The sequence below is a fragment of the Phymastichus coffea genome, unplaced genomic scaffold, assembly GCF_024137745.1.
Source record: "Phymastichus coffea isolate CEN01 unplaced genomic scaffold, Cenicafe_Pcof_1.1 PCOF00096, whole genome shotgun sequence".
In the NCBI taxonomy this organism is placed as follows: Eukaryota; Metazoa; Arthropoda; class Insecta; order Hymenoptera; family Eulophidae; genus Phymastichus; species Phymastichus coffea.
In genome coordinates this window covers 860373-989083 of record NW_026706907.1, presented here as the reverse complement: position 1 = coordinate 989083, position 128711 = coordinate 860373, and the positions used below count along the sequence as shown (strand labels likewise).

General features: G+C 41.2%; 18 protein-coding genes and 8 non-coding genes across 31 annotated transcripts; 18 read left to right on the top strand and 8 right to left on the bottom strand.

The window, feature by feature from the left end:
• The first annotated feature begins 7610 nt into the window (after positions 1–7610).
• On the top strand, positions 7611–11416 carry LOC131669673 (protein I'm not dead yet-like). The gene is made up of 9 exons (XM_058944722.1): positions 7611–7666; positions 7759–7885; positions 8318–8698; positions 8776–8828; positions 9029–9341; positions 9509–9651; positions 9721–9815; positions 10468–10751; positions 11120–11416. The coding sequence occupies exons 1-9, from the start codon at positions 7611–7613 to the stop codon at positions 11399–11401; spliced, it is 1734 nt and encodes a 577-aa protein (XP_058800705.1). The 3' UTR covers positions 11402–11416.
• On the bottom strand, positions 11416–12379 carry LOC131669713 (PAXIP1-associated glutamate-rich protein 1). Its single transcript, XM_058944801.1, has 3 exons — positions 12235–12379; positions 11994–12151; positions 11416–11910 (listed from the first exon to the last, which is right to left on the bottom strand). Exons 1-3 carry the CDS (start codon positions 12301–12303, stop codon positions 11682–11684), a joined length of 456 nt encoding a protein of 151 aa, XP_058800784.1. The 5' UTR covers positions 12304–12379; the 3' UTR covers positions 11416–11681.
• A 550-nt stretch (positions 12380–12929) lies between these two features.
• On the top strand, positions 12930–15817 carry LOC131669741 (uncharacterized). Of its 2 annotated transcripts, none has more exons than XM_058944848.1 (6): positions 12930–13249; positions 13656–14368; positions 14445–14567; positions 14648–14812; positions 14890–15054; positions 15387–15817. In XM_058944848.1, exons 1-6 carry the CDS (start codon positions 13210–13212, stop codon positions 15663–15665), a joined length of 1485 nt encoding a protein of 494 aa, XP_058800831.1. In that variant the 5' UTR covers positions 12930–13209; the 3' UTR covers positions 15666–15817. The 2 variants fall into 2 exon arrangements, with proteins under 2 accessions (XP_058800831.1, XP_058800830.1); XM_058944847.1 differs by having other exon boundaries at positions 13638–14368.
• A 774-nt stretch (positions 15818–16591) lies between these two features.
• Positions 16592–20595, bottom strand: LOC131669742 (interferon-related developmental regulator 2). The gene is made up of 6 exons (XM_058944849.1): positions 20193–20595; positions 18022–18500; positions 17499–17752; positions 17183–17426; positions 16883–17098; positions 16592–16800 (listed from the first exon to the last, which is right to left on the bottom strand). The coding sequence occupies exons 1-6, from the start codon at positions 20224–20226 to the stop codon at positions 16714–16716; spliced, it is 1314 nt and encodes a 437-aa protein (XP_058800832.1). The 5' UTR covers positions 20227–20595; the 3' UTR covers positions 16592–16713.
• Positions 20596–21797: 1202 nt separating this feature from the next.
• Positions 21798–22654, bottom strand: LOC131669743 (uncharacterized). 2 transcript variants are annotated; one of them, XM_058944852.1, is made up of 5 exons: positions 22574–22654; positions 22440–22518; positions 22270–22361; positions 22101–22194; positions 21798–22032 (listed from the first exon to the last, which is right to left on the bottom strand). In XM_058944852.1, the coding sequence occupies exons 1-5, from the start codon at positions 22622–22624 to the stop codon at positions 21929–21931; spliced, it is 420 nt and encodes a 139-aa protein (XP_058800835.1). In that variant the 5' UTR covers positions 22625–22654; the 3' UTR covers positions 21798–21928. The 2 variants fall into 2 exon arrangements, with proteins under 2 accessions (XP_058800835.1, XP_058800834.1); XM_058944851.1 differs by having other exon boundaries at positions 22101–22361.
• Positions 22655–24881: 2227 nt separating this feature from the next.
• LOC131669712 (27 kDa glycoprotein-like) lies at positions 24882–30323 on the bottom strand. Its single transcript, XM_058944800.1, has 4 exons — positions 29953–30323; positions 27178–27666; positions 26167–26359; positions 24882–25625 (listed from the first exon to the last, which is right to left on the bottom strand). The coding sequence occupies exons 1-4, from the start codon at positions 29978–29980 to the stop codon at positions 25484–25486; spliced, it is 852 nt and encodes a 283-aa protein (XP_058800783.1). The 5' UTR covers positions 29981–30323; the 3' UTR covers positions 24882–25483.
• A 265-nt stretch (positions 30324–30588) lies between these two features.
• Positions 30589–30660, top strand: Trnad-guc (transfer RNA aspartic acid (anticodon GUC)). Its single transcript has one exon. It is a non-coding gene; the product is annotated as a tRNA-Asp (tRNA).
• Positions 30661–31091: 431 nt separating this feature from the next.
• Positions 31092–31162, top strand: Trnag-gcc (transfer RNA glycine (anticodon GCC)). Its single transcript has one exon. It is a non-coding gene; the product is annotated as a tRNA-Gly (tRNA).
• Positions 31163–32301: 1139 nt separating this feature from the next.
• Trnag-gcc (transfer RNA glycine (anticodon GCC)) lies at positions 32302–32372 on the top strand. Its single transcript has one exon. It is a non-coding gene; the product is annotated as a tRNA-Gly (tRNA).
• A 97-nt stretch (positions 32373–32469) lies between these two features.
• Trnag-gcc (transfer RNA glycine (anticodon GCC)) lies at positions 32470–32540 on the top strand. The gene has a single exon. It is a non-coding gene; the product is annotated as a tRNA-Gly (tRNA).
• A 97-nt stretch (positions 32541–32637) lies between these two features.
• On the top strand, positions 32638–32708 carry Trnag-gcc (transfer RNA glycine (anticodon GCC)). Its single transcript has one exon. It is a non-coding gene; the product is annotated as a tRNA-Gly (tRNA).
• Positions 32709–32805: 97 nt separating this feature from the next.
• On the top strand, positions 32806–32876 carry Trnag-gcc (transfer RNA glycine (anticodon GCC)). Its single transcript has one exon. It is a non-coding gene; the product is annotated as a tRNA-Gly (tRNA).
• A 97-nt stretch (positions 32877–32973) lies between these two features.
• On the top strand, positions 32974–33044 carry Trnag-gcc (transfer RNA glycine (anticodon GCC)). The gene has a single exon. It is a non-coding gene; the product is annotated as a tRNA-Gly (tRNA).
• Positions 33045–34647: 1603 nt separating this feature from the next.
• On the top strand, positions 34648–34718 carry Trnag-gcc (transfer RNA glycine (anticodon GCC)). The gene has a single exon. It is a non-coding gene; the product is annotated as a tRNA-Gly (tRNA).
• Positions 34719–37961: 3243 nt separating this feature from the next.
• Positions 37962–41536, bottom strand: LOC131669702 (calcyphosin-like protein). Of its 2 annotated transcripts, none has more exons than XM_058944781.1 (5): positions 41418–41536; positions 39579–39719; positions 38746–38923; positions 38459–38668; positions 37962–38384 (listed from the first exon to the last, which is right to left on the bottom strand). In XM_058944781.1, exons 1-5 carry the CDS (start codon positions 41450–41452, stop codon positions 38283–38285), a joined length of 666 nt encoding a protein of 221 aa, XP_058800764.1. In that variant the 5' UTR covers positions 41453–41536; the 3' UTR covers positions 37962–38282. The 2 variants fall into 2 exon arrangements, with proteins under 2 accessions (XP_058800764.1, XP_058800765.1); XM_058944782.1 differs by having other exon boundaries at positions 37965–38384; positions 39579–39732; positions 41418–41504.
• Positions 41537–42921: 1385 nt separating this feature from the next.
• On the top strand, positions 42922–44474 carry LOC131669727 (protein arginine methyltransferase NDUFAF7 homolog, mitochondrial). The gene has a single exon (XM_058944830.1). The coding sequence runs from the start codon at positions 43067–43069 to the stop codon at positions 44390–44392; it is 1326 nt and encodes a 441-aa protein (XP_058800813.1). The 5' UTR covers positions 42922–43066; the 3' UTR covers positions 44393–44474.
• Positions 44475–44690: 216 nt separating this feature from the next.
• Positions 44691–46228, top strand: LOC131669733 (protein OPI10 homolog). Its single transcript, XM_058944835.1, has 3 exons — positions 44691–44996; positions 45290–45419; positions 45494–46228. Exons 1-3 carry the CDS (start codon positions 44961–44963, stop codon positions 45919–45921), a joined length of 594 nt encoding a protein of 197 aa, XP_058800818.1. The 5' UTR covers positions 44691–44960; the 3' UTR covers positions 45922–46228.
• A 147-nt stretch (positions 46229–46375) lies between these two features.
• Positions 46376–53578, top strand: LOC131669731 (myotubularin-related protein 4). The gene is made up of 16 exons (XM_058944834.1): positions 46376–46769; positions 47499–47595; positions 48428–48741; positions 48911–49097; positions 49174–49352; positions 49414–49618; positions 49690–49880; positions 49971–50166; positions 50645–50830; positions 50890–51054; positions 51119–51360; positions 51439–51669; positions 51818–52082; positions 52153–52254; positions 52340–52527; positions 52605–53578. Exons 3-16 carry the CDS (start codon positions 48434–48436, stop codon positions 52852–52854), a joined length of 2895 nt encoding a protein of 964 aa, XP_058800817.1. The 5' UTR covers positions 46376–46769; positions 47499–47595; positions 48428–48433; the 3' UTR covers positions 52855–53578.
• A 1279-nt stretch (positions 53579–54857) lies between these two features.
• On the top strand, positions 54858–58062 carry LOC131669672 (gustatory receptor for sugar taste 43a-like). Its single transcript, XM_058944721.1, has 7 exons — positions 54858–55078; positions 55441–55657; positions 55730–56069; positions 56154–56273; positions 56335–56621; positions 56689–56847; positions 56912–58062. Exons 1-7 carry the CDS (start codon positions 54858–54860, stop codon positions 57056–57058), a joined length of 1491 nt encoding a protein of 496 aa, XP_058800704.1. The 3' UTR covers positions 57059–58062.
• Positions 58063–58474: 412 nt separating this feature from the next.
• On the top strand, positions 58475–62435 carry LOC131669680 (probable serine/threonine-protein kinase DDB_G0282963). Its single transcript, XM_058944736.1, has 7 exons — positions 58475–58571; positions 58664–59989; positions 60061–60151; positions 60232–61148; positions 61218–61801; positions 61884–62148; positions 62233–62435. The coding sequence occupies exons 1-7, from the start codon at positions 58554–58556 to the stop codon at positions 62293–62295; spliced, it is 3264 nt and encodes a 1087-aa protein (XP_058800719.1). The 5' UTR covers positions 58475–58553; the 3' UTR covers positions 62296–62435.
• Positions 62436–63050: 615 nt separating this feature from the next.
• Positions 63051–69988, top strand: LOC131669681 (uncharacterized). Its single transcript, XM_058944737.1, has 8 exons — positions 63051–63357; positions 65308–66219; positions 67840–68225; positions 68297–68652; positions 68739–68949; positions 69026–69135; positions 69222–69608; positions 69705–69988. Exons 2-8 carry the CDS (start codon positions 65327–65329, stop codon positions 69849–69851), a joined length of 2490 nt encoding a protein of 829 aa, XP_058800720.1. The 5' UTR covers positions 63051–63357; positions 65308–65326; the 3' UTR covers positions 69852–69988.
• A 200-nt stretch (positions 69989–70188) lies between these two features.
• On the bottom strand, positions 70189–72556 carry LOC131669682 (uncharacterized). The gene is made up of 4 exons (XM_058944738.1): positions 72149–72556; positions 71925–72063; positions 71576–71859; positions 70189–71500 (listed from the first exon to the last, which is right to left on the bottom strand). The coding sequence occupies exons 1-4, from the start codon at positions 72290–72292 to the stop codon at positions 71168–71170; spliced, it is 900 nt and encodes a 299-aa protein (XP_058800721.1). The 5' UTR covers positions 72293–72556; the 3' UTR covers positions 70189–71167.
• A 674-nt stretch (positions 72557–73230) lies between these two features.
• Positions 73231–76955, top strand: LOC131669697 (serine/threonine-protein kinase STK11). Its single transcript, XM_058944773.1, has 6 exons — positions 73231–73919; positions 74072–74192; positions 74267–74452; positions 74527–74663; positions 74736–75079; positions 75622–76955. Exons 1-6 carry the CDS (start codon positions 73594–73596, stop codon positions 75774–75776), a joined length of 1269 nt encoding a protein of 422 aa, XP_058800756.1. The 5' UTR covers positions 73231–73593; the 3' UTR covers positions 75777–76955.
• Positions 76956–77085: 130 nt separating this feature from the next.
• Positions 77086–82980, bottom strand: LOC131669679 (vesicle-fusing ATPase 1-like). The gene is made up of 10 exons (XM_058944735.1): positions 82827–82980; positions 82438–82526; positions 81666–81890; positions 80969–81596; positions 80670–80894; positions 80295–80594; positions 79755–80045; positions 79493–79677; positions 79259–79417; positions 77086–78520 (listed from the first exon to the last, which is right to left on the bottom strand). Exons 1-10 carry the CDS (start codon positions 82836–82838, stop codon positions 78403–78405), a joined length of 2232 nt encoding a protein of 743 aa, XP_058800718.1. The 5' UTR covers positions 82839–82980; the 3' UTR covers positions 77086–78402.
• Positions 82981–83662: 682 nt separating this feature from the next.
• Positions 83663–92094, top strand: LOC131669718 (integrator complex subunit 1). 3 transcript variants are annotated; one of them, XM_058944809.1, is made up of 17 exons: positions 83663–83813; positions 84136–84343; positions 84406–84881; positions 84947–86239; positions 86311–86639; positions 86714–87391; positions 87461–87779; positions 87857–88327; positions 88409–88780; positions 88902–88940; positions 89381–90018; positions 90088–90402; positions 90466–90928; positions 91128–91252; positions 91322–91509; positions 91579–91851; positions 91924–92094. In XM_058944809.1, the coding sequence occupies exons 2-17, from the start codon at positions 84178–84180 to the stop codon at positions 92037–92039; spliced, it is 6261 nt and encodes a 2086-aa protein (XP_058800792.1). In that variant the 5' UTR covers positions 83663–83813; positions 84136–84177; the 3' UTR covers positions 92040–92094. The 3 variants fall into 3 exon arrangements, with proteins under 3 accessions (XP_058800792.1, XP_058800791.1, XP_058800793.1); XM_058944808.1 differs by having other exon boundaries at positions 90466–90970; XM_058944810.1 differs by lacking the exon at positions 88902–88940 and having other exon boundaries at positions 91924–92093.
• Positions 92055–94071, bottom strand: LOC131669719 (nuclear RNA export factor 1-like). Its single transcript, XM_058944811.1, has 2 exons — positions 93913–94071; positions 92055–93835 (listed from the first exon to the last, which is right to left on the bottom strand). The coding sequence occupies exon 2, from the start codon at positions 93830–93832 to the stop codon at positions 92201–92203; it is 1632 nt and encodes a 543-aa protein (XP_058800794.1). The 5' UTR covers positions 93833–93835; positions 93913–94071; the 3' UTR covers positions 92055–92200.
• Positions 94072–128711: the final 34640 nt, after the last annotated feature.

Genomic DNA, 128711 nt, shown 5'->3' with positions numbered 1-128711 from the left:
ATATATGTGTGCCTCTCCTCGGCTGCTGCTCCCCCCACCACTCGAACGTTTCCGTGCGCTCAGCCGTTTTTAGTCGACTTTCCCGGCATTTATCACACACTTGCAAAAATTTAAGTGAAAAACTAGAATATACGTTTTGTTGGGTGGAATCTGCATTTTTTAAAACCGTTTTCAAATTTAAGATGAAAAAATCACTGTCGCAAGGAGAGATGATGAAAAATATCGCTTAGAAAAACTGAAATTACGATTACATGAAAACTATTTACTTCACAGCGTCAGCTTTTGGCACACATGAAGTACATATATAACACTACATTTTCGCAAAGACTCAGTCCTACAAAATAAAAAGTGACGGAGATATGAATTTTAAATAAATGTTAAATTTCGCCACTTTTCCGGTTTTCTCGGTTCCTAATTATCCGATTTTGTCGCTCGAGGTCTAGTTTTGTTCGTAATTGTTTTACCTACATTTTGTGTACCTATTCATTAACATCGCTACATTATTCGCAGAGTTATTACAGAAAACTAAAAAAAATGCCTTTTTTTCGTTTAAAATGTTTATAACAAATAGGGTGACAGGAGTTGCGTGTCCAAACATAACACCAATGATGTCTCAACTTATCTGCACACGATTGTACACTCGGTTTCCAGGGTAGTATTTTTGTCATGAAAAAATCCCTGTTGCTTGGCCTATTACCCTTTTCCGCTCTTGGCATAGCGACAGTTCGCGAGAAACGAAGGCACTCGACGAAAAAATTTCTATTGCACGCACACGCTGACAGTTTCATTCGTCGGCAAGGAAAACTTTTCACAATGCCACGATCGTCTCTCTCTCTCTCTCTCTCTCTCTCTCTCTCTCTCTCTCGCACACGTGCGGCGCATGATGTCGCACGAAATTGAGTATAACTCCACGCCAAGGAAATTTCAAGCGAAGAATGTCGGAAAGCATGACGCGCCGTCGTCATCGTTGAGAATGGAATTCCGCTCGCTCTTATGTCAAAATAGGAGAAAAACGACAGTCGGGGCGGTATGCGCGCTCGCGCCAGTTGCAATGCTCGCGGAATGAAATTGTCGGCGCGGCGTTCGGACCGAAGAAAACAGCGGCGCTTTATAATTCGCGCAGAGCGGAAAGAATAGCCGATTATGCTACGTGCGATCAGCAGAACGTTTCTCGAGGAGAGCGCGCTTTCGCATGAAAGCCGAGAGCCGAGCTCGCAACGGACTTATTGTGCAGTGATTTGACTACGACGCGAGATACAGTCCATTGGGTTAGCAGGGTATTCGTTGAGTTCACGTCGTGGTGGCGGTGGTGGTGGTCGCCTTTTATTTCAAGCTTTCGTCTCGCTCGTCGCGGCGCCAGTTGCGATTTCCATTGGAACGAAGTTACAGGCGGCCGACTCGCGTGACTTTCCCATCACGCCTAGGTTACTCGAAAGCAATTCATCGTCAGACTCGCCAGTAATAACGCTTTTATTATTATTATTTTACTTTCAATTATTCTCGGACAATCCAGCTCGATTGTCGCGCTTTGTCTTGTGCATACCGGGGCAGCATTTACAAAAACAAAAATACGCAATCAAGCTTTTCAAGGGAAAAATTGCTTCATCAGCGCGCGACGTTTGAACGCGACGCCAACTTTCGCGCGCAAAAGCCGTTCGCACCTCTCGCGGCTCTCCCCGTTAAACGCGGCTATATCTTGCAAACATTTTTTGTCGTTCGTTCACGCAAAGCCCCGCCAGACCTCCCTCCCGTGCCCGCTGCACGTTTTCATCGCCGGAAAAAAGTTTTAATATCAGCGACGCTTTTGCTTTTTCTCATCCGGGTCGTCGTTCCCGTTTCTCGCAATATGCCCGCGCACCGTTTGTTCTCCGCACGCCCGCGCGGCTCATCTCGTCCGCTTTTTTTTGCCGCGGCTCCTCTGTCTTGAACCCGCGCGCCCGTGGGCTTCTCTTTTCTTTTTTTAAAGGAGATTCGCTCGCGCGATGAAAACTCCGCGCCGCGCGGAGAGAGGATGAATTTTAACGAAGCGGCGTTATACTTAATTAATTTCCTGGAAAAACCACGACGTGTTGCGCGAGCTCCCCCCCTTTTTTTGCGGGCGCTCGCTTTATTCCGCGCGCGGCGCGAGATGCTGCTGCTTCTTTTCTCGGACGATGAATTTAATTATTACGTCGTGTACATAATTCGCGAGATATTTTGTGGACATCGACGGCCCGGGGCCGCCCGAGAGTATCTGTACGCTTTGCATCTTTTTTCTTTGCCGTTAGAAGTTTACGATGATGGTTTTTCATGAGTGTCGTGCGAACTGGAAATCTTTCTTTTTTTATTTTTTAAGCCAAACGAATGTGTTTCTTTTGAATTCGATAATATTTTACGGGTACTCAGTTTTACGTAATACAATTTTGAAATATCCGATGGCAACGTAATCCGTGACCTAATGATATAATAATATCCGTAATAAATGCCACGATCGATTCCATAAATATCTTGCCATTCATCGAGCGAGCGAAAAGTAGAACAAAACTTGCATGTTTCCCACGTTACCTACCGCGCTAGAAAAAAATGTCAATGCCGGAGCAAACAGAGAAAAAAAACTCCTAGTAATTTTTCTTTGTTTTCAATCGAAATACCCGCACATATATCGACTGTACCTACGTCTCCACAACGAGAAAGAAAGAATAAAAGGAGACTCAGCGCGGCACTCGACGAAATTGCCATCACTCGCCAAACGAGGAAAAAAGGGGGAGTTCTTCGGCAACACTAAGCACGTGTAGTATCACGACTAGTGTGCGTATGTAAGTGAACGAGCGAGCAAAGAGAGAGGAGAGAGAGAGTATCGTAAGTGCACTCACCCTCGCTTGTGGAGATGCAGATCCAGGCAAGGAGTATCAGCAGGGTCACCGCCGCCATGTTTGCTCTGCCCACATTCTACCTCACTGCCGTCTTCTCTCTGTAAAGCTCAAGCACAAAAGGAGCGCGCACCTCCCAGTTAATTAGACAATCAGACTTGATGAGATTTCTAACGTACTCAGCTCCCTTCCTCACACGCTAAACTTCCCTCCTTTTTTTCTCTCACTCTTCATTTTCTTTTCCCCCTTTTTTTCTTCCCCTCTCAGAGCATCCTAGTTTCTTGTTTGCAGCAAATTGTATTTGTAAGCTTGTCTGTTTTTACTGCTGCGCCAGTCTCTGAGATAGAGAGAGAGAGAGAGAGAGAGAGAGAGAGAGAGAGAGAGAGAGAGAGAGAGAGAGAGAGAGAGACGAGAGAGAGAGAGAGAGAGAGAGAGAGAGAGAGAGAGAGAGAGAGAGAGAGAGAGAGAGAGAGAGAGAGGAGGAGAGGAGAGAGATGAGAGAGAGAGGAGAGAGGAGAGAGAGAGAGAGAGAGTAATGAATTGATTCGCTTCGTTTGTTACGCCTTTTTTATCGAGTGTTTACCAAGGTGGCGCACTACAGTTGCTTTTTGCAGATTGGAAATTCAGACCTGCAGGCTCGTATACTTTAGCTGGTAAAATATTCGCGCAAGGCGGCTAATCGAAATTGATTTGAGAACGCTGTAGTGGCGCACGCGATCTACGCGCGTGGAAATCCGCACCCTTCTGAAAATACACTCGCGTTTCGAGCGACATCAGGTTAGCGAAAAAAATTAGGACTCGCTTTATCGGCGTCGCCAAGGGTGCGCGAGCTAATGGATCAGTGGGAAATAATGGCTTTAGTCATCCGCTCGTCACGTACTGCACACGAAGCGCGGGACGCGCGATCGCAAACGGCCGACACACAAACCCAATTACCATCGCGAGAATGAATATACGAACTGGGCGCGTGCTTTCCAGAATTATAAAACAATAAGTTGCCGTAAATGCGTAAATTTGAGGCCGCTGAAATGTTCAATTATAACGGTCGCGGAGGCCAGGCTGTAAGAGGCGCGTTTCACCGGGCGAGCAATAAATATTCATGATAAATCCCGGCGAAAAAGTAGCGCGGTAAACCAGGACGAAAGCAAAAACTTGGTTAATCGCGCGTGGGCGGGGCGAAAAATTTTCGCGGGAAAATTCATCGTGCTCGCGCGAAAGCGGCGCCGAGTTTCGGGATACATGCACTCTCGAAGCGCGAGTGTTTTCTGAGCTCGGGGAGAAGGCGTCTCGCTCTCGCGTCGTGTGTTTCCTGGCAACCGATGCTCATAACATTTCCTTTTTCGAGTGTTACGTAAATTGAGCCCGCGAGCGAGCCAGTGGCGGATATTGTGCGGTTTCCCCACGCGACGAATTATACACACGCGCGCCCGCGCGCGCGTCACCGCCACCGCCGCCGGCCGATCAATCGGTCGCTCGAGAGGTGGAGAGGGATAGTTGTTGCTCGCGATAAATCAATGCCTCGTTTTCCGCGTTTGAGTTCTCACCTTGTAATTCACCGAGGAAGAGTCCGCGAATTCGCTCGCTGGTCGCGATCGATGCTCGTTTATGCCAATTGCCCTTCGCGTGCGGTGGCGGCGGCTTCGCGCCCGCGGCAAATCCGCGCGAAACGCGCCTCTTTCGCCTCCGCTGCGGTCCGTGCTCATAGATAGACGCGATAAATAGTCAACCGCGGAAATTTCCCTTTTCGGCACGATGAAAAGCGAGAGTGCGGCGCGTCGACGGGGTCGGGATTCCCGTAGCGCAGGCCGCCCGGAATGAGAACGTATTCTTTGAAATTCCGTGAGACGTAATACGCTCGCGCCACAATCAACGCTGATAATAATGATAATAGTAATAATTGCGACGTGAGCTCTCGTCAGATGCACACTACAAAAGCAATTAACTCGCGCGAGACAATTAGTGGTAACTCGGGAGCAGAGAGAAATTCTGGGATGCTACGGTAGACAGCGAGAGAGAAAGAGAGAGACAGAGAGAGAGAGAGAGAGAGCGAGGCTTAGGGGCAATTTCGCGCGTGGGAGGATCGATATCTGGCCGTCGACGTCGTCGTCCCTTCACCTGCACATCCCTTGTCTTGCTCTTTCGTGCCACGCGTAGACGCCGCCGCCGCCGCCGCGACTCTTTCACTCGTCGCGAAGGCGTCGGCGATACTCCGATCTCCAATGTCAAGCATAAATCAGCGCGTCCGACTTTTTCCCGTTTAACCTTACGACGTCGCGCCGCTCGACACCCAGAGGATGTCGGCTTTGTTTATGGCGCTCGTGCCGTACGTGTGCCGCTCGACGCTGCTCTAACTTTGCGCTCCGAACTGATATCCTCGCGCGATTGAATATAAATTGCTCTCTTTCCTCTCCGACTTTCCCGCTCGCGCCGTATTCCTTTCTTCCTTCGTCTGATTCGATTTGAAAGATAAGTTCCACACGACATCGTGGTAATAATGTTGCGCTACATCGAGCTGACAAAATCGCGATGAAACGCGACATTGCCGCGCGTTAGGATTGCCACTTTGTGTCGTTTGTTTCCAACGATAAAACTCCGTGCCGCTGGATCTTTGTTCGTTATCATCTGAACGATCGGCGTTGACGAGTGATTGTTTCGCACGGTGGGTCCTGATCTTGCTCTTTAACCCATTAACATAATGACAATTGAATTGAAAATGCGTGCTGAATTTCGCGAATTTCGATTTCGTATGTCCCGTAATAATCGAATACGCGTATATGTGAAGCACGTTACAGCGACTGTCCAAGCGAAAATTTTAGTTGACGTTAATGGATCGTGTTTAGTTTGCCCCTTTAAAATCTTATCTAACTAAGTACATTTTTACGTGCGCGTCCTTAATCAATACTGCATGCGAAAAAATAAATAAATCAGCATTAAATTACAGCCGTTCAAGGAAGGAATAAAAAGAAAATCACAAGGAAATCGCAGGAACACAAAGGAGGAAAACAAAAGTTACGTGAAGTGATTTGCGAGAGAGTGGCGAAAGCTTCAATCGAACTGCACTCACCCAGGTGAATCAGGCCACGTATCCGCAAAGCTCGGTCAGTCAGCTGAGGAGGGTTGATAGGGTGCGTTGGTCGATGCTGCGGCTGCCAGTCAGGCTGAATGGCTCTAGCCCCGTGCGATGCGCAATGCAGACTGGCCTAAGCGACGGCAACCGGAGAGAGAGAGAGAGAGAAAGGGGTTCGAAGACCACTACCAACTCGAGTGCGCGCGCGCAACCCCCTTTCTCTCTCTCTCTCTCTCTCTCTCTCTCTCTCTCTATCATCCAGGCTGCGCGCAGGGTTTGCTTTTTTAAAACGAACAGGACTCACGGCTGAAAGGGAGGGAGAGCAGGGCTAAGGTGTGGGCGCTACGTGACAGGAGGGTGGGGGAGAATAAAAAAAAAAATTTTTTTCGCAATGCTGCTGCTGCTGCTGCTACTCTAGGATATGGGTACAGCACACACGGGTACGCTTCAATTCTCCAAGGGACTTGGATAACTTTGAAGTGAGACGCGCCACTCACCTTTCGATAAATGTTCGCGAGACAGACCCTTTGAGTTATAGTCCGATTCAGAGATCGCGAAACCTTTGCCGAACATTCGTCGATGAACAATCGGGCTCACAGGAAGATTTAATCGCGCCGCAAATGCATTATCAACTTGATCGAAACCGCAAATTTCCCTTTATTTGATGCTCGTTATATCGCCCAATCCATTGTACACATTATTCGCCTCAAATGAAATTTACCCGCCTTTAACGTTTATCGAGTGACATTATAAACAACGCGCGCGCGAGTTTGCAATTACGAAAGTGTGTTTTATCGCAAAGCGTAATACTATATTTGTTTACCGAGCTCGTGCCAAAAGGCGAGAGAGGGAGAGAGAGAGAAGCACGCCAGCGCTAGGAGGGAGCTGAGTTTAAATTGAACTTGAGTCTAACGAATCGATACAAAAATAGAGCTAATGGGTGATACGCCAGTTGCGGAGTCAGAGGTCACGGATAAACCCTATCGCGATCGATCAAATATTCAACTGTACGTTTTTTAAATGGACGCCGAACGCGCTCGCGTTTTTCGTGATTCATCGGGCTCCGAAAAGAACGTGCGTGTCGCGGGCTCTCTCGAGGGTCCGCACGTTACCGTTCCGTGCGAGCACGTACGCGGGTCACGCGAATCGCGCAGCCGTATATATCAGTTGCGTGCGCGACGCGCGCGGCGTTATCGCGGGGCACGTCGACTATTCTCGGCCAAGAGGGCTTTCGGAGCCGCGTCCAAATTACATTCGGTCCGCGATAAGAAGAGGGACGGGAGCGTCCCAACGACTCTATAGTTGGAGTTACAATTCCACGAAGGGGGGATATAATTTTTCCAGCGGCCGCGTGCGTGTTCGAGGGCTCGTTTCTCGCCGGAGAGAGAAAGAGAAAGAGAAAACACAACGCTTTCGTGGATCTCGCAGAAGCGCCTTCGCCACGCGCCGGGTCCGTCGACGCGTTTCAGCTTTTCTTTCCACTCCCGCAGCCCGACGAAATTTACGGGCCGCCTCGAATTACGGGCTAATGGCACGGGGGCTAATTTTCGAAAATTAATCGGGCGGACGAACGCTACGTATAAATCACGCCCGGGGCGTCGTTCAACTGTCTCTCAGCGCCACGCGCTCCCTTTTTTTAACCTCAAGCCCGTTTGCTCAGGTCGTCGAGGAAGCGAGCGAGAGAACTGGAATAAATGCTGGTGCTCGTTGATAATGTCATCGACGGCAAACGCAGCAGCACCGTTAGTTCGTACACGGCAAATTGCCGTGGTTGTGTGTCCCTTAAAGGGATTTGGTGGTGCGCGCGAGTGCAATAATTGAAAAAACCGTATACCGTTGCAGAGCGAATTACGACGACAAGTCAATCGCTAAGAAAACAGGTCTTTTCTTCAAGCTCTACTGGAGGGTCATTATCGTGCTGGGATGGCCGTTAATTCTCCTTCCTCTTGTTGTGCTTTACGATGGCCTGGTGAGTTGGAGTCACAGCAAAAACTCGTTAACGAACTTCCTCTTTTATTCTCCGGATATACGCGCTTTCTTCCCCCCCCCCCTCCCTCGTATTCTTTTGCAACGAATAATTATACAAATTTTGATATTATGAGACTTCATTAGTCGCTCGCGATGAAAGTAGCCGATTACAATAAGTCTTTTGTCGGGGGAAGCTTCGATTGTTCGGGAGCTCGAGCACATCCTCTTATCGATACAAGAGTCGCCTCTCCCTTCGAACGAGTTTATTGTTCCTGCACTAATGAGAATCGCAATGCTATCTACGCGGCACGCTGCGAAAAAGCTTCATCAGTACCGGCGTCTGATTGACTTGCAAACTGATAATTGGAGGCGAGAGGGCGTAGCGCGCCTCCGACGAATCTTTCTCAGAGCAAGCAAATCGTGAATTTCAAAGCAGGCGAGATGCGCTTTCGTGGTGGTATTAATGGCGATGTACTGGGTAACGGAGTGTCTGCCGCTGCCGATGACAGCTCTAATGCCGCTCGTGCTGTTCCCATGCCTCGGGATCTTGAGTACCGCGGAGACGTGTCTGTGCTACATGAACGATACGATCATGGTGTTCATCGGCGGCCTGATCCTCGCCATCTCCATCGAGCACTGCAACCTTCACTTGCGCATCGCCCTGGGAGTGATGCGTTTCGTTGGCTGCAGCCACACCAAGCTCCTCGCTGGACTGTTCACCGTCATCAGCTTCCTGTCCATGTGGGTGTCGAACACCGCGTGCACGGCGATGATGGTGCCCATCATATTCGCCATTCTGCGGGAGCTCGAGGAGGTGGTTCTCGGTCGCGAGTCGCCCGGGCACGGTGCCAAGTCTCGCAGTACTAATATACTGCTCGCGATGCTTTCCAGGCAGGTCTGGGCAAAGTGTTCGTTTACAAGGGCGACCCGGAGGATCCGGAAAGGTATGACGCTGTTCGAATTAAGCCACAGCAGAGCGAGGTTCCGCGCGAGGCTGGCGACGCCGGGGAATCGATAGTTATCGGACAATCGAGCGCTCGAGGGAGAACCTTGGTCCCTCCCGCTCGCAATCCCCGCCGGGCGTCCGCCGCAAAGCGCGAGCGAGCATTTGTTTTCCGTTTGTTGTTGTTGTTGCCGAGCGCAGCGAGCGAGAGCCGACCAAAGTGACGAAGGCCTACCTCCTCGGCTCGGCGTACGCGGCGACCTTCGCCGGCACCTCCACCCTCGTCGGCACCGGCACCAATCTCACCTTCAAGGGCGTCTTCGAGAGCACTTTCCCGCGCGCCGAGGGTATTAATTTCGCCCAGTGGATGATGTGGGCTCTGCCGCAGTCGCTCGTTAACGTCTTTATTACTTGGCTTTACATGCTCGTGTTTTACATGGGCCTCGGCAGACCACGTAGCCAAGACGCTCGCGACGCCACTATTGGCCGCGAAGGAGAGGCTATTGCCAACAGAGTGAGATTCTCATCTTTCTTTATCGAGCGAGGCCAATTTCGCATGGAAATCTAACGCGGAGGGCTTTTCTGTCAAATCAACCGGCGATCTTCGTTACCTTCATGGTCGATCGAACGGATTCAAAACGCACGGTCAATTGGCCCTTTCACGCCCGAAATCTCACGCAGTTGATGCAGGAGAAATACAAGGAACTAGGCAAAATGACATTTCACGAGACTGCGGTTTCGGTATTGTTTGCCCTGTGCGCGACCCTCTGGTTTTTTCGACATCCAGGTTTCATGACTGGTTGGGCCGACATACTCAATTCCGTGTAAGATTTCCAGTTTTCATGGAATCCCAGCAACAATTAAAGTCGTTACTGTTCATTCCCTCGTTACAGAGATATTCGAGACTCGACGCCTGTTATGTTTGTGGCTACTCTGATGTTTATTATACCCAAGGAGCCTTCCTTTTTGTATGTATGCAGTAAAGATGGTAAGTCTTTTTTAACTTGTTTGCTGCAATCTAGTGATTGCTGAGCATTGACGTCAATATTTCCATACCAGACTTTAGTAGGATAAATTATTTGAAACAAAAATCTCGGCCAAGATAAAAATCATTTGAAAATACATTATCAAATAAAATAACAAGAAGCTTTCATTAGAAATACAGATTAATTGATGATGTTCTTTTACAAAAAGTGTGCCATGGGAAATATGGTGAATAAATTAACGCAATCCGGGAATCGTAATCGGAATTTTCTTTTTTATATATTTGCAGTACTGAATAAGAATCAATACAGTCGTAAATAATAAATTAGAAACGATGATCGTCACTCCAATAAGATACTCATTTTTTACTTTGAATTTTCATTCCTTAAGCGTCATCGAAACACTTGGTCCGCACTTGCTTAATTTTACAACTTTACAGTATTGCCACAAAAATGAAAAAGATATCGTCATTAGTCTTCAATTGGCCATGTACAAAAATAGAGATTATCAAAAAGATTGACAGAAAGTTGCATGTGACGTATAAGATATTGTACTTTCGAGACTTTTATCAAAACAACGATACTTCTTCAATGACAGAAATCGCACGTACATTACAATAATTCACCCCTTTTTCTCTGCCCGTGCCATTCCTCAAGCCAACAAGAGGCCGACAAAATCCTCGGAAGGCCTAATCACGTGGAAGGTCTTGGAAAGCAAAATGCCATGGAGCTTGATGTTTCTTCTTGGCGGTGGCTTTGCTATTTCCAAAGGTAGCAATTCGTCTTGCCTATCGAAGAACATTGGCGAAGCTTTAACTCCTCTCAAAAATCTCCCGCCATTTCTAATCCTCTGCATCACTTGTCTGTTCACCGGCACCATCACTGAATTCACTTCCAATATTGGCATTGCCAACATCATGCTGCCGGTGATTGCTCAAATGGTAATACTTATGTATAGTAACATTTCACGCACACGCAACGAAATATACACTTACGAAACTACAACTTATTAAGTAGTTGTACATTCATTTCTACAATAGAAATTTATTATCTATTTTATCTTAATATTGAATTCGAAAAAAAATCTCTACTTCAAAAATGACTGTACACTGTATTTATATTTTAGAAAAAAACTTTTTGGCTCGAGAGGGATAATCTTGAACACTGTGTCAAAATAAAAACTTATTTCTTTTTTTAAATCATTCATTCGCAAATTATGACACTGAGATCCTCTTGAGTAAAAAAGTAGCGACTCTTAAAATCATGCAAATAGAACAAAATAATCTGCAATCCTAATTTTTATATCTAGAGCGTGGCGATAAAACTTAATCCCCTGTATGTGATGATTCCATCTACGATGATCTGCTCATACGCGTTTCGTCTGCCAGTGGGTACACCACCGAACGCGATAGTAACAGTGGCAGGTCACTTGTCAACTAAAAGCTTAATTGTGGCTGGTTGTGGTCCAGCGTTGTACAGTTTTGTAGTGGTTGTAGTAATGTTTTCCACTTGGGGTGTCTACACCTACAAGATCGAAGGCTTCCCAGACTGGGCAATGAACGAGCCTACCACTACTGAGTGCCTAACTTAATTATTAAAAGCTTAGAGTAAATAATGCATGTTGTAAGTAAGCTTGGAATAAAGTCTTAATGGATAAGTATTTACAAATATTGCATGGGCTTATATAAACTTGACTAAGAAACTAGATCTTATTGTATAAACAAGATTCATCCTCACAGAGGATAGCCAGCAATACCTTGTACAGATAATTATAGTCTTTGATCTCCATTGTAGACTGTAAGCACTTAGATTCGCTTGTTTACTTTTTCACTCGAGCAGTTTTGCTACTCTTGAGGAACTACACTGTGCTCTCAATTTGCCTGCTTTACTCCTGGAGAATTAGACTTTGTCTTTTTAGGACTGTCACTGATTTCTTGCTGTTCTAACCTACGATGGCGCAACATTGTTGACAACACACCATTGAAACTTGCTGTTTTTTTCTTGGCACTTCCCTTTGGAGTACTTTCTCCACTTCTTCGTACTGGTAGCCTCGGAGATGACATTTCATCCATGAAATCAAAGTCTGATTTCTCCTTTGGTCTGAAAATGACATACAGTTTGAAATAATTTAAAAATTAGATGAATGAAAATGCTAAAGGCTTATCAATAGGCAATGGTTTTACTTGAATTCATTTGGTGTATCCTGCTGGTGGTTATTTACTGTGATAGGAGAAGCTTCTCGTCTGCCTGGACATTTCCATTCCAGTTCTAAAATACGATTGTTGCTCTCTAAACCTTCAATAAGTGAGACTATATCTTCAGCCTTATGTATCCATCCGTTCTATTTTTAAAAAACAAATTTTACAATTATCAACTTGTATCAAAACACTGTGTTCCAAAACAAAACATCACTTTTTGTTTTACCTTCGGATCATTTTCATACTTTTCATCGTCAGAACACTCGACTATCCAATCATGCTCATTTCTTTCCATCTTGTTTTTTTATAATTTTCATTAAAAAAATTAATACAATATTTTTTCCAATTTAATTTAAGTCAAACACATCACATTTTTGAGGTTGTGTCGCAAGTGTGCGCCAACGCCGCTTTGGCGCTTTTTATCAAAAAGAAGTACACCGACTACACATCACAAACACAAAATGTCAAAACACTCAAAATGATTATGCACTTGCATATGAAAGAATATACACGAAAATTATCATTACGAATAATAAAATAAAAGCTAATATAGTTTAATTAATTAGTAATTTTTCAAAGTAATTTATATTTATTAAATGAAAAAAAAAGTTTTTATTATTGACAATTATAAAAATTATAAAAAACTCTTTGGAGAGAAAATGTTTTTCTAAATTTGAAATTCCATTTAATTACTATTGATATAATCCAGACTACACGTTAAAATGGACGTTTGCCAAAATCTATTTCCGTAAATCAATCGTTGAAAAACTATATGAGCCTCAAAGCACATTACATCTATAAATATACATGAAAGTCTACATTATCGACGCTAGTTAGGGTTAGTACACGCTATAGAGCAACATAACCTCAAAAAGGACGTGATAATCTATATTATGTATATTTCACTTCAGTTCCGTCGAGCAGACAGCTTTGATGAGGTTTCGTTAATAGACAAGTCAACAAGGAAAAGAATGCACCTCGAAGTGATAAACGATCGATTGCGTTGCTGCGATGAAAAGTACAAGGCTAGTCATTAAGGTAAAGCCGTACGAAGATGGTTGCGACGTCGGCTCTTTTTCAGAGGCAGTCGTATTTTTAGAAATATTGCACGCATTAAGTATATTCCTTGACGCCGCACCACAGCCGCGAGTCGATTTGTGTCTCAAATGTTAACGGAATCGTGAATCGTCCAACACGGAAAATGAACAAGGGTTGTTGGAAACTCAACGAGGATGAGACAGGTGAGATTCTTTTCATATTTTGTAATGGATATCATTTTCCTCGATTAATCTTTATATACGTCACTCGACCAACATTCAAGCGTTTTCTTTTCATCAATCTCTTCTATAATTAGTCTTGATGCATCCTTTTCCTCGTTTACTATTTTACGTATCAATTTAAAATTTTGAACAAATTTACTGAACATTTATTAATTACTGTAATTTATTTTTTAAGCGTTTCTGCAATGAAGAAGATTAAAGTGTGTCACAAGTATACGTTTTGTCGTCGTTTTTGCATAAAAAAATTCCCTTTCTATGTTTTCAACTTATTTTCACCCACTAGAAGTTGCTATCAATATTTCAAATGAATTAATTGACATTATAATTCTGTAATTGATTAATATTTTAGCATGTTATGTTGACATAGAGGAAGAAACTGAAGATGAGAAAAAAGATGCACCATACAGTGAATGGGATTTGTTACCAGATATACTACTCGAAGAAATTTTTTCTTATTTGACAATAAAGGAACGTTACTATGCTTCTCTCGTCTGTCAAAATTGGTACAGAGCTTTCAAACTTCCATATGTGTGGTCAACATTTACCTTAGCAGATACAACACTTGTCAGAGGAAAGTTTAACTACTACAGTGGCTGGCAGTATGTTTTGGATCACATGAGAACTTCAACATGTTTAAATAAAATTGGACGAAATTTCAAGTGCCTTATTTTTGAGCCAATGATGAGTTTTCAGAATCTTTTTGAATTCATGAATATGATTTCCTGGTACTCTGAGAGACAAAAAATGGATAAATCTATGATCGGTATTGGCACTAATATCAAGCGACTTAAATTTACTTTTCCTTGTGATATGGCTAATCGCAACAGAGACAACTCAGAGAATATGAAATTATTTGGAACTGGAGGAAAACTACTGGAAGCACTCAAAAGACTGATGAGAAATTTAGAAAATATAAAAAGTCTCGAATTGATAGATTTGATGTTAGAGAACAAAGAAGCAATGCATCTGATGGATGATATATGTGCAAATTGTACTCAGACATTGAAGAAATTAGTATTAATTAACACAACTAGACAACCATGTCCTTTGTTGCATGTTGGTGTTTTTTTAAATTTAAAGGTGAGAATTAATAAGTGACAACTGAATTTTGATAATTAAACGATCTATGATTGTTTAATAATGAATGTATTTATAGATTTTGGTTATAAGTCCACAAAACCTTCATGAGGACGTGATCGAACTTTTAGGATATACTCAGTTGCAGCATCTTCATATTCTACAAAATAGATATAGTCCTAAAGACATATTCATTAACTTGGTAAGATTTTAATTCTTTTATGAAAGAGCCTTCTTTATAAATTTTGTATATTGGAGTTTTTGAATTCAATAAATTTTTAGCCTAAAAACGCAGCTTGGAGAAAAATGAAATCCAACAACCCACATTTAAGAGTTCATTTTGAAATTGAAAGTCAAAAGCCATTAGATATAATTTTACCGTTTAATCCAAATCAACCTAATGAAATTCCATGTCAAAGCATAGTTTTAGATAATCCAAATACTCAGGTAAATTTTTAAAAATAAAAAATGTAACCACATCACTTTTATAAACATTATATGACGTTTATATTTTAATCTTTTAGATACCATCATCAATTATTTTGCAACATGCTATACACTTCAATAAGACACTACGTGTTTATGCTTTAAGAGGATTAACGAGATATTATCTACCACGAGTATTTCCAAAAAGGGTTGATGAAGCGATAGTTAAACTCTGCAAGCTGTGTCCAGATCTTCATACATTGGTAGCATTTTGTACATTCTAAAAGCTGTGAAACCAAACTAATTTTTTCTGCACTTTTTGATAACAATTTTATATGCCTACTCTATCACTAACAATCAGTGCCTGTATTGTTTTATGTGCGTGTATGTAAATATGTATATAGCTTAAAGTGCATTAAAGACACTATTTTGAAAGGTGTGGTGTTAAGACTGATTGTAGATGAAAATAATCAACTTTTTTTTCTAACTTCTGTCTTTCATTCTTTTTCCCTCTATAACTACTATAATTTTGTTTTTATTTCTAAATGTATTTCTTGAATTGCAGTTTTGATATATTTAAAAACTTTTTCTACAGATGATTCGCAACAAAATTTCAACGGCGACAATTTTAGAAATCGTATCGATCGCAAAGTCGTTGCGCTTCCTGTATGTACGGCGAAACGTAGTTTTGAAAAAGTGTGACGCCGACTGGTTAAGCATCGTTGACTGGCCGGCAGAACATTACAAATGGATCAAAGATCATTGTAATGATTATGAGAAAACCGAAAGAGAAGTCTCAAGAATATTGGGTTATCGATGGCGAATGTTATCAGAAAAAGAATTTGCTAAGCAAGCAATATCTTTACATGTATAACATTATTTTATAATCTGTCTTTTATGTTTGTACCTTTATAAATATATATATATATACTTATATATATATATACTTATATATATATATATATATATATTACTTGCTGTTACTGCCTTAAGAAATTTTGTAGTTTTGTAGTATTCTATCTGGGCTCAAACTGCTTGTTATTTATTTGTAATTTATTTGTATTTAATACTTTGACAGTATTTTTTTCTATCAAGTTATAGTATTTCATTTGTCATCGAATTCTGATTATTCTGTATTACTATGAGTATCAATAATTTTTATTTTCATGCTCAAATATATTCAAGTGATGTACAAACTTGAATGAAAAATTCCACTGTATGCATAATGATTGTTAAATATATACTAATAATATTTAAATAGAAGTTGTTTGATTAAAAAAACAGGAAAAGGGGATAATACAAAAAGTCAGTTCTTCCGTCTATATTAAGTTTATTACATATGCTTGTTGTAATGGTTTATTGGCTGTTCTTATAGATAAATGCTAGATTTGTGTTAATTCAATAAATACAGGCAGTGCACAAATCAATGTCAATTTCACGATAAAACAAAAACAAAATTTGCTTATTCTGAAGCAAATTAACAAAATTCGTGCGAGTATTTGACGAAAAAGATTTAACCTATCTAATGATCGAAAAAAAACAAACCCGATCAAAAAATTTTTCCTCAATATATGTACAATAAACAATACACAAATACGTGTATGTCAAAATTTTACAAAAGTAGTAAATAGATATTATTATGCTAAATTCTTGAAAGAAACAAAAACTTTGACTGTTCCTCTCCAGAAGCCATGTCCATACAGCGTAAACGAATCCAAATACGTCGTTTAATACCTTTTAACCATTGGATTTCAAAAAGAAAAAGAGACTGACAAGTAAAAAAATAACAAGACGGATATATCTTGCTCAGTATTATAATGAATAAAATTACAATAACGGGCGTACGTGTAACCACCTTGAATTAGTTAATATTCATATAAAATCAAACGAAAATGATAAAATTTTGTTAAATAGCATTCTTTTTAAATAGCTAGGGCAACTGAGCGTTTATCCCGAACTCGATTTCTCTGAATAGTGCGGGCCTTGAACGCCGCTGCATTCATTAGAGTCTAAAATCATAAATAAGCAAAAATTGTTATTATTCTACAAATAATTGATGCTTAAAAGCGATTTTTTTATTATATAACTTACTCTTTCTAATTTGCTAGTTTTCTGAGTTGCAACAGGGCCAATCACGCGGTTGCCAAGGCTGAAAATTTCACGAAGTAATTGATTCTCAGCCAAATGAATATTTATGCCAGGACCAAGTAGTCGACAGCAGGCGTTGTATTGGGTACGTGCGCACCAACCCTCGAGGTATAGTGTTTCTTTGCCGAATCGGATTTGAGTTTCTGGGACAATGTCTTCCTGCAAAATATAACATAATTATTAGCAAAATTTATAAAAGAATCCTAATATTATAACAAGTCAATTGCGATTCGTTATATGTACTTCAATGTAACGTAAGATATCTCGGAAGCTTGCACGTTGCTGCTTCCTGTCCTTTTTAGCTCTGTATTTGTTGGAGTCGGTGGCCAAATCCTTGAGAATCTCGATGAGATCGAGTGCCCATTCCTGCTCGTAGTCGTCGGCGTAGTCGCGCCCGAGCTCAAAAATCACAGCCAAAGCCTCGCCAGCGGATAGACGGACCTCCAAGTGTGGCGACTGAAGTAATTCGCTCAAACGATTCAACGACCTATAACTCAACGAATTTTTACTAATTTGGTAAAACATACGAGAGTCATTTGAAGTAAAAGCTGAAACTCACGGCATGAAATTGCTAGTCTGTCCACTGCCAAGTAGATTGTAAACGTCAACAGGAGACATGATGGTAAGAAGCAAGGTCCACGCAGAGATGGCAGCCGCGTGAAGAGCAGCAACGTCGGCTGTTATCGAGGCTACAGCACCGTTCCCCTTGAGATAAGAGCCAGCGAACACGCTGGATAGCAGGTGGGTGATCTCGATGGTGTCGCTCACGTCGTTACCGGAAAAGAACTGGTTCATACCCAAGGCCCAGCAACACTGCAAATTTTATTAGCGGGTTTAGCCTATTGTTCACACAGTCGCAGTGTGATAAACGTGTTTGTCAATGATCCAAGATTTCAAAAATAAACTGTTGGCCATCTACGTTTGTTAGCCTTAAACTTTCCTTTGGCCACCATGAAAACAACTACAATTTCTTCAAATATACACATTCTATTATCTTCCTCTGAACTTTCTAACTTTGGAGAAATAACATTATAGAACTGACGCTGAAAATCGCATGATCTTCGATAAGAAAACCAACTTACCTCGGCGCGTCCAGCATTGGAAGCAGACGAATCATTAGCGATGAAAGTCAGGGGTGACTTGAGATCCTTACAAACAGCCTCGGCACTATCCAACATGCCCAACTGAACGCAAAGCAAAGTGCTCAGCCTGGCAGCCGACGACTGTTCGTCGCCGCGGCCTTTCTTCAATCCTTTCTCGATAGAGTCTGTGATAGTCATCTTGCGATCCTCCACGAACTCGGGCACATACTTGACCGCGAAAATTTTCTCCACGCCGTGGAAACACGTGACACGCCCCTTCGCACTTTTTTGCGTCAATCCGTCTATAGCTTCCTTCAACTTTTCCTCGAACGCCTCTTGCTGGCTAATCTCGTCGACCTCGTTGTTGTCGTTCACTTCGTCCAGCACGCTGCGCACATCTGATTGGCCGCTCGTTATGCTGCCTGCGTCGTTTAACGAATCGTCGTCCGATCCTACTTCAACGCGTTTGCCACCTTGGCCTGTTGAACAAATTTCATTGTTATGTTATTATTGTTGAATTTGCTGCGTGAAAACCAGTTGTCATTGAAAATAAAGGTGGTATTTTGAGTGACACGTTTGCTTTTGAAACATACTGAGATAAAGAAAATAATAAGAATAACTTTTGCTGATTGCTTTTATGATTATCTTGTGCGAATGAGGAAACTACTTTGAAATATCGGCACTCTAATTTACAATTATTTTTATTATACTAGCCGCTCATCACAAAATGCACTTTTTTAATTCTTCATATGGAAATTTGTACAATAAAATTGGAAGTTTTTTTTTTTTACATAACTGACGAAGATTGCCGATATATGCGGTACACACATGATTTTTTGGTCATAAAAAATATAACTTTGCTCAACGTAATTTTTCCTTTCAAAAGCTGTTGCTCCTTCAATTAAAGTATACCAGTTTTATTTCACTGCGAGATGACTAAAAATTATCTTCTTTTCCTGAACGATTGTTGTGACATATTGGAACGTGGATGGCGCATTAGTCAGCAATTGCGGGATTCCCGAGCACAATTGCAGTCTGCGATCTCACGACAGCACGAAATTTTTTCGCAAAATAAACAATACGCTGTTCGTTATTCGATTCACCGAATATGCACATAGGGACCCGATCAAAAACACCATTGTCAATGGACCACGAGGGTCAAAAAATATTTACGCAGTAAGGCTGTCAGTCGATAAGGCAGTTCAGATTAATACACGCTCGAGTTTTCCCATTGTCCAAAAGCTTTTACGCAACCACGAATACAGATATAATTCCGTCGAGCACGAACACGACTCGTCAGTACTAAAAAATAAAAAGCCCAGTTAACGTTCAATTATCTAATCTAATTGTCCATCCACATTCGTCGCCGCATAAATTTTCGCTCGCTCACCCGCGTAGCCAAACTAAAAAGAAAAGGTCATTATTTTCATTTCGTTGTAATAACGTTTTGCGTGGTATAGCGCAAAAAGCAAGGTGAAGCCGAAGGTTGCCTTCAGTTAATCCGGCACGCGGTGCATAAGTAAAACGTCACGATCCTCTTAGATTTGCCGCAAAAAGCGAAAAATATTTTTTTCATTTTGCAAGCGGCAGGCGAAATGTTTATGTCGAGAAAAAATATAACGAGAGCCGTGCGTGTCTTGACAACAAAGCCAGTTAAACGCTAATTATATAACGCTCTCATTCGTTTCTGCATTAATTAACGTGCACGGCTGCCAATGTTCGGCTGTCTATACGGAATTGCGCAATTCATCAAGCGCGCGACCTTCTGTTATCTCGGGCGAGACTTTCCCTTTCGCGATAAAAAAATGATTTCCTCCTGTAATGGAAGGTCGCATGGTAGGAGGTAAAACGTAGGTATGTGTGTACGCAAGATATGGCCGACAATCGTTTGACAGCTGAACCAGCTGTCGTCCAAGAGATTGAAATAGAATAATTAACATGCTTATATATGATTTATTGTGGTATGGGAGTCACGAGTTATCGATCCACCCGTCGAAGGGCCAAACTCTCCAGCAAAGCAGTAAAGCATGCAAGTCACATGGGCGAAACGCGCGAAAGAAAGAGCGCGCTGGTGTATCGAGCGACGACGACCATGTCGAGACATAGTAGCGAGTGTGGCACGCACGTTTTTTTTCTCGGTCGACATAAAAATAGGCCTGGATCAAACTCACCAGATCGGCCTCGTCGGCCGCCTTTTCCTGGCATCTTGGCACCGTCACACTGTTGCACACGAAGACGAGTAGATTCGGATAGAAGTTGAGAGAGATTGAGAAAGAGATATACAGAGACAGAAACTGAATAAAACTAGAGATGATGGGGGGTCACTTCCTCGATCAAGAGGGTAAATGTCTGGCACTGTTTATTTTCCTTCGTATACTGAATGCACCGTGCTGATAACTTGAGTTTGAGACACGAGTGAAGCTCATTAACATGATGCACACACGAGAGATTAGTCGAGAGACGAGCTTGACCCAGGAAGAATGCTTCCCTTTAACGTATACACCGTCTGAGACAGCCAACAGTGGGCTTTCTCAAAGTGTACTGGCCCGTTGCGGGTTTTCCCTTGCCTTGCACTGAGCTCGCCGAGGACGAACGGCTACCCCCCACCAACGCGTCGCAGATTAAAGTGCGCAAAAATTCTTGGCGCGCTTGCGCCTTAGCAGATATTCCGTTGTAGACCTGTGTTGGTTGGACTTTCCGTTGGTTGATAGGTTAGAACCAATCAACTGTGTTCTAGATTTAATTGCGCGATGTTTAAAATGGACGGTCAAATGAGGTCATGTTCGAGTTTGATTGAATCACAAGTTATCCAATTCATAATTGAATGAAATATTGATCACTTTACTCAAATTAAATCTTTTATATGACATTTTACAAATTTTCTACAATTTCTCTTTTTGTTCATAGTCAATGTCATTAAATTTGCAATTTATGTCATTATTTATAATCATCAAATTATAAGTGTAATTGAACTAAAAAAAAATCTTGTTTAATACATTAAAAGTAATTTTCCATGTTACGTATACTCGTTTTCCGAATACCCCGCGTAAAAGGATGATGTTGCTCCCTCAGCAGGCGAGGTAAAACGGCTTTGATTGTTTCAAAGTAAAGTGCTTCGTGTAGTACACGCGATGCGCTATTTGACTGCTCGAGCCGTTAGGTAAATCAGACTGTCTATGCAGTTTTGTGCTCCCTGCTAGGAAGGCGCAATAACTATTACACTCGGTATGGGGACAAATAACATAAAAAAAAACTAGAATCGATTGTGAGCGAAAAAACAAATTGTTACATACATAAATAAAAAAATGCATGAAATAAAAAAAAGAAAGTACTCTAGAAAAAAAGCTCTGAGTTAAAAATTTATGATAATAAATAAATGGAATTCTATGAATATAATGTTCAATAGATCTATTATCAAAAGAATAGTTAGATATAAAATTATAGTTTGCGGTTTATTAAGTTATATAGATTCTCTTTGATTACCTACAAACTAACTAATTAAAGTAGAAAATTACTATTTAAATTGTACGACAAAATTATGTAAAAATATAGAATATATATAGAAATATTTGAAAATTAATTAGAAAAATATTGCTTTGATTATCTGATAGACTCCTCTCCGAATATTTTTCCATTAAGGCAAACCATCGTGAATTAGTTTCACATTATTTTGATTTGATTCAAAAGATTCGCCTAAAAAATATACTTTTTGTTTCCATTACGTGTCAACAAAAATGAGAGATTTTATATAAATATTACATGGGTCAGGTGAAAAATCGAAATTTTTATTTCATCTTTCATTTTACAAGCAGATTCTTTCGAGTAAAACAAGACGAAAACTGTTTAGCATTAGGCTTGTGCAAAAATTACAAATTAAGAATGAGTATGGGAAGATTCGTATTTAAAATTAAAATTTCATTAACTTTCGTGGATACCGTGACATAACCATTTCGTAGTTTTTAAGATAGCAGTTCATCATTGTTCTCCCAAGTGTTATCTTATCTTGGCCAGCTATAACGAAATTTTATTTTAGAATATTGGAACGAACGGGGTGCCTGAAAAGCGAATGGAATACTTACTCTTTGTTTTGCATATTTCGAATGTCCTTCGCACTGAGTCGGGGTCACCGAAAACTTTTAAGGACATTTTGTCCATATTGACCGTACCATCTTTCTTGATTTGTGAAGAATACCCATTTAATGTACAGACGAATGACAAAGTGTTTAGCTCGTAACAATTGATACTTACGACATTGTATTTCACCATCATACAGAAAGCCCAGACACTTAGTTTTTCTTTATAAGGAACAAATTGATAATATCTGATCAATTCAATCGCAACTACAAACATTCAATCTTTCACTTAAAATCTTATCTCGGAATATTTTTATTTGAATGCAATGACTTTTTACCACTTACATAAACTAACTCCACACTTCTTAGCACAGTCTTCTTCTATTTTAAGCAGTTTGTTATTAATTTCGTCTTGGATCAACGCCTAAAATCATGAACAATAAATATACGCGCTTCCATCGCATAACGCACATACTCACGAAAGTAGCTGGCAGAGCCACGCACAGAAGCAGAGCTACGGCAGTCCTCATCTTCGAGAAGTACTTGGGCGAATGCGCTGAATCAACGTTTAGTGGAAACTGGTAATTGATCGCTCGAGCAGATCGCTTTTATACTTTTGAAACAAGACATTAACTATTGTAGACACGTGCACTGGAAACTTTCGGAATTTAAACATAACTGATAATGTTTGTTTGGTTAATCCATAATCTATGTAACAGTCGCCTTTACACAGTGAAGAAAATTTGAAATATAAGAAAAATATGGTAATTGATAAGATTGATTAGATACTCGCTACTTTTTTTTTTCTTGCTTTCGAATCTGATTTTAATGTGAATTTCACGCACGCGATGTATATTACTTCTGTAGACAAAAAATATTGCGAAACGCGATGCTGCCATTCGGATGTTAAATTAAAACGCATTATATTCAAATCTGTGCTGATTTTAATGTAACAGGGCGACGATTGAACGACAAATCGATCCAATAATTTCAATTACTCTTAAAAGTAAATGACATTTCGATGGAACGATGCTCAATTTCAGGTGGTCGCATCCTTCGAATCTCTTCGCGAGCTCTCAAGAAAAATACATTTGTGAAGTCTACGAGGAAATTGTCGACACGATAAAAGCTACGTTAACTGTAATAAAAACAATCGATTTATTAATTCTTAGTGTTAACTCAGTACAAAAATACAATCTCGTTCGAAAGTGACGATTTTTTCAGTTGTTATTGTGGATCCATGACGATTATGTCCGTTCGCAAGAGGCAGTTCGTGATCTGTCTCGCGGTGTCACGAACATTCGCGCCGGCTGTCGAGAAAAATCGGTGTGAGTTGAATCTGGCGAAGATAATCTTGCCAGGCAGTTGCTTACCGAGAGTCGCGCCTTTGCGAGCGGCTAGGAAAGATCCTGGGTCATCGGTGATCAACACGTAAGACTCACTGTCATGGTTGATACAATAACTCGACGTTATTGTAGGTGGAGCGATACAGCACTTACGATCCTAAATTTGTTCAGCATGCAGCTGGCAAACTTTTCCAGGTGCTCTTCCTCGTGGATTCGACGATCGAACCTAGCCATTTCTAATGGCCCTTGCTGCTGTCTCAAGTTGTCCATGGTTTGTCTCGTTATTATACTCTGAAAAATTCAATGAAAACCACGAGTTTTCTCGCTGTCGGTCGCCAACCGTAAACAATCATCTCACGAGGGTCGGCGAAAAGTAGAGCGTCGTCAAAAGCAAACAGCTGGAGAATGTCATTTCGTCGCGAAGATCAGCGAGCCTGCGTCACGTCGTCGAATGATCACCACCCGGACCATGAATCAAAACTGTGTGCTCTTATAAGGAAGCGAGGCGACGAGCTCTTGCTTGTTTGTCATTCAAAAGTGCATTCGTGCATATAGTGGGGATACACCGCCTTCCAATATGACAATCGCTCGGCCGCGCGTCGGCGCTACTACCAAGCTTACCTACTTATCGGCGTCGTAGGGCCTGTGAGCGTCCACTATTATCGCTCACTGTGTCGCATCTAATGATCGCTCGATGAAATTTAAAACGGATTCTTAAAGAAAAAATGTCAAGGAATTCAATAAAAAAAGAATTTTTAAAATAGAAATAACACTTTTTGAGATATGGGCAATTGTTTAAAAAAATGTTAATAACTTTCGGAAAAATTGATGTTATAGTATTGTTCGCTTAGTATCTTTAAAGTACACCCTTTTATATGTAAAATAAAAAATATTCGTTTCGATAACTTTAATGATTGCGGAGATCTAAATTTTTGAAAATTTTTCGTCAAAATTTTTCAATTGTTTAAAACTGTTGATATAGATATTATAATGATTTAATAATCCATACTTAAATACACTACCATATAGACAACATGTAGACCAAGTTTCAAGAAAATTCGAAACCTACCCCTGAAAACCTGATCGTCATAGTCTGGAATGTGCCATATAATAATGCTAGATGTCAGTGACTTATTATTTTTTTAAGATAGAAAATATCACACGAAGGCATAATTTTTGAATTTGAAAAGTTTAATAGTTAACCATCCCTTTCAACTATTGAAATATCTTTGAATTTAAATATTGGTAGTCGGATACAATCACAAATAAATATTAATGTTTTATTAATATTAATGACAGGTCAGTATTCAATATTTAATGGTATTTTATATGTATATAAAATAAATTTCAGTTAAATACGTAAAGGCTTGTTTTAGTGAATTCTGTATTGACACTAAGACTAAACCTCATAAGAAAATAAGGGTCCAGCATAGCATTAAAAAACAGAAAAAATACTTGTTAATTATGTATTTTTTTATTTTCATATGATATGGTTTTAAAGATTCATCATTTTACTTCTTATTTATTAAAGGATTACCTTTAATATAAAAATTATAATTATAATAAAAATTATAATAAAAGAAGTGACTGACTACTAGTGCCTGACCTACTACTAGTGCCTTTACCCTATTTGGAAAAATTAAGCAAAAATGTATACAAAATGCAACATACAATTTACAACTGGTCAATTAACATTCATACTTATACAGTGTAATATAAAAATAAGCAACAAATTAATTTTGTTGATTTGATTCTATAACAAGTACTTGATACAACAAAAACTACTGTAATCTACTGGTAGCTAATGTTATAAAGAATAACATTTTCTTTAAATCTGTATAGTACAAAATTGTTAGTAAATTATACATTTTTCAAATTCGCATAAAGTATTTCATTCGTTACATTTATAATCACAGAACTATAATCAGATTTTACAGGAAGTATATGTCATTTTCAGTATAATAAAATAAAAGTAGTCATAGCTAGTACTGCAGTATAAGCTACGTTTCTTGTTCCTGAACTTTGACTAAACATTGTTAGTGCCTAAGCCTGAGGACTAAGCATTTTCTGACATGGTGTCACTTTCTTGATGTAATTAAAGATAGAATCGAGTAGGTTTGCCGGCGTCGGATCTTCACATCCTTCCAATGCGTTCACCACGCAACCTTGTAAAGTGTTCATATCTCTGTAAAACCATCGATTTCGTGAAAAGAAAATATTATAATAATTTTTAATTTTTAATTATTGAGCGAATATTTGTTTTAAAAAAAATATTTCTATAAATTATTATTCGAGAATTGTTATAAATATTGTTTAATCTCATACAACATGTAATTTAAACTTTCACAATTAAATAATATTTCTAATTGTTGAACAATTTTATTGTAAATGAGATTCCACTTTTATGGAATAATTTTGAAGAAAAATATGTAAATTATCGATAGTTCATTTACTTTTTTTTACATATAAAATTATATTATGCCATCCATATTACGTTTAGCTATTCTAATTCGATTTCAATTGGGTTTCAAATGTCATTCTAATTAGCTTGACACATGAACAAAGTTATCGTGCTATTCGCGATAAAACGTTATGCAATTTATTCATCTTTTTGCAAATAGACAATCGTCGTTGTATTGAACTACAGATCGTTTAAAGCTTAACTAACTCAAAAAAAAGTTACTGCTCTTTGAAAAGTTCTCAATAAAATATTTACTTATACATACGTGCAAGTTTTCTGGTCAAAAACGAGAGAAGGAAGATCTTTTATTCCAGAGAGACTCGTAGTTAAACCAGCTAATCCTTGCTCTGGGTTCATGGGCAAATCTTTAGAGTATTTGCCATATGTAGAATTACCGCAATCCATGATTGCTTGAGTTTTGGCTTGGAAACATTCAGGTCCTTTGGCCGCGATGAATACTGAAAATTTAAGGAAACATGATTGAAAGCCCATTTCATGAATTAATAGAAGATATGCATTATTGTTGATAATATTTTTTATAGGTAATCGTAATGTTTGTTTGGAATTGGCAATAGTTTAGTTTTTTACTTGTCAGCCTATATCGGGGCTTATATATCTATAATCTTATGAGAATGCGGAAAATCTATCTTTAATCGTATAGTAAAATAGCATGTAAAAAGAACACGTACATGTCAGTTTTAGTGATACGAGTAACAATTTTTTATATTGACGTGAAATTCATATTTCGGATGATGTAATTTGAAATTCTAGTTACATTTCATTTTATGGTTTCTTCCAGATAACTAAACGAGAACTGACTTGAATTAACGAAAAAGAAAAAATAAATCAGTTCAAGCTTTTGACTCATTCTGGTTGAATACGAATAACATCAACGATGTACAAACGTATATATACAGATTTTAGAGAATATGAAATAACCCGTCTTATACGCGTTGTTCAATGCCGAATTTTTTTCAAGTTGTTAGATCTGATCCACGTGCTGATAGGTCGTCCTTGATTTCTATAAGGTGTGATGAGCACTTGCTAATAAAAAGGGGTCGTAATGTCGATATACGGCATAGATATAACATTATTCTTAAACGTATTATTCTCGTAAAAGTATATATTTTTATGAGATTTGCTCTGAAGTAGATTTTTATCGGCACCTATCTTCGCAATTATACAATAATTTACGGCACAATACTCATCTCAGCGATCCGACCTGTCTTCACTGTGCGATTAATTAAAAATGTTGAAGGCCGTTATGTTTACTTACGAGCAATGCGGTCACCCTCCTTGAAACATACAAAGTTCAAAATTTTTTCCGTGATATTGAGCACGATTTTCTTATTTTCTCTTTCTACTGGATCAAGGCACGGTTCAATGGCATCGGTAAAATTAGTCACGCATCCTTTAAGGATAGGCTTTTTGTGGCAATACTTCTTGAAAACTTCGTCCAAATCACCAGTTGGTCTAGCAGCGTCCATCTCCTGCTTCAATACATTCAAGTCAACGAGATCTTTAACGCAGTTTACAACATTAGATCCAGCAGCTTTGGCCGTCTCGTATGCGTTTGGGCCTCCATTTTTCTCGCATTTCTTCTTTAGCAGATTCTCAGCCTCGTTGAACGGTAGCATGGACATATTCAAGCCTTTCAGATCGAGGTTTTTTAGGCCTGGGATGTCGACTATCTCATTAATTTTTGCCAAGGCTTCGTCGGCCGTTGGTAGTTTTTGACACAGGCCAGCACATAGAAAGCCGGAAACTGTAAATTCAATGTTAATTTATTTTTTTTTCTATCGCATTAGAAATGTGTTTGTACCATTTTGATGAGTATAGAAAGGAAATGTATTGTATTTAACAAACAAAGTGGGCAGAGCTTTTTTTATTCGTAATCATTATAAAAATATTTGACGAAGATAGTCCAATTTTTTTGTTTTAAGTGAGAACTTAGCCGATAGAATAGAGATACGAGTACTGATAAAACTGACCCTCGGGTCACTAGAGTGAAATATTTATTATCTGGTAGTTCAATGATAATGGCCACTATATACGCGATGATTCGGGGAAATTTGATAATGAGGAAACGATGTATTTCAGTTATCTCATACGAAAAAAAAATTAAAATTCATTAACTTTAGTAAAATGACTCATTTTTCACAATAGAATATATTACATGCACACTTGTTATCGTTATTTACTATCTATATTTTTATTGTGTAATTCAGCGGGACCCGGGTGCGATTATATTGAATGTTTACGCGAAGAAATGTATAGCTAATACATTTGTTTCGTACAAAGCTAATGTAGTTACTTATTATCATTTATTTATTTGCAATAAATCAGTATTTTTGAATTAAGAAGTAATAATAAATATATATATATATATATATATATATATATATATATATATATATATATATATATATATATATATATATATATATATATTAATTTTGAAATTTTGTTATCAAAACATCGAAGTAGATTATAGGAATGAAATATAGTATTGGATCTAAAATATCAAATTTAAATTTGATGTGTTCTCATTTATGAGTCGAGTTGAGTAATGTAAGCATAAGTTGGCGTCATATCTTTTACATTTATTCTATGAAAGATAACTAGATTAGTTTCGAAATGGTAGAAATCGAACCACAGTAAACAATATTATACGATCAATAGTAAGTTCAACTTTGATAAAATTGTTAGTTTGTTCTTTATCAGAAAAAATACACTTCCAATTTTATCGATGATATTTTTTATAAATATTAATCCATTGATTTATATGAATTGGAGGATAATAGAATTACTGCGTTATAAGTCTGTTTGAATGACTTAATCTTGTTTGCATTTGGTAAATGTTCAACAGTCAAGTAATTGATTTATTCTTTTCTAAATTTTAATCTCTTTTTAATTACCCAAACAAATTAATAGCATACGTTCATTGATGTTTTTAAAGTACGGGCGCTCATGAATATTTGTATTTGGTTAAACATGTTATTAATACATATAATGTTCCTATTGTGTACTCTATGATTGAATTGTAAATCAGTACATGTCGGTTTTTGGTTTTTATTCACTTTCAACTCAGACACTTTATTATTTATCAATAACGAAAACAAATTAAGTTTGTTATAAACAAGACCGCTTAGAACAAGTTCATATAATGAAAACGTATTTTATACAACATCGATCTTCGACAGTCAACAAATTGAATAGACATAATTAATAAAAAAAAGTATTCGTAACATAGCATAAGTGGGCAGAAGAGAAAAATTTGTATTTCTCTTTTGTAGTTATAAGTTGTTTTTTTTTTTGTAACTATACAATGTAATTCACGTATATGTACTCTGGTAATAATAATAAAAATATATTCTCGATGTAAAAATATACTCCGAGCAAGTATTATCAATGATTAATCGTATGCCGATAATAAGTGAGATGTTTTCTGTAAGAAAGCTGGAAAATATGCTACATTGCATGTTTTTCTATTATTAATTATAAGAAAAGAAAAAAGAAAGTAAGAAAAATTATATTTATATTATATGGAATTTTTTAAGAAAATGTAGTGTTGAAATACGTAAAATTGTTTTTATTCCACTTCAATCATTGTTGTTTTATTATCATAGAGCATATTTAAATTATAAATATAGTTTTTAAATTTTATTATATAAATAGTGTCTGAGTAGTAACTAATCGTTCATTTTAACAACAAATTTTTTATTGGTTAATCACATATGTATTTTACTAGTTTAAACAAAGAGACTCATAAATACAGGAACTTATGAAAGCTACAACCGGTCAAAGTCAACGTCTTGAAACACATTGATTTGCACATATTCAAATGAAAATTACTACAATATTCATTACGTTCAAGAAAATAAGAACACAAAAAGAGACGGAATTATGTAAAATCACATCTGATGAGTCACGTATCCGCATTAAAATAAAATGTTCAATCAACGTGTTAACAATTTTTTTTAACAATGCGATCTTAAACTACAATTGAATATTATAATTAAGTTGGCAAAGTAATCAATAATCGGCTTACCTGCAAAACAAATTATAAGTGACTTCATAATTGCACTCTCGAGGTAATGATAAACCTGATTTTGAAGTTAAAAAGTTTGATCTGTCCGGGACCAAAACTTGATTTTCTTTTAGATGAATGATTCCCGCGTGTTATATATATATATGCTCAAACACTGGCGTTCGATTGCCACTGCTTTTAAAAGAGAGACGCGCTTTTATATGACCTCCGTGAATTGTCTGGTTTGCCCCTCTACAGAGTTCTATATGCAGTCTTTTAAACTTGTGTGCGCGCGCATTAGGTGTGTATTTTATTTTGCTGAATCGTGTGAGTTATAGTGGTAATCAGAATCACATTACATATCATTATAAGCTTCATTAATTTTTACAACTTCTCAATTATTTTTTTTATTTTTCTATCTCTTTAATGTTTTTATGTTGCTTTCTACACTAAATATTGCACTGTAATATTTTTAAAGTTTCATTGTTAGAAAATAATTATTGATATTATATTAAAAAATTCTCTTAAATATACAATAGAAAGTAACTTTTTCAAAAATATTACTTTTATGAACATGTAAAAAGCTTCATGACGCTGCTGCATAAAAATTATTGTGCTGTAATCATTTCTATGTCTTCTTAAAAATGTGATTCCAAGTCCTCGGTAGTATAGTGGTTAGTATCCCCGCCTGTCACGCGGGAGACCCGGGTTCGATTCCCGGCCGGGGAGTTTTTTTTTATTTTTACAAAAATTATACTTGTAATAATATTTTTAGATTATTAATCATAATATGATAATATTCAAAAAATCGGTCCATTAGATATTAACGAGAATCTAGTCAAGTTGATAATTTGATGGATCAACACTGAGGAGAAATACAATATTGATTTATTAAGCTATAATTTACCTAATGTCTAAATTGTAACACTGTAAAAAATAAGATAGAGATAATTCTTAGGCGTAAACTAAAACTTCTAATTGACTAATAGAAGAAAAAATTAATTGTATTAACTATTGAAATTGTATTAATTACTTAATTAAATATACTTCGATACAATTATAAGTAAATTAAAAAAATCTGTAGTATTCTTATGTATATTAAAATTATATAAGTGGAACTTTCACAATTTGCAATACGTCGCTAATAAACTCAAAATCAAGCATCGGTGGTTCAGTGGTAGAATGCTCGCCTGCCACGCGGGCGGCCCGGGTTCGATTCCCGGCCGATGCACATTTTGCATTTGATAAACAAATTATAAATGGCACACAATTTTTATTAATTTATAGTATCAAATCATTCAGCAATAATCGCAATCTAGAACTTTATTTTTAATTGTAATTGTATAAATTATTGAAATTATAATTTCTAATATCGTGCTGCGTTTATTTAGAAATACTATTACTTTTCATTTCATTCGTTTAGATAACTCGTAAAATTTTTCCATTTAATTAATTATGATATACATATGTGGCATTATACTATCTATCCTTACAAACATCGATGGTTCAGTGGTAGAATGCTCGTCTGCCACGTGGGCGGTCCGCGGGTTCGATTCCGACTCAAATTCCGATTCAAACACCTAGATAAGCTACGACGTCGCGCTAAGAGGAAGTAAGCAGTATTACGTACGAGTCCGTATAGCTTTACATGTATTTATTCATTCTTATACATTAATATACTTTCAATGCTGTAGTTATTTGACATATGCTATTACACTGTCTTTGACAGTTTATTTTTGTATAGATTTATCGTAGTAGTTTTTAGTTCTAATTAGTATTTAGCTTCTAGTTTTAAGTAAATCCGACTACGAACCAGAGGTTTTACTAAACTGTCTTTTCCTGCGAGCATCAATACCAATCAAATAATTTTAGCACTTAGACGAATTTGCCATTCGCTACATTCTCCCTAACTTTTCTATTACACCAATCGACGATAAATGTAGAATACGAGTTGCCCAACTAGAGCCACATATTCTGTAAAACAGCTAGATTAAGGTTTTATTTTGTAAGTTCATTTGCACCTGTAATCAAAAATGTAATTGTCAAGTTCTTAAGCAAATAAACATTTTTACACAAAAAAAAAAGTTAGATTCCCGGCCGATGCACATTTTGCATTTGATAAACTAATTATAAATGTCATACACTTTATATTAATTTATAATGTCAAATCATTTAGCAGTAATTGTAATCTATAACTTTATTTTGAATTATAATTGTATAAATTATTGAAATTATAATTTTTTATAACGTACTGTGTCGATTTAGAAATACTATTACTTTCATTTCATTCGTTTAAATAACTTGCAAAATTTTTCCATTTAATTAATTATATGATATACATATGTAGCATTTTACCATCCATCCTTATAAGCATCGGTGGTTCAGTGGTAGAATGCTCGCCTGCCACGCGGGCGGCCCGGGTTCGATTCCCGGCCGATGCATTTTACTTTTACTCTCGTGCAATGATCATCATAATTTTTTTATATTGTTCAATTTTTAATTCTCACCCGATGAAGCTGTATTTTTTAAATCTTACAAGCATCGGTGGTTCAGTGGTAGAATGCTCGCCTGCCACGCGGGCGACCCGGGTTCGATTCCCGGCCGATGCATTTTACTTTTACTCTCGTGCAATGATCACCATATTCTTTTTATATTGTTCAATTTTTAATTCTCACCCGACGAAGCTGTATTTTTTAAATCGTACAAGCATCGGTGGTTCAGTGGTAGAATGCTCGCCTGCCACGCGGGCGGCCCGGGTTCGATTCCCGGCCGATGCATTTTACTTTTACTCTCGTGCAATGATCATCATAATTTTTTTATATTGTTCAATTTTTAATTCTCACCCGATGAAGCTGTATTTTTTAAATCTTACAAGCATCGGTGGTTCAGTGGTAGAATGCTCGCCTGCCACGCGGGCGACCCGGGTTCGATTCCCGGCCGATGCATTTTACTTTTACTCTCGTGCAATGATCACCATATTCTTTTCATATTGTTCAATTTTTAATTCTCACCCGACGAAGCTGTATTTTTTAAATCGTACAAGCATCGGTGGTTCAGTGGTAGAATGCTCGCCTGCCACGCGGGCGACCCGGGTTCGATTCCCGGCCGATGCATTTTACTTTTATTCTCGTGCAATGATCACCATATTCTTTTCATATTGTTCAATTTTTAATTCTCACCCGACGAAGCTGTATTTTTTAAATCGTACAAGCATCGGTGGTTCAGTGGTAGAATGCTCGCCTGCCACGCGGGCGACCCGGGTTCGATTCCCGGCAAAAAGCCGCTAAATTCACGTCAGCGCCAAGGCAATTCGATACCGCTAATTTCTGAGTCTACATACAGTTTTACGTGCAGTGCTTCCTACACATTCAAAACTCGTTCATGGCACTCTGTGCCGCTTATCCCCCTGTTGTGATAAGTGAAATCGTTTAAGTGAAAAATAGCAAGTGTATTCCCTTACTACGTGTAGCGGAGAGTGGCGCACGCCTGCGTCCTCTCCGCCTGCTTCTTTACTTTTCCTCCTTTGAAGGAGAAACTCAGTTTTAAACCTAACGATGAGTGACGGGATCAGTACGAGCCCCCGGCACACCCTCCCGGGTGCATCTCCGACAGTTACTACACCCATATCAACCCAAACCTCCACGACCCATACGTTGACGACAACTGTCAACACAAAACCAATCCCGTCTACACAAGCAACACCAATAATTACGTCAAGTTCGTTCTTGACTGCCTTCAACAGGATGAAGCCACCAAATTATCGTGATGCGAACGCCGTCAGACTTTACTGCGATAAAGTATTTCAACAAGCAAACAAACAAAATCAACAAATAGCTCCTACCAACATTCCACGAAGAATCAACAAACCGCTACCACAGTCGCAACCATATACACCGGCCCTCACGTAAGCGCCCGCCTCACATCTCGAAACAAACAAACGCGCTGCATCTCAAATTTCTCAAGATGACAACTGGCATTATGACCTTCAGCAAAATGATAATTGGCAATACGGCACACGCCCAAAGAGAACCTTCACGCAATCGCGCTCGCAATCGCATGCGCAGGGTTTTCCCGAAAATCTCACACATATCAGCAATCGCTATACACTACTTGCAAGCCAATCTACTGACGATCAAATGGATATCGAGCCCGCCAACGGCGAGAATGACATAGTTGACCAAGGAAATCACGCAAAACAAAAGAAGCTGAACGCGGCCCGAGCGGCTGATAAGACTTCGACGAACGAAGGTAACCAGACACCTACTAGACAGCCTGACGGCACTGAACCGAAAAGAGCAGACGGCAGCACCGAAGCATCGACCGCCCCACTACTCAATGGAACTCCACCGCCGATCTTTGTTCAAGAAATTACTTTCAAGAATCTCGTGACACTTCTCAAAAATTTTGGAATGACAAAAAAAGATTTTTCAGTTCATAATACAATCGCTAATGAGTTTACAATCAAGTCCATTGATTTCACTGTCTTTGAAAATATTAAAAAAACTCTTAAAGAAAATAATTGACATGTTTGCGCCTACCTATCTATCCATATTGTAATCTGTTAAGCAAATAAAGTCATTTTGAAAAAAAAAAAAACGGTTCGATTCCCGGCCGATGCATTTTACTTTTACTCTCGTGCAATGATCACCATATTCTTTTTATATTGTTCAATTTTTAATTCTCACCCGACGAAGCTGTATTTTTTAAATCGTACAAGCATCGGTGGTTCAGTGGTAGAATGCTCGCCTGCCACGCGGGCGGCCCGGGTTCGATTCCCGGCCGATGCATTTTACTTTTACTTTCATTCAGTGATCGTCATAAATTTTTTATATTGTTCAATTTTTAATTCTCACCAGACGAAACTATACTTTTTAAATCATACAAGCATTGGTTCGCTTGTCAGGCAGGCCCGGATTCGATTCCTGGCCGATGCATTTTGCTTTTACTGTCATTCAATACTCAAATATTTTTGTCGATAGAAGTTTTACGGCTAAAGCTAAAATTATTTGCTATCTATGCCTCCACCTGGTGGAACATTAATGCTGCCTACAGCTGAGAAGCTAAAAGCTTCACAAGTTTAAACGTGTGACCCAGAGCGTGCTTACACATTTACCACCTCAAAGATAATAAGCATTTCACAAGTGACAGCACCATTTATAACAAAGCTGATATACCTCGCATTGACTTATTTATACTCAAGCTCACACGCGATTATTCGGCAAATCTCAAACATATTGTAAATATTATATTTAAATATTATTGTATTCAAATCAGTGGTTACATATTTAAGATTAGGAATGCAAGAAACACTAAAGCCAATGTCAAATCTCAACACTGACCATCTCAGTATTTATTCACCGATAGAACAATGAGACATAAATGATCAAATCCAATATGAAATTAACATAAAATCCAATCTAAAATTATACTTAATCTAATCCGCTTATGATTTTCCGCATCGTATATGAATATATTACATTCATCGCACACTCACTTATTGTTCTACTCATTCTTTCACTCATTTCAAATTTAAACATTTTCGCAACTCATTCATTTCACACTCACACACTTACTCAATTTCACACTCACATACTAAGTTAAATACGCCTTATTCTTCATAAAAATTCAAATGTTCGTTATAAGTCACATCATAAAATAATATCAATGGGTTTAATTCTCGTTAATCTTTTCTTTCACACAACTAAATGAAATACGCGTTGCAGCTATAATCTTATCTATCGTTATATTTTTACATTCTAAATACTCTTATTCATTTGTCATTTCTATTTGTTCTCTTTTTCGCGCGAACGGCCCTTTCGTTTCCAATTTAATATTTTTTATTTCAAATAATTCGAAATTAACGGTTCGTGTTCTCAGGCGGCCGACGTAAATCAGGTTACTTATCTCTAAATTCGTCGAATCCGCGCCAATAGCGATCATGGAGAATTCTTCATTGATGATGCAATGCTCCAATTATCCATTTGTCCTTGATCCAAGAGACTGCAACAAACACTATTTGAGGACTATCCTTCTTCTTATACTATGCAAATAGGACGGAGCCCTCTGCAGCTGTTGTTGCTTCGGCGGCGGGAGAACAGAGTCTGCCGCGCTCCGCGGCCCGAGCAGCTCCTTCAGCCAGCCTTGGCATGAAGTCGCTCGCGAGACCGCATCGAGCGAGCCATCGATTATATCGATTCGTCACAATATTAACAAAAAAATACTGCAGAACTATACATTTATCAATGACCTCGAGTGCAAATTAGTTACCAAGTCAATCTGGATACGTTCCTCCTCACGCTTTTATAATCTTTGTCTTTGTAACGGAATTGCTTTGCATTACCAATTCTGTAGAAAGGAGGATAAGAGAGGCGCACTCGCTCTTAGCAACCGGTTGGGGAAAGAAGAGGAGATGTCAACAAAGGAAACTACTAATAAATCATTTACCATAAAACTATTAATTTATTAACAAAGAATATAAAAACTTAGACGAAATCGAACTGAACTTAATCCAACCTGGGCAATGCAGGTTCGAATTGCCCGGCGAGTCAGCGTGGACACTATACAAAAATACGCAGGGTAGTTGACGATGAAACGCCTTGCTATCGAACACTGACCAAGCTTATATCTAACGCTACGATCTATCGCTATGTCGAACGAGTCTACCATGACGTAAGCATAAAAGGACAGAGAGATAAATACTTGACCTGATCTTAAATAACCAAATTTCCGCTCCTGTGCAATATACCTCACGTGCGCGGGGCTCGGGCAAAAAAACAAATCTTACTCTTCGATATTCTAGCTAGTACTTCGTATAGACTGTTAAAAGTTTAAACTGCATTTTTTGCAGACTAAACGATACTGACGATCTCGCTATGGGCTGGCTTTTACTGTGCCACGCGAATCTCCTGTAGTTACCGGTAAGTCTTTCCACTTGCTTTCAAGATTTTAATTAACTGAGATGCAAAGCTCGAATTCTCGAAGGCCTTTTTCAACAAAAAAATGATAGTCAGCTAATAAAACAAATTTATTTCATAGTATTTAGCTTCATTATTTTTAATATTTAAATAAGATTTCTATAAGCCTAATCTCATATCATTCATGTAATAATTAAGAGTATATTAACGAGAATATAGATTCGTGTTACTATGCGTTTTCGGTATTCTTTGGCAGTTTCACTCACGTGATAAGTAACTAATGTAACTTAGTTAAAATACAGTAAATGTATGTCAGAGATTGCTATAAATACTCAAAATATTCGGAAAATTTGTCAGCTATTTGAATCAGACTACATCTGAAACAAGTTTATAAGTAATTCCCCCACCCCTCCTTCCTAAAATTAAAGAATAAAAAATAGAAGTAATTGCAAATTTGACTCGCTAAGTGTTAATATTAAAAACCCCAATGTAACGCATAAATGTATAAATTCTAACTACATTTTTTACGACATTGCGGACTTTAAACGATGAAGAAATTTCATCTTATTACAAAAATCTTGCAAAAATGTACGATAAATATATATCTAAAGAATATTTGATATTCGAATGTATTCAATTTAAAAAATACGGAAAATATAAACATAAAGGTTAAATATTATTAAATATTGTTGATTTCTCTTAAATGCTAAAAAATTAGTGCTTTTAAAGTAAAGTACTTTCCTAACATTGAAATTTGTTTCCAAATATTTTTAAGCATAATGGTGACTCATTATAGTGGAGAAAGATCATTTTCAAATTTAAAATTGATTAAAAGTAAACACAGAAGTACCATCATAATGATAAGTTAAATTTATCTTTCTCTGTGTATATAGAATTTTATCGTTACTTTCTCTAATGTATATAGAATCAGATATTTTGAACAAAATTTATTCTAACGATATAATTTCTGATTTTCCTGTTAAAAATGTTGAAATAAATTTTAGATTCTAATTACTAAAAAGAAATTTTTCACTTATATCAATTTTCGTAAACATGATATTTATTTGATAAAAATTCTTTTAAAGCTTTCGAGTTGAAGCTCAATTTTATCAAACTTTTTGCTAAAAATCGCTAATGTATAATTACTGTCTTCGTAAATATCATTTTCAAGCACATAAGTATATTCTTCAGAAATTTGCTATAATTCTATGCTACATTTATACACTCTCTAATAATGTAATATGTAGAAGCTCTTAATTAATAATGACTACGTGTACATGTTGAATTTTATTGAATTAATCAGAATCACATACACTTTTTTATATCAAATACTCAGTGGTATTTAAAAGTGAACTGTGGAAGCTGTGTTGATACAATTTATAAATTTTTATAAACGAAATATATTCCATTTTTGAGTGATATCACTATATTTTTCTTTTAAAGCTTATAAGCGTTACGAATCATTAAGTCAAAATAAGCATCGTTGTCAATACTGGCACTTATGGCACTATAATAATTTAAAAATTCATCAAATGTGACCTGAAAAAAATAGAGCATTAGATTGGAATTATCGCGCTTCACATATTCAAATATTCTTGAGCAATGTTAATTACCATTCCATCTTTCGTAGCATTTTGTTCGAAGTTGGCAAGGAATTTATTTAGTATGCTCTCTTCACTCTCTTCACCGCTAATATAGCGAGGGTGGCATTTTACATTATACAGACCCTTTAAGTCATCGATGCTAATCTCGCCGTCACCAGTTTTGTCCATTTTTTGATACGCTAACTCTACGAGCTTTTTCCGACTGTCATTCATAGGTGGCTGAACGATTGTTTCCGTATTATGAAAGTGATATTACTCCCAGGCAATTTCGTTGGCATATAGTATAAATTACTTACTCTGACCGAAGTGATGAATTCGTCAACGCTGATGCCCCCGCTATCGTCACAATCTAGTTTATCAAACAATGCCGATATCTCATCGTCTGACAGCTCTAGTCCACACTCTGCGAGTCCATCCGTTAGTTCTACTTGATTCAATTGCTTGTTGCCATCTTGGTCCATTCGTCGGAACACTCTATAAAACACAGAGAAAATATTTTGTTGAGCGCTTTTACCATAGAACAAATACTGCTTCACAGTACCGTTTTTACGCAGTTGACTGCTTTGCGATTGTTCATTCCGACGTTTATCGTATTATTACGTAACGAAGCAATACTCGCAATAACGAAAGGTGCAATTCCAATTTAAATGGATTTTTTCCGTCGAAGAAGCGAGCCAACTACGAGCTGATTCCACGAATTGCTTGAATCATCATCGCGTAGCAAAGGAAAAGTTAATTGGTGCTAAACGTAAAGCCACTGACCATTGCCGTGGCAAGGACGTATCTACGCTAATAGATATCCGTTGAGTAATGACGCACTGTTGCTGTTCAATGATGGAATCATTGATCGTGAACGTAATAAAAGACCCAGCAAAGGAATAAAAATATCAGACTATAAGATTGCGACTTTCTTGCGGGAGTAAAATTGAGTACAGACTTTAAAATGACATACGTTTATAAGCTTCGCAAAAATGTTAATTGCATGTTCAAACATTTGCCAAACATTAACGTCGACAGTAACATAAAACGCGTATGAAATATCGAGTTTTCTCCGTTTAAACAAGAAAAACCACTTGGTTAGTACTGAACAAACGCGCAGGAAAGCGACGGAAGCGTGAAGTCCACTTACCTGCCCAGGCCAAGAATGCCATGGGCACCCCGGGCCAGGCAGAGCAGTCGCAGCTTCTCGATGATGTCCGTTGTGTTGACCGCGGCTCGCTGAGCCTTATTGATCATCTCAATCTCCTGCCTGGTGGTAGCACTTTGCGGCCTGTCGAGCGTGCCTGTCGAGAGTAGCTCGCGTCATTCGCTTCGGCCGTGTGACTACGCCACGACGACGTGCACGCCGACTATCTTACGTGCAACCAACGAGGATAGGCATATTTCGCGATTATCAAGAGTGAGGCAATCCCAACCACGTGCGCCTACTTTCAATCGGTGCGCTTGTGTGCGTGCGTGCGCGTGTGTGTCGAGGATGTTGGGGATCATGGGGGTGCTGGTACTTGTGCAGTATGGACATGACAAATTGAGCTTGCTTTCTAATGACTTCACAGAGGCAATTAGCGCAAAAATTTCGCGCGACAAATTATTATACGAAATCGAAAAAACAAGTTATCCGCTTTAATTTGAAGAAAAACAGGCTGATTAATATAGATAAATTGAGTTGGTTTTTCATGTTTTTTTTACAATTTTTTGTTAGAAAAATTTAATTGTTAATTCAGCAAAATGATTTTATCATGCCAACAAATTTCTTTCCTATTTTGCAATAATTTTACTCCGAAAAGGATATCTAGTGTATTCTAAAATGTCTAATATAAGAATAAGAATAAATAATATTGAATCGATAAAATACAAACCTCAATTATTGTTAAAGTTGGGTAATGAAGAACCCGAGTAGTATGCAGTTAAAAATAAATAAAAAGTAGTTATTGTTCTTATTGACAAACAAAAAAAGGAATAAAGTTGATAAAGATTAAAATAAATAAATATTTCATTCTCGAAGTCTACTAGTTTCTTTGACCTAAAACCAATCGATAACTGTAAAGATTCTTATAATTAGTACAATTATATAATCATGAAGAATAAATGATTCTACTTGAAAATATGGGAATAAAAACAAAATGTACATGAAAAAACAAATTTTAATAATTTCCCATCGCTTAGTATTCTATGATAATGAGATGAGAGACGTGTCGAAAACAGCATTGCTTAACACAAATTATAAAACACTTCGTGATGAATAAAGAAAACGTATTTTTCTTATTATTATAACGTAATGCTCGCCGTCGACAATCATATGTAAAAAATATAAAAAAAATTATCTCTGCAGACCACAAAACGATCGAGAATGGGTAGACGGAACGAGCGAATCTGCGAGAACCGCTCACCGGAATTTTCGTCGGAGAAAAATGTTTCCGGTCAGCCGAAGAAACGTACGTGCGATGGCGAATGGTGGCGGCGGCGGGGCGTTCTCCTGCAGACTATAGCCGCCAGCGCGAGGCAGCACGGCGCGCCTGATAATGATCTTCGGCCGTCGCCGCGGCGGGCCGATGCGTGCTTACGTGTGCATACGTGTGTGCGCGCGCGAAGGAGACAACGGGTGATTTGGCGTGCGATCGGCGCCCGCATCGCCATAACAACCGCGCTGTCACAACAGCTGCGCTCGCTTTGGCTTTGCTGGGCTTGATCGCGAAGATTGCGCCTCATTTGGACTGATAGGCGCGCGGGACTCGCGAGACTGGGGCCTTTCGATGCCGACGCGCAGCCGTTCGGATTGGAAGTTTCTTCGGAGCCGCGGCGACGCGCACCGCGAAAGGATTCGCAAGTGTTCCGCCGTTCTCGTCTCAGCTTACCGCGTACGACGAACTTTCGCCCGGACGATCTTACACGAATGGCCTGTGGCTTTCTCGCAGTCGCTCGCGTCCGAGGTAGAGACAAACGCGATTAACGAGGGATCAAATATACGTACGGTCTGCCTTTGGGAGAGAAAAGTATGGTGTCCATGGAACGCCACCGTCCTATGCGCGGCTCTGCAATGGATTGTCACTTACCGCTGACGAGCCACCGCGCGGCGCTTGTTGCTCGGACTGTCAAGGGTGTAGTCCCTGACACACTCGGTTAACTCGAGCGAGGCTCGCGCGCGTGGAGGGGTATGCGAGTCCGTTTTACCGAGCTTGCAATCGTCGGCGGCGTCGTTGTTGTTAATTCATCGCTTGGCAAGTGGGGCGCGGTTATCGTTCTCCCCTCAATTTCTCACGATACGTTTTGATCGGCGAGTATGTGTAATGAAACCCTTTCCAAATTCAACGTTTGACATAAAAAAATAAATGTTAACGTCTCGGGAAATGGAGAAGGCGTTACACGGTATAATTTCCGCGCTATAGTCGCTTTCGTAGAGCTCGTAATTACGTCGCTCTCGTGAGGGCAAGCGAATAACAAATTTACACTTGAAGCCAAACATTCGTGGCAAGTCAATTTTCGCGATAGCCCATTCGAACGCGCTGAAAATCTCTGTCTGGCTAGAATCGCCCTCGGAGCAGACAAGGCGAAAGAAGCCGGTTTCGCGTGTGTCGTACGAATCGATAGGCCAACTCGGCTCTGCGCTGAATAAATGATCGAGCGAAGTATACAAGTGCGCGCGCGCGCGTGTCACTTCGCAAATTGAACCACCGCAAGCTGTCCACGGCTTCGCTTTTAGCTCGAGTAAACATTTTTCAGATCGAGCTATTGTTGCGCTGGGCGCGGCGCTTGATGTAATATATACTTGCGCATGCGGCGCGTCTGTGTATACGTGAAAGAAATGTGTGTCGCGGCCGATGAATTGTAATGCTTTTCACTTTATAAGTAATTTAGTAGCGCGCGATATATTCTACATTTATGACTTACTCCGGTTGAAACGGCCTTCCTCTTCAACCTTGCTTCGCTGTCGACCGCGTAATCGCCTCCATACAGTGATCAACTCACTTTCTTACACTTGCGTCAAATTTAATATAAATGGAGTGAATTGTATTATAGCTTCGTGAAAATTCAGTGAAGATACAATTTGAAATAATAACGTCAGTTAACTCGACACACAATTTTTATATTATTTTACTAAGTCGAGAAGGAGCTTCCACATCAGAGTATCAAGATTCTTGGTAGCGACCTACGGCATGTTTCAATCCCAAAAATGTCAAATAACTAAAAATCGAGAATGTTAAATTGAGCAAGAGCTTCGTGGTATGAAATTTATTTGTAAAAATGATACTTAGTATTTACGTGGGATTTTACTTTAGTTTATTTTTTTACTTATATTTTATACTTGTTGATGTATCATTCCAATTTATGTAAAATCATTAAATCAATAAGCTGTCTATCTTAATGGCTATGGCCAGAGATTAGAAATCTCTGCTATGGCTAATGCTTGTAGAAGCGATAGGCGGCGACACCGGTGAGACTTGAGACCTAGTCCTAGTATGTATGTACGTCCCGTCCTTGTAATCTAGTACTAGTATAGTAGTATTTATAGTATATGACATGAGCAGAATGAAAACAAAACTCACGTGTACCTCATCACTTCAGGAAAAGTTACTTTAATAAATGTTATAGCAGAGCATGTGAAAAAAAAAATAGTTCAACATGAATAATATAATACGTAAAGTGTACCACAATGCAAGTAATCGTTCTCACATGAAATATCATTTTGACCGATTTTTATTTATTTCTACTACAGTAAATAAAATTGAAAATCAGAGTATATTAGCTCGGAATGATATAAATAATGATAAAAACTCTTTGAGCAGAGATTTAGCTATGAAAATCAAATTATCAGGACCTGTCAGTGTTGCTCATTATATGAAACAAGTGCTCACCCATCCTACTAAAGGTTATTACATAAACAAAGATATTTTAGGACAGGAAGGTGATTTCACAACATCTCCAGAAATCAGTCAATTATTTGGTGAAATGATAGCTGTGTGGATTGTGAGTGAGTGTAAAAAGATGCATGGTAAACCATTTCAAATTGTTGAACTTGGCCCTGGCCGAGGTACTCTGTCCAATGATTTATTAAGAGTGTTCAATAAATTGAAAATGAGTGAACGAATCTCATTGCATTTAGTAGAAGTGAGTCCTGTTCTTTCTGAAATACAAAAAAAAAAATTGTGTGTATCTGAATCAGATTTAGATAAAGATTCATGTAGTGGTCAGTACTATTACAAAAAAGGAAAAACAACTGATAATGTTGAAGTATTTTGGTACAAGTCTATTGTTGACATACCTCATGGTTTTTCAGTTTTTCTTGCTCAAGAATTTTTTGATGCTCTGCCAATACACAAGTTTCAGAAAACAAAAAATGGCTGGTTCGAAGTACTTGTAGATGTTGATTCAACAAGCCAAGGAGAAGAAAAATTTAGATTTGTTTTAGCCAAAACTGAAGCTTGTAATAGCCTCATAAGTAAAGATGAACAAAGAGATCATATTGAAGTTAGTATGGAAGCAATGCAAATTATCAAGTATATTTCTGCAGCTATCACACAGAATGGAGGATTTTCACTTATTATTGATTATGGTCATGATGGTGAAAAAACTGATACTTTTAGAGCTTTTAAGCAACATAAACAGTGTGATCCATTATTAAAACCTGGAAGTGCAGATTTGACAGCTGATGTTGATTTTAGTTTGCTGAAAAAAGCTGCTAAAGAAACTAGGAACTTGTTGTGTTACGGGCCTGTTACTCAACAAGAGTTCCTGGTTGAAATGGGAATTAATGTACGACTGATGAATCTTTTGAAAACTGCAACACCAGAACAAAAAAAACAACTAGAATCTGGATATAAAAAAATTACAGGTAGTGAGGAAATGGGTAACTGTTTCAAGGTAGTTTCAATGTTTCCTACTGTATTGAAAGATCATTTGAAAAGATTTCCAGTCCATGGTTTTTCGATGTATCGTCAAGATCCTTAATAAGATGTGGACAGTGCTTATTATTTGTAAATATTTGCAATAGAGTTAAAATAATTTTAATAATTCTGTACATAAAATACAAATAAATAACCACCTTATAGGAATATTTAAAAAATTGTATTAACTATTGATTATTTATATAATTCAAATTTTCCAAAATTATAGTCTATTTTATCGACTGTTGCTAATCAAATTTTCTTCATCAAACATTTATTTGAGAAAAATGTTAAAAATTCTGGCGAAAATTCAATTGAAAGTTTAAATTACACTGTGTGCTTTGTTGGATTTTGGTTTTTATGGAAAAATTATTCTGATATTTTCCAGTACGACATTCTTTTATTGGTCAGGCAGTAATTCAACATTAATCAGGCTTAGTCAGGCGCGATCAAGCTCAGATTCGCACACATAACCTATAATTGGGTCCCTAAATCAGGGAAAACCATCTGGTCTATACGCGTCGATCAGGCTGCCTGACAAGCGTTTTCTATTGGCAGATGCAAAACATTGGCGAGACGTCTTAAAGTTTTTTACTTTTATACAGTAGTGATAAGTTAAAAAAATCATAAAAATGAGTATGATGGGATTGATTGTGTCTGGACGACTGGTAAGTTTATATATTTTGTACTTGCTCTAAATTTGTCAGTATGTATTTACCGGTGTTATAAACTTCAATGCCGGCATCCGCTGTTGAATTCTAGAAAATTCTACAAGTGCCAAAAAGTTATTTAAGCTTTAAAAATGATCTACTGTTCCCAAAAAAAATTTATACTATCAATCTTTTTTAAATTATTCATTAACCCTTATTTATTAAATATTATTTAGAATGCGATTAATAAAATATTGTTAAACATTTGGTTTACATTATTTTAACTAACAAACATTCCATATGTATTTCAGGTTCAAACAGATTTTGCACAAATTACTGATCACCACTTTCTAATAACAGTTCCTGATGCTGACAACATCAACCATGTAGTTGTTTTCCTCACAGGAACAGTTCCATTTGCAGAAGGCATGGGTGGTGCTGGTATGTTTATAGTTTATATATGTGTATATTACAATATAAAGTCTGAATTTAAGCTAATTTTTTTTATTGTACAGTATACTTTAGTTGGCCTGATCCAAACTCACCTCCAAATTGGCAGTTTTTAGGATATATATCAAATAGTAAACCATCTGCAATTTTCAAAATTTCAAATTTGAAAAAAAATCATGAGTTTGAAAATACTAATCTTGGAGTGTTTGGGCAAAATATTTCTCATGTTGCTCAGATTGGTGTGTCTGTTGATCCTCTTCACATTATAGAACAACAAGCAGCTATAGCTACTCAAACCTCAACAAACACGTTTGTAGAATTTGCACAAAAAATGATTACTGGTTTTTTGAACTATGTATCTAGTTTTTCGGTAACACAAGCACAGATGACGCCAAATCCTACAGAAAATTATGTGCCTCTATCCTCTATACAAGGTTGGTATGAGACATTTGAAAGACGGTTACAACAAAACCCAAATTTTTGGAAACAATGATTAAAGTCTGAAGACATCTGGAGTTTGGTGCATTCTTACTCATTGCTGCATTTGAGTCAGGAAAATTATCCATGTTGTACTCAAGTGGCATAAAAAGTAAACTGTATTTGTACTTTCTTGCCCACTCATCGATTAAATATTAGTTGTAAAATTTTTATACGCTCAAGATGTTTTGTTGATAATGAAAAGAATAATGACCTCATGTTTGAAACAAAGTAAAGAGAAACTGATCAATCTGGAGTTTAGGTGATTTGAAAATAAATGTGTACAAGACATTACTTTGTCATTAAACTGAGCTTTCATTTCTTCTATGAAGATTAGTGATATGCCAACGGAACTTTAATTATAATAATATTTTAATAATCTGACTTAATACTTGAGTCAATTGTTTATTTTCCCTATTTCCCATTAAAATCTAGATAGCAAATCTTTGTGCAGAACACTGTAAACGTGATGCTTTTCGGTTTATTAACTTTTTAATCTGGAGGAATATATCAAAACTAAAACAACTTATGTACGCGTGACGCGAAACCAGACCATCCCTGGTTGGCTGACAGTCAGTTGCACTCGCGCTCGGTTTACATCTGGCAGTGGCATTCTGCATATCTGGTCAGGTCTGCGTCTGTTGTGTGCAGAGAGCTGTATACATTCAAGTTGTTCAGAGTTGTCAGCTCTTCCGTTGTATCGAAGTCATTCTTGCCATTCGTTCATCTTGTGGCTGCAATTATTCTTTTCGAGTATACATCATCATCAATAGCAAATTGTGCATTGAAGCGATGTTCGCGATGGTTGTCTTGACATAGATGCGCCTGGCGAGTGCGCGCGCCATTGTTTTGCTTTTGGTGAAGGTATGCAGTATAGTCACAAGTGTCAGAATCGATCCCTCTCTCTCTCTCTCTCTCTCTCTCATTTTTTCATCCGTTGTCAGCGTGCGTTCACAAGTGATAGTGCTCAATTTTCGCAAACATCAATCGCTTTCGTATAATTAATTTTCTGCAGTCTATACTGTGAATGCGAGTATACAAATGCGCATACGTATGTGTAGCATGCTGTGAGTGTGTGTTGTCTACGACGAGGACACAAGCCATTAGCGCGCAGGCTCCCCGCGAGAATCTCCCGTCTGCAAGCGCAAAAGAGAGAGAAAGAGCGTGACGTTGCGAAAATTTCGCCGATCGATTTTTCGGCTTCTTTCTGCAATTATAAAGCAGTTTGTGTGAATGTCGGTGGTCACGTAAGAATTTCGAGAAAATTTTCCAACTTTCCTTTTAGCACAGACTCGCAACACTCTTTCGCTCGTCCTTGTTTATTGTCTTACTATCTGCCTCACTCTGTCTGTGTCTGTCTCTCCCACTCTCCAGTTGCATAAGCGCCTCGCGATTGTAGTAGGCATTTTATTTATAAAGTTGCTAAAAGAACTGAAAAGTTGAGAGAGGCGTATGTTTTTTGCGCTGATGCTAAATTTACGGGAAGCGTCCTTGCGCGAAAAATTAGAAAGTAGCCGCAAGCTGCATTTGTGTACGTCGTGTCTGAAGTTGAGCGGTATTGTTTACGTGCGTCGTATTGCTGTCTGCTTACAGGAAGACCTTGCCTGTCTACACGACGTTCTAAACAATTTATTGAACCTAGACCCTCGGAGTCTTGGGTAAATAGTGGCTGAGTCAACAGGCTCAAGAGGTGAGTTATCGTTTGTTGTTTATCAATTAGGAATGTTGCACTTTCTGCCCTAATATACATGAGAAAGTATATTGTAAGCACGCCTATCAATAGCGAACGTTTTTTATTGTCCGTACCGATTGATGCGTGAAAATTGTTGGTTACTTGTAGCACGCATATATTGACGTCTCTCCGCGTTGACTGACTTGAATATATGTATATATGTATATGTATATATATATAGATATATATACACAGACACATATTCAAGTTGCATGCTGTGCGTGCTGTTGAATTTTTACTTTGTTCTGGTCCGGTGCGAGTACTTGCAACAATGCACTTGATTAAACAGTTTTGTATTGAAATCATGAGATAAGGTGTTATCGACGCACACGTCCCCTATGAACTTTCTTATAACAAAGTAAACATTCGGTCATATGTTGTTATTGAAAACGTAACTAAAAAGTCAGTTTTGGTATTGAATGTTTTTTTCTCCATCTAAAACTTTCATCTGTAAATAAACTTAATAATGTACACAATTATTAAGCATTTTTGTGATATCATATGTTAACTTTTTCTGCTATAACTTTCAGGAAATATTCATTGTAAATCTTTATCAGTATCTTATGCGTTGTAGAAAATAAATTTAAATGTCAAAAAAACTGTTTATAAAGCATATAATATCAACACAAGATGCATTTCATAGATCATGAACTATAAAAAATATCAGACAGATCTACATAGATACATGAAACACTATATTAAGTCAGATGAAATTCAATCTTTAGAAAAATAGACAATAAATTATAAACTTAATTTTCAGACTAAAATTGTTCTGACTTTTTTTTCTAAGACTGAGATGGAAAGCTCTGAAGAGCCAACAAGTCTACAATCAATATGTCATCTACGTGCCTCTGAGCTCTTTCCAAAGTCTGTAAACTTTGAATGTGAAGATTCAACACTTTCAGTACCTTTTGTACTTTTGAGTGGAGAATATATTGTTGCTCTGGGTCGTACCTCGGATGGAGTCTTGGCATTGTCAAACTATAGATTGTACCTGCAATGTGGCCAAGGATGTTACAATGTACCATTGGGTTTAATAGAACACTTGGAAGTGAAAGAAATCTTCTATTTACACATTGGCTGTAAAGATGCTCGATCGATTAGGTTTGTCTAAACTAATTTTGTTATCCTTTTAAAATAAATGCAAACAAGGAAGAGTAATCTAATTTTTGAAAAAGAAATTAATTAAAAATGATAGCACGTATTTCTTATTCTCTGAAAAATAATTGTTGAAATTACACATTTGAAATATATTTTGTTTTTTATTATGCAGCTGTGCTTTTTCCACCAATGAACAATCCTGGGAGTGGTACAAACGCCTCCACAAAGTCACCTTTCCAAAAAGAAGTATTGAGGATATGTTTGCCTTTGCGTATTATGCATGGTCTATGGAAGAAGGCAAAGATTACCCCAGGCTAGGAAAAGATAGCAATTCTTACCTCACATCTTTCAATGCTGAAGTGAGCATTTTGCAACATTTCAGACTTAAAACGCGTTCGTCACGAGCTGAAGTAAATTCATGTTATAAACTTCCAGGTGGAGCGATTAAAGTTCAATTTGCATGGGAGTTGGCGTATTAGTCAAATAAACAAAGATTACCAAATGTGCCCATCCTATCCACCTCAATTACTTGTACCCGCGTGTATTACAGATAAAATCCTCGAGGCTGGTGCCAATTTTCGAAGCTCCAGGCGGATTCCCGCCATAGTATGGAGGTAATATAATTTTTTGTATATAAATTACAGAACTGAAAGCAATGATTACTAATGAATATAGGCATGTTAAAAATGGAGCTGTGATCGCACGGAGTAGTCAGCCGATGGTTGGCTGGCTTGGTTGGCGTAGCCCAGAGGACGAAGATTTACTGAAAGCTCTATCGGATGCGTGTTCCTATGACAGAGGTGAATCGACAATGATCGACTCGCCAGTCAATGATTCCGAGCCACCTGGCGATGAACCCATTACTCCTGCTACTACCAAGGTTTGTAATTAAATCGTATAGCGATGTATACAAAACTTATTCACACTAAATTTAATTTTTTTCTTTTACAGAAAGTCATGATCGTTGATGCAAGAAACTACACTACAGCAATCGCCAATAGAGCGCGAGGTGGCGGCTGCGAGTATGCAGGGTATTACCCAAGTTGCGACATACAGTTCATGAACCTGCCCAATATACACTCCATACGCAAAAGCTTTCACGCTGTTAGACAACTTTGCGCCTCCGACGCTGATCAGAGCAAGTAAGTTAACTTTCTCATTTGATCTTAAGTAGTTAGCAAAATTATAAATAAGTCTTTAACTTAATGCACACATATCTTATGATTTCATAGTTGGTTGAGCTTGTTAGAAGGCACTAGGTGGTTTCAGCATATGTCAGGTTTGCTTAGAGCAGCTGTAACCGTCGCCTCAGCGGTGGAACGAGACGGAAGGCCAGTATTAGTTCATTGTAGTGATGGTTGGGACAGAACACCACAAATCGTCGCCCTCGCCCAAATCTTGCTCGATCCTTATTATCGGACAATGGAAGTGAGTGACTTTCAATTAATCTATAGTTTCTTTTGAATTGCCAGTCAATGCCATTTGAAAAGACTTGATAGAAAGTTAAGAATCTTTGAAATGAATGAAAAAATAGTAGTATATGCTAATATTTATGTTAAAAATAATTACATTTTTTTCTTCAAAATGATTATTCTTGACAATTCATCAATCATTTGTTATAATAAAAATGATTATTCCTTATCAAATATATGCCACCAACATAGAAATAATTAATTTTTAATGAATACTTTGACATTTGACAGAATATTGTCACAACAGCTTTCAGTCATATATGATATCAATGTCAAACTCGCCAAATAATTATAACCGATGTTAATTATTTCAACATTTCTTTTTATTTATATTCAATTTATCACGTGAATGAAAAATAATAAATAGACAAAGATGACAATGGTAAGTCAACTATTATAAAAAAGTAGTTTTAAATGGTTAAATTTTTTTATAGGGATTCCAAGTATTGTGCGAACGCGAATGGCTCGATTTTGGTCACAAATTTGCAGATCGATGTGGTCATACTGTGGAATGCGAGGATCCTAATGAGAGATGTCCCGTATTTCTGCAATGGCTTGACTGTGTGCATCAATTAACAAAGCAATTCAAATGCGCTTTCCAGATGTCATCTGCATATCTCGTGAGTGCTTCTATAAACAGAGAGCAATTCGACAGCAATATAATTCGTTTGTGTTTTAGGTAAAATTAGCTCAACATACGTACTCTCAATTGTTCGGCACATTTCTCTGTAATACCAGGCAAGAAAGGCTACAATTGAGGATACGCGAGAGATCTTTTTCTGTTTGGCGTTTCCTCAATTCCACTTCTTTTGTTAATCACCTGTATTCTCCGTCAAAAGATAAAGTAAGTAGAAAGCTTTCAATTAAGTTGGAGTTTACAAATTTATTTATTTATTTATTTTGTATAGGTATTATGGCCTAGTTGCAATGTAAGAGATCTGAAGCTATGGTCAGAAGTGTATCTAGGTTCGATGGAAACTCCTTTAGGTATCAACGATATCAAACCTGTAATCGACATCGAGACTAGTGAAAACGAGAAGCCGCAAGGACAAATGACAAAAACGCGATCTTACGGTGATCTCATTCAAGCTCAAGACCATCCAACACACTTACATCGCAGGCTAAGTGATCCAAGCATTTCTATAGAGAAGTAAGATATCTTGTGACATCACCTTAATTTCTCGTTCAATCATAGTTATTTTTTACACGGTATAATTCATGTTTCCAGGAAATTTGACTCATTAACTATAGAAAATGGACCCGAGAAAGTAGAGACTTATAATGATAGTGATAAACCTCACATGGTTAGTGAAAATAATGAGACTGAAGAAAAAAAGAGTTTACCAAATGGAGACGTGTCTATCGAGATGCATGCAAATACCTCGGGAGATAGCTCTACCGATACCTTAGTACCTAATAGTGATGTAACTGTGGGGAAACATGACGCCGAAAAAGATTCGTGAGTTTCATTGCTGTGGATAATTAACTATGACTATTTTTTTTTATTATTTCGTCATACCTAGACCTTGAATTGGTTATACGGATGTAGCTATGTATATTAATAATTGCAATGACGTAATAAAATGGTGAAATTGTTATTTGATCAGATCATCAATAAAACTTCCCGTACAAGAACCTGATTCAAACTTTATTGAAACGACCAATATCGACAGTCATGTAAAGCACGTTGAAACAAACGACATGAGCGATATGAATATCCCACCAACATCTCAAATACCAAGTAGTAATTGTTCGGCATCACCGATTCACCAGGATCTAGATAATTTAGACAGACTTGATGACGTCGATGGTCTCCCAGTCATACACTGTGACGTTCAAACGCGAGTACAACAAATAATTGTCGAATATAAGGTACGTTATTATGCATAATAAAAAATTGTATTTGTTTACATGTACTAATAAGGTTAAATTCTATTGCTAGACAAAAGAAGAAGCACTAAAAAAGGAACTGTACACAACAAGAATGGCATTGCTTAGGCAAGTTTGCAATCATACCGTGGATACTGATAGGGTAGATGAAATCGTGAGTAACAAAAAATGTCTCAATCAATTAACTATCAATTCATGATGTCATAGTGTATTATAATTGTTCCTTTTACGATGCGCAGGGTTCATTGCCAGATTCGGTAGGAAGTGCAGCTGATCACGGCGGCGAGTCTTTACCTTCAGACATGTCTTGGGAAGCAGTGGAGGAGCCTGGACCTGCTCCAACTTTATGGGTACCTGATCACGCAGTAAATCAATGTCAAGGGTGCAACATAGTGTTTTGGCTTGGTAGGCGTAAACATCACTGCAGGTAATTCAATATTGAATAATATATTATCAAAACATACTTTAATAAAAATTAAGTAATGTAAAAAAAAATTATTGTAGAAGTTGCGGCAAAATATTTTGCGCAGACTGTTCAGAGAACTGGACGCCATTACCCAACGAGCAACTTTACAATCCAGTGCGAGTATGTAGCGATTGCTTTTCTCGACGTGAACTTGAGCCCGCCTTAACATGTCATCGTGCAGCCAACTGTAAGAAACCAGACGAGGACGATGACTGTGAATCTGTGCCCTTCCAGATTGTCCAAGCGAAGCAGCAACCACCAATCGTCGAACCAAGCAGAGCCAATTGAATTTATTTTTTCTTCGAAAAGACATAGGGCTCGTATTATTTATTTATTTTTAGATTTATCATGCGCGTGCGCGAGAGTGTATAGAATTGAGAATGGTTGTGAAAATAAATTATGCGTGTAGAAATGCATGAAAGATAGAGTGAATGAGATTACAATGTATCGTCGATTGCGAGCACGTTCTTTTGACTGGCTGTGACAGATCATTTTATTCGTAGTCGTCAGATTCAAAATTTCAAGGTGATAAATACAATTTTAATTGATCGTTGGGCTGTCTCATGTACGAGTTATTTACTTAGCTAGTAGATCAGATAGAGACTGCAATTGATTTATTGTTTATGTATATAATGGTTTTCATGCATGTATTTTGTCTTCTTATGCAGAATGAATTTTTACCTTTTTCTCTCTCGATGGCCCAACATTGTTTCAAATAGTAATTGGCGCTCATAATCTAATATTGTCGTTAATGTTTTCTGTTATTTGGCTCGGCTGAGAACGCTGACATATTTTATACTTGGTAAACTAGAAGAGAGCAAGATTGGCGATCTGATCGGGCGACACCTGAATTGTACATAGGTGCGATTAATTAACAAATAAACGACGGAGGCAGACCACAAACAAAAATAAAAAACGCCAGAGTATTTTCGCGTTCTTTACTGTATCTAGCCGTTGACGTAGTTCTCAGATAACGATTGCACGTGTGCATATCTGCGAAATGAATTAAATAAAATCGTTTATTTACATTAATTATCTGAACCAATTATATTGTTCCCCGTGATCCAATTACTGGTCCTTTCAAACATCAAGGTTTGCGAAGTTAAACATTATTCAAGAAGGTAGAGAAAATTATGCGTTTGTCTTTGCATATTTTTTCTGGTTAAATTTCTATAAATACATTTATTAAAATTTTGATGTTGGTAAGATTCACGAAATTTCCCTCATATATCATTCATTGTTTATCTTCAATGAATAGTTGGTCAACAGTGAACAGTGCAACAAACGTAAAAGAAAAAATTTATTTTCTCACGTAATATTGATCCCCTTTCGGAGTGCTCCTTAACGTGAACTTTAATAAGGGCAAGAGACGAGTCAACTCAATCTGTCCGATCGAAATACGAACTTTTATCAATTCATCGTTTCAGGCTGTTTTTTCGTGCGACCTCAGGAGTTACGAAATAATTGTAACAAGTAGAGAATACGATTTGACTATATTCTCCCTAGTTATTATCCGAAACGTTGAATCAATAAAACTTGATGCTTCATTATCAGATCGAGTTGACTCTCGTTTGAATAGTCATAAGTATCAAGCTGTAAATTAAGGGAGACCGAGGTTAGTTGATTACAGAAGTAAGTTGGCACGTTTGGAATACATTGTAAAAGAACATCATACGTATATATATAGTTATACAGTGTTGCAGACATGTTGCGAGAGATTCATCCTAAGTGCTGATTCAAACTATCGACAATTTTATACGCGCAACTATCGTGGGTATTATTATTATTTTTTTGATCTATAGAAATTTTATACTGTGCTATTTTACGTACGTATGTATTTATTTCAGTCCTATTACCATGTGTATATATACTAACAGTATTTCTCAATGTGTGCTTCGAATATAATTTCGCGTAAGAAATTCAAATTCGCTGACAACGACGCGTGAAGGAAAGTCCAAAGCACTACGCGCCACAGATTATCAATGGCAGATCTGCAGACAAGTGTAAACTCACAGCGTTCGAAATAATCGCGTTCGCGCAATCAGGCGCTTCGTGAATAAATGAGCGAGTGGTTCGTTTACCCAGTAATTTTCTTGGCGAGCAGCGCGCGTAGCTCGGCACTCTGTTATTGTAAGCTCGCGGACGACCCGCGGGAACATTGAAAGAAAGAAAAAACGAGAAAACAAAAAGGACATAAACAAAAACTTGGCGATGGAAGCTTGGAGTGACGTCAAAGTGAGTAAGTGCAAACGCGACTGGTTTTACGAAAAAGATAGTATGTATCGCATGGGATGACAAGAACGTGGCTGGTGTTTTTAGAGAAGATTTCGAGGCCGAAGAGTAAAAACTCGGGAGTGGACGCAAAAGCTCACCAGGCCAAGTCGGACATATTCTATACTCTGGTGCCGATCTACCACATAAGCAAAATTTGCGGATTGTTGCCTGTGAAATTCGCGGTGAACAAGACTGGCAGGTATAGCGGGCGACTCGATTACCCGCAAGTGGGCTATGGGTAAGCTTCGGTTTTGCTAATCTTCGCTCCAACTTCCGTACGTTTTCAGTTCGGTCGGTCTTTGTTATGAAAGCAATTGATGGCGTATTTTAAGCCGCGACTGCATTCAAAAACGATGTGGCTATGCTTCGCTGATTCGAATTATATCCTGAAATACAAGTTATTGAATTAAAAAATGCGAAGAGTACACGCGCGAAAGCTCGAAGAACAGTCACAAGTCAATGCGAATGCGTTTACTCGCTAATACGCTGAGTTGTCAATGACGCGCTCGCATTAAATTCTGCATGAAATTACGCAAACAGCCAAACGAAAGGCAACTGGTGCCTATATTCCCCCATTCTGTGCAATTTTGCGCGCAACAGAGTGCTGCTCGTGCTGGCGTTAGCAGGGGCGCAGTGCTGGGGCCTGTACCGCGATCTGCGCAACGGCTGGCAGAACAGCACGAGACTGTCATCGGAGACGGCGATCACGGTGACCTGCAGCGATGTGTTCGCCGTGATCAGTGTGGCCGTGGTGGCGATCCTCGGCTCGTCCCGCCGCTGGCGACACTTGCAGCGGGGCCTGGACAAGCTCGTCGACGTGCGCACGATTCCTCTCGTCTGACTGTCGCGCTGCGCGTCACTTATCAACGCGCGTCTCCTCTGCGAGCAGGTGGACGAGAAACTGGGCGTGGTTACGTCGCGGAAGCTGCGCCAGCTGTCGGTCGTCGTCATATCCTGCAGCCTGGTCTACCTGGTCGTCATCTCAACGCTCGACTACGTGTCCTGGAGCGTATCGTCAGCGACGAAGAACAACCACGTGTACGGCGACAAGGGTCCCGTCAACTACTGCCCGCTGTACTTCATGTACGTGGTGATCGTAGCCTTCGAGATGCAGTACGCGATCGTGCTGTTCAACGTCGGCGAGCGCTTCCTCAAGCTCAACCAGAGCATCGAGGAGCTCACCAGGACCAACCTCGTCGTCGACCACTTCCGCAAGGACCTGGCTCTCGGTAACGATCGCGAAACGCACGCTCGCTCCGTATCTCGATGTGTGTGGCTATAGTCTGAAAAAGCTCGCGATTTGTGCCGACAAGCCGTTGCGGAGCCGCGACGCGAGATCTCCCAGTCGATCTCGTCATTCGTCTCGTCGGAGCTGGGCCACCACAACCGGCTGCGCCGTGCGAACAGGCTCATCTGCTCCGACTTTACCGAAGGTGATCAGCGCGCAGCGGCGGCGTCAGGATCAATTTACAAACGAGACAGGCTGACACGCAGGTGGTGGTGGCGGCGGCGCGTCGGAGGCGATCGACCAGCTGACCACGCTGCACGGGACACTCTGCGACAGCGTGGTCCACGTGAACGAGGCCTACGGCGCGGCCATACTCGCCGGCACGATCAGCTGTCTGATCCACCTCATCATCACGCCCTACTTCCTCTACAACGAGATCTACAGCCCCAACAGCAGCAGCTGGTATGTGCTCATCCTGCAGGTCTTCTGGATACTCTTCCACGTCTACCGGCTGCTACTTTTCGTCCAGCCGTGTTACATGGTCTCCGTCAAGGTGCGCCCTAGGCTCGGCCGGCCGCTCGCGATCCCTTATACATATGTAACGCGGTCTTTGCCGACAGGCAAGGACCACGGGCGCTCTGGTGAGCCGGGCTCTCGCCGCCAACTGCGATCCCCAGGCGAAGAAGCAACTGGAGATATTCTCCGTGCAGCTGCTGCAGAGACCCGTCGAGTTTACCGCGTGCGGACTCTTCTATCTGGACCGTGGATTGATGACATCGGTGAATACGCGCGGCGACGTAATCGGCCACAGCGACTGTTTCTGAACGGTGCTTTACATTGCAGATTGCCGGATCGGTCACCACCTATCTAGTCATACTCGTACAGTTTCAAAACGCCGACGACACCAAGGGAACCAAGCATCTGCTGCAAAATGCTTCCGAGTTGTTGAGGAACGTTTCCAGCATCAAAAACATAACCACGGTCAAGTAAAGAGACATCCACATCTCGGCTTTCCGGTTATTTTATCGTCATAGCATAGTGTCGCTTAATTCGTCTTGATTTTATAAGTCGTGTATTAACTTTTTCCTACATTAAATACATTGAATCCGATGGTGTGTAAGGACTTAGGATATAGAAGTTTCAATGGAACTATATCGTCATGCATGCAATATTGCAACTTTCAGTACTTATTGTGTGTAAGATAAACGTAATGCTTTCTATTGTGACTAGACTTCTTCCAGACTATTACGTAGATCAGCGATTTTCCTGAAAGTCGATAATTGTTATTTATGCAGTAGTAATCGAATCTCCGTTGGATAGCTTGGATTTTATTCTACGAGAATCAGCATTAACATGAGTGGAGCCAGCACCCTATAAGAAGCAGTAAAATGGATGGATATAGCGAGCGCCACTACTCTATATGTCGCCGTCCTAAGCCGACCGTCGCCGGCTGGCCGATATTTAGCAAGCTCACTTGAAGTTGCTCTTAAGAATTGAGAGAGGATAAGCTATATTTGCTTCAGACAATATATTGCTTTAATAAATTAGATGGCATCTAGTTAAGTGCACGTTCGACACGACTGCTCCAAAACCGGAGCGCAGAGAGATCAGACGGTCGGCTGAGGTCGCCGCGATATAGGGGAGCGGTCGCTACCATATCCCTTACTGCTTTTTCTGTATTATCTGCTCTACTTATTCTAATGTTGGTTCTTATAGAATGAAGTTCAGTTAAGAAGTTTGGCGAAACAAAACTTTACAAAATGATAAACACAATTTTTTTAATGAATATTTTTGAAAAAGTACTCTTGTATTTTGTACTTTGATAGTTCGTGCTGTTACAATTATTTTAAAACATTGATATTAATATTTTTTAATTGTTTATAGTTGTAGACCTACTTGTCGTAATGATCTAAACATTTATATAAAGGAACTTCGTTACTATATAGACAACACTTATAATACCAAGTTTGACGAAAATCAATCACCAACACTCTCAGCTGGGAACGGTCCAATATCACTTTTCGTGTTGTATAATGTGGTTACTATTTACGTACAATACATATTCATGTTGCGGAGGTAATTGTTAAATAGATGTCAGTAAAGCTATTCCACAATTTGTTGCATATTATCCTGTTGTTCTTCCTTTTCTGCCCTATCTTTGTTTTAATATTGTGTTAAACTATAATTATTGAGTAAACTGATTTATACCACAATATTACAATATTAATTGAATTGTTAATAATTGAAAATGGTAATATTAATATTTAAACAATGAAATTTGAAGTTTCAAGTTCTATTGTTTTAAACTTGGCGCTTCAGCTCGCACATCGCGGAACTGAATTATAATATAGGGGCGGAAGACGGAACGCATTTACCAGCTGACCTGTTCAAAATTTTAACCGACACCTGCGATCGTTTGACTACCCGTTGCAGGCTCGCGGCTGATTTTCGCGCAAAGCGTTTGTTTACAATTATTAACGAGCCTATGCGCTTTGTGACTAATGTGAGTAATCCAATCAACAGTTTGGAAAATGTAATGCATACTTCCGATCTGCAATCCAATAAAGAATAAAATATCAAACCAAATTGTATTAGTGTACAGAAAAAGAAATGTCGGACTTGATAGATTTTGATAGTCCAAGCACGAGCAGTCCAGGTGCTCAGATGTTAGCTTCGCCTCTGATACCATCACCGGAGGCTGGACCTCCAGTTTCCTCCGGACAACGTCGTAGTGTCGAGAACAACCCTTTCGACATGGTGCTCAAAAAAATTACCGAGTATGAAAAGAATAAGGAGGATCCGTTTGAGAGGGTCATCGAGAAAGCAATGGGTCATGTGTCGATTGAGACTAAGGATGATTTTGTGCCAAGACGCAAAAGACATTCGGATATTCTTAAATTGAACAAGACGCTTGACGAGACAGAGAGCAAAATGGACTTGTTTGTCGCGGGTGTCGATGATAGTATAATTACAAATTTGAATGATACTAATTTAATTGCTGATAATATTACTGGTGAGAAATCTGCCAACGCAGCTTGGGGATGTGATAATAAGATTATACCTGAATTGAATGTTTCTCCTGCTTCTTGCGATGCTGACTTGTCTATTTTAAATCAGTCGGCTTTGAACGACTCACTTTTAGACGATCAACTGACAAAAGAGCCTAGTATACATTTTTTTGTGCGTCCAAGATCCATGTCCCAGTGTAATTTTCTTTCTCCAGAAAGATTGACATCCTCCAAAAGTAATAGAAGATCGATGTCTGTTACTGATGCTTCTAAAAGTAATATTTATAACGTTAGTTCTATTTTTAGTTCTCAGTCTAGTTGTTTTGAAGATCCATTTAACAATGCTTTTAGAACTAACTTGAAAAGTAATATAAGTTCTAATGCTAGTAGTTTCAATAGTCAATTTGACATAAGTAAGCAAAAAATAGAGAGACTGAACAGTGATAGTTCTGTTTTTTCTGGAATATCAAATATATCTTCTATTACAATAGATTCCCTGAGTAAAAAAAGACAAAATAGACTTTGTAGTGAAAATTCTGTTTATTCTAATATTTCAAACTTATCAGCGATTCCAAATAATACTATGACATCGTGTAATTCATCTGTTTTTGTAAATGATACAATGAATAAGGGTTTTATTACTAGTAGGTCACAGTTGAATTCAACAAGCTCTGTTTCTTCATTTAAATCTCCATCAAAGGTAACAGATAAATCAGATTTGATTAAAAAGTTTTATCGTATTAAATCAAGTATGTCATCAAGCCATGAGGAACCAAAAAGTAATAATGCCATATTAACACAGGAAAAAGATAATTTTTTATTAAAGTCTAAGACTTTACCAATTGATGAAAGTTTACACAAAATTGAAGGAGAGCTTATTGATGTGGGTTACAATTCAGCTACCATTTCAGCTGTAAGTAAATAGTTTGTCAATTTTACCAAGTAATATAGATATTTATTAAATATTATTTTCATTGTTTATAGAATGAGACTGGTATCAATGACATTATTCTCACTGAAGCTAGAACTCTTGCAGAAACTTTTGAAAAAATGGCGTATAGTAAAGATTTTAATAGTGAGTGTCAATGAAAGCAAGAAATTAAATTAGCTTAAGTATTTATAAATTGATATTAATTTCTTACTATTGTTTGTTAGCAAATGAAGATGATCTACTATTTTCAAAATCACAACTGAATTTCGATGATTTACCTCCTTCGGATGATGAAGCTGTTGATAATTTAATTGAACTATCTGGAGGAGAGACTGAAATCAAAAAGTTATCAGAAGTTATTATTACAGAGTCAAACACTATGTCTCCAAAAGATGAAGTGAAAGCTTTGGAAAATGAATTTATTTTATCAGAAGATACTGACAAAAAAGCTGTAACAGCAACATTACTGTTAGATCTTGAAAAATTAATAAAAGAACAAAATAATCCTGATGCTTTCAAAATATTGACTGATTTGCAGAAGATGCTTGGAGTTGAGTGTGACAATAATACCGAAATTTTACAAGTGTGTTTGCAAAATATGTCACCTCAAGATAAAAAAGAACATGAAAGTGATACAGATTCTAGTAAAGTAGTAGATTCTGCGAGTGTTAAGAATGTTAAACCAAACAATTATGGTGAGTTGACAGGTAATAACAAAAATAATGCAGAACAATTATTAGAAAACAAAAGTAATAATTCAAGTAATGACATTACTGATTTGAATATTGACAATGAGTCCAAAGACATACCGAGTGATAACGTTGACTCACAAAGCGATGCCAAAAAGGAGTCAAAATTGCAAGAAAATAATGATGAAATACTTGAAGATAAAAAACTTGCTTTGAATCTTTTGCAAACTTTGAATAAAATTGTCAGCAAAAATGATGGGGATTCAGCAGTTGATATTTTGAAGAGTTTGAGTACGGTTTTGAACATGGCATCTGAATCAAAAAACAAAGAAAAACCAGTACCTGTAATGAAAGAAAATCGGAGAAGCAATGCTTCTAAGCTCATAAATAGGTCTACTAGTTCCTTGAATAAATCTTCAAGTAAAAAAAATTTCGTTGTGAAGAAAACACCGGTAAGCATTTTTTACCAAGTCATCTTTTTATAAATAATAATTATCATCTAAAATATAAGTAATTTCCAGAATTCCACTTTTGAAGTAGCTTCTATTAGACGAAGTATTTCGGTAAATCCACTATACAGTAAAAATAGCCCCAAATTACTAGATGTACCATGTAAAGATACGAGAAAGTCTCATCTTTTGAATTTAAAAAAGCGTTTCCCAAGCGACCCAGGTTTTGTAGATGATACGAGTAAGCGAGAAATTGAAACACCCATATCTAAATCCATCTATGGAGCAAATAAACCGACAATCGAACCAATCAAAACCAAAATCAAAAAAAAGCCAATCACCGAAGTGGTGAATAAGAAAGGACCAATGAAAGCAATAATGCCGTTGGTTAGCATGCAGAAGCAAGGTGTTAAACGAATAACTAACGAAAATGGATTGTCGACACCTCCTTCAAAAACTCAAGAATCCGTCCATTCTGTAAAAATCATAAGTAGTACACCGAATTCACGCACAAACTCAAAGTTGAAGCCCGCGGCCTCCTCGACGCCAAATACGAATGGATTGAAGTCCCAGCGAGTGACAACTGCATCTCAGAACACCTCAAAGAGCACGATAACATGCAATTTATCACCAGTCTCTCTCAACTCCAGCAAAAAGTAAAACATTAATCCCTATGATTTACTTCGATATTACAAAGATGTGCAAGTTTATTTCAAATTTTACTTGTTATTATTGCAGAAGTGAGCGTACGAAATCGCCACTCAAGAAGCCGTCTACACCTCGCAAAAGCGAAAACGCGGAATCAAGTCGGTTGCCGAGGTATTCACCACAACCAGTGCGGGTCTGCGCAAATTCATTCAGTGAATTGAAAAATTCCAAAACTCCACAGCCGAGTAGTAGCAGTCTTAAAGTGGTTTCAGAGAAGGTTCAGCGCCAATCGTCAGTACTTAGTCCTCTCCGGAACAGCAACAAACTGGCTACCAAAACTAAATCTGTGAGTCTGGTAAGATCATACGTTTGACTAATCAATCGTAATTTCTAGTTTCATGGTGGTTTTAACGTTTGTATTAATATTTCATATATTTAGATGCCAAGACTGAGTAAATCGATTGTCCCCAAGTCAGGCCCGGAGAAGGAAAACTATACGTAACTTGGCGCGCGCAGCGTACGCATCTCGCAGTATGGATCAAGTCTAGTGATTTTCGACGTTTAATTATGTTCTTCGATAAAGATTGTTTTTTTAACATTTTTTGATATTGATTGTTCCTCGAATAAAATTACATTTTTGCATTCAGAGCACGATTCCTTCACGCTGGCCCTCGCGCTCGATCAAACTTCCCGAAGTCCGTGCGGCGGCCGCTGACGTCATCAGCGCTGTGCGACGCGGCGCGCAGAGCATTACGTGACCGACCAGTGGCGGCGGCACTAAGCGCGTATCGTTCTTTTTTTTTTTGCGAATCGCCGACCGCGCCGAGATGCATTTCGCACGCCGATAACTATTTGTTGATGATCGGCATTCAGGGTATCGCAACGCTTGCAAAATTAAACAGGATTATCGTCTCATTCTTTCTCTCTCTCTCTCGCTCTCTCTCTTTTCCTCGTGTTCGTCGCATGCGGCAACGACACGGCGCGCGGCTTGGGCGCGCACGCATCGCCATGTCGGATCCCCGTAGGATTTTTATAAAAGGGCTGAAAAATTCCACTGGCAAGAGTTAGAGGCTCGGAATGAGAAAAACATAATCGAGACGGCAGCGAGAAACATTAACGAGAGAATCCCAAAGAGTGCGTTGGTCACCTGACCGTCACACCTATACAGGGCACGCGCGCACACATACGCGCTCTTCTGCTTTTCAGCAAGCTCACAGTGACGGCGGACAGCACAGCAGCAGCAGCAGCCAGCCAGCAGGCAGGCAAAGCAAGCTGGCGCGCGCGCAGCGGAGGCGGGGATTTCACCTTCGAGCCTCCCTCCCTCTCCGTCGCTCTCGTGCGCTGACTCTCTCACTTGCTCCGCTGCGATATATCCGTCAGTTTCGCGCCGGGCACCGCGCAGTGAGCAGCCAGTTGATCTTAGAGCGTCGCCTCAAGTTTGTCGGATCCTCTTCAGCTGCGCCTGTATCGCTCGACGAATATCGTCGCGCACTTTTGGTGGTCAGCCCGTGCCCACGCTCAGCCGCTCGGCGTACAACTCCTTCGTCCAAAGTGTCCTCGTCAGGTACGTGCAGGCATTGCCACGATTTCCAAATAACAAACGCGCAGGTGCGTTGGTCTTTTAGCTTGGGCAATAACGAAGGCCTTTGCAAAGTGTGATCGTTCGCGCGGTGGCATATAGAGCGAGAGAGCGACAGAGGGAGTGAGAGAGAGAGCGAGAGCGGCCGGCCATCGTGCGCGCGGCGCGCACGCACGGAGTAGTTCGAAAAGCCGCGCCCGGCACCTGGTCTCCCGCACACGCACGCACGCGCGCGCGCGCACGCTTTTCCCAGCGATGCACAATTCGCGCGACAAGCACGCAGTCACGACGGCGCTCGGCGGGCGCGCGTCCCGCACCGCGTGTTGCCAATGCATCGGCGCTTATCGCCCGTGGAAACGCGCCGCTCGTTCCGCATCCACTTGCGCGATTGCGTGCCGAGAGGGAGCTTTCTCTCTCTCTTCCTCGCGGGAGCGCAAGCGAGCGCGGTTCCATGTTTTTCTCTCTTCTCGGGCACGGGCGGTCGCGCTCGCTCTCTTTCTCTCTCGCTCTCGCAGCGCGCCGCCACCGCGCGCGATCGAATTCCCCGAAATATGTCGCCGCCGTCGTTCGCCCTTTAAAAGCCCGTTTTTCGCAGCATCGCCTCGCCGTCCGCGGCGACGCGCGTTTCTCGTCCGCGCGGCCACGCACACGCGTCGCATTATTTCGCCAGGAGGCGAGGCGAACAGAGCGAGCAGTGCATCGGGATGGCGCATTTCCACACGTGTCGCGGTCGTCCGCGGAAAAAAGGGGGAGGTTCGCTCGGTCGCGCGCTCTCGCTCTCCGTCTTTCTCTCGCGTAGCGTGTAACCTCGAAATCGATGCGATCGATGTACTCTATACCTATATATATGCGGCGGCGGCGGCGGCGGCGACGGCCGGGAACGGAGCAAGAGTTAGCGAGTCGTCAGGATGCGGCGGCGGTGGGCCGCGCGCAGAGCAGAAACGGCACACGTGTGTGTACAAGCATGCGCGCGCGCGCGCGTCTCGCCGCGACCGTCGTCGCTCCGTTGCAGTTTCGCTCTCTCTCTCACACACTCTCTCTCTCTCTCTCTCTCTCTGTCTCGTCTCTGTACGTCTGTCTCTCGCTCGCTCGCTCGCTCGCTCGCTCGCTCGCTCGCTTGCTCGCCTCGAGCGAAAATGCAATTTGGAGCCGCGATAATTGCAGCTGCGCCGTGAGTGAGCCCGAGGAGACTTCCGCTTCCGGCAGACAGGTGCCGTCCTCACCGACGCGTCTATCGAAGATGATCTCGCTGGCCGTCGCGTCGGCGCTGGTGCGTGCGCGATCGTGCAGTCGCGGCGAGGTCCGAGCGCGCGCTAATTGCCTGCCGCCGCCAGGCCACACTATATAGATATAGCCGCGCTCGATCGAGCGCCATCATCGAACGCGATCCAGTCGAGAGGCCAGCGCGGCAGATAACGCGCCGCGCGTCTCGTGCGCTTTACCCTGCGGCCGAAAGCACGCGTGGGTGTGCGCTCGCCCGTGGTGGCGAGGTGCGCGCGTGAGTCACGTTCCGCGCGTCTCGCACTGCCGTCTTGCGCGCAGAAATAACTGAAAACGGGCTAGGTGCGCCGGACAGTTTTTCTCCCCGCGCGGGCCGATCTAACGGCACTCGCTGCGCGCCGAGCGTTTTTCGTCGATACGACACGCCGAGCGGCGCGCGCGCGCGCGCGCGCCCGTGCGACACGTCCGCCGCTCGCTCTCCGCTTTTTCAAATGCACTGCTGCGCCTCCGCTCTCTCTCTCTCTCTCTCTCTCCCTCTCTCGCTCTCGCGCGCGCGCGGTCGCGCCGCGATAAAAGAGAAGCGCGCCGCCGACGGCTCGCCTCGTTTCGACGCGCCAGCGCTTCTTCGCGCGACAGTCAGCGCGGAGAGCGAGCGACGCACCGGCGCGACTCTGCAGCCCGAGTGGCTAACGTCGACGCTTGGATCATTTGCAGAGAGCTGCGCGCACGAAGCATGGCGAGCACCACGGTGAAGCCGCCAAAGCGACAGCCGGTGGACAAGGCAGCGCGTCGCGCGCGCAAAATCCGCCAACAGCAAGCGTTACAAGCTCGAACGGCCGCCCAGCAGGAGCAGGCCGCGGCGCAACGACGGCCCGTGGCTCAACAGCAGGCCACGGTGCAACGTCAACCCGCGGAACAGAAGCAACAGCAACCGACTGTGACGCAGCAGCAGGAGCAGTCGGAAGAGCAGGCCGTCGCGCCTCAGCCGCAGGAGCAGCAGGTCGCGGCGCCAAACCAGCAGCCGCGGGAGGAGCTGGCCGCGGCGCAGGAGCAGCAGCCACAAGAGGAGCAGATCGTGGCGGAAGAGCAGTCGCCGCAGGAGCAGCCGGCCGCGACGCAGGAATCGCAGCCCGCGGCAGCGGAGCAACAGGCTGTGGCGCAGGAACAGCAGTCGCAGGAGGAGCAGCCGGCGGCGACGCAAGAACCGCAGCCGCTGGAGGAGCAGGCCGCGGCTGTCCCGGAAGATGCGGCAGCGCAGGAACAGCCACAGCCGCCGGTGGAGCACGAGGACCAGATACTCGAGGCGATCGACCAGCTACGTCGACGAAAAGCTAGACCCGACGCCGATCGCATCTGCAACTACCTGCTGCGCAAGTTTGCCGTCGACGCGCGCGACACCATCGCCGATCTTCACCTGCTCCTCGAGTCCGAGAAAGTCATCCAGGTCGACTACAAGGGCCACACCAGCTACCGAAATGCCAGCAAGTGGACCAGGCTACAGCTGTACAAAAACCGACCGGAGGGCTTCGTCAAGGAGAAGTACAACTCGATGATGGTCTCTAGGGCCGTGGCCCAGCTGCTTATCGCGGATCCCGACTACCTCGACCAAGGAGTGCCTGCTCTCAAGTGAGTTCTCTTTCGATATTCATACGTAAGGCAAATCTACATGTTCGCTTCCCAGCGCGCTTTCTCTCTCTCTCTCTCTCATTTTGGCGCTGACCCTTCTTGGAATTACACTTGTCGAGTGTTTGGTCTGTGCTGACTTCGTTTTTATCGCGCGCTCGCTTATTTCAACGCTTCGATACGGATGACGAGTGGGATTGTTTCGTCGCCGGAACGTGCGTTTGTTAGTCGCAATAATCAGTCGAATGCTTTTCGGATAGCGATATTCACGCACTCAGACGATATTCCAATGGCTTCGAAGATGCTTGTCATTTATTCTTGGACACATTTGCACGCCAACACTGGTGCTCTTGTGACGCGCTCGAACAGTCTTTCTCTCTCTCTCTCTCTCTCTCTCTCTCTCTCTCTCTCTCTCTCTCTCTCTCTCTCTCTCTCTCTCTCTCTCTCTCTCTCTCTCTCTCTCGCTTTCCCTTTTTATGGCGGACTCAGCCCAGCATCGCGCCAACAATAAGGCAGAACCATCGAAGCAACAAGAGCACGACCCTATATACATTTATAATGTCGAAGCGAATTCAGCCGACCCTCGCGCTTGTATTCGACGATTGTCAAAATTTATATAGTTTTCAAAACGCCCATTACTTTATCTCGACATTATTATTTATGTCTAATCGGCAAAACATGTCTTTGATATATTTTTATTACGGGTTATTAGACAATATTGTTTATTCATACCATAGTTTGACTTTACATAACAAATGTGATTTTTTTTGTAAAAATTGTAAAATAACAGATTGTAATAGTCTAACTAACAATCACAGTGTAAACTAACCCCATTCATACTATTGTTCAATTAAATTCATTTTACTCCTGTACGCACACTAGATACTACGGCATTGTGTGCATATACATAGCGCGCACGCACACGCACACACGTACAGTTCGCTACTAGAACGCTCCAAACGTTCACTTTCGAGTTACCACAGTTTTAAAAAGCAGCCGCGTCGGATATTGCTCCAAGAAGGCTTCCAAATTCAATGAAAATTTTGTTTTTCTTCCCCTCGCGTTGTCATTGCGATTGTGTTTATGCATAAAAACGAGCTCAAACTCTTTCATTGGATTAACCTATATCATGTAGATATATAAAGACGCTGGGCTGAAAATATTATTTGTAAGTTGCATTTTCTCGTTTGGAGCAGTAAAACATTTAGATTTTAAAAGTGAAAAGGGTCTGTTGAAATTTTAACAAAGCTGTCATATATTATGACTGAGAGAGAAGACTGTTTCTTATGAAAATGTAAGTTGGAAAAAATTTTGGTGACAATCGGCAATATTGCATATCATTGTCATGCATAAATAAATTTGACAATCGGAATAATAGGTTATGTTCTATTGGTGTACGATTATTTTATTACGTAAATTAATAAAACTTGGATATTAATTATTCTCATATGAATTTTTAAGCATGGATCATTTTGAAAAATCAATGTTAAGTTATGCAATGGCGAGACACATTCAAAAATATTAAAATCTTTCTTGACATGATAACAATAACAAAACATATCTAGCGTTACGTCACAATGTTGTTACCTCGATTTCACATAAGAGACTATGTATATTATCTAGGTTAATTGAGCAGTTAGTGGAAGGCGTTTTAAATCCAACGTCAAAACGAATGGTCGAGGATTTCCTGGGCAGAGAGGTTGCAAGTGGCAACCTGGTAAAATTATCTAATGGAAATTATTCCATGGTTCCTCCAAATGCTGGTGCTGCAGCCGTCAATGGTAATGCTAAAGGAAAAATTTCTTCCACATCGGCAAAAGTAGTTAGTCAGCCTGATGCAGAGTCAGATTCTAAGGATTCTACAGATGATCAGGACTCCAGCTCCAATACCCCCAAGTCAAATCAAACTTCGAAGACAGATATTGAGAATATGGAAACGGAAGATTGCTATGAAATCATTGTAGGTAGGAGACCAGATGATAATATTAGTAGGTCTAAAGATGTCAATGGTAAGTACATTAGATATTGTTAATGGTAAAAAATTATTTGAACATTATTTTTAATTTTAATATTGGTTCAGTTAAACTTGAGAATGGATACAGAAAGGAGAACAAGCAGAATGGCCAGGCATCAAACTCACCAGTTGCCATAAAGGAAGAACCAAAGAATGGAGTAGCAGCTCAGCCTACTCAGCGAAAATCAAAAACAGAGAGGAAACAGAGACTTTGTGTCAGAACTGACGATTCAACAGATCTTGAGTTTAAGTTTGAATCGTGTAGAAAAAGTTCCAGTTACAAGAGTTATGACGATAAAAAAGATGAAGACATATACACTGATGAGGATGACCGAGATGGAGATGCTGGCATAAGCTCAACTAATCCATCACCTACTCCATCCCATACCAATGCTGGAGGTTTTAGGAGTGCCAGAAGAAAGGTCAGTTTTTTCAAAGTTTTTTTACTTTATCTTAATTTCTTTTTTATTGATAAAACAAATTATAAATATGTTTTTTCAATTTATAGCGAGCAAAAAAAGTATTCGATCCATCAGACAATATGGTTGTGAAAAAGAAGCGAGGAAGATACTCCAAAGTACTGCCTAATCAACAGGATGCACAAGAAACTAAGACTGCTACTCTGAAAGAAAGTCCAAAAGATCCAAATAGACAATGTAGTTTGTGTTCTAAAAACAAAACAGAATCTCTCATAGCTTGTAGAGATTGCACAGTCAGAGGTAAGAATATCATAATTGGTTATATCCAAATGTTTATATTTATCACATTCATCTAACGTTTCCATTATTATTTTAGCTCATCCATCGTGTATCTACACACCAGAAGAAATGATTATCAAAGTAAATACTAGCTGGCAATGTGAAAGGTGCAAGACTTGTGTGGTTTGTTATGAAACTTCAGATGTGGTATGTACAAATAATATATAATATAATTTTATTATTTATAGGACATTTTCTAAGATGTTGCTAACGATTTCAAATGTTTGTTAAAGGGGCCACTAGTTACTTGTTACAATTGTGATGATGCATACCATATTTCCTGTCACACCCCTCGTATACCAATATCAAAAAGTAAATGGTACTGCAGCCCATGCAATCAGAAGCATCATTTCAAGTCTTCATCGCATAACTCAAGCTCTAACAATAACTATTCTAACAATAATAACACTTCTGAGCACAAGTCAAATAACACTACTACCGCGACCATTTCACGAATCATAACACAAGTTTCTCCTGTAAGACGTTCATTAGAGCACCCAGAAGAAGAAGAAGAAGCCATAGATCCAAATATTCCAGATGCATCAGATTGGAGCATTGAACAAGTTTTTCAGTATTTCTATAGATACTTTCCTCATGAATCGAAAATTTTTAAAACTGAGGTATGTACTCAAAAAGTGTTCTATTGAAAAATTTGTAAGTGTTTTGATAAAATAACTAATAAAAGTAACTAATCAATACTTTTCTTGGAATTTCAGGAAATCGATGGTGCCACGTTAATGCTTTTAAAAAGATCTGACATTATCAACAAATTTGGCTTATTAATGGGTCCAGCTTTAAAAATTTGGCGTTACGTAACTATATTGCAACACCGACGTGACGACACTAAACTTTATTGGCTTTAGGATTATTACATAGTTTTCATTGTTCATTTACTTACTTTTGTAAAGTTTTTTATTGATTACGCGTCTATTTTAGTTTAATTTTATTATCTTTATGTGAATATTCTTAAACCAAGTGCATTCAGCCTTGTACATATTGCAATAACTAAATTCATTTATCTATATTGAGTAAGTATTATTAATTTCCATGAAAAAAGTACTTCACAGTACTAGTCTTTTATGAGTCCATGTTACATCTAAGGCAACAAACTTTGTATTATACAATTGTAAAAAAGTTTCCTAGTATAAGATGTGTGAATTTTGTAAAATAAAAACAATGTTTTCCACTGAACGCTTTACGTTGACTTTTTATTGATCGTCAATACCTTAATTTTTTGGAATTACAATTAACTACGACATTAGTAATTTACATTTATTTAATCAAATTCATTATAGCTCAACAAGCTTCATAATAATCTATTAAGTTGAAATTTCGTACAGCAACTTAAAAATGGGTCACTGGAGCACGTCATATCACATTTCAAGTCTTACATAGATTAAATATAAACGTGATTCATAAATTAAAATAAATCTTTACAATGCAATTTTAATATTTTCTATATCGCTAAATATAATAAAATTTCTCTTTCAATAGTATTAAACTTTTCCTTGTTCCAATCAATTACAATTCTTAAGCCTATAGAAAAAATAATATTCATTTCGAATCTTCATCATTACTACACAGTAATTAAGTATTTAAAATCCAGTACTCAAATTTTATAACATGAAACGATTCAAATACTAAAGTGATGATTCTTATAAGTAATGGGTTGAGTGTTATAGCGATGATACATATCACATTCACATCTTTGGTAATCTTATTACTTTTTAACATACAATCAAAATTGTACATTTATGCCTCCTGCTGGTTAACCACAGGTCATCTTAAAGTTATCAGGATTATTTGCTGAGATCAAAATATTAATAATTATTGTATATATTATTGGAGATCGTATTAATTACATATATCTAATGTCTACCTTCAGTTTGATTTATTTACTTATGATTTTGAATGAGAGCTCTATATATGTAGTATTTGCAATAAAAGACTTCTATCTTCTTTTTTATAATTTATTAGCTTGAAAATTTCTGATTCACTTAAATAATTAAAATAATGCCCTAATGATATATTGAATTTCAACAATTGGTAAAAAGGAAATATTTTTGAAACTACTTGAATTTCAGTGTGATTGTATAAAATAGTAGTGATTTTCTGGACTAAACTGTTTTGCTTTATAATAAAAAGTATGTAAAACAAGTTTATCTTACTTTCATCTAATCTAAACCTCAAAATTTGGTTGATGTATATTCACAATCTCATCGTACTTCGGGGGTGGTTTTTTATATAAAGGAGCTTCATCGGGTAGGTACACTGTAACCTTATTAGGAATACTTCGACTGACTAGATGTACTTTTTCTATTGGTTCAGGTGATTTATCAGGAGATAAACATAACCAAAGAGCAGACAGAGCAGCAGATGCAATCACAAATGCCAGTAGCCAACGAGGTATACCTGTATGGCGCGATGCACACTGAAGCCAATCTGACCCAGGAATTGATGTTGACTTTTCGCTTTCTATTATATATTCTGATGGAATGCCATAATCCACTGTCTGTAAAATAATAGCGTCATATTGACAAAACAATACATTATATATTTGGTTTCAATTTTATCATTTTTTACATACTCCAGAATCAATAGGAACAGTCTTGAAGTAAGTTTCTGGTAATTTAAAACCATCAGTGTCCCACCACCCAGGTAAGATTTCCTTTCCTAATCCGGGATCAGCTAACAAATCATTGTCAGGAATATCAGGTGACATGAAAAGTATATTAGGATGAGAACCATCTTCAATGCGAATAGCAATTGAGAAGAGGGATGATAAGCCACTAACAAGCTGATTTGCCATAAAAGCACATCCAATTCGACAGGCTATCAAGTCTTGTATGACAGTGTAAGCTTCTGTACAAGCTGAAAAAAAAATAGACGATTAAAAATGAGATTTATGTATTTAAGCATCATGCAATTAAACTCACTTGAGTCGCAAGCATCTAAGCTTGCATTTGTGTTTAAGTTGCTTGGCTCCAATTCGCGTCGTAAGTCGACCAAATTAAAGAACCTGCAGCCCCTCTGACAGCAAGTAGTCACATATTTACCCTCAGGATCGATGTCCTTCTACAACCGCGGTATAACGTTTCATATCAATCATTTATGTAGATTCGCATTAATCATTGGATCAACAATATCGAATGTAACGTACATTTGTAAGCGGTAGAGGTGCATCCTTGCATCGGTTAACACAAGGGTCTTCTTGTTTGATGATGTTATAGAAAAGCTCGGCTTGACACTGTTCCAAAACGAAGACGATCAGTAGCGGTAGTAAAGCTTGCAAATTTCTCGCCATCCTTGTTCAACCAATTGCTTGACTATTGATATTTCTATTATTTACTGCACATTTGCGTTCTCGGATGTCTGAACTTCGACTGATATATCACAAATTGTAGTTGAAAAATAATAAGTCGTAGCAGTATACGCTTGAAGTGTCTCTTGATAGTTAAGCAGGTACCTAACGAGCAAAGTTCCTCACGCGCAAGTCTCGCATCTCGGTTCACTTTTTACGTTTTGGTTGTTCGTATCGTGTGCAGGCAGATGCACTCTCATCACTGATATTGAGATGGAGTAACATGTCACCGTAGGATGGCGTTGTACATCGCCGCGCAGCTGCGAAAAGTAAATACAACTTTTGTATTTATTAATAATTACAATGGTTTCTGTTCATAATTGATTCTAATAATTAGGATGTTCACTTTTTTCTATCAGTCGCTTTATTAACTTCAATTAATTAATTCACATTCTTTTAAATATTAATAAGTATATGATTATAAGACTTTAACAGGATATAATTTTAATATAGTTTAAATTGATACAATTCTCTGCAACTTTTCTTTTTGATCATTGGTAAAGGTATATGATATGGTTTAGTACTATGTATTGCTATATCTCGTTTTTACTACTTTTCAACTACCGTCGGGTTCTAAATGTTTTTTAATAATTTAATTTTTAAGCTCAACAGTATAAATTACTTGTATAATTTTTGTTAGAATCATAAATTTATAAAAAATAATGAGACTGGATAATTAAAAAGTAATTTTAGCTTTCGTCAAGAAAACACATCGGATTGTAAGATAATAGTGACGATGTGATGTGGGATATTGTAGATTAAAAAATTATGAAATAAATACCGAATCGCCCTTTCTTATCGCTTCATACATTTTTGTTTCCATCGTTTCCCGGCAAACGTAATGATTTGCTGTGGTGTCTACGTGTGAGTTCAGCTGAGCAGTACGCAGTGAGTACCGAGCGAACGCTCACGTTTCGTAGCTTGTACTACGGTGGAGGATTTCACGCGTATGACACACACGCATTCATATCACACACAATGGCGTCTGTTAAAAACCATTTTTAAAGTAGCATCCGTGTACTTGCATATGTGTGCGCGGAAAAAGAATGTCTCGTTGTTTACCAGCTCGAGAGGAGGAAAACTGAGTAAATGGAGCGAGCCACGGTAGTGAAGCGTCGTCCAGGACGAGTCTAAATCTGCAAATGTAATTGGTGTGGTGATGGTCAATGGCTCGCCGGCAGTTTAAATTCTAGGTTAAAAATCACGAGACAAGACACGACGACGGATACACACAACGAAAGAAGATGAATATCTACGAGCCGGACGACGATATCTTCCAGGACCTCGAGCCGGTCACGTGGGGAGATATCAGTGATGAAATTGAATGCCTCAACGGTGTCGATGACGGCAACACGTTCTTCCACAGAGTTGCCTCTGATCAGATCATCTACGAGGAGAAAAAGCGCTGCAAGTACATTGGCAAGTATGTAATGGGTGACCTCTTGGGGGAAGGCAGCTACGGCAAGGTCAAAGAGATGTTGGACTCTGAGACACTCTGTAGGAGAGCTGTGAAAATTCTAAAAAAGAAGAAGCTTCGAAGGATACCCAATGGAGAGAGCAATGTCCAAAGGTGATTCATTCATTGAATATTTATTAGCAGCCTATTGTTGCTGTTTGTCTGGCTAAATTCAACCTCAAGTGCTTATCAGATAATTTTATTTCCAACTAATTTTCTAATTCTGAAAATGGAATAATTATGCTCTACAATTTGTTTTTCCACAGAGAAATTCAACTTTTGAAGATACTAAGGCATAAAAACGTTATCGGCCTTGTTGATGTTCTTTACAATGATGAAAAGGAGAAGATGTATATAATTATGGAATACTGTGTTGGTGGGCTTCAGGTCAATATTCTTGCTATTTACTACACATCATTCATAAATTTCCTTATAAAATAGAGTAAATTTTGATTTTTTAGGATATGTTAGAAAGCTCTCCTTGTAAAAAGTTCCCTCTTTGGCAAGCACATAACTACTTTTGTCAGTTACTAGATGGCTTAGAGTATCTTCATGGAAGGAGTATTGTTCATAAGGATATAAAACCTGGGAATTTGTTATTAACGCTAGATGGTACCATTAAAATCAGTGACTTTGGTGTAGCAGAGGTATTTAAAATTCAATTCCATTATATACCTACTCATATCTATAGCAAGTCTTAATAATTAGTCATTTAATTTAGGCACTGGACATGTTTTCCAAAGATGATACATGTACGACTGGTCAGGGCTCACCTGCTTTTCAACCTCCTGAAATAGCTAATGGCTGTGATTCGTTTGCAGGGTTCAAAGTAGACATATGGAGTAGTGGTGTTACATTGTCAGCATTAATTTTATACATATGATTATAATATTCACGAAGAGAAATTTATGACTGTATTATGGATTTCAGATATAATATAACAACAGGTGCTTATCCATTTCAAAGTGACAACATTTACAAATTGTATGAAATTATAGGCAAAGGAGAATATACTATTCCTGAAGACGTTGAAGATGATTTAAGATCGCTTCTTCAAGGAATGTTACAAAAAGATACAGACATTAGGTTTTCTTTACAAAAAGTTAGGCATCATCGGTGGACAACAAGCAATCCCCCAAAGACTTTAGAACAAGTACCATTTCCTCCAAGGAGAGGAGATGAGTGGCACACAATGACTGTCTTACCATATCTTATGGATCACCATTATGGAACTGACAATAATATTAATTACTACACAGAACGCGAGCTCAATGGTAATGTATTTTCGCTACCCTTTTTTTTATTGTTTTTCACTTTAACGAAAACTCGAATGTACAATCTAGTTATGATTTCATAACTTGATAAACAGTAAAAATTAATAATTTTGTTACCGTTATCTTATAATTTTCCATATATATGAATTTCTTTAAGTAACAAATTACGCTCTCTCATACATATAAACAACATATTTTTTTTAATTTTTCTAAAAGTTTAGCCAATTCTTGCTGTTGATAAGTGTCTGATATTTGAGAACATAAACTGTGTGACATTCTTAGTCTAACATTAGCAGTAAACAAGAGTATTATTACTTTTATCAACTAACAATTTTGGATTCTCTGACACTGTATGTTCACGTTTAATATGTCTTCACTAAATATTTGTAAGTGGTTATTGGAATTTTTCAACTCATGCGACAAATTAATTCAGTTCAATTATTAAAATTACGTTGGGTTTCACAAATGGTCTGATATAGTTTACATTAATTTAGAAATCGTTAATGATTTATTAATAAGTCTATATTCTTTAAATTTTTTAGAGGAAGCGCGAAGGCAAGAGGCAGATCAACATGAATTAGAAACAAACAATGTAGGAAATCGCCATAAAGTCAACATCCAACGTAATCGGTCAAGGTGGCGCAAACAAATCAGTTGTATTACCCCAAGAAGATTTCCTTCGTGCAAGCCTTCGTGATTGCTTCTCGTCCGTTCGAAGCTCAAATTCCGACTGTTGCCGTTGCTTTTGTGATATGTACCATATTATAGACGCCATCTGTTTCGTTTTGTTCTCAGAAAATTTATTGTTTTTTTTTAATTTTTTTCATTTATTTATTCTTTTTTTAATACGACGATTCGAATACAGGTATTACGCTTCATTTCTTTTAGAGTCTTGCAGCTTGTTTTTTTAATAGTTGGATTCTGTATTAGTTTTAAAAAGTGTTTCTTTTTTAAGGTATACAATGTCTCAAAAGTAAAAAAAAGTGTTATTTTAAATGTGCAAGTACAAATATGTCGTTATATATCCGTGTGTACAAAGAGGAAGATCGATGAGGATAAATAAAAAGTATTTTTGTTTAATGTGGGAGCGTTGTGTATATTGATTTTGAATAGGTGGTGAGAGAACAATGTTGTTGAATGTGACGCCAAGCACAAATAGAGAAATTTTAAAAGAAATTTTTATAAGCTCAGTATTAACAGATGATATGAATTACGGTACCACGTGTAAAAACATGTTATATATTATTGCCTAGCCCGGCGTAATGAAATAATTTTACGAAAAATGATTCATATCACTATTGTCTACCAACTGCCATTACATGTGAAGTGAATTCTCTCAATTCTAAACTTTAAAAATGTAATTAATATACTTTTAACAACTTTACCGATTGAATTTACTATTGAAATGTTTAATAAGTGTAAATTAAAACAGTGCGATTGTAAATATGTTGTTGATTGGTTACACATTATAAAAAAATAATAAAAAAAACGTTTCTAAGCCGGTAATGATACTTATTATGTGAGTTTTCAGAACTTTAAACTTTCTTTGAATGTAGTTTAGCTTTTGACAAGTCGTTCGCTTCATTTGTATCAAAGTCTACAGTTTTATTTGCGTACTGTAGTTATGCGATAAATATTTAACATTCTACATTGTATATAAGTAATTTGTAAGTTGGAAATTGAAAAATTGTTATTCAAAGTATTATAAATAAGTTTTATTATAAGATTGTCAAGTGATTGCAAATGGTTGAAATATGCATGTTCATCTTGTTTTCATAAATATAAAATAATATAAAACCATTTTTTATAAAAAAAAGTAGAAAAGAATGTACCATATAGTTGTTTATAAAAACTAATTTGTTTAAATGAAGTGCGACAATATGAAAAAACAAAATATAATGAAACAAGTCTTAATGAAATTTTGTATTTTTATTACCTTATCTTATATTGTTTTTATTTGGGGCAGTATTATTGGGACTGTTAAAAGTGTAACTTCGAATTTTTATTATATTGACATTTATTGATATAATCTAGCAGCGATAGATACAATTGAAAAAATGTACATAATACATATATTTCAATCTTCGAACAATAATTTTAAACAATGATTTTTTAATTTAATTTAATTCAGAGTATACATAAATTTATGTTCACATTGTTTTTTTCAAAAGAAACAGTTGAAGTATATTTTATGACGGCTGACTTCAACCAAGATGATAAGGTAGAATAATTTAAAGCCACTTTTAGTGTTTGGAAAATATGCAAATTATAAATATGTATAAAACAATAAATAAAAAAATATCTTTGTACAATTAACTAATGGAATGACTTCGTAGCTCGATCTCAATAAATAGTGGCTAATATCAAATATCATTTACATTTCCAGCTAAGAGAGATAATCTACAACATTTTTTTTCTAGTCGTTCCATTCAACAATTGACACGGTATATTATGCTTAAAAAAATAATTCTTTGGGTGGCAAAAATGCTTAAATCTGATTTAATGTAGACAACAACTCCATGATTTCATTATTCCTGATTTTCTAAAGATCACAAAATAAAAATAAATAGACAAACTAGCACATGACTTTTACATTACCAAAAAGTCTATGGAAGCTATTTGTTATACAATTGACTTTTAAAATATATTCATCTTCTTTCGTATTCTCATTTTTCTCTTTTTGTTACAGCTTACAGTTTGTCTTTTCCCAAGAACTGAGCCGAAGAAATTAGTGAAATGAAGTACGCCGTTCACACACAAAATCAAGAAAAATTAAAACACGTTACCACATTGTAGTTTAATGAAAAAAACAAGTGCCTCACTACTATTTTTTTCTCTATTGGCTTATGAGTATGTTAATATTCAATCGTGCTTACAATAATCAACGCTGTACATGTACGTTTATTATTTATACAGGAATTCTATAATGTTTCGGGACTTGATCAACAAGTAGCTTTTGTATTATTAAATAACATTGTAATGTCAACATACGAACAGATAAAACCAAGGAATGCACATCTGATACGGCATCCTTTGTCAATTAGAACAAACTGAAGTTAATGATTCTTGGTCATAAGCCCAAGTCAGACTTAATTTTAAATACAATAATAATTAAACTATTAGTATCTAATTATTTAAATCTATTGGCCTATTCGGAATAAAATTGCAGTGCCAATTAATTTATTCTTTTTTTCTTTTCTTTTTTCATTTAAAGCCAAGGTATCGTCTAATTACGCTAAACAATGTTGTTTCACTATAGATAGACTTATAGTCCTTGCTAAACGAATAGATAAATGAAACTTTAGTCATGTTAAGGTACAGTTTTATTCGAGGCCGCCTTCCTCTTCCAATTTGGTAAGGAACTTGATCACACGATAATTCGGTTCCACCTGTCTTGCCATGTCGATCAGACCTAGTAGTTTCTTGATTCCGATGAAAACTCTGTAATTAAAAATTAATTGTAATGTATTTTACTCACAATGAATAAGTGAGCAATTACTTGGTTGATTAAATTTTCAAAATAATCTACGTTATAAACAAGTTGACGATGAAAAATAGGGGATAGTCCAAAATATCTAAACATGTACTAAAACAATTCCAAACAGAACTCATAATAAAAATGTGAAAATAAATTATTATTATGTTATTAATATTGTTTTCACTTTTAAACTCTCCGATGAATGATAAATCCATTTGATTTGACGTGCACAAAAAGCTTAATAACACGAGTAAAACTAAAATAGTAAATTATTACACAGTATTGGATTAAAAATGTGACCAAACATTTTTTTCTTTTCTTCATTCAATATTTTTTGATAACTTTTTAATCAAAAACCAGTGGATTAACAAAGGTTACTGGATGGTTACTGGAACCAATGAAGTAACAAAGGTTACAAACACGCGAGCAAACTCAAACTGCCAAAAGCTTGCCGCTATCTAAGTATCTAAATACTAATTTATGTGTAATTAGATCGCTTTACTTGATAGGACTTGGCCTTTGTACGTTTGCCTTTCGATTAGGAAAAACCCAGTTTCGGCTGCTACACATTCCACGACAATGTCATAATTGTAAAAATATTACTTTAATTTGACAAACTTCAAATTACTTTAGGCAACATTTGGTCGCATGAATCGAAATCTAATTACTGAAAAATAGCACATCGAATAAAGATTAATTACCTTTTTCCTTGAAGTTTTGCATGAAGTGACGACAATTCCTCTTTTGAGAAAAGCTCAACTTCCTCCAATACTGACAACAAGTGGTCAGGTGTCGACAAATTGGGGACATGAAGGATGGTGCTGAATGCGGTAAGAAGTTCCATATCTTCCAAAACTTGCCTATGACAAAACAATGGTAAATTATTCTACTATTTGTCAATCGCATGATGTATAATTCATCGCTAGGAATCCTACCGGCGACTTGTAGTACATAGGATTAAAAGTTTGCGGCCACGTGGAGGTAACTTTTTCAGTAAAACTAGTAGAGCTTGCAGTGTCAAATTGGAATATCGTGGACCAATAGGACCATAATCGAGTAGGCGCTCGATATTGTCCACAACGATACAGCTGAGTTGAGATCGATACGCATCGTCAAAGATCTACAAAGATAACAATAGCATTATCAATGCCTTGAAATATGAAACTATACCCAACGAATCAAATAAAAAATCCACACCTTCCTGATTGATAAGCATTTCGCGGATTCTGTGTAACCGACCATGTCTTCCGGTGTGCAAATCTTGACGAATGGAAAGTCTGAGTTCTTGGCAATTTGAGCGGCGAGTGCAGTTTTACCAGCATTAGGTGGTCCCTCGAGTAAAATCGAGACGAGACCTGAACCTTCAGCTGAACGAGCTTCCTGGATATATAAATTGCCATCGGCAAGAATGTCGGCCACTGGTCTGCCCCAATTGATGATACCTCGAGTAAGTAGTTGCTCTAACATTTCAGCACTCGTTCCGAAAGCCTACAAATTTACATTTTCCAGTTGTACATCAAAATTAAGAGCTGCATCTACAAAACAATACTATACATAAAACTGGAGCATAAAAAGCTTCCACAAATTAAAAATTTCAATGAATTGAAATTTCTTCGATTTTAAACAATTCCCTCTTTGTCTCCTAAAAGCCCTTGCCATGTATTATCTAATTAAATCAATTACAAATGCAAATGGAAGTAGTCATTCAAACTACTTGCAATTTCTTAGAATACTTACAGGCTTGATGTCATTCTCTAGTGCATGAAGGAAATCCGTCCTCGACACCATGAGCTTTTCCATAGCAGAAGGATCCACTTCAACTTTGCTCGATGCCTTAATTAGCCTATTCATGGCCGTACTTTGCGCAGCACGAACAAGACCTTCCAGCTCAGCACCACTGAAGTTCTTTGTAAGCAGCGCGAGTTCTTTCAGATCGACGTCGGGTGCGATTTTCTTGTAGTCCCGCATTCTCGACGTGTGAATACCAAGAATTTGAAATCTTCCATGCTCGTCTGGCAAACTGATTTCCATTTGCACCTGTACTCGGCATAATAACGAAGATGTATTTAAAATTCATTAGTTTTATATTATCTTTTTCTACGGAATACTTACTTCTAATCTACCCGGTCGCATCAAAGCCTCGTCAATCATGTCGCGTCTATTAGTCATGCCAATAACAAGGATATTATTCAGCTGTTCAACACCATCGATTTTGGCGAGCAGCTGATTGACCACGGTATCGTGTACACCGGTGGCACCGGCAACGCTACCTCTAGCTTTGCAAATTGCATCAATCTCGTCGAATATTATTATGTGAAGTCCACTATTTGGTCCAAGCTACGGCAAAAAATTAAAAACCAATTATCAATATTCAATGAATACTTTGAAGATCATAGTAACCACAAGCTTACTCGTTTTTCTTCCTCTTCGGCATCAGCAAACAGCCTCCTAATATTGGCCTCGCTTTCACCAACATATTTGTCTAAAATCTGAGGTCCATTGACAATTTTAGGTTCCCTCGCGTTCAACATCTGTCCAATTTGCCTTGCCATGAGGGTCTTACCAGTACCAGGTGGACCATACAACAAAATACCTTTGACATGCTTGCACCCAAGCTGTATGACTACTTCTGGAGGGAATACGCGGGATGCGAAAGCTCTTCTAAAGATTGCACTGAACTCTTTATCCAAACCACCAATACCCATCTTGTTAAAGTCCCAGTCGGGATTAATGATCGACTGACGCGTGATTTTTCCTTGCTTCGTACCGGTAAGGTTCAAACTGGAGTTGGGTGCCTTTTCAAATGTCACCACAGTATCGCCTAGAAGTCGACCCATTCTGGTTTTTTTGGGTTTGGCTTCTTGGCCAGCTTTGATTGCTTGAAGATCTGCTGCTTCTAGGCTCTTTACAACTAAACCTAACATCTTTTTCTCTTGAAATTGGAATGCTAACTGTTGTCCTACTGTAAATGCTTGTCCTGCAAACTGCATGAGGAAGTCTTTTGCCATAAGTTCTGTGTCATACGGTTCCAAAGTTGTGCTATAATTGATATTTCTCATAAGATAATATATAAACAGATAATTTCTTCATTGACTGTTGGATACTCACGTTTTCTTTTGCAGAAAATCTGCTTCCAATGTGATGCCGCTCAAGAATTCTGAAGTAGATGAGGGATCGAAATAGTAGGGTTTGACCTCGATCTCCTGATTGAGGGATAAGGTTGCCCATTTTCTCTGTGGCAAGCTGAAGCCCACCGTACCCCTGTCGACTTGAGGACAACATTTGACAGAGAAAATAAAGTGCTGGTTGGGTCCAGTTGATACTTCAATATGTCTAAAAATAAGTAGATAATTTTTCATTCATGTTTCATTCACTTATGTTTTATTATATGATAAATAAAGTCTCTTTCAGCATCAACAATGGAAAAATAAATTTATCAAATTAATAATAATTACACTTAGTATAGAGTTATTAAAAGTTTCTAACATCTAGGTTTGTCATTCAAAGACAACCAGTAGTAAAGTATTTTAGCATGATGACTCATATGAGCACATAGTTAAATTTGGTCACTGAAAAATTGAGTTTTAATATTTTACAAATACACTACATAGACTACAACTAGCATTTATTAATGTTTACATTATTGTTCGCGTTTAATGTTACAATATTTCAGTGAAAAAAAAATTGGAATAGTGAGAGAGAAAAGACCTTGAAGAAATAAGGCCACCTTTCTCTCGACACGGCAATCAATACACTTTCTTCGTGCACTTGACAGCATCGACAAGTCGTTGAGTATGCAAACGAAAGTAAAAGTACAGTAGAAGAATGATGCAAGGTGTCGATGAGAAGAGAGAGAGAGAGAAAAAGACAAATCACTCACTTGACATCATCGCCAAAGTCAGCCCTGTTGACAATGGCACAGTTGGTGAGACTAAGCTCGTCGGTAGGACACTTGCCTGCTCGCATACGCTGAAATTGAGATAAAAAAAAGTCGTCAATGTGTTGTTCGATCTGTTATAACGCTCCAAACGCACGCGCGGCCAACTCACGCACAACATATCCCAGGGGCAAGAGAGATCAGTATCTAAAGCGAAAAACGAGGCTACAAAGGGAAGCTCAGTAATACAAGTCGAGTCGATGCGCAATTCGATCTGCGTATGGGACACATTTTTGCAAGTGCGACATTACACCTATCGGCCTTTATCTTCGCAACTTACTGTCATGATTCTACACATGAACACGTTAATATTTGATCGACTTTCGACTTACCATGACTGTCATACTATGCCAGCAGAAGTCTACAGGGAGAGATTAAGTGTTATCGCTGCCTGTATCTGTGTGCGTACGTTCGACAAGAACAGTCGACGTGATACCTGCAATGCAGGCGTACTGATACTGAAAAACCTCAACGTAGGCGGCGATGGAAAGGCAATATAAGAGTCAGGACAGCCAACACTATTTCAGCTGTGCAATAACCTTCACCTCTTGCGCGCTTCCTCTGCGCAGATATCGGCATACCTCCAGTCCCCCGCCCTTGGTTCCCTCTCTCTCAGGCGATCAAGAAGTTTTCTGATTGGATTTGCGTGTATGCAAATTTTGTTACGAATGCCTGTATAAATTGAGTTCGGTTTAACAACATTAATTTTTTATTTGATCAGTTGGCGATCAATATGATTCTTATGCTCTAATCCTGAAAAATTATAGATTTTTTCAAATGATGAAATATCGTAATAAATCATAAAACATTTCAATTAAAATAGTAGCTCATAAATGTAAAGTAGAAAAACATATTTTTCAACATAAAAAACTATTCGTTTTATTTTTATTGCGGATAGAAAAAACGTAACCAATTACTGACATTCCTAAATTAGGCTCAACACTCGTGTTTTTCTGATCATTTCTAAGGGATTATTCGCTTTAAATTATAAATTCAAAACAAATACTATTTTCTCTCCCCCCTTTAAGTTCCATATTTTAAGGGATATTCCGGATAGAAAAGTTGTCTGCAATTCTGGTGACGTTTCAGCATAAATGTATCTGGATTCGGGAAGGTGGCAAAGATACGTCAATCCGTTGCGCGCTGCGCACGAGTACGAATAGAAGGAGAGTTTCGCGGTGAAAGTGCCTGCGATTGATGAGATAATTACACGCAAGGTCAAATTTTTGACTGTTGATATAAAGGATAACCCAATTAGCAATGCATTCGTGCCGTTATTCGCTGCAAAAAGGCTAGATTCGTAGAAGAAACCTGTCACAGTAAGTGTGTTAAGGTTATGAATGAAGTAGAGGCGGTCGTCAAAATAAAGGTTCGTTCGCTCGTTATCACTAGGAACTATCTTTCTCTTTCTTGCGTATTGAGCGAACGAATGCTCATAGTGTGATTTATATGAGATTGAACAAACCTACAGTATAAATGTTGACATCATTCGAAAATTTATATTTTGAGTGTTGACAAGTGATGATTAATTAATTTTCTGGTTTTAAATTTTCTTTATTTCGTATTAAACGTGTATTAAGCAGCAAAATTAATTGCACTGTAATATCTAAGATATTGAAAATAATTTAAATTTCTTTTCAGATCAGTATTCTGTAAACAAAGTTAAAATATAACAAATTCTAAATGGAACGAGGCAAGACAGGACCCGGTAGAGGCTCCAAAAATAAAATAGCTCCTCTTCCGTCTGATTTTATAGCCCTTGGATCAAAAGGTAATAGAGGAGATGCAACTGATGCTAAAAGACCTGGGGTTGGAGTTGCAAAAACAACTACTACTACGTCTACCACAAGTAATTATTTTAATGAAAATAAAAATGTTAGAATATTTGTAACAATTATTAAAATGCTTTAGGCAATGATCGGAAGAAAGAGGGTCCACCTATACAATCAATGATACCTTCAAAAAAGCCAAAGCTAGCAGCACATACAATACCTTCTCAGAGACCTCCTATAAGTTATACAGAAGCCTGGGAGGTGATGGCAATAGATTGCGAGCCTGCAGATTTAGTTCCGATGGTTTTAGAAGCTAATGACAATGATGAAGGAGAAAAACTTATTGGTCTAATTTGTGGAGCTATAAAAAATTTGAGAAATACGAAGTACAAACCAGATAACGTAATTTGCATGGGACTGTTGTATTTGGTGAAAGTTCGACCATCAATTTTTGATCATCAGTGTATCTTGCATGGTTTAGCATCACTTTTAAAGAAAGATTTATCACATCAGTCATACAAAAACAAAAATACTTCAATGTTACCTGTCTTGGTAGCAAATCTATTGATGAGAGGTTTTCAAGACAAGAGAGAATGGCCAATCGATTTTGTAAAGGTATGTAAGAAATTTAAAAATACACAAATTTGTTATCACTTGATATCTAATTAGTTATTATTTAGAGTTATATCGACGATGCTTTGGGAGAACGAACATGGGTCGACAACGAGGAATGTAAAGGTTTCGTCGACAATATCTTGACGGGTTTCAACACGAGAATCCCACCAAAAAGTGTCCTCCAGTCAGATTTAGCAGTTATGACTCCCAGAGATTGTAGCAGTCCGTCGACACTTTTGGAAGATGAAGATTCATCAGCTTCATTGATTCAGATTAGTGGAGACAAAGAAAAAACCGATATATCGGTGATTCCACGATACATTCACTGTAGTGAACAGGTGGAAACCATCGTATTAGACGTCGTGAAAGAGCAGTTGAATCGACGTCAACCTGACTCCATAAATCGTAATTTTTTGAAACTATTGTCATCTGCCTGTGGTTTCGTCGAGATAAGAAATATCACTGTACCAAAACTGGAAATGTGGCTTCACAATCCAAAACTAATGCGTTCTGCTCAAGAACTTCTCAGCTACGTATGCTACAACTGCACAGGACACACGATGAGGGACGTCGAGGTGATTAGTCACCTGGTAAAAATGAGATTAAAAACGAAATCAGTGATAAATCTCTACTTGAATGGCGTTAAAGAATTGATCGGACTTCATCCAGAAAATCTTGCAACAATTCTGAAGCACACGATCTATAACGAACTCTCGAACGCAAGAAATCCTAACAATATGCCTATGATAGCAGTCATGTTTCAAACTTCATCGGAATCCTCAGCCAAACTTCTTGGCGAAATTTTCCAAGATCTTCTTATTAATCGCGAGGACTATCTGCGTCCTTTGCGTGCACTTCTACGAGAAATTGTGCGAGTTTGTCGTTACGACATCAATTTGTCAGTTCTAGCTAGAACACTGATGAGTCCTCGAGTGGATATTATCCAACAGCTGCCAGCGTTCGAGTTCAAAGAACGCATGTTCAGTAATACCATCGATCTTCTGTGCTTGTGCATGTTTTTGGCAATCAGTCCACAAGTAAAAGAAGCTGCTGCCCTCAATCAACGAGGTGATAAAAAGGACGTTGGTCTACTGCATCAGTTTCAAAATCTCGTTGCCAACATTCAGCTTGAGGCGATTGCCTGGCTGCAGAGTCCTGCGCCACAAATGTACAACGTCGGCAAAATGGAAATGCTCCACGCAATGCACAAGATCATGTTGCTCGAACCACCAGAACAGTATTGCAAACCGGACAATTTCCCGCCGGATTCTGACAGAGCTTTTTACATGCGAACGATATCTGAAGTGCCTTTGCTGGAGAGTACACTGATCAAACTTCTTATCGTAGGATACTCCAAAGTAAATATTTTAAAATTGATTTGATTAAATTTTGAATTCTCAATACGAATATTGCCTTCATTTGTTTCTAGGAAAATGGAATTACTCATCCAGAAGTACTCGAACTGGCTGATCAGCTTGTCAGGAGAGCAGCATTGTGCTCGACCGACATATTCCATTTGCTGCACATCGATAACACCGAGGTCATGGATTTGATATTCAATTTGTGCACTTATCAGCCTCCGGCATCGATAAATATTCCGTTAGGTTATCAGCCTCCTACACTAGCTATTTCGAATCTCTACTGGAAAGGTTGGGTGATGTTGTTGATGCTGGCAGCTCACAATCCGTCAACCATTGGTGCGGTCGGTTGGGAACATTATCCAATTTTGAGAGTGTTGATGGAGATGTGTATTACAAAGTGAGTGATTACTTTTAACAATACAGTTTTAATTTGTTGATTTATGAAATGACTAAATCGTAATTTTTTACTAGTCATTTCTCGTATCCACCACCGTCTATGGCTCTGCCGGAAGTAATCGAAGAAGAACGCACAAAGGAATTCCAAGTCGAAGCAACGGAGAAAGACCGTATCCTAGAGTACGAGACATATCTCGCGGCAGCTTCAACACGCGTACAGATTTCTGAGCAAAATAGTCTTTTGCTGTCACAACTCATAACTATGGATCCAATGGGCATAGCTCGACGTCCACCACAATTGATCCTCGATCAAATTCAATCTTTAAATACTACCCATAGACTCGGTCATCTATTATGTCGCTCGCGTAAACCTGATTTCCTTCTCGACATAATTCAACGTCAACAGTCAAGTTCTTCGCAAAGCATGCCTTGGTTGGCCGGTCTCGTGCAGAACAGTGAAGGTTCGCTTAGCCAATTGCCAGTTCAATGTCTTTGCGAGTTTCTGCTGTCTTCAACGGTTGGCCAGGCGGACAAGCAATCAAGACAGCAACAATTGCTAACTCATTTGCAGCTTTTATTGACGGATCCTCTTCAAGACTCGCTGCAGGCTTGCGAAGTTTTAGAGTACTTCCTCAGGAGGCTCAGTAGTCAGTCTAGCGCAAGTAGAATGCAAGCGATCGCTGGGTTGAAACTCGTATTAAATACTATCCCTATGGACGATGAAGTCATGGAAGTTGATGGTGAAACTGAGAGGTATGTTATTTTTTCTTTTATATATTTTACCATGTAGATTCGTTATTAATCGCATAATTTCTCTTCTAGTGAAGCATGGCTGTTACGAAAACTTCCATCGATTCCTCACTTTCCAGCAGTACGAACACTCGTTTCGAAAGCTCTGCGTGGGGCATGCCAAGTCGAGAATAATCCTGAGCTAGTACAAGCTTACATATCTTACCTCGCAGCTCACACTCCAGACGATGATATATCTGAGTTGATATTCCTGGTGAACGAGATTTCTCAGTTAGTCGTCGAGAGAAACACGATTGTTGCAGCTATTTTACCACAGCCTGATTTGGATACGCCTCAGAGTCGACAGACGCTACATGCTTTCCTTTCAATTTATTGTAACTATTTAGATAAGGTAATTGTCAAACTTCTGTCATGATAATTTTTCAGTATGAAGTGTATAATATTTTATCGTAAATTATATTTTTTAAGGCTCGTGCACCACGACAAGACGGCGAACGGGTGACCTGGTCAGAGAATCAAGATTTGATTTTGGTCGAGTGGGCAACTGGAGAAGGATGCACGATGCATATTCTTGTAGTACATGCAATGATAATTCTGCTAACTTATGACCAAGCAAGCAATGATCTGCTTTTTAAGCAATTACTCGAGACTTGGTTTCCAACGGATTGCGAACCGCCCAAAGCATTCCTCGTAGACACGAGCGAAGAAGCATTGTTGATTCCTGACTGGTTGAAACTGAGAATCATCAGAAGTAATATTCCAAGATTGGTCGATGCAGCACTTAGAGACTTGGATCCGTACCAACTAGTATTATTTATCCAGAGCTTCGGTGTGCCCGTGAACGCGATGACTAAGTTGCTGCATCTTCTTGACGCCGCCGTACAGATTGATCCGGTGGCGGTAACTAACCATGTACTGGATAAGACTTACATGGCGCAGGTACGAATTCAAATTTTAGATTTAAAATTTGAATTAGATAAAAATATTTTTAAGCTTTTCTTAAATATTTTATATTAATAGCTCGTCAGGATTTTGCACAATCGAGGAGCAGCTGGAGGATTGGTTTTCTTAGAACACATTCAACTTCAAGCGCAACAGTTGCCTGACGAGAGTCCACCAAAGATCAGCACAAGATTGGAGCAATTGCCTTCAAGCTTGGCACTGAGCAAACTTTGTCGAGCTACAGAAAGACCGTGTACTCCAAAAACTGAAGTACCTACTCTCATTAATCAACTATTCATTGAGAAAATTCCAATAGCTCAGAAGACCGAAGCTTACAGAAAATTACACAAAATTCTTGCCAAAGATTTACAGAGATCTGGAATGGAAAACGAACGAGGCACCATTGTTATTGTCATCAAACACATACTCAGCGTACTTAGTTCGATTCAGGTATTTTGTTTTTAACAAAAAAAGGAGTAAGCATAGACGCTACATTATTTTGTTTTCTTTATTCTTGATATTATTTTTTTTTGTTGGTTTTTGCTTTTTGTATGAAACTCTGCTTTTGTAGGCGAATGATCAGACTCAGCAAGATAATGGTTTAGACAAGGTGAGCATTGTAGTGGCTTAACAATTTGATTTTTATAAGCATTAACAGCTCATTGCTTCGTCTAGTTAAGAATACACGATTTAACCTCTTTCGCTCGGTTATGTTCACATTAATGCTTACATTCTGAAAGTGCACGTTATTTTATATGTATTTTAACAGTGATTAGTTTCCACCAATTATTTTTTTAGTAAAGAAAGAGTGATTTATAAAATTGTTTGATGAATTATAGACGAGTATTAGCTGCATGTATTGATGTAGTAAAACCACTCTCTTCCTCAAAGCTGCCGTTATTGAATAGAATTCAATCTTAAAATTCAATTATTAGTACGTAATGAGAATATATAATTAAAACATATATCAATCATCATCAATATCATTCATAAATCATACTCGAAGTTTGCATACAAGTGTAAATTTGTTACAACCTTGTAAAATTATAGGTGAAAGAATTCTTATCTTCGTTGGTGCACATGCCTCAATATTCCTGCACACTGATGCGGGTAATCCTGTTACCACTGAAGAAATCAACAACAAACCCGATCACACTCGATCTTGCGCGTAGCATGTGCCTAAATTTAATCTCGCTCATCGGTGAAGTAAACGCACCGATTCTGGCAGTCCTCCGCGACTTCGCCAGCTTACGCATACCCAAACGTAACGATGATCAACCGCAACTCGATCGCGAACCAGCTGCGATCCTGGAAAGCGCCGAACCTCAGCGAATAGAGAACGTCGGTAGGAAATTGTTGGATATTTGTATGAAACAGCACAAGAATGATTCGCTAGTCGAAGGCATGGCGAAGCTATTAGTAGCAGACAGCGAACAAGGAGCGATTAAACCAAGAACGGGTTTATTGATCGATTGGTTGGCGTTAGTCGAGCCAGAGTTGATCGGCACTTGTCCCAGTTTGCAAATGAGACTGCTGTTTGGCAAAACTAACGTATACGTGAGGATTGACGAGAGCGTTGTTAGCTCGCACTCATGTAGACCGTACTTATTGACATTATTAACGCATGGGGCTAGTTGGGCAACTCTCTACAAATGCGTAGGACATTTATTGGATCAGTGTCACGACAAGTAAGTACATTTTAGCTGCAAATAAATTATTTTAATTTTTCACCTCAAATTCAATTTCGATTCGCGCAGCTACGACCCCACTGCAGTTTTAGATTTCCTCTGGGCATTGACATGTAACCCAAAGCTGTGGCAAGGTAGAGAAAAATACTCGACAAAGAACGATATACCAGAAAATATTTTACTCTTGACGAGTGATCAGTTGCTTGTTCTCGTAATGTATTTGATTGAGGAGGCGGTGATTTTGTGTGAACGACAGAATCGCCAAGCCGCTGTCACGCAGATGGAGACAAGATTAGATTTGCTCCTTTGTTGTATTTCGTCGGAAGATGAGCTTACAATGAGCGTTGTCAAGTATTTGGCGGAACAGATGTCGGGTCGTAATGAGTGAGTATAGAAGATACAAAATAAATATACAAATTTGATGCTGATTACTGTAATAAATTTCAGCATTCACTCGGACATGGCCCATCAATTCCTTCTGCACTTGTACATGAAAGTGCCCAAGATAATTTACTATCTAAGCGCGTCGCAGTCAAAGAAAATGGTGAACAAAGCTCACATATCAGACTGGACAAGATCAGTGCTAGACTGTATGAGCCACACGCTTTTAACTTCTTTAGCTACACTACCCAGACAGAAATCTTATAGCGCCAAATCTCGCGAACTGGAGTTATGTGCGCGGAAAATGGCAGCAGTTCATCCACTTTTAGTTCTTCGTCAGCTGCCTCTTCTTGCATCCTCGTTGACAGGCTTGTGTGATACAGAATTCAGTCAGTTCAGATCGAACCACCATCTCAACCTTTACACGCAAGTAATGGGTTTGTTAGAGTTGTTACAACCACACCTGTTCAACGAGGAACATAAACGAGGTCTGGAAGACACATTGGAAAATTTCTTCCAGTGCTTTCAGGTAAACTTGGAGTGGAAAGCTTGCAACAGGTTAAACCGGAACGTATGTGTTTTGTTTATTAATTATTTATTTCACGAGCAGTTTGGGCGAGTGTGACTTTTGTCGATGAAAAGTTACAACACCTTATGCTTTACTGCACTGCTTATATATATTCTGTGATTTTAACGCGTCTATAGTAATATATTATTTGTGTTTTCAGAATTTTAGCAATATTGACGATCTTACGTCTCTCCTGAACAGATTTGCATTGTTGTTGCAAGCTTATGTAGTTCACGACGAACAGCATGCTTTAAGATATCTACAGAGACATGCTCACATCTTACAGTATGTAATACAATAATGCAAATACCTTTAATTTATAGAAAGAATATTAATACATAGTTATTATTTCAGTGACTTGCAAGGGCATTACCTTGGACTTGAAAGTTTACGATCTCTAGTCGCAGGAATCCCTATTCCAAGAGAAGGTGAGAACCCTGACAGTGTTATAGTGTCTGTCAATTTCCACCAAAGTATATCAACACCTATGTTATCGGATTGGTCAAGTTTACTCACGACACTTACCAAAATTCAAGGCGACGGTACTTGCAATTTTGATTACTGTTCATTATTTATGGAAAATGTTATTATTAATATGCATTTTCTAACAGACGTTTACAGTGCACTACAAGAAATTGAGCATCTATCTTCGCGAAAACCGTCGGTCTTAGAACCCATTGTGGATAACATTGCCGATTTACTAGTATCACCACAAGGAAACATAAGAATATTGGCACATTCACTAATAGCAAGGGCACTGAAACAAAAACCGTACCCAAATTTCGGTGTTCTCTCGGCATTCCAAAGATGCCTTGATAGTTCTCGGGCTGACATACTCATGTCTGCGTTGGATAAATTGCCCGACTATGTACTATGTATGCAAGGTATGTATGTTTTTTGTTCTTTAAAAAGACAACAAATGATTTATAATTAATTGCGATTATTTTCTTTATCAGAGTATGCGCTGCCTCTAATGCAGAAAGTTTTTGAACTAGGAGTTAACTCAAATGTAAATACGATACCTTATATAAACAAAAGTGTAACCCTGCTGAACACGCAAAAAGGCTGTTAATTTTTAAGATTGTCATGTTTTATAAGAGAAATCGGTTATATGGAGAATAAATTTATAATTATTATTTTGTATATCAATTATTTTACTCATAACTATATAAAAGATATAAATGCACTTAGAACTATACATATTTACAAATGTATAATTGTTAAAAAATTTCTTTACCAACGAAAAGCTTCAAGTGGTATTTTGTTATTTGTGTAGTTGGTCATAAAATTTCTAATTGCACGATGTAAATCATAATTCGCTTCTTTTAAACATTTATCTGAATATTCAGGGTTCATTGTAGTTAGTTCTTGCAAACACTTTTGTAATTGAAATTTTTCGCCATTGCTAAATGACAGTGGCTTGTACACAGGAACGACATTTCCACTATTGATATATAGATTTCTAAAATCTGTGAAACTTGTAGGACAATTATCTATGTGATATTGATCATTAACAATGCAATATTCATTGTCTTGCTTGGCTATAACAATTAATGTTCTATGAAACCACAGTGGTGAAGCTTTGGTTTTCCTGTAAATAAATGGTCCTTGAACAGATAGTGAAAAGTGATTGCTAGTATGATGAAGTACATCAATGTCTAATAAGCTTAATTTATGTAATGTTGGTGGCTCCTGTCTTAGTATAGAAATGATCTTTTCTGGGCCATACAGAAGGAATTCAGTGCATTTGGCATAGTCAACAAATTTTAGTAAATTCCTGTTAGTAGCAAAAGATTTGATAAGCTCCTTGTGACTATTGTCAGTTATTTGACCAACTGTCATAGAAAATATTGCTGTGGCATCGTATAACCCGTTCAATACGATTCTATCATCTTGATCATAGCAGGTAAAGAAATGTTGAACAAACTGTTTGATGAGAGATATTTTATTTCTGTCACCTATGAAATGTTTATGGAAAGATGGCATGTATCTTTGTTCCATTCCAATACTTTGGCCATCAAGAATTTGCACACTAGGAAAGATTGATTTAACAGCTGTAACATAATCTTTGACTGATTCATACTCGTCACATAATGGATTACCATCAAGCCAAAGTTCTATAATCTTGTACTCAGCAAATGGCCTTAGCAAGTTGATGTCACGCAATTTATTGTCCCGAACATCAAGTTTAGTGAGATGATAGCTGAAGATTTTTTCACTGAAGAGTAAGGTATCCAGATTGTTATTTCTCAAAATCAAATCTTTGACTGGAAGCTTATCTCTGGTATTATTACCACAGGCCACTGATTTTGAAAATCGTAAAATAGCATCAAACATTATTGGAATGTGAATTGGGCAGTAAATTGACGTAAACAGCGGATCGTTTGAAAAATTTTCTAGATTAAAAGTTTTACAGAAGTTCTTAATAGCTATATCTTTGATGAAACGTGATTTTATAGCTTCACTTATGATTGCTTGTGGATTCAGTTGCATATCATTGAAGGAAAGAAAAGAAAGCACAATGTCATAGTAAATAGTTTTTCCATTCTTCAATTTGAATTGAAGCTTTTGCAAGGCTAGTTTTTGAATAGTTTGTGAACGACAAAATGATAAAAATGTTGCTTTGGTTTCACTTTCTTGTGTGTACTTGACTGGAATGAAAAATACTGGAGAGCATATTTCTATGAATCTATCTAGCACCATCTCCTTTTGCTCTTTTCTCACATCAAACAAAATAAATTTATGCCAAACATTTATTTGATTTGCTGCTTCCACTTCCTCATCACTTGCAAATGCTGGATAAGTATGGGAAATTCTCACAGGATTAATGTATTTAATCTTCTCTGAAGGATATTCAGTTGCCATCTTCTATTATTATAATTGTATACTTTTATTATTTTGACGTATAATTAGTTATTGTAATAGGTTATGTTACTTGAAACAACCTTAGTGTTGAGATATTTTGAAATACAATTGATTAAATGCTCAATATTAAGATAAGCGATGATACCGATAGATTTACTGCTGTATTTTCAATAATTCAATGTTGTATATGACGCAAAACAGAAATGAAATGCAGCCTGTAAACAATGCAACTATGCAAGTCGCCAGTTCGATAGCGATAATGCGTTTGTCACTTGCCAGCTATATATACATAGCGTTTGCTTGAAACTTTCTACGTTACCAACAGAAGAAATGATGAAGTCGAATGAACTCCGTAGATATCGAAGAACGTAGAAATGTTATATTACGAGAAAGGTCTAATTATTTTTGCTATTTTCATCGATCAATATTATGGAAAATCGATGTCCAAATTCATTTGCAAATACATTAGCGCTCGCAGTCGCAAGCCCTTACACGTGCGTGCTCACATACAGCTGCGAATATCGTACACCTTTGCGCGCGATAACAAAGTAGGACGCAATATTTTTCCGTCAGAACGGCACGGTGCGAACGTTGAAAAGCGTTAGCGGCGCGCCTACGTGTCGAGCAACGGAGCCGTGGCAGCTTCTTCGGCAGTGTCCGCACGCGTGGATAATTCGATAAAGTCCGAGCGACGCGCAATCAGATTAGCCGATGTGCTCTGGCTTGCACTTCCGCGCTAATTACAAGCAGAGCGCGTCTCTCATAAATTATTGAAGAGGCTATCTGCCTCTCGGCCGGCTGTCTCGCGCGATACACGCCAGAATTCGAGCGGCGGGGCCTATCCGGAATCATGCGTCGCGCTCTCCTTTCGCCTGTGAAATTTATTCGGCCTGCTGCCGTCCGAGGCTGACGCTCGCGGAGAGAATGTATAAACAATTTGCGATGCCGAGCGCTTGGCGAGCTGGAAGTGACGAGCGGAAACGCGTGTGCGTCTGTGCTTGGCCCTCTCTTCTCGCGCGCGTCGTCAGGCTGATGTCTCTGCGCACTGATTGATTAATCAAGCTGCTCTCGGATCGTCGCGCCGACCTGCGATTCAGTGCCAGCAGTCGTTTTGCTGTTCACATACATCGAAGCTTCAAGGTATAACGTTCGGATTGATTACAATTGGGGCATTTCAAGAACGTGCATTTGTGATTACCGCTGCTTTATGAAAATGTTCTTTAGTTAACAAGCACATGCTGCCAGAGCCAACGTTCGAGGCTCCAATAACTACGACGAGATCACTTCATGGCAGCGTACTCAATCAAAATCCTTCCAAGAGAAAAAGAAGACACATCGAGGCCGATAAAAAGTCCGTAAACACACCCACCCTTCTCGAGTGAAAAAAGGCGATTTCTGACAAAGGCGTATCTGTATACGCATTTACTTGTTTTCATAAATCACTAATCGTCCTAAGTCCCCGAGCGACACTGACAAAAGAGAGGCAGGAAAAAAAAAGGACGACACACGCGAAAGGTAGAAAAAGAGGCCGTCTTTGTTGTCGGCGCGACGAGGAGAGTGGCTCGTAAAAGCGCGCGACGCTCTCTGCGCTTAGCGCGAGAGGAGACGTCTTCTTCACAGAAGGGACTTTTCTCCGCGCTCGGGAGCACCTTTTCGGATATTTATGGGCTAAGAGAGAGAGAGAGAGAGAGAGAGAGACAGTGCTCTCGAAGGAGGTCCCGATCGAGCGTAAAACGCCTGGCGTTACTGAGACCGACGAGGTGGAACACCTTGAGTCAGGGGGTTGTTTCGAGTGCCACCAGGATTATCGAATCGTCGGTCGTTTGATTTCATTCAAGACAGTAAACGTCTCAGATGGAAATACGGTTGTCGATCGAGATCGCTATTTGCGACAATAATCCATCAACGCGATTAACAATTTCCGAGGCGCGCGAGACACGTCCGTCGGCAGCCGCGCGAGATACGATCGCGATAAAAATTAGCAGTTGGCATCAATTTCACTCGACGTGTCTTAATCGCGATGCGCGCACTCGATCGTCGTGTAAGTGTATCAAAGCCGATAAGGTTGCGCCGCATTCCGCCGGTGGAAAGTAATTACGCGAAATAAAGCGGATGATCGGCGCGGCGCTGATCTCATCGCAACGAATGCGCATTGGCAACGAGTCGCGATTACGCGTGTCTGATCGTTATCAGAAATCAATTTTCGCCCGATTATTCTTGGCTTATCATTGCCCGATATTAAAGATGAACGATAGGCCAGATTAGATTGTGCAACGTCGAAATCAAATTTGTCGCCTCGGAACGGCCGATCGCAACTGCTCTTTTTCGTAGATTCGTAGATATGATCTCCGGATTCGACTGGCGAATCAGTTTTTGGTAAGCAGACATCTCGCAGCATGCGATCGTAAAAAAAAGGAATGAGAGAGGGAGAGAAATGCCCGTAGACGCGGTGTAAAAAAGAAGCCGTCTCCGCCGAGAGGAACACATGTCTCCAGTTACCGCCCGTATAAAGAGTGCCGCGTGCGCGCGCGCGCGCGCGCGCGCGGGCGAGAAACGAGGATGAGTTAAAAGTCGGCACGTCGGCGCCTCGTAAGTCATTTAAAAGGCCCTTTTCTAGACAAGCTCAATTGCACGCCCGAGCACGAGCGAGAGTAGCTTCCTCGTACGACGTGAGTGGTCCTCCCCGCGGCGCGCGCTTTTCGCTCAATTCTGATGATTTACGAGGCCGCGCGCGTGTCGTTGACCGTCGTGCCGATGTGTCGCTGCGGCGCGATGATTCACGAGCGGATCTCGTTCGGGCCCGCGAGGACGCCTTCGGCCAGAACGATCGAACTCGCGGCGCTCGCTCGCGAATGAGTTCGGCAAAAGGGCAGCGAGGAGATAAAGCGATCTCGCTTATTCGCCCCCTCGAAACCGAACGAAAAAGAAGGAAGCTAGCGTGCCCCGAGCACTCGGAGCGACGAGTGGCCGCTGATGGCCGCTACATTTTAATGAAGTTCCCGGTACACACAGTCGCAGCCACCCACCGTCGGAGGAGTCGCGATTTCTGCTAAGCGATATCCCTCTTCTCTCTCGCGCGCGCGCGCGAGAGAGAGAGAGAGCGAGAGCACAAAGCACTGCCTTCATCTTCTGCTGCTGCAACCCTCGCGCGATCTGCCGCGATAACCCGCTCGGAATGCCGCTGCGTTGCCCTCGTGTACGGCACACCTGTGCGCTCGCTATCGGTAGTCAACACCTACTTGACTCTGCTGCTCGGCTGCGACGCGTCTTTGTGCGCGACCCGATGGGTTCTCGCGGAGGCGGCGATGCGCGCACTGCATCGCCACGGTGGCTCGGTGTTTGCGCGCTCGAGGGTCGCGGGCGGACCGATCGATGCACGCCCGGGTCTCGATTTCACGCTATCGATGATCACGCTTGGATCACCGAGTCTTCTGGACGCGCGGGCCATCGAAAGCATCGGCCGGTTGGCAAACGTTCGTTCGATTGCAGGCGCGCAGCATCGCCGCTAGATGGACCAACGTGTCACGCTCGCTCGTTAAGCGTTTCACTGCCACTGGTGTACTGCGAACGAGGCGAAGAAAAAGAACAAGCTCGTTCGCCTTCGCTGCCCAGGCCGGTGCTTATTCGATGTGAAGCGATGTGCACGCTGACATTCCTGAAGTGCTTCGATGCCTCTCTGTTTTGCGATTACATCGATACTGCAGCTTCCGACAAGATACGTTCTGGAAAAAAGAATCTTGAAAAGTCGGCGATAGCTTGGGAAAAATACAGTGTCGCGCTTTTACGCGTTGGACCGCTGTACTGAGCGGTACGTTCCCTCGTGTCGTTCGAAAACTCCAAGTTTCGCCGCAAAACCGATTCCATTTCACGTAAATAGCTCGACGAGAACCGCGTGCTTTTTGCTCATTCGTTCCAATTAGCTCGCGCCCGCGAGAATTTCGAAAGGCCGTGATCCTCCGCGAACCGAATCGCGCGGCGAAGAGCTCGTCGCAACAACGGCGTAAACCGCGGCTCGCGTTGAAAACCCACAGCCTCGCGCTCGTCGCAAGCTCGTGCCCGTCGCAATGAGAGCTTCAGGAGCACCTCGGTTCCCCGCTTCCTCGCTCACGGGCGGCGTGCGCGACCTGCTAACATCCGCGCTATGAAAAATTCAGAATCGCCGTGATCGAGGAAGAAAAAAAGAATCACGCGCCTGCGTGCACAGCACGAGTTAGGCCATCTATCAGCGTTATCTGCGAAAAAATTCTCTCTTTCTCTCTCTCTCTCTCTCTCTCTCTCAGTAGCTACAGCAGCGTCAATCCCGGAGGAGGCCGAGAGAGAGAGAGAGAGAGAGAAAGATAAGGGTAGAAGGGGTTCGAGAGAAAAGCGTTGCCTTGGTTACCGCGAAGGGTGCGCCACTACCAGCACAGCCAGCGGCGCGTATAGATCGCTATCCCCTCGCGAGCGCCAGAGAAAGCAAGATGGCTTTATTACCTCCCTCGAGCCGCCCGCGAGGAAATGACTTTTCCCAAGAACGGAGGACGGATTTATCGCTCTACTAATGCCGATGGTGCCGCGTGCCACTGTGGAAAAAAAAGAGGCGATGGACCTCGAAGACTAAGCCAGCTGGTGCGAGAATTAACGTCGCGCTTTTCGCTGCTATTCCCGCTGATCGCGTATCTGCGAACACCGTCGAACTCCTCTCTCGCTTCGACAGCGACTCGAGAGAGTGAGAGAGAGAGAGAGAGAGAGAGATCCATTTTCAGTGGCGCGAGCTCGCAAATCACTCGCGCGCGCATAAGCGCTTATCGGGGAGCAGAGTGGCAAAACTATGTACACATCGAAGAAGCTACTCCAGCTGCCTCGCCGTCTTTCGGCTAAGCGGCGTAGCGCCGCCATCTCCAGCCTCGCCGGAAATTACCTCGGGCTTCCATCTCCGGCTCTGCCGCGGCGTTATTATTAAAGTTTGCTCGCGCGCCGAGGGTCTCCGGACAAAGACCCGCAACTAATTTCCCCGAACGGAGCTCAGGCTCGCGCGCACCCTTTTCCGCGGCGCCGATCGTCGGCAGCTCGCGCCGCATCGACTCGGATTGCCGGGCGCTACGCGGCCCACCCGGGATTCATATGTACGCGCTTCGCCTTCGGGCCGCGTCGCGAGTTTAACGAAGCCTTGGGCATTCGCTCGCGACGATCCAATCGGGCGCTTCGGCTTATTTCAGAGAACCGCAATCGTCGGCGAAAGACACGCTCCCCGCGGAGTACAAGAAGCTTCTTGTACTCCGACGATCCTCGCAGGGCGCGCGAGCGTGCGCTTTGCCCTCCAGTCTCCGAACCTCAATGTTATCGAGTTTAGTTGGCGCGCAACACTACCTCGCCGCTACCGCGTCGTTTCGAGGAGTGCGCTTCGCGCGGCGCACTCGCCATTTCTCCCCGCTGTCGCTCGCGAGTTTTTCAGTTTTACAACGATAACCGCACCGTTGCCACTTTTGGCTTCTTGTCGAACTGCTTCTTCCAATGATGCGATGCACTTGTAAAATACAGACGCAGTCGCTGGACATATGGACCAACGGGCCATGGTCGCGCGTCATTTTCAACAATTATCTTGTCTCGGAATGATAAACGCTTATGAATTGATAATTCAAAATTGTCCATTGAGATCGTAAACGTTGAGCATCGATGCGATGTTCGCAGGTATCAGTGTTTTTGGTAAATTTGCCTCGGCGTGAATTTCCTCAACGTTTATTTAAATCTCAACGATATTCTTCGAGTATTTAACTTTCTCGATCCCTCGGTACCGTCGCCGATGCATTTTATGAACTGCCATCGCGACGCAAAAAGCCGGTTGCTGCTGGAAAAATCGATCAGTAAAGTGGAAGTAAAATTGTGCAAGTCGCACTTGGTATTTCTAACTTCGCACAAATAGAATTCCAATAGCGTGTGCAGTATTTTGTGACGTTGCATCGCCATCACGACGGCATGGCACTTGCGTTATTGTGCTATTAAAGGCACGGTTCAGGAAGACGCCGCGGGAAACGCGTCACTCGGAACGATCGCACACGCGGCGGGTACGTCGTCCGGCGAAAAATTTCAGATGTCGGTCTCGCAATGCCAATCGAGACATCGTCGGACGTAGACGAAATCTCGCGCGAGACAGCGTTGCATTGCACATCGGCAATACGCGGCGGTACGTGCCGACGAAGGGAGTGCGCGTACGTCCGAACAATGTACCGTCGGCCGCGCGTAAGCACGAAAATCAAAAGGGGGGAAGAAGGTAGATCGATGTCGCCCGAGCTTGTAAAATCCGTTCTTTAAAGAGAGAGAAAGAGAGAGAGGAGGAAGGGGTCGGCGTCGAAAATTTAAAACGACATTACGTTGGCGCGTGTCGCGCGAACGGATGATGGATGCGTCGAAATTTAAAAAGGGGCGAGACGCCTCCCTCTCTCTCTCGTATTTTTTTTTTTTTTTTTCTTCTCGCGATGGAAAACTTGTCCGTGTGAGAACGGGGACCGATTGCTTTTGAAGATTGCCGACGGCGCCGGACGACGATGACGGAGAGGAGAACAAAACGCTGGCGAGACCCCGACGGACGAGAGCGCGAGCGCTGCGTTTGTCCCGGGAACCGCGGCGCCGAGATTCGCGGCGTGCGAATTCTTAATCCAATCACGGAGCGCGTAGGTGGGCAGCACTCGAGACGACAATGGGGAAAGAGAGAAGAAGCCGTTGAAGCGCCACTCGATATATGCAGACGCACGCGCGAGCGCCGATTCTCATGGGTATCGAGTGCTTTTTTGCCATTATACTGCAGGCGGCTGCACTGTCACACTCGCTCGATTGGCCCATTCAAATGCTAAAGAAGGGGCGTACGCGCGACAGCGCGAAGAGCGCACGTACGTACGCCAAGTCTCGGCTGTTCTCCAAGCACGCCTCCTGTCACTACTGTCTTTTCAGCCTTGTACGCGCGTGTGTCTCGCTTTCATGACGAGACAGAGAGATCGAGAGAAACAAAAAGTCGATTTATATGGCGAGGGTTCTAATGTTTCTATTCTTTCTGCTGCTTTAGATTAGTATAATTGATTGAAAGTGTTGACGGCTTTGGAATTTAGTAATTACTTCGTTAAACCACGTTAGCATTTCGTCTAATTGTCCGTTTGATCGTCGATGGCTGATTTTCTTTGCCCTCGATGAGTTTCGACGCTTATTTCAACGCGTCAGAATGCAACAGCAAGAATCAACGAGCAGAACAGCAGGACAAAACAAAACAGAAAAAAAAAAAAAAAAAGAAGGCGAGCCAGCAATTGTGGGCGTCGCGGCGATTCGACTCTCGTTAAAACGAGCATCGAGCAGTGGCGCGTGTGCCGTAAGCATTTAGATCGTACAAAAGCTAACATAATGCCGATGTCAGCCAGCGTGAAATATAATGTCGAAGCGTTTCACACGTCCCAACACCCTTCTCTCTCTCTCTCTCCCTTTCTTATCCTATTTTTTTTTTGTTCAAAACTTTAAAGTACCGTGAAAGGGGTTGCTGGATATATGTACCAGCGTGTTCGGTTACTTATTTATTAACCCATCAAATGAAAACTCTTACGCAGCGTCGTCCATGTAATTGTTTTCGGTAATAGGCCGAATGACTGTGCATGAGAAACTTTTTTATTTCAGAGTTTGCTATTTTGGTTTTAAACGATTGTTTTTTTTTTGTGAGACTGCACTGACGAAGCAATGGAGTAAGTATCACGATCAAAAACAGAATTCAGTCATGAGTTTAGTGTGTTGGGCCAAAATTACGACGATTAAGTTCGAATGAGAAAAAGTAAAATCCGCGATGAAGCTGTAGATACGACAGCGGGGACCGAAAAGAGCCGACAATGGGGCGACGGACTTAATAAAAATGATTGTGCGCGCGCGTCCGGGGCAAGCTTGCATCGGTGAAACTGAGTCCAGCGGTCGGCGGGTGGCAGTTATCTACTTAATGGAGCGCGAACGTGACGAAGGATGCTCACTTCCCATGTCGAGCAGTAGGAGAACCGCAATAAGAAAGCGAATCGTTGGCGCGGCGAAAATTGGCCGCCTCTGTGACTGTCTATTAGCGGGCAACTCAAGCGTGAGCCGGTAATGGAGTGCTGCTCTGGGTTTTTAAGGGAACGCTTGCGAGTGTATGGAAAACACTGGTTTCACGCTGCTCGTAGCGCAATGCACGGGGGAAGGAATTCGTACGAGGGGGAGATTTCCGACGACGGCGCGAGCTCGATGGCTATTTAACGGACTTTTCACGAGGACGTTCGACGTGTGCTCGTCGGATGGGAATACCCGCGCGAACCTCGTCTGGCTTGATTGCCGTTAGCATTCCTTCAACGAGCGCAAGCTCGACGCCCGCGCCATCCAAGACACCCTCGCGCTCTATTATATATTTTCGGCGACACTCGCGGTCGTCGCCGTCGCAGCCGCGCGCACGATGCCCTTTCGACGGCTGCTTAATGCGAGCTCGCGTGCTCGCCACGCGAATTTATTCACGATCAGACGCCGAAGCAATGTGCCGTACGTACGAGTACCCTCCAAACTCTCTCTCTCTTCCCCGTTATTTTTCTCTCTACTTCGTTGTGTCGCGCGCGATTTCCTTTTTCATTGTGGCTCGCCGCGATTATGCGCACTCGAGACTCTTTCGCGCATTGTGCCTCGAGGACGACGAGAGGCTCTTTTTTTCCGGCCTGTCGAGTGTTGATTGTTGGGTTAATAAAGGTATACGCTAGCGAGCGCTGTAGTGGCTGCTGCGCAGATGTGTGCGAGAATGCGCTGTGCGTGCACAACAACTTGCCAGAGATCATTAGAGGCAATTACGTTGCTTTTGCGGGCATCGTCGCTGCAAGATTGTCGTAATAATTTCAATCGTATGACTTGGGGGACTTCGAAAAATACTTTCGTGAGTTATAAAAGTACTTTTGGGAGTTGGCTTCGCCTTCCCAAAAGTGTGCAAATGTAAAATTGTTCTTTGCCTTTTTGTGGTTTTTATTACAAAGGACTTATTGGACAATTTTATCGAATACGATTTCGATTTGCGTTTAATGATTTTCAATGACTATTTTTTTCGAAAAGCAATTTAAATTTGTAATACCATACGATACATATAAGTCACATTTTCAAGAAACACCTGTCCACCAGATCATTCCCATTTTCAAGAACATTAGTTGTAAAAACGACTAGATTTCACAGGCTATCGTCAGTTAATTCTTGAGTAAAATTAATCAAATAGAGTATGCTCACACAACTGCAAATAGAAACCAGATCAGACATCTAGAATTTAGAATGTCAACTAATTTCGCTGTAACTATTTTTCTCTGCTGGAAGATTGATTATAGTCAAGGACGTTATTTGTCGAAATTAGTCTATTTCGTACTGTCTTCATGGATATTTTCTCTCGATTTTTCTCCAAATTTTTCACTGGTTCAAACTGTATACGACACTATATACAATACTTGCACAGGCTGAAAGAGATCACGCAACGATAAAGATTTATCTTTACCGTCGCGCGACTCCAATTTGTTCAACGGCGAAATGACCAACACGAAGAATCATACCTAGAAATACGTGTGCTGGCATAATCGTAAATTAGCCTCCGTCGGCAGTAATCCATCGTCGTCGAAGTTAGCACTACGGGCGTAGTCCGACCAGCTATTTCCGTGTGAAATACAACTAAGCCTTTTACTATAAATAGCGGGTGTGCGAGTGGATAAGGCAGGATTCGCGGAATCTCATAATCGAAGTCAACTTTTTCCCATGGGTGAACGTGGGCGCGTAGAGAGAGAGAGAGAGAGAAGGGGGGAATAGGATGCACGCTGCAAGTGTACGAATGACTCGCGCTTTTCGAGGGTTATTAGCTCTGGTTTATGGGATTTGTCGCGCGCGCGCCAACGACATCGGTGCTGCGCTCTCGTATATCGATTTCTTAATATCTTGTGGGAAAACTTTGCGCGATTTGTTTTCGAGCTCCGAGGAGAGTAAGTTCTGTGGAAAAATTACGCGCTGACGGAGACCGGTTATACAGCCGGATACGGCACCCTTGCCGTTAATGTTCTATAAAGAAACTTACGAGAACTTTAGGACGACGAGTCCGCAATTCCTAGAGCACATTGAGCGTTCGCGAAGAAAACTCGCGAAAATTCTACAGAGATTCATCGCAATTTTTATCACGCGCAACGCGCACTTTTTACCTTCAGCTTTCGCTGTCGGGATTCACGCGATCAACCACAACAGTTAAGCTCGGTTTGTGTTCTCTGCCTGCAGTTTCGTTGCAGCTTTGATAACGACAAATAGCATGAACATTTTTTGGAAATATTGGACAGTATTTGATATGTTGATAAAATCGCGTATCGTCGACCGCATGGAAACGTTACATCTTACACGACTTGGTTTATTCATCTTTTATTAATTTGCTTTCTATACTTTTATCGTGATTGTAATTTTTTTATTCAAATTGATAAAACGTGGATTTTTCAACTATTTGTCACGCTTGTAATACTTAAAAATTATACTTCATAATTTTAATATACTTTTATAGGATTTCACAAAGTATTTTAAGAAGTAATGAATTCAGCGAGTAATGAATTTAATAAACCTAATTAGCATTCAAAATTTATTATTTCTTTCGATGATTTGTCGCTCAATTAATTTTTCTTTATCATTAAACCGTCTCATGCGAATCATTATTATAATTAACAAAAAATTGATTTGACAAAGCTATGCTAATAAGTTTGGTGAAAAATTATTGGTGCATGTGAAATTAAACAGTTATGTGCAAATTTACGATAGTGGCTCAAAAGTTTTACCGGAATATCAGCGTTAAAAATTGTCCTGGCATACCTTTATTCTTACAGACTTCTCACTCTCGCACTCTGGATCACGATGAGTTACCGTAACTTTTGCTCTGACCAACTCTATAATTTTTACAGATAACTTGTTGCCACGTATACGTCGTTTCAAGATCAAGTCAAATTTTAATCGTGTTGTGATGGAAAAAAAAGAACTTTCTCGTATGGTCGAAGCATGGCGAACAACGCGCAACGTTATTCACGCTGGGCCGTCAATTTCGCTAAGAGCTCGTCTTAATCAACGATAATCTTACGACGGCATTAACGCACGAATAATACGTTAGAGACAGAAATTCGGGGTAACGCCTTGCTCTGACCGGAGCTCACGTGCGCACGTATATCGCGCGCAGAAAATGACCGGTGGTGTCCGTCCGCACGCAAGGATGAATAATGATGTATTAATGACGAATTTATTCGGGAACGGCTGGCCCCGACAATTTCGCAATTATCAAACTCGTTCTCTCTCGATGTCGAACGGAAGCTGTCGATGATTATCGGCGGCGGGCATCGCGTGCCAAAAACCAGACGCACCCACCGCGCAGGTGATGCGCAGCCTTTGCCTTCCCTTACGCGTACAAATTAGACACGAGCGAGCGTTAATGAAGCTTTTTCTTCTCTCTCTCTCTCTCTCTCTCTCTTTCTCCGGGGTTAGTCGCTTTTTAACGGCTTTACGACACGCGCTAAATGTTGTTTACTCAAAGCCAAGTGGGCTGATGGCTGGGAGTGAGCGCGCGATGGCTTACAGTTTTGTCACTGTGCCTGTCATAATTCGTCTTTGTTTATTACGGTTGTTGCTACGGGCGAGAGAAGCCTTTCGTCGTAACGGTTGCGATCTGGCTGATTGCGTCTGGACATTTCATCATTTTTCTAGAGTCTCGGTCGCAATTTAAATTTTGATGTTACTTACAAGATTAAGCTTATTATACATTGACGCAATCAATGAATCGCAGTTACAATCACTTCTACGCGATAATGAGATTTTATTGTTAGTCAAAGAACAAATGATCTTAATTAATGAGTTTTTTTTATCACGGTCTATAGTTTTAAGTTTGATATGTGTATTTTTGTGATTTACCGATTCCTAAAAGAAAGAGGAAATTCCTCTTCTGTAGGCTGATGGTAACACGAGTTCATGCCACTGTAATTACTCGTCTATGAATACTAAATAAATAAACAAAAGTTTGATGCCTGTCGGAACAGGCACGATATGTAAATTCGATTAAGAAAAATGATAATAATTAAGCGAGAAAGCAGCTTTCAAAGTGCACAGCCTGCAAAATGAACATGTTCGTGAGAAAAACACAGTGCTTCGCGCTGGCAAGGCACATAATTTACGATCCCTCGAAACACCGTCAATAAAAGAAATCGCTCCTTCGCGAATTCAATTACGCGACGTACCATCGCTACGAGCGCGCCGCTATCTCGAAATAACAGGAATTAGACTCTCGTCAAATACAAAAAAAAAAAAAAAAAAAAAATGAGAGAAAAGAGAGCAATACTCTGTCTGCTCGCTTGCGCAGGAGCAGATGTACCTCGTCGATGATAATGACGCGGATAAACTGGCAGCGCGCGCCAATTAATTTTCGGGATAGATACGCGTAAAAATGAAAAAAAGAGAAAGAAAAAAAGGTCGCGTATCGCGCGTTACATGCGTTATGTATGAGTTATTTACGGGGCAGAGCGATGCGTATCTCGCGCGCGTCGGCCCGCTGCTTTTCTGTCAAATTACCGGGCTTATCGCGCGCCGAGTCGATTTCTGTTATTATCGACTGTATTGCCAAGCCGCGGACTGATAATTACTATGATCGAGGAGCGCGTGCGCTCGTATTGAATTTTTCTCGTTTTTTCGTTCCTCGGGATTACGTCGTCGACGTTGACGCCGTGTGGCTTTTGACCATTCGGTCCTTCGAGTTTTTTCGACTCTCCGTGCGCAAGGTAGAACTCGTCTTTGCCGCGAAGCTCGGCGTAATGCGTAAAAATTGTACTTTCCACACGTCGTATCCAAAGATGCGCTCGGACAAACGTTCGGGAAAGAGATGCTTTTCTCGTGTATCTTTCCATCCTAAACGGCGTGCAAGACAAGAATCTACTTATCCGCACTTACATCGTAATATACTATTTCAAGATCTCTCCTGTTTTACGTAATTTTCAATTATACATTTATTACTTTAATTCTATCTTTCAAAATTTATGAGTCATCGATATCAAGCGTTGTGATTGATATGCTAAAAAAGAGCTCGAAATTAAAAATTTTTCGTATACTTTCAATATTTTTATTTTATATCTATAGCAATGTGAGATTTATATGTCAGCAATAAATTCAATTTATGAGCAATTAATATATAAATAATAATCTGCAAGAGTAGAAATATGCCATCAATAAATAATTAAGAGTTACGTTTCAAAATTATCAGTATAAATAAAAAATGTTACAACCATGTGTGATATTGATATTAATATTATCGTTTTGAAATTAGGTTAGGAGAGAGTGAAAGTTACAGAGTAAAATGAAGGAAAATACATTTTTAATTAGTTTTTGTGAATTATAAGGTATGCGGACAGCGGAAACTAATTATCAGAATGTTGTACCCGTTATATTTGAAGAAGATTCACGGATGTTTTCGACTAGGCAAAAAAAAAAATACAGTGCATATTTTCTGCGCACTATTATTGCGTATGTAAGGTTCAATATTGTACAGTAGTATCATGGCTTATATAGTAAATTTTATCAATCGTAAGTTTAATTAATCTTTTGGATAATTTTTCTTAATTTTTCCTATACATCTTTAAATAAGTAGAAATTCATCGGCCTTTGTGGAAGAATAGCTGGAAATTCTATTTTTATTCATCGATATTAATCGATGAATGTAATGTATTTCAAACGGCATGATTTATCCATGTGTACATACCATTAGAATTTCAAAATTGTTATGTAAACGGTTCAAGTAACCTAATAAATAACAGAAAAACAAAAGAAACTAGTTTAAAAAAAGAATGAAAACATCCCACCTTACAAATAGCACCCCCGAAGAATAGATTTAACGAGAGGATATACAGAAGCGCAGGCTAGAAAAATCAAACACTCACGCGCAAGTGATATCCGCAGCGATTTGTTGACTCGTTCACACGTATCGCGTAGCGGGCGACCGGGCCACCCTTGCTTCCATAACGCTCCGTTTGGCCTAACCTTTATGGAGGCGGGGAGGGGGGAGGGGACTGCAGCTACCGACGCTGCTTTGCTGGTTATTTAATATCTAATCCCGGCACTCGACGATCCGGCGAACACACTGCAGGGGAGAGCGCAAACAGTGCGGTCGGGGCTTTCGCAGCGGGGGGACGTCCTCATCCAAAAGGCATCGGTTATACGAGTGACGCGCGCGCGCGCTCGCTTTGAGGAGACAGCTCGTCCGGAAACGTGCCGCGTCTTTTTTTTTTCCATCTTCCTTCTCGCTCGCGAGGCACGCGACGACTCCGCTCGCCCGGTCGAATTACAACGGCTGCCAATGTTGGCGATTCACGACGTTCAATTCTTATGCTTTCGGACGCATACGTATTTCTCGCGTCCACAGTCGAAGCCGAGAAGCTTTCGACTCGTTGCTATATTTTTCATCCGTAGTGATCTCCAGCATAAACACCTGCCGATAACAAGAGCAACGCTATTCCGTTCTCCGGCCGCGAGAGAAGAAGAAACGCGAGCTGGCGCCCGTACGAAAGTATCTCGCGTGCGCGTCCGCGTGCAAGCTGCGGGCGCGCAGAGCGTCGACTCTCTTGCGGCTGGGAGGGAGGGGAGGGAGTCGGTGCAGCAGCAGCCACGGCAGCCGGTCTAAATAACAGGCTGCTTACGCTAGGATATGTTATTAAGGAGGCTCTCGTCGGGGCGCGAATGACACGAGATTTATGCGACCGCTTCCTCTGTGATTAGGACGCTGCTTTATGCGCCCATTTGCATACTCGCGACGACGGTAGAAACGAAAGTCCGCGGCGCTCGCAGCGAGCAGAAGTAATAAAGAGGCGCGCGTACCGTTGCGAGAAGTACGTTACGTCTCGCGCGGGATTTACGAGTCTCGGGAGGCGCGGAGATTGTCGCGTCGATGAGACGCGGCGCGTTCGGCCGAGGCCCCGGCGAAGCTTTCGCCGACACGCAATGGGAAAAAACGGATCGCGGCCGCGACGGCGCATCGAATTTCGGCGGAGGGGAGAAGCATTTTTTCTTAATCACCCTCCCGCGAGCGCCGCGATGCATCGGCCGGCGCGCCGACGGAGGAGCGAGCGCGAGATTCGCACCTTATAAACGCGCGTATTCATATATCACGCGCGCAAAGCCGAATCCGCCCACGGCGCTATCTTCATCTCTCGCGCTCGGCGAACTCCTCCCACGAATTAATAGGCATCGCGCGCGCGCTCGAGAGAGAGAGAAAACCACGTCGAAGAGCGGCACCTGCGCGGAAATTCGGCCGCGAGACGATCGCTCGGCGAGCGATAAATCCGCGGCGAAAAAAGAAAAAAAGCAGCAGGCGAGAGCCGCCTGTTTTACGAATGTTCCCATGCTAGGGGATACGCGCGCAATATGCCCGATGTCACGCGCGCGCGTGCCTCGTCAATCGCTCGCGTAACTCGAGACGACGATCGTCGCGCGACCGAGGGATGGGGCGCGCGATCGTCGAGTTTCTTTTAAAGTGCGAATTTAATAGGCGTGGAAAGCCTTCGCTTCTTTTTGTTTCTTTTTTTTTTTCGAGACAGCGAGAGTAGCTGCGGGTTTCCTCTATGATAATTGAATTGACTTTTGCAAGGAAGATTAAGAGGAACGCAAGAGGCGACGGAAAGCGGCTCGTGCGAGCGAGGGATTTCCTCGCGACAAGCGCTCGCATTAGCAGTCGGAGAAGTCAAACCGCCGGGGCACCCTCCTCGGCATTATCGCACTCGAAGGTTTAATCTGCGCGGTCCTGCGCACCGAAATGATCCCACAGAGATCGGGGAGGCACGTGCGGCGTGTGCGCGCAGCTTCTGCGCCCCCCCCCCCTTCCGCGCTACTTCTTTTTCCGACTTAGTGCAGGCATGTGAAGGGGACTGACACGCGCGATATACTCTCCTTTAAGCTCCCGACGACAGGACTGTTGATCATATTTTGCCCGCCCTTGACTTCTCTTCTTCGCCCGTCCAAGTGTGTGCGTACGCGTGTTTGGATCTTTGGATTTGTTTGGTTTGATTGTTCGACTGCTTGTCGAGGATTAGACGAGCTTTCGCGTTCGAGTGTCGAGCGACGATGGTTTACTTGTCATTCTGTGGAATGTTTTATCGTTTTTAAATCTCGACATTAGCAGCAACTTCGATTTTATACGATTTTACTCGATTTTTATCTTATTAGAAGCGAACATTCATCGACAATCTTTGACGCGACGTGAGTATTAAATTACAACTAAAGCCTTTATTTCATATTCATTCGTTTCAATGAGCTTTCTAAAGTTTTACCTGAACATTTGACCACAAAGTGATTGTTCGTGAAATAATTTTCCATATTGTGACATGTTTGGCAATTTTAAAAAATGATTACATCGCGTTGAATGAAATAAATATTTTATTCGATTTGAGGATATATAAATAACAAAGTAATAACCGACATCGTACCCAAACATTATGTACCAAGCCCATTGTGAGTTATCAGAGATGAAAGTTGATTAGTAACAGCAAATAAATAGTAATTAGCGCTTTCATCTTCAATGCAAATTCTATGAGTTGCCGCCGTCAAAACTTGGATGGTAAAGCGTTCGTTCTCAACTTGTATTTTGTTCCGAAAATATTTGCCCCGTGCGATCCATCCGAGTAGCGTCTCTAAATCTCGATGATAAACCAAGCGTCCCCAAGACAATCTTATCGGCGAGCGATCGATCAGAAGTCGTCTGATCTCTGGGCGAGGGCAATAATTAATCGACGATTAACGTCGTCGTCTCCCCCTTCTAATCCTAGGACATTAGGGCGGCAGGAGGGGTGGGCGGTCTGTGTGCGCGCGGCGTCATAACGCCCGGAGCCGCCTCGATACATCAGGCTTTGCATGCCTGATATGGGAAAAGTCGCGCGAGCCTTTTGTGGGAAATTCTATTCGACGGCCTGTTTTTTTTCCTTCTCTCTCTCTCTCTCTCTCTCTCTCTCTTATGCCTTCGCGACGCGTGCCGCGCGCTCGATTTTTCATGCTAATGTGCTTGCGCGAACGCCGCGCTATGAATACGGCTCTGTTGTGCATCGGAAGATCGATCGCTCGCAGATCTGTGTGCATCGCCCGGCGAGTCTATGATTCGCTAAGAGAGTCTCGCACCACCGGTGTGATCGCGTGCCTCTTGCTCTGGAAGTTATTGCTACGAGCGATCAAGTCGACGACGCACGTTTCGCGGAGAGCTTTACTTCGGAATGGCCTGACTCGTTGACGTTCTGTCCGCTCGTTCGCGCGACGCAACATTAAAGTATTAAAGTCGTTCATTCAACGTTTCCTTTTCTTCATTTCCACGTTGTAACGTTTCTTACGGGTATCATTATTCGATGCGTTTGCCAAATCAAAGAAAATTTTGAAAATGGCATAAAATTTATAGTCGAATATACGAACACACGCACTTGTTAGGAGTTATTGCTTAATACAGGTGAAATTGTAATTGAAATAGCTTTCTTTGCAAATACGAAGAAATTAATAAAAATTGTCTAATATTCTATTATATGTGTTGACGTTTACGGCAGTTATATTGTTTGCTCTACGTACTAGACGAATAACTACGAAACGTAAGTTTATTTAACTACATGAGGAAGATTAACAGTTTATTAACAATAAGCATCGATAAGTCAAAAAAATATTTTGATCTTGTACCAGAAATTTATCTTCTTGTTATAGAACTTTCATTTCAACATCGATCAAACAGAAGATTCTTTTTGATAAACGAGATATCTGTTTATTACAAGAGGAATTCACTTTGATACAAGAAGTATTCTCTTTACAAGATAATTAATTTTCAAGGAGAATTTACTTATAATGTCAGTTTTAGCATTGATTTAATATTTCATTAATAATATTGATATAATTAAATTTTTTGTACACTTTTTAAAATGGCATTCACCCTATAACTCTTCCGAAAAGTCTGAAAGCTTAGCGAAAGTCGGATCGTTTTCTCTTCTTTTCTATTCTGTAATTACACCTGTAATGATTTCAACGACAATTCTATCCTATTCATAAATGAATCCGATTAACGAAGTCATCGAACAACTCAAAAAAATTCGAAGAAAAGTCACATGAAAAAATGAATTTACTCGTCTATTATTTGTTCGCATAAGCTTCACTACGACACACCAGCGAAATCTCGGTAAAATTCAAACGATACCACAGCGCTACACAGTTCAATAATGAAGTCACAAAGAAAAAAAAGAGTACGTTCCCTGCGTCGTTGCCCACGAAGTTACGAGGGACAAGAAGGGTACAAAAAGAAAGGAAAAAAAGCGCAGGAGTCCCAGAGAAAAGACAGGCCAAAAAGAAGAGGAGGAAGAAATTTGATCAGCGAGACAAAGTGACTAATGACAAACAAGAGCAGCGAGCACTACTCACACGGCCGTACCCTGGAAACATTCAAATAAAATGTATATTTCCAGCTGACAAAGAACGGACAGCGCTGCAACAAGAGAGGCTGAAGAATTCCGAGAGCGACGAGACACACGGTAGTCGGGCTTGACGTGTACGTGTACGCGTATACGTGCATGCGCCGAGTCACGCTCTCACTAATAGCCGATCTTTCAGGGCCGTTATCTCGCTGGCTCCTCTTCGGGATCTCTCGCACAAACCTTTCAATCACGCGACGTATACAGCTACTACCGTGTGTGCCTTTATCGATAGGATGCATCGACGCGTTTCATTGTTGTCAATCTCTCTCTCTCTCTCTGTCTCTCTCTCCCGCGATGAATGGGCATTTAAGGAGCGCGCGGGACCATGACGATTCTCGTTGTCGCGCGGTTCGCGCCGTTCTCGCCGCCAAGAGGCTGTTTCAAGAGTATGGGCAATTATTACTTTCGAGAAGAGTAGCTGAAATGATTAGCGTTGATTAATAATCGCCATGGCTTGCAAGCGCCAACTTTTCAGTTGTGGTGGAGGCAAACAATTTAAATGTGTGATGCTTAATGGCCTTATTGCAGATGTTACCATTGGGGACTGGGATGAGCTTCCTGAAATTGAAAGCCAATCTCAAGGTACGTTCGACCGGCAGATGAATATCGTTTTTGAAAGACCAGATATCCTTGGATGTAATAATTGTACGTATAATAATTATACCCTAGCTATTTTTAGAAGCGACAAGGATTATTACGTATTTGATAGTCATGGATTCCAAGAAGCTGAAAGTTAACTGACAAGGAAAAAGGACGGCTGGAATGTGTAATGCGATTTTATTGTGCTCTGGGTCAAGAAATGGTCTCATTTGACATCAACCCATTTCGTGATATAAAAGTACTCGCTGAGTGGCCTAATTCAAGAAAATTCAAAATGCCAATAGAAAATGCTATGTACCCGTCCAGCAAGATGTTTTGTCCTGGCTTGAAATTGGATGATCTAAACAATATAGCACAGAGTGATATATTGCTTATTTTCCATTGATGATATTATAAAAACAGCTGACGCAAAAAAATAATTCTATACTCGTATTGGAAACTTACGAAAAAATTACGACCATCCTACATTAAGCAGTGCAGAATTTAAAAAAAAGCGCTTAAAAATGGAATCTACCAATGACAACGTACACAACAAATCAAGCAGAAGCGCGAGCAGCAATTCGTTCGATAGATGCCAATCAATTTCAATAAATATTAAAGTTACAAAAAACTAATAAAGTAAGAAAAGTTGTAGAATATTCAAGCACCGGCAAATCTGCTTTGTCTTTACGGTTCAAGGAGTATCAGTTAACGCTTTAACTTTTGTCGAATTTCGAGAATTTTTATTCGAAAAATGAATTATTTCGCAATTACAAACAGCGCTTTGAAAATTATCTTGAGATAAGAATCCTCAAAGGTAACAAAAAGTACAGCGCAAAGGGATTGCTCAAGCAAATTGGAGCTAAACATCTTACAAGAATTACAGCGCTAGCAGCTCCGAAAGCTCCAACCGAATTCAATTACGATGATTATCAAACTTCTCGAGAGACAAATCTTTCACCGAGAAAGGACGTCCTCCTTATGCAACATCCATTTTTTTTTCAAAGTACCAGGGAGAACGACAATCGATTTCTGAGTACGTACCAAGTTTATGAAGCAACGTCGGTGACTGCGAATTTATTTCTATGTGTAACGCTGCAAACTGTCACATGTGCACAGCCAAAAGAAATTCAATTCCGAATCATCACAAATCATATTCAAAGACAGGCTCAAGATCGAAAATTGACTACAAGAACTTGGGTATTGCTGGTTTATGTATTCGCTGCGCAGACGTAATATTCATTTGACGAAGGAGTGCAGAGCAGATTTATCTTTTCGGAGCAATTCTATTTTTTAAATTATTTTTCAAATAAACGTGCGAGAATTATTATATTATATATATTATATAACATTCGAAAATCACGCTTATCAGTTATCGATGTTCATGTATACTCATGATTTAATATGTAAGAACTAATCGCCATCATTAATAAATAAGTTCTTGCATACGTGAGCCTACGAATTGTCTAATGAAATACAACAGTAATTATTTGCACTCGTCTTGTTTCGTCTTCCTTTCTACATCCAACACTTTCAAAAATCTGTGTAAAAAATAATAATGAAAAGACTAAAATACTGCTAGAACAGAACATCATACTCGATCATCAATTCGGTTTTCGAAACAATCACGTAACAACAGAACAAATAAACACTCATCACTAAAGTCAGAACTACTTTCGAAAAAACGAATATTGCGATGCAGCATTTCTTAATGCAGCTTGGGCTTTTGATAAAATAAAGCGTGGCACGAAGGTTTATTATGTAGAAACTTAATAAATCCTACCAAAAAATCTCTATCTACTCTTGGAATCATATTTAAGCCGTAGAAATTTTAAGGTTAAAATAAATAACACGAAACCACTAAACTGTATCAAATAAAAGCCGGTATTCTCCAAGGAAGCGTTCTTGGCCCCTTGCTATATCTAATTTACAGACATAATCTTCCAACCATAAGAAATATTAATATCGCCACTTATGCAGATGACACAACCTAACATCTCTCTCAATGCAACAGCAGTTTCTTATAATATACAGATGCAGAAAAATCTAGATAAAGCACTACTCCGATTCAAAAAATGGAGAATAATAATGAATGAATCCAAGTCAGTTCAGGTTTCATAAGCAACTAACTAATACCATAAAGAGAAAAAGCCAAATACCGTGATATGCACTTGGATCGTCAATTAACGTGGAGGGATCACATTTGTACCAAATGTAAACAGCTCAATTTACAGCTGGGAAAATATAACTGGCTACTAGGCAGCAAATCCAAATTGTCAATCAACAATAAATTACTGATATACAAGTGCATAATCAAAACCAATATGTGTATAAGGCTTTCATCTAAGAGGTACAGCCACAAAATTCGAATATTGACATGAGTGAAAGATTTCAAGATAAAACTTTAAGATCTATCACAAACGCACTACGGTTTGTTATAAATGAGATAATTAGGAATGACGTAAACACGCTACGTGTAAAAGAAGAAACTATTTGCAGAAGATACGCCAACCGGCTAAAGGAAAATACAAATTGCCTGGGAAAGAATATAATGCACACAACACCAATAGTTTTAATATTTTTAAAATATAAAACATCTTTTGTACGTACTTAATGTTAGCTCTGTAAAATAAGCGCTTTAGTATAGATCAATGGTGAAGTACCTCTATGTAACGTAGAGTCAGGATTAATTCTTAATATTTATTGTACAATAACATTTAATTACTGTGGTTAGACAGTATACAAATAAATAAAAAAAAAACATTTTGCGCTCGCGATTGCAATGCGTCGATCTAAATGTCCGTCGAGGAAAAGGAGCAGCATCGCCAGTGGTAATTGGAGGCGCAATCGATCAAAGCGGAGGGCGAGAGCCGCGAAAACGCCACACACACACACACTCCGACGGTCAACGGCTGCGCGCGCAGTGCATTTCATCGCTGGGATATATCGCCGAAGCTAATCCGGCGCGTGAATCGTCGCTCGGCTGCTCGTTACATACGCGAGCCGCGTTCTATTTTCATATCCTAGCGAGGAATCGAAGCCGCGGCGATCAATCAGCAGGTGCTGCTCCCTTAACAATGTGGGAAGCGAAACGAAGAAGAGAGAAAGAGAGGGAGAGAGAGAGAGAGAGAGAAAAGGGACGCGCGCGCGCACGTGTGTGTGTGTGTGTGTGTACATCGCGCACGCCATCACGTTATCGCCGAGGAAGAGGAGGTTCGAACACCTGGGATTCACGCGCATCGCGCTCCCCGTCTTTGTGTTGCGCGCCCGCTCGCCAAAGTCTTTCGCGAGATATTCTTCGCGGCGCGCCCGTGTGCAGCCTCTCTTTTTTCATTCGCCTAGGTATCCTCTCGCGCGCGAAGGTTATCTCGGGCGCTCACGAATGAAATCTCGATTGGCCGACGAAGTGGTTTCGCGTCGAGCGAAGCGCTTCGCGGTAAATATATCCCGTATTAGATTTTGGACTTGGCGATCCTCCCGACAGCGCGTGCGGCGCGGCGTCGAATTCGATCGCCCCACCAGGCGGACAATCACGTCTGCGCGGCATTGACATGCGAAATCGCTTTACCGCTATTCAATTGCCACGGCCATCGACCATTGCAGTATCGGTCCGTTTGCGTATCGAATCCACGAATAAATTTGACGAAGCGGTCGTAAATTGTTTTCTCCGACATTACCTCCACTCGTCGAAGCGTCCGATGGATATCAAACGAAATTTCACAACGATCTATCTTTATCACAGCAGCGTCATTCGCGTTTTCAATCGAGTCGATCTTCCTCGAAGCAAAGGCTATACCCGCGATCGTCAACGCACTGTTTGCGCAGCCTCGTTACATTATTCACAATTACCGGGAAAAACCAAGCGGAGCCTCGGTAAGCGCAGAGCGCCGCTGCGGCGCGCAGTCATTAATAAAGTTTAATTTCCAAGGCAGCTTCTCCGGCGACGAAGGCGATACTTCACCGCGAGGAGCGCATCGCGATCCAAGTTTTTCGACTCCGTCCAACGGTGGTCGAGGAAGCGCTCTTCGCTCCCGCGGGGAAATTCTCTCGGGCGTTAATCGTTTTGCATCGCGGCGCTCGCTCCGACTGCGGCTAAGGCAGGTGCGCGCGTTACGCGCAAATCACGTTTCCCATACGCCGAGGCGAGTCAAATATTCATCGTGCCCGCGTGCGTAATTTGCCGACGGACTAATTGCGGCGCGCGCTGCGAGCTGCCTTCGGATTGTTTCTGGCGCGCGGGGCCTCGTTATCTCGAGACGCTTGTGCCCGTTGTCGGGCGATTTTCGACTCGCCACTCGTAATTCCTTTTGCGGGCGATCATTACGGGGAATTCCAGCGTACGCGTCGGTCGTAACTCGGGCGAAATTCCGTAATTTCGATGTGGAAAATTAGCGTCCGACCGACTGCGCCCGTATTCGAGTACGCGTCACCAACGCCTATTCGTTCCCCGAAGTCGGCAAGAAATAAGCAGCGAGTACTCGGCGGTGAACAAGCGAAAGGAGGGAAAAAAGCGCAAAGAGAGAATCTCCCCTCAACCAATCCATTCTCGCGCTTGTCGACAAGACGCTTCCCACTACGATTCAGAGACGAGAAGGTCCGAGAGAGAGAGAGAGAGAGAGAAAACGAGCCTCCCCCTTCACCTCCACCTCCTTTTTCGTCGCTGTAAAATTTCCCTTCTATACTCGGCGCTACTCCCACCAGAGGCCCCTCTCTCGCGCGTTACGTCCTACGGAGCAGGCAGCGGCGCGAGTCGCGCCTTTGTTCCCCGCGCGAGTTCTCGCGCCGAGGCGGAGCGTGTCGCGCGACGCCCACGCACACGCGACAATACTCGCCATTCGTTTTCGCGCGCGGCACGCCACAGCCGCGCCGCGGCCTTCGCGTCCGCCGGATTTCCCGGTCGGCGAGAGCGCCCGCGAAAGCCTCTCGATCGCGGGCGACGCTCTCTCTGCAATTTTTATTCTCTCCTCCGCGCGCCGCGGAACTCTCGCGAGCGAGCGCTCGCCGGCGATACGCGCGCGTCCGGCGGTAAATTAGCCTCGCGGGCGCCAATCGAGCGTCGCGATCTTAGCTTTGTCGCGTATGCAAAGCGCCTAATGGATATCGGCCCGGGCATAAATTCCTCGGCCGCGTCACTGCGCCGCAATCTCGCGAAATAGCCGCGCGTCCCCTCCCCCGATTTATGGCGCCGCGGCTCTCGATAACCGCGGCAGCCTATCGCAGCAGCCTCGGCGTTTCAATTGGAGCTCGTTTAAGATACTCCGACGATTGATTTGCGCCGCGTTCTCGCGGCTGCCGGCGCGCGCGTCGGAGAACGCGGGGCGGACGTGACGTCCAGTCGGGATATCGTTCCGACGCTATCGCTCGAGCGCTTCGCCCGGCGGACGGACGCTCGATCGAGCCGCCCGCAGTGCCCGCAATGATGGTTTTACGAGCATCACGCCCGCGACTTGTTTGGCCAGGCCGAATCGAAGCGAGCGGTAAAGGCGATTTTAATGCTGAATAGAATGGCGCTCCTTTCGCGGATCGCAAAATGGTCGAGATAGCTGAAATACAGCGGCAATTCTGAACGGCATCAACGTCGGAATAAAATCAATCGCTTACTTCGCGGAACACAAACAACAACATCAGCGGGAAACCTCCCCGAGCTGTACTCGCTCGTAATTCAATGCTCTCGTTGACAAAGCGAGCACCAGCCACCCTCCTCGCGCACGGACAAAAAGAAGAGAGAGAGAGAGAGAGAGAGAGAGAGAGTGAGGCGAAAAATCGATAAACCGCGAGAGAGAAAACGAAGAGCGTGCTTATCTAGTTGTTTATATCGCAACAAACGCGGCGCGGGAAGCGGATTTCCCTCTTGGCACTGCCTCTACTGGGGTGTGCGCGGTAGACCTCCGGCAATGGTTCCGGATCGTCGAACCACCCGGATACACTCGCCCGATACATATACACTCTCTCTCTCTGACTCTCGGATGTCACGTACAGACCTACCACGCGTCAAAGGCTTGTTGCGGCGGCGACGCACTCAATGGGCTCAAAGCGCCTCGCAGCTTTTTTTCACTTCGATTCGACAATCGGGTTATCTTCTCCGTGGCTCGTCGAATCGACAGCTGCGAGCCCGCGTTCAATTGCCATTAGGGCGCGAAATCAGTCGCGAGCGATACCCCGATATACCGTGGCGCGCCCGTCGTTGTCTTCGACCCAGCGCGAAATAGCCTCGCGCATTGTTCCGCGGCCGACCATATGTTACGGCGACGTTGTCCACGAGGATGAGTCGCGCCGAAGGGGCTACGCGCAAAAATCGAGAGGGTTCGGGGACGCGAACACAACGTGCCTTCAATTTCCAACTCGCCTTACGCGAGTCTTCGCCATTCGCTTCGAGAGGCCTCCCGAGGTTTGGCGCGTCGCATTGTTCCACCCGCGGATGCCTGGCCCCACGCGAGCCGGATGATTTTTCCCGCGGTCAAATCGCTTTTCCGCAACTGCCAGTTGCGCGCGGGATCGCGCTGCTCTGGGACCTCGCGACGCCAGGCACGCGCACGACAACGTCCCATTGTACGCGACGGGGGAGAAGGAGAAAAAAGAGGACGGGGCGGGGCACAAAAAAAATGCTCGTCGTCGCGATAAAACAAACTATCCATTACCGCAGTGTACACTGGAGAGGTATGCGTCTACCGCACGCGTCGCCGCTAAAAACAATAGCCCGCCATCGTCGAGAGAGAGAGAGAGAGAGAGAGATGCTCTCGACTCGCTCGTCGCTCACCATGCGAGAGCCTTCGAGGGGGTCGCGAACAAGTGCGCATTGTGGGACACGCGTTGCCACTCCAGTTTTGTGCGCGTACTCGCGTGCCCATATGCTGCCGTTGCATGCGCGCGGTCACATTCTTTTTCTGCGATTATTGCGGCCGCGCTCGCGCGTAATTGCCGCGCTGTTATTGTTCGGCGAGCGATCGACGGCCGCGCGACTGCGAGTGAGCGGTATCCTCGAGGTATCTCGCGTTGGCTCGTCGCGAGCGGCGTCCGCGAAGGCCAGCAGCGAGGCCGAGCGAGCGCAGAGCGCCGTCCTCGGTGCAGCGGGAGCGGCGGCATCAGGGCTTTCGAGTAGACTCTACACACAGCATCGCTCGTCGTCGAGCGCTGGCGGTGGCCCAGATGCGATCAATATTATACTCCGGCGACGCCGCCGCCGCCGCTACTGCTTGGCGGGGGTGGCACGTCACCGTGTGTATATACGCTATCGCGGGACGCCATCTTGCCAAGCAGCAACCCGAGAGAGAGAGAGAGAGAGAGAGGGATTTCTCCAGCTGCCGCTCTACTGATCAAAAGGCTTTAATTAGCTTTTCCCGTTTTCCGTTTACCTTTTCTTTCTTCCTCGTCGGCAGGATTTTCAAGGCCTTTGAACGCGCGTCCGCGGCTAATTCGGAGGTAGAGGCCAACGTCGAGATGCCTGGCGCTTTCGAGGACTCGATAGAAGTCAAGCTTTCATTGCGGTCGCAGGACTGGCTACTGACGGATTTGACTGTCGTCGGCTGCGAAATTCTCTTCGATCGGATCGACAAGACGAGAAAATAAAATGAAAACGGCACTCGGAACGACGTAAAAAGGGCCACGTCATAAACACACGCGTCCGAAGACGAGCACTGAAAGCTCGAGAAATGCCAATGGAAGAGTGCCGACGCGCACTCGACGTCGCGGAGTACGCTCTCTCTCTCTATTATGCGCGCCGTGGGAAAACGGCCATTTTATTCGCCATCACTCGCCGCCGCCGCTCGTGCACGCGCGCGCGGGAGCAGTGCTTTCGCCACCGCTATAGTCTCCCGCGGACGAGAGCGTATAGTAATAAAAAAAAAAAGTTAAGCGTCCTCGCGCGAGACTGCGAGATAGTCGCTCGATGCCAATATTCCGTTTTTTTTCGCTCTCTTCCCTCTCATTGTTACAGTGTAGCCTACTTTTTTATACGAGATGAAAGCACCTCTCGTGAATTGTCATTGCGACTCGCTGCGGAGCTTTTCAGCGTCACGCGCGCGCGCGCGCTCCTTCTCTCTCTCTCTCTCTCTCTCTCTCTCTCTCTCTCTCTCTCTCTCTCTCTCTCTCTCTCTCTCTCTTTTAACGAGCGAGATGAGAGCGCTTTTACACTCTTTTTTTATCATGAAAAGCCGTTACAGCCGACGTGCCTGTATATAGAGAGACAGTCATGAATGATATATATTCAGCGCGTGAGCGATGAATAATGAGATCGACGCGCGTAAAGGCAGGTATTGCGCTTTGTCCCTCCGCGTCACGTTCGCTCGTTGTTTTTACTTTGCAGGGACAAGGTTTCGCGCGACCGATGCTGCTTATCGTTAAATTCCTAATGGACGCGAGAGCGCTTTCGATCGAGCAGTCTAAACGTTCGTCGTAGCTGTTTTGCTGTTTCTTTTTTTTTTTCTTTTTGCTTTTATTTCTTCTTCCAAAATTGCGATTCGACCGCACTTTCGCGTAATGCACCCGTACACAGCGCGAAATACGGGTGCCTCGCAGCCTTTCGCGCTTCGCGATACACACGGGGGGAAATAAAAAGCGAGTCCATCGCAATGCAAAGCCATCTCGCGGCGCGATCTCGCGAAGCAAAACCGAGACTCCACGCAAGAGAAGAAGAAACACAGGTCGAGGATATGTTTCCCCGTTGAGGCCCCATTATCGATTCTCTCGCACGCACAGACGTTCTCTCTTTCTTTTTTTATTTTTTATCAGATGCAGCTGCAGCACCTTCGTCTCATTAGCGGCCTATCACTGCTGGCCTCGCGCAATTTATGCGCGGAAGGAAGTGCGCGCCGAGCCGCTCGATCATCATTTATATATAACCTATACGTGAGCCGCAGTTTATCCGCCAATTTTCGGCTGTACTCGCGCGCCGCTGCACCTGTGTCTCTTATTATTCGACCGAGCGCTTTTTTTTATTCTCCTCTCTCTCTCTCACTCTGTCCAGTGGAAGCCGGGTGGTTATCGTTTTTCGAAGGGGTAATTTCCAAAGCGATAATTTCTATTTCGTCGTCGCTTGTTAGGAATACGCGTCAGTCGAGAGATCTCGTGGTCGCCTCGCCCCGCGCGTGAATAATGGAACGAGAAGTAGCGAATTTGAAATTTATATTCCGATAGATGCGTCTGACGAACGAACGGAATTGGTTAACAAAGGCACCTCGCTTTTTGAAAACGACAAAAACGTTCTCTCGCGGCGGCATCCCGCCGACGCGCGCGTTCAAATTGGCACATTCACATCGCGCGCGGAGGATAGAGAGGCACGATGGAGTATTAATTAGCCGCGGCAAATAAAGAAGAAAATAAAAAGGTGAGTTATGTACGCAGCCTGTCGCGGAAGAAGAAAGGAGGAAAGGAGGCAGAGCGGCGCAACGATCGATTTCTCATCTCTTGGTTCTTTCCGGGGGCTCCTCCTTCTTCCTCTTCGCTGCCGTGCTCCCTGCCCCTTCTCTTTGCGCGACCACATCGTGAATCGTGCCCTTCTTCTTCCTCCCTCTGCCCCACGACGCGAGCCTCGTCGTCGTCGTCGTCGACCATCCGACGCCTCCGCGACTCTCGCTAAGAAAATTGTTGGCGGCTGTCGCGACCCTTTCCTTCATTTTGCGCCGATTTCAGAGCGATTCCTCGATTGGCCAGCTCATTGTTCACTCGAAGAGAAAAACATTTGGGACAATGACTTTCAAAAGAAACCGAAGAAAAATCTGTACTGGATAATCGTCTCGTGAACATGGCTTGCTCAGTGCTTATCTATCTTTACTGCAAAGCCGATAAAAAGAAATTAACAGAAAAAAACCAAACCAACGCTTCTAAAAGAACACCAAGACAAGTTTATTCTAAAAGCTAGCAACGAATCTCTGAATCGCAGCAAAAGCACGACAAAAAAATCCCACCGAGAGAGCTTGCTGTATCGATTAAAAGCTCCAGCAAGGAAGAGAACCACGGCGCAAACAAACGAACAAAAAAAACCGAGAGAGAGAGAGAGAGAGAGAGACGAGCAGCGCGCGAACAAAAGAAAACAAAGTGCGCGGAATCGTCGTCGGCGGGGATATTTCGTTTTCGTGCGCCGTGCGGTGCAGCAACAGCAGCAGCAGCAGCAGCGGCGGCGAGCGTGTATACGGCTTTCTCTCTCTCGGCCATAAAACATATCAAGTATAACGCCGAGGGAAGGCATAAAAGCCAGAGGAGAGAGAGAGAGAGAGAGAGAGAGAGAGAGAGAGAGAGCGATAAGCGCCTCTGCGAAATTAGAATTTTTACGGCTATAACGCGAAAAAAAGAGATGCTCGCGCGTGACGGGATTTTCTTGTATACACACGCGAGGTATAAACACCCACGCGCGAAAGCTAATTACACTCGCTGCTTTACGTTTATTGTAATTCGCCCGGCCGAGATGGCTTATCGTCGTGCGTGCTCTTCCTATATTTTTTTTTTTCGCGAGAGAGAATCGACGCGTCGTAAGCGAGCGCACGAAGCTCGCAGCTGTACCTCGATCCCGCGATCGCATCTTATCTGCGCGGGAGCTCTCGTTTGGTGTCTTTTTTTCTTTTACGGGGGCGCGAGAGTGCGCGGAAGCGCACCTTGGAGCGACGTCAAATCTTTAGTGCGTCCGCTCCAGCCAGCGAGAGAGTAGCTTTGTTCGCCGGCGTCGGCGTCAAAAGTCGGATCGTCGGAGCCTCTCGGCCCGTACGGGCTTCGATTCGCTCAAAGCGGCTCGCCGCGCGAGTGCGATTACGCGAGATAAATTGGCCGCGCGGGCCCCGACTTGGCTCAATGCGAAGCTGATTGGAAGTAATCCGCGCGCGGCGCGCGAAAACCCGCGCCCGGCGCCATTAATAACGGCCGAGGCCCCGTCGACGCGCACAAAAGCGGAGGAAAGCGTTTCAATTAACTCCGTCCGCCGCGGGCGCGCGGCCTGCGGCGCAAGACGAATGCGCGACATTACGCGACAGGCGTGTACAAATGCCGGCCCGATATTAAGATTTCCGGCCTCTATCTCTCTGTCTCTCTCTCCCTCTCTCTCTCTCTCACTCTCTCTCGCGCGCGCGCGCACGCGTCGATTTCTCGGAACGCGCGTATGTACATACAGGCGACGGACACTGGTGGCGAGCACTTTCTTTCGCTCGGCTTCGCGAGCTCGAAAGCGCGCGGCGCAGCGAGAGGCGTGGATTACGCGCGCGCCGCGCCGCCAACAAATCGCAGGCACTTCATAACGCTTCGATCAATTATCGCCGAGCGCGGAACAGCCTCCCCATGCGCGCGCGCGCCCGCTCGCCTCCGCTTCTTCTTCTTCTTCCTTTTTTTTTTCGATGCCGAGTGCGCAAAAGCGGCCACGCCTTGCTCCCTTTCATTGATCTTCGTCGCGCGCGCGGAGCGAGAGAGCTTTTCGCCGGGCGATGCTCTCTCGTCCCCCTCTCGCTCGGCTGCGGCTGCTGCTGCGATTCCTCTGAACAGAGAGAGAGAGTGAGAGAGAGAAAATGTCGGGCGCAGAGCTATACGAGCAACTCCCGGGTCCGAGAGCGAAATGCCAAGTTGAATTTTTCGTGGCTGCGATAGCCGGCGCTGCTTGAATACGTGGACCAGTGACGACGATCGACTCTGTCTCGGATTCCCCGCGCAATGAAACGAAATCGCGCTTTCATCGGAAATACTCGAGAGACTCTCTGTCTCTCTCCACTCGAGGATTTCAGCAAAATAAAAAAGAAATCACCTTCCATTTTTTTGTCCGGCGTCACTCCATCAAAAGGCGACTTCCTAGTAACTCTATACACAAACACAAAAAGAAAGAGAGAGAGAGAGAGAAAAGAAGAAGAAGAAAAGACGAGCCCGTAAATAAAGAGAGTATGCAGCAGCAGCAGCAGCAGCGCCGCAGGAGAGGAGAGTATCCAGCGGGCAGGACGCACCTATGAACTATTTATCAACGCGGCTTTAATACAGTCTGCTGCTGCAGAAGCGCATTATATCGACTAGCCTTTCCCATGCGGCGGCGGCCTCCCCCGAAGAATGAAAATAAGACGTTGACGCATGAGCTTGGCGCCCGACTTCTTCTTCTACTTCACCCCCCCCCCCCCTCCCACTCACCGATAATAAATCGTCAATTAAGAAACCCCGGTCTATTGCGCGATGAATAACCCCTTCTTTTCGAATAAAAGAATGGCTTTTTTTTTATTTTTATTTTTCGGAAAGGGTGAAGTTTAGTGTAAACACCGCGCCGATGTATGAGTTTATCGAATGCTCAATCTTTATTGTAGTGTGTGGTGCTTTTCGTGCCTGGTATTTTGAAAATAGAAAACAAAGAAATGCATTCTTTTTTGTTAGTTCGACTAACAAATAATGGAGACACTTTAGCCTTGCTGTGGACTTTAAGCGAGTTTTGCTTCGACTTTTAATATTTTTATCCACTGTTGTTTTTAATCAAGAACCAATCACACTAACGGTTAAGTGCAATTTTCTGGGTCTTTTCACACCAAACGTGTTTTGCTTGCGTTGCTCGACGATCGAATTATTTTCCGAGTTTGGGAGCTACAGCGAGACTTATGTAATTGTATAAATGGGTATATTTAAGTGACAAAGGAGAGACTTCTTGAATTAATACGAGATCGTGCGTCTTGGTATATCACACGAAAGACATCGCACGCGTTACGCACTGAAATATTCAGCGAAACAACTCGTCCATCCGAACGAACGCTCGAGCATTGTCCATCCGACAGCAGAACGCAAGATTATAGATAACAAAGTGGGTAGCTATGCGGCTCCAAAGCTGTTCTAATAAATAAGCGCGCGCGATGAGAAATCAATCGTCGAAGAGCGAAAATTGGCAACGGCTCGACAAGAAGAAAAGAGAGGCTTATCCGATCGGAGGGCAGATCGATCTCCGTTGTCCCGCCGTAGTGACAATAGGAGGAACGGCAAGCAGAGCGCGCCGACGCGGCCCGAATCATATTGCATAATTAACGCGTGGCGACCGCGGCGCGCTATCTCGCGTCCTCGAGGCGATTAATCGTCGAGCTGCCGCGCGAGCTCTTTTCACGCGCGCGTGACTAATGCGCCGCGCGCACCTCCTCGGTGCATCCGCTGGGCCTCGCTCGTCCAAGGATTCGACGCGTCGCGCGGCCGCCCTGCCCTCGGGTCGACTTTCGAGGGCGGACCCGTCGCTGCGAGCTCTCCCCCGCCGGTTCAGTCGAGTGGCCATTCCATTTCGTTTTTCTTTCGTCTTTTCTTTTTTGAGCGACTTGTCTGGAAATAAATGCCCGCGATGCCAGGAAAATAAGGAGCTTGGGATATGGATTAAGTCGACGCTGCGATAAGCGAACTACGTGCCTACGCACGCGAAGCGAAAAAGGTCAACGAAACGCCGCCTATTCATCTCGGCGTAACTTAAAAAACAAAAGGTCCTCGGAGAGAGAGAGAGAGAGAGAGAGAGAGAGAGACAGAGAGAGAGAGAGAGAGAGAGAGAGAGAGAGAGAGAAGGAGGAAATCCGAAAAACAAATAGCTCAGCGCGAAGCTACGGAGTCGCTCCCTCGGGCGCGTACACATAAAGCCAGGCGGCGCTCCTTCCCTCGAAGGAGCGAAATCGGTTATCTGCCGCTCGACTTGCGAGAGGACGGTATAAAAGTAGTGCAGCCGCGCGATAAGGCCGACGCAATCCGATGCGCGTGCCAGATAAGACTCGCTCGTAGAGGGGGAGCGAGCGAGGAGACCCCCCCCGCCCCGCGCTGCCGCTTGAATCGAATTATTCCCGGACTCTGGTTCTACGTGCGGCAAGGGCCAATGAAAAGTCATTCGCGAATCAAATGCCCGGATTAAGGGACTAGCGCCACTTAATTGCCTGTATCGCGCTGTATATATGTATATATATGTGTGTGTGCGTGTGTGTGCGTGTGTGTACGTAGACGAGGGTGCCGTCGCGCGGTTTATATTCGCTTGACCATACTCCTCGAGGGGGATTCACGTGCCCTCGAGTGCGCGTGCAGACGTTCCGTCGTTTTCCAAGGAAATCTACGGGAAAGTTAACGTGCCTTTTGTCCGCGTAATGCAAAAAATTATTGCTGGGGTGTGAAGATTGCCCGATATACACGAAAAGTGGCTATATTTTATACACAAGCTCGGACGACAGTAACACAATTTGTGGTGTTTTCCCGAAAACCCCCACAGAACGGTTAACAAGCCGAAAAATCAATCATCGCGCACCGCGTGGCTCTCCACTCGACTCGTAAAGGCAAGGTAAGGGATCCTGCGGTAAAAATTTGAAATTAATGAAACCCGCGACGACACAATAGATCAACGATCGAGCACTTTCATAACAAAAGAGAGAGAGAGAGAGAGAGACAGAAAAGAAACCTATCGATACAGGCAACGCGCTCAAAACGAAAATCCATTATTGTCCGTCTCCTTCTCTGTTCGAAAAGTTCACGCGCGGAGGAGGAGAGAGGATGAAAAAGAAATCGTCCGAAGAGAGGCGCGTATCCCGCGATTTCCCCGAACGCGCGTGAAATAAATCAGATGCGTATACGCGCGTGTAGCGGCAGCCGCCGTGGGTCGCCCCCGCAGGTTGCTCGGCCCACCCACGGCTTATCGTTTTGCACTCTCATTCTGTACGCGTCGTCGCTCGCGCGATGGGAAACCAAAAAACGGCCACTTGATTTGGATTAAAAATGTCCATTGTTTGTTTGTTGTATTCTTCAGCTGTTTCCTCGGTGATTTATCGTTGACCCCTTAGTGTTTTTTCCGAATCGTATTCTGCACTTTGCAACTCGCAAGCGAGGTTAAAATTACTTAAAAAAGTTTTATTGTTAATAACGGCCTATCAATCACATAACAGAAAATAATATCAGATAGGAAAAAATAACTGAAAATTCTCAACCAATATTTGCGGTGATAAATACATGTTAATCGTTCCACTTTATTAATTGGTTACGATGCTCGATCACGGAAATCATATCCTGCACGTAGAATCAAAGTTATATTGAATCATGCCTATATCATTTTATCGAGCGCGATGTTAAAAAATTATTCATAGAAAACTTCATATTTATATTCTTTGATTATCAAGATTGAATAAGATTATAAACTTGAAACTTGGATATTGTGGTTACAAATAGCGCAACGGGAATACTGTTTACGATAAATACATACAAAGAGATTCAGGTGGAATTGAAGGAAAAGTAAATGGAAGAGCAGGCAATGTGTCTCGCAAAGCTTGCGTTCCTGCGGAAAATGAGGCATGGCGCACCGATCATGGCCCATGAGAACCCCGCGGCGTCGTACTCCGCCCGCACTAAATCATTAAAATCACGGAGATTCTGCGCGGCGCGAGGCGCCACCGCGTTGTATTTATATCGGTGGAATCCCACGGCGACAACGTATCGCACGCGTGCGCGCGGAGGACGGTTTAGCATAATACGGCAGTAAAAGCGACACTTGACCGGCTGCCAAGCATAGCTCATCCACGGCGCATCAGCGCTAATGGTGAGAAGATAGAATCGCGCACGCCTCCTCGATGCGACGCCGAGCCGACTCTCGATAAACTCTACGACCTAATTGAAATAGGCCTTGAATAATTTTATTGGCAGGACCGCTCTGCCGACTTTATTGGCCGTGTCGAATGCGCGACGAGCCTACGCCGGGGCGCGGCGTCGCGGCGCGTGTAATTTGGATTTTACACGCTTGCCTCGCGGGATAAACGCGGCCTGCCGTTACCGTTCTTAGGGCGGCTGACAGCGATGCCAAAGCCATGATTGATTTCGAATGTATCGAATGTGTCCACACATCCATTTTCGGAAAATTTTTCGGGAGTAATCGTCGCGGGGCGGGGGCGGAGGGG

What these genes read in the sequence shown, in the direction of transcription:
- LOC131669673 (XM_058944722.1), top strand. Translation starts at nt 7,611, where the DNA reads ATGCTGGTGCTCGTTGATAATGTCATCGACGGCAAACGCAGCAGCACC. An exon ending in GACCCGGAGGATCCGGAAAG is followed by an intron (nt 8,829 to 9,028) that starts GTATGACGCTGT and finishes TGCCGAGCGCAG; the next exon opens with CGAGCGAGAGCCGACCAAAG. An exon ending in GTATGTATGCAGTAAAGATG is followed by an intron (nt 9,816 to 10,467) that starts GTAAGTCTTTTT and finishes CCATTCCTCAAG; the next exon opens with CCAACAAGAGGCCGACAAAA.
- LOC131669713 (XM_058944801.1), bottom strand. Translation starts at nt 12,303, where the DNA reads ATGGAAAGAAATGAGCATGATTGGATAGTCGAGTGTTCTGACGATGAA. An exon ending in AGTATGAAAATGATCCGAAG is followed by an intron (nt 12,152 to 12,234) that starts GTAAAACAAAAA and finishes TTTTAAAAATAG; the next exon opens with AACGGATGGATACATAAGGC. An exon ending in GATACACCAAATGAATTCAA is followed by an intron (nt 11,911 to 11,993) that starts GTAAAACCATTG and finishes TGTCATTTTCAG; the next exon opens with ACCAAAGGAGAAATCAGACT.
- LOC131669741 (XM_058944847.1), top strand. Translation starts at nt 13,210, where the DNA reads ATGAACAAGGGTTGTTGGAAACTCAACGAGGATGAGACAG. An exon ending in ACTCAACGAGGATGAGACAG is followed by an intron (nt 13,250 to 13,637) that starts GTGAGATTCTTT and finishes TTAATATTTTAG; the next exon opens with CATGTTATGTTGACATAGAG. An exon ending in GTGTTTTTTTAAATTTAAAG is followed by an intron (nt 14,369 to 14,444) that starts GTGAGAATTAAT and finishes ATGTATTTATAG; the next exon opens with ATTTTGGTTATAAGTCCACA.
- LOC131669742 (XM_058944849.1), bottom strand. Translation starts at nt 20,226, where the DNA reads ATGCCAGGAAAAGGCGGCCGACGAGGCCGATCTG. An exon ending in CCAATGCTGGACGCGCCGAG is followed by an intron (nt 17,753 to 18,021) that starts GTAAGTTGGTTT and finishes TAAAATTTGCAG; the next exon opens with TGTTGCTGGGCCTTGGGTAT. An exon ending in CAGACTAGCAATTTCATGCC is followed by an intron (nt 17,427 to 17,498) that starts GTGAGTTTCAGC and finishes GTTGAGTTATAG; the next exon opens with GTCGTTGAATCGTTTGAGCG.
- LOC131669743 (XM_058944851.1), bottom strand. Translation starts at nt 22,624, where the DNA reads ATGAGGACTGCCGTAGCTCTGCTTCTGTGCGTGGCTCTGCCAGCTACT. An exon ending in GAAGTGTGGAGTTAGTTTAT is followed by an intron (nt 22,362 to 22,439) that starts GTAAGTGGTAAA and finishes GAATGTTTGTAG; the next exon opens with TTGCGATTGAATTGATCAGA. An exon ending in CGAAATATGCAAAACAAAGA is followed by an intron (nt 22,033 to 22,100) that starts GTAAGTATTCCA and finishes ATTTCGTTATAG; the next exon opens with CTGGCCAAGATAAGATAACA.
- LOC131669712 (XM_058944800.1), bottom strand. Translation starts at nt 29,980, where the DNA reads ATGAAGTCACTTATAATTTGTTTTGCAG. An exon ending in ACTTATAATTTGTTTTGCAG is followed by an intron (nt 27,667 to 29,952) that starts GTAAGCCGATTA and finishes TTGAATTTACAG; the next exon opens with TTTCCGGCTTTCTATGTGCT. An exon ending in TTTGACCAGAAAACTTGCAC is followed by an intron (nt 25,626 to 26,166) that starts GTATGTATAAGT and finishes ATGGTTTTACAG; the next exon opens with AGATATGAACACTTTACAAG.
- LOC131669702 (XM_058944781.1), bottom strand. Translation starts at nt 41,452, where the DNA reads ATGGACACCATACTTTTCTCTCCCAAAGGCAGACC. An exon ending in AATTCATCACTTCGGTCAGA is followed by an intron (nt 38,669 to 38,745) that starts GTAAGTAATTTA and finishes ACAATCGTTCAG; the next exon opens with CCACCTATGAATGACAGTCG. An exon ending in ATGCTACGAAAGATGGAATG is followed by an intron (nt 38,385 to 38,458) that starts GTAATTAACATT and finishes TATTTTTTTCAG; the next exon opens with GTCACATTTGATGAATTTTT.
- LOC131669727 (XM_058944830.1), top strand. Translation starts at nt 43,067, where the DNA reads ATGAATAATATAATACGTAAAGTGTACCACAATGCAAGTAATCGTTCT.
- LOC131669733 (XM_058944835.1), top strand. Translation starts at nt 44,961, where the DNA reads ATGAGTATGATGGGATTGATTGTGTCTGGACGACTG. An exon ending in TGATTGTGTCTGGACGACTG is followed by an intron (nt 44,997 to 45,289) that starts GTAAGTTTATAT and finishes TATGTATTTCAG; the next exon opens with GTTCAAACAGATTTTGCACA. An exon ending in AGAAGGCATGGGTGGTGCTG is followed by an intron (nt 45,420 to 45,493) that starts GTATGTTTATAG and finishes TTTATTGTACAG; the next exon opens with TATACTTTAGTTGGCCTGAT.
- LOC131669731 (XM_058944834.1), top strand. Translation starts at nt 48,434, where the DNA reads ATGGAAAGCTCTGAAGAGCCAACAAGTCTACAATCAATATGTCATCTA. An exon ending in CCAAGCATTTCTATAGAGAA is followed by an intron (nt 51,361 to 51,438) that starts GTAAGATATCTT and finishes TCATGTTTCCAG; the next exon opens with GAAATTTGACTCATTAACTA. An exon ending in AAATAATTGTCGAATATAAG is followed by an intron (nt 52,083 to 52,152) that starts GTACGTTATTAT and finishes TTCTATTGCTAG; the next exon opens with ACAAAAGAAGAAGCACTAAA.
- LOC131669672 (XM_058944721.1), top strand. Translation starts at nt 54,858, where the DNA reads ATGACAAGAACGTGGCTGGTGTTTTTAGAGAAGATTTCGAGGCCGAAG. An exon ending in CTGCTCCGACTTTACCGAAG is followed by an intron (nt 56,274 to 56,334) that starts GTGATCAGCGCG and finishes GCTGACACGCAG; the next exon opens with GTGGTGGTGGCGGCGGCGCG. An exon ending in ACCGTGGATTGATGACATCG is followed by an intron (nt 56,848 to 56,911) that starts GTGAATACGCGC and finishes TTTACATTGCAG; the next exon opens with ATTGCCGGATCGGTCACCAC.
- LOC131669680 (XM_058944736.1), top strand. An exon ending in ATTCAGCTACCATTTCAGCT is followed by an intron (nt 59,990 to 60,060) that starts GTAAGTAAATAG and finishes CATTGTTTATAG; the next exon opens with AATGAGACTGGTATCAATGA. An exon ending in AAACTAAATCTGTGAGTCTG is followed by an intron (nt 62,149 to 62,232) that starts GTAAGATCATAC and finishes TCATATATTTAG; the next exon opens with ATGCCAAGACTGAGTAAATC.
- LOC131669681 (XM_058944737.1), top strand. Translation starts at nt 65,327, where the DNA reads ATGGCGAGCACCACGGTGAAGCCGCCAAAGCGACAGCCGGTGGACAAG. An exon ending in TAGAGATTGCACAGTCAGAG is followed by an intron (nt 68,950 to 69,025) that starts GTAAGAATATCA and finishes TTATTATTTTAG; the next exon opens with CTCATCCATCGTGTATCTAC. An exon ending in GTTATGAAACTTCAGATGTG is followed by an intron (nt 69,136 to 69,221) that starts GTATGTACAAAT and finishes TGTTTGTTAAAG; the next exon opens with GGGCCACTAGTTACTTGTTA.
- LOC131669682 (XM_058944738.1), bottom strand. Translation starts at nt 72,292, where the DNA reads ATGGCGAGAAATTTGCAAGCTTTACTACCGCTACTGATCGTCTTCGTT. An exon ending in CACCTCTACCGCTTACAAAT is followed by an intron (nt 72,064 to 72,148) that starts GTACGTTACATT and finishes CCGCGGTTGTAG; the next exon opens with AAGGACATCGATCCTGAGGG. An exon ending in CTGTTCCTATTGATTCTGGA is followed by an intron (nt 71,501 to 71,575) that starts GTATGTAAAAAA and finishes ATTATTTTACAG; the next exon opens with ACAGTGGATTATGGCATTCC.
- LOC131669697 (XM_058944773.1), top strand. Translation starts at nt 73,594, where the DNA reads ATGAATATCTACGAGCCGGACGACGATATCTTCCAGGACCTCGAGCCG. An exon ending in ACTGTGTTGGTGGGCTTCAG is followed by an intron (nt 74,193 to 74,266) that starts GTCAATATTCTT and finishes TTGATTTTTTAG; the next exon opens with GATATGTTAGAAAGCTCTCC. An exon ending in GTGACTTTGGTGTAGCAGAG is followed by an intron (nt 74,453 to 74,526) that starts GTATTTAAAATT and finishes CATTTAATTTAG; the next exon opens with GCACTGGACATGTTTTCCAA.
- LOC131669679 (XM_058944735.1), bottom strand. An exon ending in GATTTTCTGCAAAAGAAAAC is followed by an intron (nt 81,597 to 81,665) that starts GTGAGTATCCAA and finishes TATCAATTATAG; the next exon opens with CACAACTTTGGAACCGTATG. An exon ending in TGCGACCGGGTAGATTAGAA is followed by an intron (nt 80,595 to 80,669) that starts GTAAGTATTCCG and finishes TGCCGAGTACAG; the next exon opens with GTGCAAATGGAAATCAGTTT.
- LOC131669718 (XM_058944808.1), top strand. Translation starts at nt 84,178, where the DNA reads ATGGAACGAGGCAAGACAGGACCCGGTAGAGGCTCCAAAAATAAAATA. An exon ending in TTATCGTAGGATACTCCAAA is followed by an intron (nt 86,240 to 86,310) that starts GTAAATATTTTA and finishes ATTTGTTTCTAG; the next exon opens with GAAAATGGAATTACTCATCC. An exon ending in GTTGATGGTGAAACTGAGAG is followed by an intron (nt 87,392 to 87,460) that starts GTATGTTATTTT and finishes TTTCTCTTCTAG; the next exon opens with TGAAGCATGGCTGTTACGAA.
- LOC131669719 (XM_058944811.1), bottom strand. Translation starts at nt 93,832, where the DNA reads ATGGCAACTGAATATCCTTCAGAGAAGATTAAATACATTAATCCTGTG.